The 129,849-nt window shown below is 43.1% G+C and overlaps 1 protein-coding gene and 1 long non-coding RNA gene across 4 annotated transcripts in view; both read left to right on the forward strand.

The window, feature by feature from the left end:
* LOC142493695 (uncharacterized) overlaps positions 1-26,542 on the forward strand; it is a 64,083-nt gene extending 37,541 nt beyond the window's left edge. For both annotated transcript variants that reach the window (XR_012801187.1, XR_012801188.1), the window contains 3 exons: positions 5,926-5,981; positions 20,836-20,970; positions 25,329-26,542. This is a non-coding gene — a long non-coding RNA (uncharacterized LOC142493695). The remainder of the gene's footprint in view (positions 1-5,925; positions 5,982-20,835; positions 20,971-25,328) is intronic.
* Positions 26,543-61,233: 34,691 nt separating this feature from the next.
* LOC142493704 (cytochrome P450 1A5-like) lies at positions 61,234-115,444 on the forward strand. 2 transcript variants are annotated; one of them, XM_075598187.1, is made up of 7 exons: positions 61,234-61,301; positions 89,509-90,337; positions 91,972-92,095; positions 99,451-99,540; positions 100,834-100,957; positions 105,582-105,668; positions 110,611-115,444. In XM_075598187.1, the coding sequence occupies exons 1-7, from the start codon at positions 61,285-61,287 to the stop codon at positions 110,888-110,890; spliced, it is 1,551 nt and encodes a 516-aa protein (XP_075454302.1). In that variant the 5' UTR covers positions 61,234-61,284; the 3' UTR covers positions 110,891-115,444. The 2 variants fall into 2 exon arrangements, with proteins under 2 accessions (XP_075454302.1, XP_075454312.1); XM_075598197.1 differs by lacking the exon at positions 61,234-61,301 and adding an exon at positions 83,553-83,691.
* The last annotated feature ends 14,405 nt before the right edge of the window (positions 115,445-129,849 follow it).

Raw genomic sequence — 129,849 nt, forward strand, 5'->3', positions numbered from 1 at the left:
GAAACAGTTTGTCTACTTGCCAAATCTTTCCTGCATACGCAATAATTAATAATGGTCATATTTGTAGCTGTGTAATTATGGATATAGCTGTTATCTTCAAGTATGGAAATGCATAAGAGATCTTGACAGCGGTTGTAAGAATAGATAAATAAAACTCACACACCAACTACACAAAGAAATTCTGTAGGTTAATTAAACATGCATTGCCAGCTTCACCTAGAGTATTTACTTTATTTCTGTTGTAATTAGCCTAAACACAAAAAAAGTTCACCTCGTAAAGTTTGCATTGTAAATAACCAGTACAATAAACTACAAGATAAAAAAAAAAATAACCTTTACATAATGACTTGCAAAAAACTTTAACACATGACACATTAATAATTAACTTGCCACTGAAAAAGCGTACTAGTTATATTTCACCCGATACAAGGTCAGAGTTGACATGTTAAAAAGTTCAACTTCAGATCAGATATTCATTTTATATTTTATATGTTTCTAGATTATTCATACAGTGATGAGATAATGTTTGTGATCCCCAATGATAATTATGGAAATATCAAAGTTTTTCCATGATGACCTTTAATCAAAACCAGTCTTTTCTTAAATACAGGCATACCCCGGTTTAAGGACACTCACTTTAAGTACACTCGCGACTAAGGACAAATTGCCCAATAGGCAAATGGTAGCTCGCGCATGCGCCTGTCAGCACGTCCTGAACAGCAATACCGGCTCCCTACCTGTACCGAAGCTGTGCGCAAGCGGGGAGACAATAGAGCCTGTTACAAATGCGTTATTTACATCAGTTATGCAGGTATATGACGATTGCAGTATAGTACATGCATCGAGAAGTGGGAAAAAGGTAGTGCTTCACTTTAAGTACATTTTCACTTTACATACATGCTCCGTTCCCATTGCGTACGTTAATGTTGGGTATGCCTGTATACAATAAGGTTTATATTGACTAATTCCATGGCTTTTGATAGAAAAGGATATATGAATTAGACAAACAATGAGTAATTAAGAGTCAGGGTATGTGCAAAAGTAAGCGGAACCCTTGTTTTATCAGCTAAATTAAAGGGGATAATTAGAATCAGGTGTTTAATTTATTACACATATAGTAGTTTGTGGGGAGACAATAAGCATATTAATTTCAACTGTAAATCCTTTCTGAAAACCCCAGAGCATTGTTAGGCACATGCCAGGACAGTTTATGAGAGAAGGCAAGCATACGTTTTAATTAGAAACTCCTCTTCGGAGTTCAGATGGTGAAAGCTGGCCTGTATTTGGACAAAATAAAGATAAGAAAAGTTGAGAACCTGTAAACAAATAAAGGCAGAAGTCTGTATAAAAAAAAAGTATCATCTGAACCAGATCACAAGATATTTGTACTTTTTACATTTTTCCACACATGCCCAGTGGGCAATAGATGATGTCACAGTTTTCTATATATAAATGATCCCTAGAGGTCAAAAAGATCCTCTTACAAGTTGCACTCAGAGTGTTATAATATAATGTATGAGGACAACAGTGGTCCCACAGTTATTTACTGTATTGGCTGTCAGATAAACATAGGATCAGTAGATATTTGTTAAAAACAAAAACAATAACATTTTATTTCATCAAAATATAAGTGACTCAATGTGTGTTTATTATTTACAGTGAAAAAATATATGGATAAAATGTCCCCGTAATGGAGTGCGCGAGAAGGAATATTAACTGGGTATATACAGACGAGACAACGAGTATTCTAAGGCTTGCCTTAAACTATCCCGGTTACATGCTGGGTACATGCTGGGTGTAATCTGGCTAGTTTAAGGCAAGTTTAAGGCATTTCTGCATTGACTAATGACCCATCGGATTAACACAGCAGGGGTCCCTGGCAATCTCTTTCAGTTAGAATGGGACTGCCAGGGACCCCCGCTGTTAATCTGATGGGCCATTAGTCAATGCAGAAATGCCTTAAATTTACCTAAAACACGACCCAGTATGTACCCAGCATGTACCTGGGTCTTTTTGGCGATTGCCACTGGTTTGTGTTAGAATTACCGTCGGCACTACAGTTCTGTAGATATATATATACACGTAAAGTAGAACTATTCACTAAACACAGTAATCTGTGTGAATGCTAAGTGTATTCCCAGAGTTCCTGCTTCACATCAAAGATGAACATGTGGTGTATAAATGCTTTCTCAGCTCTTGTAGGATAAATCCAAAGTGATAAGTGTGATAGATATAAGCTCTCACAATAGTATCATTATGCTCACAGTATTATGTACTCTATGGAAAAACCGTAATAAGGGTATTGCACATATGTTCTCATATTGTACATATGCTAGTCAACAATAACCAAATAGGATTAAATGCATATATAGTAAAGTGGCAGGATAGTGTATCAGAGTCTATAACAATCTATCTCAACATATCTAGAAGTATATCATAGCAATTGGCCACAGAACACACCGAACACCTAACCTAGGGGTCAATCCCCGAAACATTGTGTCATTTTTACTATTTGTTAAAAAAAACATATGATGAAACTGTAACCAGTTCTGGATTGAAATCTGTGTGCAAAAGAGGGAAAACATTTTTTAAATAGCAATCACATCTAAGGCAACGTTGGGTTCCCAGCCTTATCTCCAAAACTAGCACCAATACAGTAGCAGAAAAGAAAATACAATCAGTGAGTACAATACCATGTGAATTGATTTTTAAACTATAATGTTGACACGATATATATATATATATATATATATATATATATATATATATATATATATATATATATACAGCTTAACCCCGTTATAGCGTTACCCGTTATAGCGCGAATCCGCATATAACACAGTTTTCACGTGGCTCCCATTTAAAAAAAAATTTTAAAAATTAAATTTACATTTTTTTTTACATTGTTTTTGCACACTGCACACTGCACACTGCACACTGCACACTGCACACTGCACACTGCACACTGCACACTGCACACACTCTCACTGCACACACTCTCACTGCACACTGCACACTGCACACACTCCCAGCACTCACTGCACACTGCACATACTCTCACTGCACACACTACCAGCACTCACTGCACACTGCACACACTCTCACTGCACACTGCACACACTCCCAGCAGTCACTGCACACACTCACTGCACACACTCTCACTGCACACACTCTCACTGCACACGCTCTCACTGCACACACTCTCACTGCACACACTCTCACTGCACACTGCACACTGCACACACTCTCACTGCACACTGCACACACTCTCACTGCACACACTACCAGCACTTGCTGCACACTGCACACACTCTCACTGCACACACTGCACACACTCCCAGCACTCACTGCACACAGCACACAGCACACAGCACACTCTCACAGCACACTCTCACAGCACTCACAGCACTCACAGCACACTCTCACAGCACTCATAGCACACTCTCACAGCACACTCTCACAGCACTCACAGCACCCTACACTGCACAGCACAAACAGTGGAAAAACAGAAATAAACTGTGCGCTACTATCTATCTCCTTATAATTGAATACAGTGCAGTGCCTAAACCATATATAAATAAAGTAAACCACAATACCACAGTGAATAAGTGATTAAATAATTAAATTATAACATAACCGTGTGGTTGATAAGGGCGTCTGCTGCTATAAACATTAGGGGTGGCTCAGCACCCCACACACTCTAAGAAATGGAAACAAAAAGAAAACAGCGCACAACGCCAAATAGTGAAGTAAGTAATAGAATGTATTACAATGTTAAAGGGGTAAAAAATCTGCGTACATCAGATAGAAATAACATGTGCATTTAGTGCATAACACACTGGTTACCACTCTGTAGCTGTAAAACAGGACGGTCTGGCACTCAGCTGTCTCTGCAGGAGCCTCTATGATGGTTCTGGGGCATGGGATCCTTCATGCACTCCTCACACAGCAGGACGCTGCTCACAAGGGGATTCCTTTCAAGCAGCCTGGTAATACTGCAGATTCAGAGACTTAGTGGGACCGCTCCTCAACCGGCGATATACTGCCTCCAGGGGAATTCCCCTACAGTCCCCCGTCTCTCCTGTGTAGATTTGCTGCTTTTCCCAGCTGCTATGATCTTAGGGTAGTCCAAAGCTGTTGGAATTGCTCTGCAAACACTTCCGCAGCTGCAGGGGCTTACACAGTGTGCCACGATGCCGCTCCGTCACGTGGTATAGCGGAGTGATGTCACAGTTCTCGTGGCAATGGAGGAATCAATAGGGAGGAAGAAGGAGAGTCCCTTACAGTCTCTTACCGGCGCAGAAATCGCTCAGTTAGCACGGTGGCAGCCAATATAAGCTGATAGTGATACAAATCCAAAGGATGAATATAGGCAAAATTATGGCATTAATACATCCAACATGTTTCGTAGATCTAACTACTTCTTCAAGGAATGTAATACATTCTATTACTTACTTCACTATTTGGCGTTGTGCGCTGTTTTCTTTTTGTTTCCACTGCACAGCACACCACACTCACACCACACCTCCCACACCCCCTCCCTACCTTTGGTGTCAGCTGCTGAGATCGGAGCGGAGCTGGCATCAGGAGGAGGGGGGGTGTCGGGAGGAGGGGGCTGTCGGGAGGATGGGGGGGGGTGGATGCCGGTAGGGGGGGTGAGTGAGGAGCAGGCTGGGACTCAGAGGGCCATGTGGGCTAGGCCCAAAACTGATTATGCCGCGGAGGGCCGGTAGGTGTGGGGGCCTCGGGGGGGAGGAAGTAGATGCCGGTGGAGGGGGATGGATGCCGTGGTGGGAGGTAAGGAGCAGGTTGCGGCTTGACTCAGATGGCCGCTGCTGGGGGACGTGTAGGGCTTCCGGCCACCTCTTCCTTCCTTCCCTCCTTACTCCCTCCCGATTGGGCGCGCGGCGGCCATTTTAAAAACAAATTTGCGCGACCCCGGTTCTACCGCGGTCGGATCGGGTGGCCCCCGAGGACCGCGCTATAACGAGGTTGAGCTTTATATATATATAGCAAATGGAAATATTACTGTGTGCTCATGTGCATGCCTTAGGCCTGGGACATAGTTATTTAATCACTGCAGAGGCGCGTTAAGGCTCAGGGAAAGCGGTGTGTCGGGGGCGGGTCTGGGGGCGGGCCAGTGACGTCACGGAGCTGGTTCGCCCTCAATGGGTGAACCGCTCACGTGACCAGCCCTGCGCTCCGGCGAGTGCCAAATTTGAAATCTTGGTGAGACACACGCACCCCCAAGCATGCGGACGCGTGTGCGAGCCCCTGCTAAAGCCGCTCTCATTGCGGCTGCAGGGGCTCAGTGCCGAGTGTGAGCGCGGCTCAGCACGGCTCAGCCTTGCTCACACCACTATGTCCCAGGCCTTATACAGGTCTTTAACCCCGCCTTTCCCCATTATCTCCCAGCATACAGTGCTTCCACAAAAGCAAGGGTTTCTGGGAAATGACATGCAAATGAGCACACTGTGCCACCTTTTGTTTCAAAACCATATAATATGGCCCCCTATAAGCTTATGCTTGCTGCATTGCACATCTTTTGAAGCACAGCCTGACTTAAGATGCATAGACAGTAAACCTACCCACAGACAGCTGTTTCGACCTTAATGGGTCTCATCAGGGTGGGGTTGGTTATACTGGCTTTGCAAAATGAAGCTTGGGATAGGTTCACCACACTTATTTAAGTTATAGTGGGTAAAAAAAGTGACAAAAACCCTCCACAGTAAAGCATAAAGCAAATGGAAATATTATTCTATATATGCTTTACTGTGGAGGGTTTTTGTCACTATATATATATATATATATATATATTGCTTTTTTTGTATATATATATATATATATATATATATACAAAAAAAAGCAAGGGCAGTTGGCACACTGTAAACTACTGATCCACTGATGCTTATCCCATTTGCACAGATAAAATGAATATTTACCAGATGTTGGTCCGGGAAAAAGAGACAGCACACAGTCAGGTAGGTACAAAAGAACTGTATTCACATAAGAAATACACGTCACTGCATCCAACGTTTCGGTCAGCAAGATGTGACCTTCCTCAGGGAGATGCAGTGAATGAGTGCCAGTGACATAACATATATACCTCATCTCATTCTCTCTATCTCGCTTCTCCCCTTCTCCACCTCCATCTACCCCCCGGTTCTGCAGAAACCTGCGCTCTATTCACTTACCTGACTTTGAGTCCACTTTAAGCTCCACCCTCTCCTCTCTCAGCTCTGCTACAGACCCTGACAACCTGGTCAGGAACTACAACTCTGCCTTGTCCTCGTCTCTTGATCTACATGCCCCGCTTTCTCTCTGCCGCACTCACCCTTCTAACCCTAGACCCTGGCTAAATTCCCACACGCGGATGCTGCGTTCCTCTGAACGCCTCTGGAGGAAGTCTCACACTCTCGCAGACTTCCTTCACTACAAATTTATGCTATCCTGTTTCAACTCTGCCCTCTCGCAAGCTAAACAAGCCTATTTTTCTGCACTAATCAACATGCACAAGTCTAACCCACGCCGACTGTTCTCTGTCTTTGATACTCTACTCAAACCACCCTCAGCTGCCTTTCCTTCCTCCATCTCCGCTCAGGACTTTGCTGACTATTTTAAGGAAAAGGTGGAATCCATACGGCAGAACATCCCCTCTGTTTCTTCCTCCCATCCTACACCTCTTCCTAACTCTCCTCCTGCCTTCCTTGACTCTTTTTCCACTGTCTCAGAGGAGGATGTGTCGCTGTTGATCGCCTCCTCTCCCTCTACCACTTGCCCTCTTGACCCCATTCCCTCCTATCTCCTAAAACCTCTAGCTCCTACTATAATCCCTACGCTCACACACATTTTTAACTCCTCCCTCTGCTCTGGAACCTTTCCATCCTCCTTCAAACATGCAACAGTCATACCATTACTCAAGAACAACAAGCTTGACCCTACCTGTCTTTCTAACTATCGACCTGTCTCCCTCCTGCCTTTTGCCTCTATACTCCTTGAACGTCTTGTATTCTCTCGCTTGCTCCATTTTCTCAACACCTATTCTCTCCTAGACCCTCTACAATCTGGCTTCCGCTCTGCTCACTCCACCGAAACAGCCCTCACTAAAATAACTGACGACCTCCATGCTGCCAAAGACAGAGGTCATTACACTCTGCTCATATTACTCGACCTCTCTGCAGCATTTGACACCGTGGACCACCCTCTTCTCCTCCACATTCTCCATACTCTAGGTATTCGGAACAAAGCTCTATCCTGGATCTCATCCTACCTCTCCCATCGTACTTTCAGTGTCTCTTCTGCTAACACCTCCTCCTCCTCTATTGATCTCTCTGTGGGGGTACCCCAGGGCTCTGTCCTGGGACCTCTTCTCTTTTCTCTGTACACACACTCTCTAGGTGACCTAATAACATCTTTTGGGTTTAATTATCACCTCTATGCCGACGACACACAAATATATTTTCAACACCTGTCCTTACACCTGCTGTACAAACCAAAGTTTCTGAATGTCTCTCTGCTATATCATCCTGGATGGCCCTCCGCCGCCTTAAACTCAACATGGCTAAAACAGAGCTCCTCATACTTCCTCCCAAACCTGGCCCTACTACCTCCTTCCACATTACTGTTGGAACTACAATCATTCACCCAGTAGTCCAAGCACGCTGCCTAGGGGTCACACTCGACTCCTCTCTCACATTCGCCCCTCACATTCAAAACATTTCTAAAACTTGTCGCTTTTTCCTCCGCAATATAACAAAGATACGCCCTTTCCTCTGTTGCTCGACTGCTAAAACTCTGACTCAGGCCCTCATTCTCTCCTGTCTTGATTACTGTAACCTCCTGCTGTCCGGCCTTCCTGCCTCTCACCTGTCTCCCCTACAATCTATCCTAAACGCTGCTGCCAGAATCACTCTACTCTTTCCTAGATCTGTCTCAGCATCTCCCCTCATGAAATCCCTCTCCTGGCTTCCGATCAAATCCCGCATCTCACATTCCATTCTTCTCCTCGCTTTTAAAGCTTTACACTCTTCTGCCCCTCCTTACATCTCATCCCTAATTTCTCGTTATGCACCATCCAGACTATTGCGTTCTTCTCAAGGATGTCTTCTTTCTACCCCCTTTGTATCTAAAGCCCTCTCCCGCCTTAAACCTTTCTCACTTTCTGCCCCACACCTCTGGAATGCCCTTCCCCTCAGTACCCGACTAGTACCCTCTCTATCCACCTTTAAGACCCACCTTAAGACACACTTGCTTAAAGAAGCATATGAATAGCACTGTGGATATTCTGAACACGATACATAAAGCTTGGCCCCCTGCAGACGCACTTACCAGAACTCCCTCCTACTGTCTCTGTACGTTCTACCTACCAATTAGACTGTAAGCTCCTCGGGGCAGGGACTCCTCTTCCGAAATGTTACTTTTATGTCTAAAGCACTTATTCCCATGATCTGTTATTTATATTATCTGTTATTTATTTGATTACCCCATGTATTACTACTGTGAAGCGCTATGTACATTAATGGCGCTATATAAATAAAGACATACAATACAATATACCCAAACCAATCAACAAAATATTCCACTCACCAGTGTGGGACCCCACAAAGCCCGCAAAACTGCCTGTGACCCGCAGCCCATCCGTGGAACGCACCGCCATCATGGATATACAAGCCCTTCCTGCAGTTCCTATTCCGTCGCGTCCCTTGGTGACGTGACACTCTGTGGCCGTCATGCGCATTTGCACCGCCACTGCCTAGTGGCGCGCATGCGCCCCAAGAGTGGGGCGCTATCAGACCCTTTACACCAGTACTTCCAACTGCGCATGTGCAGCCATGCCGTGCAATGCTGCTCATACGCACAATGCGACCTCTAGCGTCCCAGTGTTGTCACGGCAACGCGGGCACAGGTCCCAAGAGGTCAGGGTGCCTAAATGTTGACTAAACCACCAAAGAAATGCGATACTTATACTGGGCAGTGGGCAGAGGCAGGGGTGTACAAAAACACTGACAATAAGTAAATAAATAAATAAAAAGTGCAAGTGTATGTAACTAATTGCAGTCCCTGTAGGTAATACCAGGGACACCAACACATACAATATAACATAATCGTCACATGCATCAATACCATACGATCAGTGCTACACCATACCCACTAACAGACCCACACACAAGAAGTTAAAAAAACACCCAAAGATACAAAGATATGTACATGTGAGGGGAGTGTATAGTGCAAAACATTAGGAAAACCATGAAGGCACATGCTCATCAAATTTCTAGATAAAGTCATAAGAAACATCCCAATTTGAGATCCTCATTGAGTCCATATGGGGCAACAGTCTTAAGCTCAAAGATTAACCTAGCCTCATTTTGTAGCAAAAGTCTATTCCTGTCACCACCCCGTATGGGTACTGGGACCTGTAAGATTGGCATACACCGAAATGTCGCCAGTGAATGCTTTAGATCTCTAAAATGTTTTGCTACTAGTAGGCATTTGAACTCTTGGTCTTCAACATCAGCCTGTAATGCTTTCCGTATTGTGGATCTATGGATGGCTATGTGCTCTTTCAACATCCTTACCGTTTTGCCGATATAATACAAGCCACAAGGGCATTTAATCAGATATATCACAAATTTCGACTCACAGTTAAGAAGTTGAGTGGGGCGCGGATTAAGATTCATCAATTTCTTAATAAGTGCGATATATATATATATATATATATATATATATATATATATATATATACAGCTAAACCCCGTTATAACGCGCCTCGTTATACAGCGATTCGGTTATAACGCGGTTTTCCCGTGGCTCCCGTTTTAAAAAAAAAAAAAAAAAAAAAAATTTTTTTCATTTTTTATTTTTGCACACTGCACACACTGCACACACTGCACACACACTGCTCATTGCTCACACTGCCACACTGCACACACACTGCTCATTGCTCACACTGACACACTGCACACACACTGCACACTGCACGCACACTGCACACTGCACACACACTGCTCATTGCTCACACTGCACACACTGACACACTGCACACACACTGCTCATTGGACACACTGCACACACACTGCACACTGCACACACACTGCTCATTGCTCACACTGCACACACTGACACACTGCACACACACTGCTCATTGCTCACATTGCACACACTGACACACTGCACACACACTGCACACACACTGCACACACACTGCTCATTGCTCACACTGCACACACTGACACACTGCACACACACTGCACACTGCACACACACTGCTCATTGCTCACACTGCACACACTGACACACTGCACACACACTGCTCATTGCTCACACTGCACACACTGACACACTGCACACACTCTGCACACACACTGCACACACACTGCTCATTGCTCACACTGCGCACACTGACACACTGCACACACACTGCTCATTGCTCACACTGCACACACTGACACACTGCACACACACTGCACACACACTGTACACTGCACACACACTCCTCATTGCTCACACTGCACACACTGACACACTGCACACACACTGCACACACACTGTACACTGCACACACACTCCTCATTGCTCACACTGCACACACTGACACACTACACACACACTCACACACACTCACAGACACTCACAGACACTCACACACACTTACGCACACTCACACTCACACACACCCACGCACACTTACGCACACTTACGCACACTCATGCACACTCACAGACACTCACAGACACTCACACACACTTACACACACTTACACACACTTAGACACTCACAGACACTCACACACACTTACACACACTTACACACACTTACACACTTACACACACTCACAGACACTTACACACACTCACACCCACATACACACACCCATATACACACACACTTTCTCTCCCATATATACATACACACACACACTCTCTCACTCTACACAGACGGGGGGTGGGGTCGGAGCAGAGGAAAGGCCGTGACCAGCACCACCACCCGCTCCCCCCCCTCCTCCCGCGCAGGCAGTGGGAGCGCCAGGGACAGCGGTGGGGAGAAGAAACCCCCCGCTACCACCTCCATGCAGGCAGCGGGATCTGAGGTAAGCGGCGACCTGAGGGACATCCCCGCTCCCATCTCCTGCCCCGCGGCCTGTCCCGCGGTGACAGGGGGAAGCGGGGACAGGATGGACATCCCCGCTCCCATCTCCTGCCCCGCGGCCTGTCCCGCGGTGACAGGGGGAAGCGGGACAGGAGGGACATCCCCGCTCCCATCTCCTGCCCCGCGGCCTGTCCCGCGGTGACAGGGGGAAGCGGGGAGCGGAGGGACATGCCCGCTCCCATCTCCTGTCCCGCGTAATGAATATGCGCTAAAGCGCGGCGGCCATTTTTTTTTCTCGCGACCCCGTTAGTAACGCGGTGGTATTGGGGTGGACCCCGAGACCCGCGTTATAACGGGGTTTAGCTGTATATATATATATATATATAAAGCAGATAATAGCCGTGTTCGTCCAGTTGCGATAGTGCAGAATAAATGAGTTCTTCAGTAAATAAAAAAGGTATCACCTAATACTGAAGAACTCATTTATTCTCTCTCTCTCTCTCTATATATATATATATATATATATATATATATATATATATATATAAAGCAGAAAGTAGCCGTGTTAGTCCAGTTGCGATAGTGCAGAATAAATGAGTTCTTCAGTATTAGGTGATACCTTTTTTATTGGACTAACAATTTATGTCATAGGACAAGCTTTCGAGAGTTCTCCTCTCTTCTTCAGGTCAGCAATACTGATTTACACAGGAATCAATGCTAAAACAGTGTAGAGAAAAAACAAAAAAAAAACAAACAGATATTTACTGTAGATAAGGTCGGGTGTTAAGTGTTTGAAGCCAAGGGACAGTGTCAAAGAAAGGTGGGGAAGGGATGCTGGGGGGGGGGGAGAGAAAGTGTGGATAAGAATAGAGGCAAGCAGGATAATTACAGACAATTTTGGTAGGGTGTGAGAAAACCCATGTCCACATTAAGCCCCTTGGTTTTGGTGTCAAAGAGTCTTATCATTCTGAGCTCAAATGTTTTCCGTTCTTGGGTGCTTTTAAACATCCATTGAGGATTTTGATTTTTAAATCATTTATGGAATGATCTGGTTGTGAGAAGTGATGTCCCACAGGTGAGCAGTATCTTCCTTCTTCGTGATGGAGTATAGAGTGTCTGTGCATATTCATTCTTCTTTGTAATTTTTGGCTGGTTTCCCCAATGTAGCAACCTTGGTCACATTTGTTGCATTGAATCATATACACTGTATTCGTGGATGTGCAGCTGTATGATCCTTTAACATTGAATGTTCTATGGTTGTGACTGGCTGTGGGATCCTGGCAAATATGTTTGCAGAGTTTGCAGCGTGTGTTGCTGCACGGTTTTGTGCCGTTATTCATGTCTTTAAAATCGTTGTGAAGTTTTCTGCTGACTAATTTCTGTTTGAGGCTTGGTGGTTGCCGGAATGCAAGAATGGGAGGTTTGGGAAAGATTTCTTTTAATGTCGCATCCTCTGTCAGCATGGGTTGCAGATCTTTGATTATTTTTCGTATTCCCTCCAGGGTAGGGTTGTATGTGGTCACTAGTGGTATTCGTGTGGTAGGTTCTTTCTGTCTGTATTGTAGCAGGTGTTCTCGTGGGGCTTTTAGTGCAGATGTAATAGTTTTGGCAATAGTCTTTGGTTTGTATCCCTTCTGTCTGAACGATTCGGTCAGGGTTGTGAGATGCCTGTTTCTGTCTTCAGTGTCAGAGCATATGCGGTGGTATCTTATAGCCTGGCTGTGTATGATACCTTGTTTGGTGTGAGTGGGATGGAAGCTGGAGTTGTGGAGGTAACTGCATCTGTCAGTTGGTTTCTTGTATACAGATGTGTGTAGTTTCCCATCTTTCAGTGTTACTGTCGTGTCTAGAAAGTTTATTAGGTTTGCAGAATAATCCATTTTGAGTTTTATTGATGGATGGAATGAGTTTAGGGACTCATGGAATTGTTTTAGGTTTTCTTCACCCTCTGTCCATATTATAAACAGGTCATCAATGTATCTGTAGTATTTGTAGGGTTTGTGGAGGCATGTAGTTCGGAATCTTTGTTCAAGATTTGCCATGAAAAGAATGGCATATTGCGGTGCCATCTTGGTACCCATTGCAGTCCCCATTAGTTGTAGGTACATTTCCTTGTTGAAGCTGAAGTAGTTGTGTGTGAGGATGTATTCTATCAGTTTGGTAATTACATCCGCGCTGTATTTCTGATCCAGGGGAGATGTTGTAAGGAAATGCAGGCATGCCTCAATACCATCCTTGTGGGGGATGTTGCTGTAAAGGGATTCTACATCCATGGTAACTAGCAGTGTGTTGGGTGGTAGTTGGTTGATGTTGTTAAGATTATTGAGAAAATCTGTGGTATCTTGTATGAAGCTGTTGGTGCTTCTGACTAAAGGTTTGAGGATATTCTCCACTAAGCCTGATATTTGTTCCGTGAGTGTATCCATACCTGTTATAATTGGTCTGCCGGGGTTTCCTGGTTTGTGGATTTTGGGAAGCATGTAGAAGATCCCAACTCTTGGGTTGTCAGGTATTGAAGCAACTAATACCTGACAACCCAGGAGTTGGGATCTTCTACATGCTTCCCAAAATCCACAAACCAGGAAACCCCGGCAGACCAATTATAACAGGTATGGATACACTCACGGAACAAATATCAGGCTTAGTGGAGAATATCCTCAAACCTTTAGTCAGAAGCACCAACAGCTTCATACAAGATACCACAGATTTTCTCAATAATCTTAACAACATCAACCAACTACCACCCAACACACTGCTAGTTACCATGGATGTAGAATCCCTTTACAGCAACATCCCCCACAAGGATGGTATTGAGGCATGCCTGCATTTCCTTACAACATCTCCCCTGGATCAGAAATACAGCGCGGATGTAATTACCAAACTGATAGAATACATCCTCACACACAACTACTTCAGCTTCAACAAGGAAATGTACCTACAACTAATGGGGACTGCAATGGGTACCAAGATGGCACCGCAATACGCCAATCTTTTCATGGCAAATCTTGAACAAAGATTCCTAACTACATGCCTCCACAAACCCTACAAATACTACAGATACATTGATGACCTGTTTATAATATGGACAGAGGGTGAAGAAAACCTAAAACAATTCCATGAGTCCCTAAACTCATTCCATCCATCAATAAAACTCAAAATGGATTATTCTGCAAACCTAATAAACTTTCTAGACACGACAGTAACACTGAAAGATGGGAAACTACACACATCTGTATACAAGAAACCAACTGACAGATGCAGTTACCTCCACAACTCCAGCTTCCATCCCACTCACACCAAACAAGGTATCATACACAGCCAGGCTATAAGATACCACCGCATATGCTCTGACACTGAAGACAGAAACAGGCATCTCACAACCCTGACCGAATCGTTCAGACAGAAGGGATACAAACCAAAGACTATTGCCAAAACTATTACATCTGCACTAAAAGCCCCACGAGAACACCTGCTACAATACAGACAGAAAGAACCTACCACACGAATACCACTAGTGACCACATACAACCCTACCCTGGAGGGAATACGAAAAATAATCAAAGATCTGCAACCCATGCTGACAGAGGATGCGACATTAAAAGAAATCTTTCCCAAACCTCCCATTCTTGCATTCCGGCAACCACCAAGCCTCAAACAGAAATTAGTCAGCAGAAAACTTCACAACGATTTTAAAGACATGAATAACGGCACAAAACCGTACAGCAACACACGCTGCAAACTCTGCAAACATATTTGCCAGGATCCCACAGCCAGTCACAACCATAGAACATTCAATGTTAAAGGATCATACAGCTGCACATCCACGAATACAGTGTATATGATTCAATGCAACAAATGTGACCAAGGTTGCTACATTGGGGAAACCAGCCAAAAATTACAAGGAAGAATGAATATGCACAGACACTCTATACTCCATCACGAAGAAGGAAGATACTGCTCACCTGTGGTACATCACTTCTCACAACCAGATCATTCCATAAATGATTTAAAAATCAAAATCCTCAATGGAATGTTTAAAAGCACCCAAGAACGGAAAACATTTGAGCTCAGAATGATAAGACTCTTTGACACCAAAACCAAGGGACTTAATGTGGACATGGGTTTTCTCACACCCTACCAAAATTGTCAGTAATTATCCTGCTTGCCTCTATTCTTATCCACACTTTCTCTCCCCCCCCCAGCATCCCTTCCCCACCTTTATTTGACACTGTCCCTTGGCTTCAAACACTTAACACCCGACCTTACCTACAGTAAATATCTGTTTGTTTTTTTTTTTTGTTTTTTTCTCTACACTGTTTTAGCATTGATTCCTGTGTAAATCAGTATTGCTGACCTGAAGAAGAGAGGAGAACTCTCGAAAGCTTGTCCTATGACATAAATTGTTAGTCCAATAAAAAAGGTATCACCTAATACTGAAGAACTCATTTATTCTGCACTATATATATATATATACATACATACATACATACATACTTACATACATACATACATACATACATATATATATATATTTATATGTGTCAAAATACCGTACAGATGTAGCCTGTTTGTGTCCGGGGTTTTCCTTACTCGAGCCTGTCCCTTATGTGAGATTTACGAAGAAATGTACAGGAGTTATCCGTGATTTAACCTGGGTGAAGCTAGATCTGAAGGCGGGCAGAAATGCGATATGTGGCATAATATGCAATACCAGCCAGAATCTCAAGTCGGTTATCGCGAGTTATTGTGTCCCCTGCCATCTAGCTGTAGGAAAAACATCCTAACAAGCGCTATGCTGAATGTGCCATGCATGTTACATGCCGACAAGGGCTAGAAAATGTTAGTACTTTATGTACAGTACTACTGTAAGTGTATTAAATTTACTGCAAAGGAGTAAAAACGTCTTAAAACAATGAAACCAGTGAACACTTTATACATGCTGACAAGGTCTAGGTTGAGTGACAATGTACTGCATGTTACATGTTGACAATGGCGAGGTTGAATGCACTCACTGTACTGCATGTGACATGCTGACAAGGGCTAAGTTGAGTGACACTCACTGTATTGCATGTTACATTACGACAAGGGCTATGCTGTATGTGTAATGCATGTTACATGCTGACAAGGGCTAGAAAACCTTAGTACTTTTTGTATAGCACTACTGTAAGTGTATTATATTTACTGACACAGAGTAAAAACATCTTAAAACTTTATGTACAGTACTACTGTAAGTGTATTAAACTTACTGCAACAGAGTAAAAACGTCTTGAAACAATGAAACCAGTGAACACTTTATAAAACAATAACAATAGAGATTGCTCCGAGGCACTCACACAAGATCCAGATTATCCCCTGGCAAAGTGACTTTCAGTAATGGTTATTTTTATCTCCAAACACGTGGGACTGCCATGGGCAATTGTTTCACCCCATGCTATGCCAACCTGTTCATGGGTTGGTGGGAGCAGCCCCACATGTTTGGAGATAGAAATCAATTTTGTCACAATGTGGTGCTTTACAAGCGCTACATTGATGACCTACTCATTTTTTGGAAGGGTTCTGTTCCAGAGCTCATGTCATTCATTGATTATTTGAACAACAACACATGCAGCTTACTTTTCACTCGCTGTTTTCACAGACATCACATTCAGTTCTTGGATGTATATCTTTATGTAGATATGGATAAAACAGTTCAAAGTGATATTTATCACAAAGAACACTCCCGCAATGCTTTATTACATGTGGGTAGTTGCCACAACAGATCCCTATTCAAGGGAATGCAGAGAGGACAATTTCTGAATTTACGCAGAAATTGTTCCTCACTTCATGATTATATACAGAGGTCATCAGATTTAAAAGAACATTTTTAGACAGAGGTGATACCGTTCAGGATCTTAATGAAGCCTTCAAATATGCATTGTCAAGAGTTAGGAAAGACCTTATAAGTATGGCTGATATCAATACTGACATAGGGACCATTGTTCAGCCACATACCAACACTGAGGAACCACCGTATTTTATTACTCAATACAGTGGTCAAGCTTCAGCTATATCGGCCATTATTAGAAAGCATTGTTCCATTCTTTCCTTAGACCCCCATATTAAGGATATGGTTTCTCGAGATCCTAGGATAGTTTTTTCAAACTCTCAAACTATAGGTAATATTACAGTATCTCACCTTCTATGTTTAATACACAATCTATGAAGAATCAGAATTGGGGATTCTTTCCATCCTTGAAAGGATCACACAAGTGTGGCCATTGTAACATCTGTCCTTATATGCAAAAGACACTAACCTTTGAAAACACTGAAAAGACGCGCACATACAATGTTCAAACTTTTATTACATGTCAGACAAATCATGTTATATACTTACTGACATGTGGTTGTCTGAAGCAAAACATTGGATTAACCACTAGATTGTTAAAGATTCTCATACAAGAACATACAGTATTAGATTAATTGTAAATAAGGATACTAACCATCCAGTATCTAAACATTTTTTGTCATGCCAGACAGGCACAGCATTGGAACATATTCCCATTTCTATCAGGGGTGGGGATAGGGCAAGGTTTTTGCATCAGAGGGAGGCTTTTTGGGTTTTCACTCTGGGGACACTCCAACTGTTTGGACTGAACTCTGAGTGGGATCTCAATTGCTTCCTCTGATGCAGTGTCCTACCCAGCTTGATTTTATAGTTATCTGTCACATACAGTCAGGAATGTGTTCTTGTTTGGTTACTTTGGTCTTATTCATTGTATCTTTTAGGTTCCTTGTAGTAGAGCTCCATGACACTAAGGGGCTTATGCAGTAAGCGTTCATTAAAAGAAATCACTGACCCATTTATATCGCCGTTATTGTGAGCGTTGCTATCACGGTATTCAGAAAGTGTCGATTACCTGTGATAGCAAAATTCTTGCCCCTATTGCCATCATAATTAACCACCTTAAACCACTGAAGATACAGCTCATAATTGACATGGTGTTTCATAATGGGAAGGGCTAGTATGGTAACTTTTCCTGCACTTCTTGCAAAGTATTTTTCCCGTAATGCTCTGCGGGAGGTCTGTTAGCGTTATGTCTAGGATTGTGTTCGGATCGCGTTGCATTTGAAGCTGTACTCTCCTGTGTGCTGCGGGTCGTGCAGCATGTGTGCTTAATTAACTGGGCGAGGATAGATGGTCTGTGGGGCTTCACATTTGCACCAGTACACATCTGGGTGCAGTGAGTATTTGTGGAAGCGGTGTGCTTTTGTCAGTGGGTGAGGGTAGAGTGTCTGGTAGGATGCTTTCCTCTGGTGGTGGTGCTTTCCTCTGGTGATGCTTTCCTTCCCACTGTCCCAGAGGAGCGACCTCAAATCTTTGGATGCAGTGTGCAGGCCAATTCCGGTGAAGAAGGTGCAGGTGATGGATGGCATTCCTCTAGGTCACCCTCCTGATCCTGCATCGGATATACATGAGGAGGGACTGAAACAAAGAAATAGAGCCCAGCAATGTCATTGTCAATGTTGCCCATGCCCCTCTCCATGACCTCCATTCTCTCCAAAAGTTGATCCAACTTTGCCTCCATTCTTTCCCTATATTGATGTGTTGTGTTGCAAATTCTTCCATAGTCACTTAAAGATTCCTCTAAGCGAGCTACGGAACTCAGGCTCACAAAAGGTGTGAGGGTGGACTCGTGTTCTCTCTCTAAGAGGCTGGGTGATCGGAGGGGGACGTCGGTGGGACAGGGGAAGTGGTTTTCTGCTTTAGTTTTCAGAGGGCCATCTGGTTGTGCATCAGTGTGGCAGGGGACGTCTGGTTCGGCTTCTGTTGTCAGAGGATCGTCTGCTTGTGCATCAGTGCAGCAGGCGACGTCTAGTTTGGCTTCTGCTGTCAGAGGGCCATGTGGTTGTGCATCAGTGCGGCAGGGGACATCTGGTTCAGCTTCTGTTGTTAGTGGGTCTTCTGCTTGTGCATCAGTGCGACAGGGGATGTCTGGTTCGGCTTCTGTTGTCAGTGGGTCTTCTGCTTGTGCATTAGTGCGGCAGGGGATGTCTGGTTTTGGCTTCTGTTGTCAGAGGGCCATTTGGTTGTGCATCAGTGTGGCAGGGGACATCTGGTATGGCTTTTGTTGTCAGGTAGACGTCTGGCTGTGCAAAGCTGGTGCTGGGGACCTCTTGTTCATCTTCAGCTTGGGTAGACCGAGGGTCGTCTGGTTCGGCAACGTTCGCTTAATTTAATCTCCTTATGTATGATGGTTCCAATTTTCTTCCAGCAAAAGCCCGGTCTAGGATGTTTTGCCTTGGGAACTTTTAGTGCCTTTTCTTTAGGCACCGTAGGCTTTTTGTCCATCTTTGCTTTTGGCACACAGACTGCTGCATTTCTCTTTCTATTCTCAGGGACAGCAGCAGTTAGACGCTTGTTGCATGTGTAGAATTGGGACTGATCCATGTCTGAAGATTAAGCAGAATACAGTATCTGGACAGAAAGCAGTTGTTTCAGAGACAGATATGCCATTGTCGAGATTGACCTTTAATGCACTGTATCCCCGACTCGATGGTACAGGTGTTAAAAGAGGGTATAAACATTAACATTACATGACAAATTATGTGCATACTGTACTTTACTTTACAGTACGTTCACTGTGCTTCATTTAATTTATTTTCAAGAGCAGCAATGCCCAGAATATTTATTTCAAAGGAGAGGAGCATGAGAATATGGCAGATGTACCTGAAAGGACATCAAATAAGCCATATCCAAGCCTGGTTAAATAGCTCGGGCGTCGACATCACTCATAGCTGTGTCTGCTATCATGCCCATGCAAAGACTAAAGTTATATAGAGGATTCGCTTGGTCACAACACAGTAAGTACTGTACGGTACAGACAATCTAACTGTACTGTATATTATTGAATGAGAATATTATAGTTCCTGTTCCCTCCTTTCTCCATTATCCCCTCTCCCTCCTTTCTCACTCTTCCCATCTTCCTCCTTTCTCCCTCATCCCCCACCCTTTTCACCTTCTCCCTCGTTTCTTGTAACAATTTTTGGGACAATTATGTAGAAATAAAAAATGTTTATCCATTGTCATATTTAACTTCAGCCATGTGCCAAATACATATGAACACTCATAATCATTCACATTTTGGTACGATTGTAGGGTGGCAAAGCAGCTTGTGGATGAGATCAGCAATTCAAATGATGAACGTTGTGCTACCGCAGTTAAATAAGTTATACAGCAGGATCATAACCTGACAATGTCTGAGTCCAGCATCAGAAGAATGAGACGTGAATTGTACTGGAAGTACAGATGTGTCAAGTAAAGTGTTTTGCTGCAATATTGTATAATGCAATAGTGTTGTTGTTCAGTATGTACATGTGCGAGTTTACCATACCTGTACAATTCCATCTTGTCATTACTGAGTATATCCAATGATAAGGGAGCCCAAAAGGTTAAGAGAGTACACCAAGCGCAAGCTTGGATCGATAGTGGGAAAACTTTTGACAATGTAATATTTTATTTTATATTTTCAGATGAGATGTCAGATGCCCCAGTAAGATTTGCCACTTTTGCCTTTTACAAAAATAAAATGTCTATACCTGAAGCCACGTCCCAAGCACCCACTCAAGGTCCATGTGTAGGGTGCTATCTCTAGACTAGGACAGGGTCATAATAATATTTGATGGTAATTCTCAGTTTATAAGTTTTGGTAATTCAATTTTATGTTCCGTTATAATGTAATGTATGGCTTTATATCCCTTTTCTCTGTACAGGAATAATGGGAAAAAAAATTTCAAGAAGAGATTATAGACTCCATGTGAGGATCTGGCACGGCGTCGCTCCCGAGATGGCAGCATCAGCAGCAAACTCCTATCCAAACTTTGATGCAAACTGACCTGCTATTCCTCGTCAGTACCTGTTGTGCTGAGCTCTCAGCAATTAATCAAGAGACTGATTCTTGCAGCAGCTTCTGCTGCTGCACTCCTCTCTGATTGGCTCATCTCCCTTTATATGCTCAGCTAGTGCTGCTGCAATTTGGCTAAGCATAGATATTCTTTCCTTGTGACGACGTGCTGATCGCAAGCACTTTATATCGCCTGACCTGCCTTGGCTTGCTGCTTTGCTGTGTTTATCTTGCAGTTCAACAGAACCTTGGCTTTTATCTCAATGATCCTGTCTATCTCCAACCCTCGACCACGTCTAGTTACCCCCAATGATCCATACCTCCTCCGACACCTGACCACGGCAAGTAATAAGACAATCCTCCCCTCTCCAACCTTGACCCGCTAACCACTACCATGACTCTGCATTCCGGACGCGATTTTTGGCGTTAGGTCGGTGTTAATATATCCTCACCTTGGCCTCGTGGTTCAGTCCAGTTTGTGACAAGCACCCGTTACACTCCATAGCTGATCGTATTCAGTCACAGTTCCCATGTTGTCATCGGTTCTTCTAGGATAATGACCCAAAACATAGTGCCTTGCCTGCTAATATTCACGCACCCGGAATTACCTGGGTGAAGACTCCCCCAGAGTACAGTTAGGTCCGGAAATAATTGGACACTGATACAATTTTCATAATTTTGGCTCTGTACGCCACCACAATGGATTTGAAATGAAACAACCGAGATGCAATAGAAGTGCAGACTTTCAGCTTTAATTCAAGAGGTTGAACAAAAATATCGTATGAAACGTTTAGGAATTGTCTTCAGCAAGTGAATTTATTTATTTATTTATAAAATATTTTACAGGAAGTAATACATTGAGAGTTACCTCTCGTTTTCAAGTATGTCCTTGCCACAGAGTTAAGACAAATAATACATGTTACAAATACAGTTGCATAAATGAACAGGGTATACATTATATACTGCTGCGGCACAGTTTATTCGAGCATTTGCCCGTTCTGTGCCGCAGCAGTAGCCTGGCGCGCGCCCGAGTGTGACGGGCGCGCGCCGAAGCAGCGGAAGAGCGCCCTCCGATCGGGGCGCTCTCCCTCCCGCTGCCGGGTCCGCCGGGTCCCCCGGAACCCCCTGCCGCTGTCCCGCGATCGCGGGACACCAGGGCTCCCTCGGGGAGCCCCTGGACGTGCGTGCAGGGGGCGCACGCTCCCGAAGACGCGTGACCGCGCGTCTATGACGCGCGGCACGCCGAGGGGCGGCCACTAGCAAGCCGGGAAATCTCCCGGCTTGCGGATCTGGCCGCAGTGCAATTAAATGTGTCGCCAGTGTACAAGACATTGCATGCACAGTCAAAGAAAATATATATTATGGGTGTATGCAGCAGTTACAGACCAGATTAAAATATGAGACAGCCTTAGATTTAAAAGAACTTAAACTGGTGGTGGATGTGAAAGTCTCTGGCAGGTTGTTCCAGTTGTGGGGTGCACAGTAAGAGAAGGAGGAGCGGCGAGTCTCAAAAAGTCAGACTGAAGTATGTGTTGAAGGTCAGAGAGGCTATGGCTGTGTGCATATAGGAGTGTGTCATCTGCATACATGTGTATTGATGCTTCCTTACAAGCTGTGGGAAGATCATTGATGAACATTGAGAAGAGTAGGGGCCCCAGAACAGAGCCTTGCGGGACACCACAGGTGATATCCAGGGGGTTGGAGTTAGAGCCTGAGGTGGACACATGTTGGGATCTACCCGATAGGTAGGACTATAAACAGTTTAAAGCATGCTTCCCTATTCCAGAGCTCTGGAGTTTGTTAAGCAGAATAGCATGATCAACAGTATCATAAGCCTTTGCAAAATCTAGGAATACTGCACCAGTGAGTTGTCCCAGTTCCATTCCACACTGGATTTCATTGCAAACTTTTAGCAGGGTAGTTATGGTGGAGTGTTTGGGGTGAAAGCCAGATTGGAATTGGCTAGGGAAATTTGTCTTGGTATAGTAATCGCTTAATTGGGAGTGGACACATTTTTCCATGACTTTGGATAGAATTGGGAGAAGTGAGATTGGCCTGTAGTTTGAGACAATTTTTTTGTCCCCACTTTTGAAGATTGGGACAACTCTGGCAGTTTTCCAGGTCTTAGGGATATGGCCTGCAGACAGGATAGAGTTGACTATGGAAGCAATTGGTTTGGCAATGGCTGGGGCACCAAGTCGTAGGAACCTAGATTGTAGTGTCAGGTCCACATTGACTGCTTAGTTTTAATTTGAGGAGCGCTTGTGTAATCTCCTCTTCGGATACTGGGCCTGATTGAAAGTGGTGGGCAGTGTTGGGAGGGGGTGGGGCTATGTGGGTACTCCCAGGATGAGATTCAGGTTTGTGGTTTGGGCTGCGTTTCGCTAATAATTTAGTGGCACACCCCACAAAGTAATCATTGAATGCATTTGCAATGTCATAGATAAGAAAGTCAAACCGCGCTCTTGCTTCCTAACAGGATCTCGTAGTGGATCAACTCTTCCCTCTTGCAGCTGATGTGATGTGAAGGCACCCCTCCTCCACAGGTCCCGTTGCAGGATGGCTCCAAACGCGGGCAATAGCAGGGAATGAAACACAAAAGCGCACCGAGGGTCAAGATTTAATTAAAACATGTTAATAGTAGTAACAATAAATACTTACATATAAGGGTAAGTACATCCAGTATTCAGGTGCAGAGGAAACAGTCCTGGTGGTGTCCTGGGCATAAAGAGCTGGTGCAGAGGCTTACAAGGTAGACCCGCGCGCTGGGGCTGCCTGGCTCAGCACCATATAGTTCTTACTTCCGGGTTGCGGCTTCTCGCAGGACCTGTGAATAGTAGCCCGCCTCAAATGCCGGTTCCCCAGAGAAACTCACTCCGGCGTGCCGAAGGGTCTCTGGTTGTTGATGGGACAGCTGGGGGTAGGTACACCTGTGGGCTGACTTCTAGCTGCACCGTAGGGCTTTCGCAACGCGTTTCACACAGTGTTTAATTTTCCTTACAAAGTACACTATTGCATGGTCACTGAAAATATCAGGAAGGATGCCAGAGGATTGGATTCTGCTGGGGTTTGAGGAGAGAATCCAGACTAACAAGGAATGGTTATGCGATTTCAGGTTTGTCCGTGTGGGTTGGGAAATCAGTTGCGATAGGTTAAGTGACTTGAGTTGTATCTGGATTTTGTGGTTTTTAGGGTCAAGCCAATTGAAGTTGAAATCCCCAAGAACTAGCAGCTCACTCTTCTCATTCAGAGAGGAAATGGAGCCAAGAAACTGGGTGATATCAGTCAGGGATTGTAGAGGGGCTTTAAGGGGGCGGTAGATTCCAGCAAGCAAGTTGGGCTTAGAAAAGGGGAGGCAGATTTTGCCAACTAGAATTTCAAAGGAGGGTGGGCTTGGGGGGCAATTTAACAGTGTGAATTGTAAGGTGTCTGCAATATAAAATAACACCCCTCCTCCTTTCTTTGACCTATCTCTCCTAGAAATGGAGTTTTCCTGCATGGCGATATTTGCATAGGGGTTTTAGGGGTTAGCCATGTTTCTGTAAGAACGATGCATGCTCGATCGAGTTGAGATCAGGTGATTGACTCGGCCATTGCAGAATATTCCACTTCTTTGCCTTAAAAATCTCATGGGTTGCTTTCGCAGTATGTTTTGGGTCATTGTCCATCTGTAAAGTGAAGTGCCGTCCAATCAACTTCACTGAATTTGGTTGAATTTGAGCAAACATTATATCCCTATACAATTCAGAATTCATCCGGCTGCTTCTGTCTTCTATCACATCATCAATAAACACTAGTGACCCAGTGCCATTGTAAGCCATGCATGCCCATGCCATCACACTGCCTCCACCGTGTTTTACAGATGATGTGGTATGCTTTGGATCATGAGCCGTTCCAAGCCTTCACCATACTTTTTTCTTCCCAACATTCTGGTACAGGTTGATCTTAGTTTCATCTGTCCAAAGAATGCTGTTCCAAAACTGGGCTGGCTTTTTTAGATATTGTTTGGCAAAGTCTAATCTGGCCTTTCTATTCTTGAGGCTTAGGAATGGTTTGCACATTGTGGTGAACCCTCTGTATTTGCTCTCATGAAGTCTTCTCTTTATGGTTGACTTGACTAATGATCTGCCTACCTCCTGGAGAGTGTTCTTCACTTGGCTGGATGTTGTGAAGGGGTTTTTCTTTACTATGGAAAGGATCCTACGATCATCCACCACTGTTGTCTTCCATGGATGTCCAGGCCTTTGTGTGTTGCAGAGCTCACCAGTGTGTTCTTTTTTTCTTTGAATGTACCAAACTGTTTATTTGACCACTCCTAATTTTCCTGCTATCTCTCTGATGGGTTTTCTTTTTTTTTTGCAGCCTAAGGATGCCCTTTTTCACTTGCATTGAGATCTCCTTTGACCGCATGCTGTGGGTTCCAGCAACAGCTTCCAAATGCGAATGCCACACCTGGAATCAACTCCAGATCTTTTACCTGCTTAATTGATGATGAAATAACAAAGGAATAGCCCACACACCTGTCCATGAAATAGCTTTTGAGTCAATTGTCCAATTACTTTTGGTCCCTTGAAAGAGAGTGGGCTACATATTAAAGAGATGTAATTCCTAAACCCTTCCTCCAATTTGAATATGAATACCCTCAAATTAAAGCTGACAGACAGCACTTTAAGCCCATATTAATTATTTAACTGTAACTTGAATTTTTGTTTTTGGTACACAGCCGAAATAACAAAACTTGTATCAGTGTCCAATTATTTCTGGACCTAACTGTAAGTGCTGCATTGTTACTGTTTCATTTTTAGTTCTAGTGTTTGGATCTTTGCTCTTACATCCCCTTTTTTGTCCCTGATGTTGGAGATCTACCCGATTTAAACTCCATAGAATTGGTGTGGCATGATATGAAACATCACCTGAGGCAAGTCGTCAAACCTGCCAACAGGAACAATTAGTAAAGGGAATACGCGCTTTCTGGGCAAACACACTTGATGTACAAAAATGCAATAACTATATAAATCACATTGCCAGTGTTTTCTCCCATTGTGTTACAGCAAAATGGACACGCTACTGGCATGTAGTAAGAATGTATCCATCATATTATTTTACAAAATAGGCCTTATAATGATTATATGTACAGGCATACCCCGCATTAACGTACGCAATGGGACCGAAGCATGTATGTAAAGCGAAAATGTACTTAAAGTGAAGCACTGCCTTTTCCCCACTTATCGATGCATGAACTGTACTGCAATCGTCATATACGTGCATAACTGATATAAATAACGCATGTGTAACAGGCTCTATAGTCTCCCCGCTTGCGCACAGCTTCGGTACAGGTAGGGAGCCGGTTTTGCTGTTCAGGAAGTGCTGACAGGTGCATGCGTGAGCTGCTGTTTGCCTATCGAGCAAGATGTACTTACTCGCGAGTGTACTTAAAGTGAGTGTCCTTAAACCGGGGTATGCCTGTAATTATTGTTGCTTGCACTGATGAAAAATATGAGATACTGTACTGTAACCCGGAAGGTGTCAAAATAACCATGTGGTGTTGGTATTCAGTCCTATTGTTGTGAGAAATAAAGCACGTGTTAAATTCTATCCTACTGTAGTTTGGTTAACTTTTCATTTATTTGGGTGATAATACTATATTAGCGATGTGGGCAGGGGGATTGCAGTTAATAGTGTGGATGGGTGCAAAGTATGATCCAAACCTTACAGTATATGGCGTTCATAGAATGAAGTACAGTATTATATATATATACAGTATATAATGCAGGGTGCACAAAAACAAAGAGCCACAGACCATTTACGCATTTTACCAGGATCATACATTGAGCAAAACAGGTAAAATTAAATAAATTGTAAATTGTCCTGGAACCCAAATCTGCATGGTTCCAGACACCACTACTCCCTTCTCTCTGGAGGGCTTGCTTTTTGTTGACCGGGACTTAGCTACAAATGTCCTGGAACTAAAATCGCCTTGAAATCCCAGCCACAACAGCTACGTTCGTTTTTGAGAAGTTGGTCCCAAAAAGCTGGACTTAGAAAATATTTTGGGTTGGTTTTTCTGAAGCCGTTGCTCTGTTATTCGCGTAGAGGTATCTTTTTCCACATTCAAAAATCCCACCGCTGTTTTGGCGCTTGAGAATCTCTCGGCTGATTGGCTGAGAGGTTTCTTATAGTATTTTGGAGTTCATCCACAAAATACTACAGCCAATCACCGCGTGGGAACTTTCTTACCAGCCAATCAGAACGATGTAAGTCCTGTGAAGCCAGGCAAGCGGGGATTCTGAATCAGCCAAGGGCATGCACAAGTTTTCCACCTTAGCCACTTGCTATAGAGATGCTATCCCCTGGGTTAGTCTCCTCCAAATCTGGTGGGGCAAATGGTAGTCCAGAGGACGTCCATTCATCCCAGGATGTGGGTACTTGAGCCCTTACCTCCTTCCCAAATGGTCTTCACACCTCAGACATCCACTGTGGCTTTCATGTCCGATGTCTGAGTAGACTCACGGGCATCAAGTTTGTAGCCCACTGGCTTTCTCCAAAAATTGGTTCTGAAAGTCCCAGCTCATAATTCCGTGCACAACAGTATATTTTATACCAAACACAAATGTTAATAAAAATATACTTTTACATGTCCTAATTCTCTGGGTATGGGGAATAGAATAAAAAGCTGCAAATTATTTTCTATCATATTTATATTCCCCATACCCTATAAAATGGACTTGGACTGGACTTTAAAAATCCCCTCACAACCTTATCTGTGGTTAGAGAACCCATCAACCCCTATATAGGTTCTGGTTGATCTGGGCAGTAACTGGGTATCCCCGTTAACCTAGTGACCCCTTATAGTTACAGGGACATTTTTCATCCCTTTGCACCATTTACCTTTCTGGGCTGTGCTGAAGCATAGAACCCTAGCGGTGAGTCACGCAAGCATTTTCAAGGGGAGATATTGCCGGGACAATGTGCCTAAATATATCCGGGAATCAAGCATGATTCTCGGGTACATTTTTGTGGTATCCAGCAACTCTGGACCCCGACTACCTAGACACATTCTGATAACACTTTTTCCGCAAACACAATCCCCAAAACTCATACCCTAGCAATCCCTGCTTGCTGTCATCCCTGGAAATGCAAAAACCTAAAAATTCTTTATTGTCGAACAATTACAGTTTATGCAAGTACAACAGTTATGCTCAAAAGCTGACACTCTTGAACCCCAAAAACATGGATCAGATGTAACCACATGGGCTTAACCTTTATTTGAGAGCCTGATTACCTCCTCACTGTCACTTTAACCCCTTAATTACCTTAGCAGTTGGAACCTAAGCCTGTGATGGGTAGAGTGGGTGGCAGATGAAGGAAGTTGCCCAGGGTGTGTGGTTAGGCCTCCTGGGTGGGTAGCATGTAGGGTTAACCCCTTAATTACCTTAGCGTTTTTAAAGGTAATTAAGCTACTTTTATTTGTTTTAATTACATAGTATTGAAGCAGGGGCATCTGAAGCTGATACACATTCATTTTAGTTCCGGGGACCACCTGCTTCCTGAATTACAGGCTCCAGTATGGGGTGCTGGTATCTCCTGCATATTTAAATGCCCCTGTCACGTGGGCCATGACATGGGAGAATAAATCTTGCAGGACATACCAGCACTCCATATCGGGGTTTGTAGCTCAGGCATTAGGGTGTCCCCAGAGCTGAAATTAATGCGATTCAGCCCCAGAGACCCCCTGCTTCAAAAATAAATCATTAAAAAAAAGCAGTGCGATCACCTGTTACATCTGCGCAGAGAAAAGGTCCGATTCCTTCTGCTCTCACTGTGCATCTCTTCCAGACTGGAGCGGCCCGGTAGGATTAATGGAGCGGGAGTCCCATTCAGAAGCAGGGACAACCGCTGTGTTAATTCTTACGGGCAATTTGTCTGGCCATGGGGAAGCTGCGATCTGGACATGGCAGGCTGCGTTTCACTTGCAGTTTCCTTGAGGAAAACTGCTTAATAAAGATGACTGCATATGTACTGTGGCTAATTTCCTGAGAATATGGGACAGTACTGGCAAAAAATAAAAGAAATCCAGAACACACGGTCCAATAAGTCAAGAAAGTTATTTTAGATATACAGTATATATACATGAACAAACAAGTAAATCCAACTTTTCATCAGGACCAAAACGCTGGATTCAATAGTTTGATCATGTAACTATATAATATAAATGTTTTTACTTATTGATCCATGTTCCCTGGATTTCTTTTGTTTATGAGTATATGTATGACTGTCTACACTTCAATGAAACTCTGCCTTGTATACTGTTTTTCTTTTTCATATAAATGTACAGTACATTTTGGGTGTTCATGGTTGCTTTTTCTACTGGATACAGGTACATCTACAATTCCGGTAGTAAACATGGGCTTCTAATAGCTCATACAGGTGTGCTTCCCCTTTCTCATTATCCAAACTTCACACCTGTATGGTAGAGGGTGGTTTTCTTTGGTGGAAAAGGAAAGGTATTACCAGAGAGAGGGACTTAATGGAAGAAATATAGCGAAATCTTTCCTAAAACTTAAGGAACACTATCAAATCCCTGACACTGAAATTTACCATTATCTCCACCCGGCGGTCTAATGTATTGCTCCTATCTCCCCGTCTCACTAAAGGTTGGACATATTCAATCCCCATAAAAGTAAATGTATCCATATTGAAATAAATACAGGAAGTAAAATGGTTGGAGACTGGATGATTTAAATCCCTTTTTTGATCAATCGTATGTGTTCCGTAATCCTATTCCTCACAACATAGGAGGGGCAAAACTCATGCCCATAGCCATTCCACATGTCTGCAGATAGAACACTGCACTAAAGAGCAAATAATCATGATTCAACAAAAAGTGAATAGAATCTAAAATAAAAGTGCTCTGTGAAAGTGATAAATCAGAATGATCCAAGAAATATCGGACAGACGTCATTCCTTGCTGATAATCTATTGATGTATATAATGATGTCACATCTAATGTGACCCACAAGTCATTTAGTTTCCATGTCACATTACTGTACCAAGCTGACTCATTGAATCTCCACTATCTAAAATGAAGGAGGGCAATACCCGCACCAGGACCTGCAAGAAATAGTCCACATAATGGGCTTATCCATCTACCAAAGATCCAATACTTGATATAATAGGTCTCACAAGAGGGGAGATTCAAATTTTATGGCTCTTTGGGAGATGATGAAATATTGGTATAACCGGATTAGTCTTAAATAAAGAGTTAACCTGAATGTCATTGAGAACTCCCAAAACACATAGTGAATTTAGGATTAACCAAAAAAAAATTGCATGAAAAAATGCTCAGTCTTGACTGTAATTCCCAAGACAAGATGGTATTATTCTGAACACTAATCACACTTGAATTACAGCTTTATGTATCATGGAGCAGTTGTATTACATACGTATATGCCTTTTTCCATTCAGCAGCTGTTATAAAATGTCCATTCTGTGTGGTGATTTGAGACATTGTTAAACACTACCCAATTGTTCAAACACACTAAACTGGACAGCTAAAAAAAGAAAGCTACTGAACTGTTGGAAAAGCCTTATAAAGAAAAACTAAAGATACACATACTGTAGTACTTTGTTCACAAATGCCAGACTATATTTTGCTTACTTCTAAGTCATTCCCCTTTTGATATTCATTACCAAGGATTTTTAAGCCATAGGTCACTGATTCATGAAGATTTGATTACATGTTTCTGTGTAACAGCTTTAAAAGAGAAAACTTTCTTCAGTTCAAACTAAAGATGAACAAATCCAAATTTCCCAAATAGTGCAAATCTCCTCCTAAACTTCAGGAACCAAAGTCTAATTTATTCTGAAGCTGGGATCCACATTTTGATGAACCCGATCCGAAAACGAAGAAAAATCTAGTTTTTGTTTCCCACTAGGCTTGGAACTCACAGAGTTCCCCCTTCACGTATAAAACCAACCGTCTCATCTCATGCTGCTACTTTTTGTCAGGGTTGGCAGAAGATGACAGAGTGGGACAGAGTGTGAATGCTTTGACGACTGCAGCGGCTGCCAGACAGATGCACAGATGGACAAATTCAAGAAATTATTATTTCATTTATAATTTTGTATATATCACATTTTATATTATACTTGTATAGTAATAGACAGAGACAAGCCTCCCGCCATCTGACTTGCCTCATTCAATCAGTTCCTGTCCAGACTAATTCCATTTGAGTTTGGTAACTGGGACTGGGTAAAAATCAGATTTATTTATTGTACACCATTGTACATTAACATTGTACAAAGCCCCATACCTTTCAATTAAACACCTCTAACCCTTTGTCTACACTGTTTTTTGTCACAATGCCCCAAAAATCCAGACATTGGTATTTGAATAAGAAATCATTATTAAGTGAAATAAGATAGTATTTTGCAGCTACTTTAATCATAAGGTAAATACAATTCAAGAGTAGCTGCTAATGGAAACACTATAGGGTTAAACAATATAGGCTTAGTACTGATTATCATATGTAATGTATTCCCTCACATCCCCATATATAGGGACATACTAATTGCAACATTGTTAAAGTCACGTTGCACTCTGGAACCTTCCACAACAGGGTGTGCATACTCAGGGGCTTGTTTAAAGTATTTACTATTGGTTTTTCAAACAGGGTGACAATGTCGGAACTTTATTCATACAGTATAATGCAGATAGTTATTGCCAAAGAACGCTTGGGGAAATTCCCCAATATGAGTTGAGGGAAATTGAAATGGATTGAATGGAAACCAGTATACCACAGTCGTCATTCCAGACGTTTTGGGATTCATTGTGGGTATTGTGACTGGGAAAACAGTTGAATCGTTGAATATTTTACTGAAATTTGTGCCTTTTCATGTGCATTACTGTTAGTTTACTCCTCTATGTGGTGAGTGTTTTGTAGTTTTAATCAAAACGTTATCTGAAACTAAACTTTTGTCTGTTTGTAATTTTAAGGAAGAAGGCTGGCTAAAGATATGCCTGAAAGGCCACTCCAATTTTTGGGATTTTGTGAATTTACGAATAAGGTGAGACCCATTTTTGTATATAGTGCGCTACTGATACAACTCTGCAGTGCCTGTAATTATCAATACAGATGTAACGTGATGGTTGGTCGCTGCATCTAGGTGTATTCCTTGCGGATGCCTCTCCTGCCTCCCCTCTCCCCATTGGCTGACGCGCGTACCACGTGACGCGTCAGCACTGAAAAGCACAAGGAGGCTGTAGCTCCAGCAGGCTGACGCATCACAGTACGCAGTCAGCCCTGCCGGAAGGAGGCAGCGGGGGCAAGGACCATTCGATTAAGGGTCTGGTGGCCCGTGGCCGCGCGCGCCGCAGCGGGTTCGCAGCCTAAGGAAGTGCAAACCTACATAGTGCTCCTTTTTATCTGCTTTAATCAGAATATCCTTGAGGTTTTCTCCTCTTTGGTAAGCAAATCTAGGTGTTTCTTTGCAAATTTGACCTAATATACTAAGATCTGTTTGCAGAATCTTCCAATGTTTTGTATAGTTTGTTTGACAAATCTACTTGTTGTGGTATATTTGCTGACAAAAGTCATTTTATCTTCACTCTCTACTTGTCTGCTCACCTCTAGTGTTTCTTTTCTCAAAGATTTTTCCACTGTAGAAGCTTTATGTCCACGATCTATGAACCCTGTTTTTATTTATTTTATGGTTCTATCTAAATGCAGAGGCTCCAGTTTCCATCCAGACTCCCTAAAGAGAATGTTACCTAATTCACAGAAGATAAGGGCGGGTAAAATTGTTGACAGGCCTCTGCATTTAGATAGAACCATAAAAGAAATAAAAACAAGGTTTATAGATCGTGGACAGAAGGTTCTACAGTGGAAAAATCTTTGAGAAAAGAACCACTAGAGGTGAGCAGACAAGTAGAGAGTGAAGATAAAATGATTTTTGTCACAAATATACCACAGCAAGTAGATTTGTCAAACAAACTATATAAAAACATTGGAAGATTCTGCAAACAGATCTTATATTAGGTCAAATTTGCAAAGAAACACCTAGATTTGCTTACCAAAGAGGAGAAAAACTCAAGGATATTCTGATTAAAGAAGATAAAAAGGAGCACTATGTAGGTTCGCACTTCTTTAGTGATCCAAAACCAGGCTGTTATAAATGTTTTAATTGTTCAGTGTGTAACAGTTTAATGACAGGCAATGTATTTTGTCACCCGAGAAGTGGTGCCAAATTTAAAATCAATAAACGCATTACCTGCACCACTATACAAGTTGTATATATCATTAAATGTCCCTGCGGTCTTTTATATGTGGGTAAAACAAACAGGAGCCTGAAGACTAGATTTATTGAGCACAAAAGCAGGATCAACAATAAATCAGAAAATACTGTTTTTATTAACCACTGCGTAGATTGCAAACATCCAGTCTCATCCCTTCGTTTAATGGGTATTGAGCATGTAAAAAGAAAATCGACAGGTTCTGACATTGATACACTTTTATTACAACGAGAAACATACTAGACATATACTTTAGATACAGTTCATCCCAAAGGTTTAAACGATTACATATCATTTAAATGTTTTCTTAATAGGAGATAGGGCCTTTTCAGGTTGCATGGCTGCTGTTGGTGTTATTGCCTTACACGTGAGTAAGTATCACAACAGATTGACAAGCATTCTAAAGTTTTTAATATTTTTGGCACTTACTACTTTTTTCACTGTTTCACATTATTGGATATGTCACCCCTGATCACACATGACATTCTTTCCATGCATATTAAGGACTTAAACCACTCATCAAGAGACATGGAGGAATATCCCACGTTTACAGGAGGAGAGCTGAAGGAAAGGATGATGTCACAGGAACCATGACAACCGAGGACGCAGGAGTACAGTCTAAGCCATGATGCAGAGAGGAGGGAAGGCTTACAAGCTCACAAGATGAGTGAGCAGCCCCCGAAGTATCGAGATAACAAGAGGACCAATCCTGATGTGATGGCTGACGTCAGACCCGGCCGGCACACGGAAGAAGATGGCGCTGGAATACAAGCGCTGATGGCGCATGCGCAGAAGAGAAGGAGTCCTATCAGTATTGAGGAAGGCATCACTGAAACGCAGTTCGGAAAGAGGCTCTCACAAACTGTTGTGGTAAAGCATGATGACTGGACTGATCAGGGGAGACGGATTGTGGTCAGCTGGGGTGATTTTTTACTTGTTTTCACCTGTTGTATTGTCTTTGGTTGAGGATATATATACTGGGTTTATCCTCAGTTGGTGTATGCCTAGTCACTTGAGAAAGACCTATTGGTCGAAACGTTGTGTGGCACAATAAATTAACTTTATTTAAAAAACCGTGGAGCGTTGGATCCTTCCTTCCTGAGTATTACTTCCTGGTAAAACATTTTTATAAATAAATAAAATAAGTATGTTGTGATGCCTGTCAGTATCTGGACCTGCCCTATTATGGGGCGGGGTTACAATCCCTTCCCCCCGAGTATAAAAGCTGACACTCCCCCAAATGTAGATTGGTGATGATTATGGGACAGTGTGATACCCTTTCCCTTCTAGAGGGTCAAGGAGATTGGGAGGGGCTCTTGGGGCCTCAAGCCCCTGGGGTCTGCTCCAGGGCTGGAGAACTATCATGCTGTTATGCAATAAACCAACTATGGTGTGTGGTTATTGGAGAGGAGTATTATCTATGAGGACCATACTGCATTCAGCAGGATCCTCATGGGATGGAGGTGCTGCAAAGTAAAGAGATAGAGGTAGCCTGCCCTGTTGCTGCTCCCAAATTCCAACTGTGGAGTCACTCAGACCACCTGAACTAGCAGGTGAGCGACAGCCCTGGGGACAATACCGATGTAGTGGCCAGATCTTCCGTGGCAAGGGGGAATAAGTGCTACATGTGTCACTATGGAAACTGGTTGAAATGCACATGCGTGTCATTGAATTTCTGTGCAAGCGTGTCTCTATTGAACATGTTTGAAACCAAAACTACTGTACTGGAGAAGATGCATGACTTACAGTATTGTACATTGCCTGGCAGTGTTGCTGGATGTCTTTCCTTAACTAACATGGTGATGGTTTCTGCCCAACGCTAAGCCTGCAAAACATAAATGAATAGAAGAATTAAACAATGACTATATTATGAATTGTTGCATTTTGTAGATACTGTACAGTACTACAGTTGAATAAGACTATAATAAAATTTTCTTCAACCGCCAACTATTGCTGTATCTATTACATGTTCAAATGTTACATACTGTAATTGAGAGATTGTTTTTTTTTTATTTAGAAGAAAATAGAGTGGATGCATGAATTAAAGTACAGTACATTATCTGGCATTATTAATGGATGGATGTCCTGCATGAACATGGTGTTGGCTTCGGCCAGCCAAACCTGAAAAAAATAGAATGAAAAGAAGAATTAAACAATAACTATAATAGTGCTCAATTTAAAAATATTTTGTTCAAAACTTTATTAGATTAAAATCATTTCTGTAGCCTCTTTATTTTGTTTAATATAGATTGTCATCCCCCTTGCCCTGAAAACTCCAGCCATGAGCCTGATGATGCCACAAAAGGGCAGTGATGATGGCTTTGGATAAAGGTTTGATGATGTTATATTTTCGGCTGAAACATAAGTCACCCTTGAAAGATTTGCTGCTATGGCTTTCTGGAATAAAAAGGTTTAGCCTTGAAACCATGGCCCAAGCATCCACTCAAGACCCATGTGTGGGGGTAATCTGGAGATGTGGACCAGGACATTATAATTATATTTGAAGGTAAGTCCCTGTGTTTCAGTTTTATTAATTGTTCATTTTATTAGACAGAACAATAATTCTAATGTATCTGAGTGTTGCAAATACCATGTATAAGAGTTACACTGTGCTGTATACAGTAATTAGATACAGTACTGTATAACAGTAAATGTACAGTATCTTACTGTGCCCCTGTCTCTGCACAGTACTGTGTTATTCAGGAAAGTATAACTAGTTATACTTTATGAATGTTCCCCTTTCCCTGTATAAAAGTGTTGCATTTGAAATTTGTCATGCTCGCGAACAAAGAAGAGCTTATTATAGTGATCCATAGTTACTGGGAAAACACTCTAATGGTCCAAATGTGCAATAATTATATTAATCACATAAGCAATGTTTTGCCAGTTGTTTTAGAACTTGGGGTCTGTCAAATGGAATGTAGTGTTAAACTTATTTTTCTCTTACAGATACAGATTTTGTTGCAGCAGGTAAAGTACTGAAAGGAAGCAGGAGTGTCAGCTGCTAATAGTTTGTCAACTACTTGGAGATAATCTTTCGGCAATTAGTGAGTCATTCTTTCATAGCAGTTATCCCAGGGGATATTATCATAGTTAACAAGCCCCTTTTTCAGTTTTCAGGATCCCTAATACAAGGAGGGATTATCTTGTGTAATAAAATGTTCAGCGTACTTCACACCCTACTGTTGTGTGTACTCACGTTTAGAGCTATAAATATACATATATACGAATATAGCTAGTAGGAAGTTGTAATTCATAAGTGCATACAGTATACTATATATATGTGTGTGTGTGTATTTATATATATATATAGCAAATGGAAATATTACTGTATGCTCATTTGCATGTCTTATATGCTTTACTGTGGAGGGTTTTTGTCACTTTTTTTTACCCACCATAACCTTAATATATATATATATATTGTGACAAACGCCCTCTTTTGTAGCGCTGACGTCTGTCTGGGTTCTTCCCGACACAGTCTTCTAGGGTTAATTATACAACAAACAGGAACATGCAAAGTATTACGTTGCTTAACTCAGGCTTCTGCCTGCTTTATTTTCATCCAAGTAAGGTACTGCAGCTTTAACATGTGTATGTTAGAGGCACGGTTCACTTATATCAGTGTCATAGTATTTCCCACACTGTTATTTCAAGTAACAAGAAACCAAATTATATAAACAAAATCCTATCCCTTTCAGGGATATAACTACACATCATAATCAGCCTCTAACTGCTGCTGGGCCAACTAACCTGGTTCCCCAGCTTAAAACATGCCCTCTCATTTAGGGTCACTAGATACAGCATAGTCTTTAGAAACAGCAATACATATTTGTTTGTCTTATCTGTTCGTGGTGGGAACTCGGTCCCAAGTGTCCAGGCAAATCCTCTGGTACTGTGATACTTGGAGGGGCCGTCCACCCCGAAACTGGATGCAGGGGAGCAGTGACACCCCCAGCCCCCAGGCTCTAAGGAGAGGGACTGAAATGCAAACCTCTCTGCTCTAAATACCTGTGCTAGTGATTAGGAGAGCAGGTGAGGGAGAACTAGACCCATTGTAATCTGTGGTCTGGATTTTCCATCCAGCAGCCTGAGTTAATGTGATACTGTGGAATGGATCATTTTTAACTATTCCTGCACTTTCTGACCTAAAACAGGGCAGAAAGCTGCTAACATCTTTGGACTATGTCACATATCCCCCTCCCCAGCTCACACCTACTGGGGTGAGCGGCCATGGACCTCACTGGGGTGAGCGTCCTACCTGAAATATTTGAGATAACTGCCCAGTACAATATTAAGCACACATGACACAAATATGAACTTTTTTCCACGGCAATTATGGACAATAGTTTTCATCATAAGAGACTATACTTGGCAAACATATTTTGTTGCCCTCTATTATTGAACTATTTTGAAAAATAAATGTCTAGCACACATTCTTATAACCCAGGATATGCTAAATATACTCGCAAAACCAGACAGTTTCTATTACCTCCCTGGGTTTTTCTTTTTCTACTCTAGAATATGAACCTCATTATATATTTACCAACCGAAAAGGGTATTTTTTTTTCTATATTGTAAGCTACCAATATATATATATTTTTTTTTTTATATATATTTTTTAACTACAGCCTTGTAATCTTAAGGGCCACCAACCCTGTATATTAATTTGTAGTTTTACCTACATTTTCAATGAAGAGAAAAAAATAACATTGCAATATTTCAAAATGCTTATTCTAGAGGCCTAATATAGCATAATTACACTAGCTTATTTGCAAAGTTAAGTGACATAGTCCACTCGTATAACATAAAAATCGGTCAATTCCCAAACATTTTTTCTTTTTTTTTTTTTCTTGACTTCCAGTCCATTACATTCTCTGACTTCATTTCAACACCCGCTGCAACCTGCAAATGACTGGACTGTTTCTTTAGCTTCTGACGGAACTCTGGGGCCAGATAGTCTTTGTCTTTATATTGTAGCCCAGAGTGGCGAGATCCGGAAAAATTCAAGGCCAGCGTTGACCTTCGTCGCTTTTACTTTGCAACCTTTGAACCTTTATGGTACTTCTTACTGCCATGTATTTTCTCACGATCATCACTCTCAGAGATTTGGGATTTTCCCTTTGGGGCAATTATATGGTACTTAGAAGATGAAGCACTGATTACCTGGAGCACATTCACCTTGATGGGGCTCTCACTAACTCCGGCTGTACCCTGTGGCATTTTACCTTTGCAGCCGGCAGGCATGTAGTCTTGGACCTCCCTTTCCTGAGGCCTACATTTATTCAGGTGGAAGTACCGCTGGATAACCAGTGATGCATTTCTCTGGGTTTGATAGTGAATCCTGTTCTGTGTCATCCTAGTCAGAGACTGGATTTTTATAGTTGCTCCTTTCATAATGAGGAACCTGTTTCGTACCATGCGGACACGGTAGAATGATTGAAGAACACAGGCTGCTTTATTCCGGCGATTAAACTGACGAATTTTCATCCCTCTGTAGGCAGCCTGTAGGATGATAGTTGCGGCGCGTTTACGCCGATAATTTTCTCTTTCCCTTCTTCCTTGGATAAGAGCTTTGCAGTGCTTCTGAATTATTTGAATGCTTTTCTCCTTTTTCAATACGTTAAGTTCCTCCGCGAGAGAATTTTGTTTTGTGCATACATCTCGCAATTCTGTTCTCAGAGCGTCAATTTCTTCCTGGTGCTGGGTCTGAGTGTGCATCAATGCATTCTGTAGTGCTTCCAGCACTTCTTTTTCCCGAGTCAACTGTTTCTTCACTTTTTCTGCTTGGTCAGTCAAATCTGAATTTTTCATTTTCAGACTCTCATTTTCGTGCTTTACAGTCTCTAAATCACATAGGGCAATCTCATGGGTTTGCTTCAACATTCCCAGCTCTGCGTTCAGACCGTGGCCCTCCAGGCATGAGTTTTGCACCTCTGTGCTGAGCGCGTGAACCTCTTGTAGAGCTGTCCCGTATTTCTGTTTTAGGATAGCAATTACGGTGTTGGCCTTTTCCAGCCTAGTCGTCACCTCTTCCAGCTCACTCCGTAAGAGAGACTCTGTTTTCTTCAAAGCCTTGTACTCCTATAAAGCTGGAAGTATACACCTCTGTAACTCGGCGTTCGCTTCTCGCTCCTTCTTCCAACATTCTCGCTCCTTCTTGCTCCATTCTCGCTTCTCCATCACTCCCTGCCACAGGACTTCATAATCATGGCGGGCAGCTTGGAGTGCAGAAACCAAAGCCTCTTTATCCTGGATCAAGGATTCAGCTTTCCTTTGCTCCTCCATTCCTTTGCCACTATTCCCGTGACAATTCTGCCGGTCACTCTGGTCTGCAGCACATCTCGGCGCCTTTCTGACGCATGTCCAGACAGTGCAGGTTCAAGTGGCTCGGTCACTTCCCCTGTAACTTGAGGAACAGTTTTCTTTTTCGCCTTCTTTCTCTTTGCTTTATTAGCTCCAGAGATATCAGTGGTACTGGGCACACACTCACTGGTAGCTTCCACATTTTGCTTGCACTCACAGGGCGTTGCTTGCTTTTGCAGCTGTTTGTCTTTGAAAATTTTGGGGCACACATCTTCCATGTGACCTACTTCACAACAGGCCCAGCATACTAAATTCATCTGTGGGTACGGCTCTCCTCCAGGGTCGTGATCATAGTATGGCCTGAAGGGACATTGTTTTGTATGGTTACGTACATTACACAACAAACATTTCACGTTGGCCATTTTAGAAACCCGGCCGGGACAATTTTCTAGCTGCAATTTCACTCACTTCAGCAACTTACATACAGCACTTGCTAGCTGCAAATTCACTCACTTCAGCAAAAGGCATTAGCTTTACAAACAGCACTTGCTAGATGCAATTTTTTTTTTTTCTTCAGCAAAACATTTTGGTTTTCTGTTTGGGTTCAAGGTGCTATTGCATCCACACTTCGCGCATTCTCTGTGTATGCTAGAAGCACAAATGATATACACAGTGGGACAGACTTCACTCATAGCATCTGTACTTTAGTTCAGCTGGGTGGCCATTTTAAACCCCCGCATTTATTTGCAAACCCACAGACTTTTTAGTGTCGACCCGCATTCTCCACCATATGTGACAAACGCCCCTCTTTTGTAGCGCTGACGTCTGTATGGGTTCTTCCCGACACAGTCTTCTAGGGTTAATTATACAACAAACAGGAACATGCAAAATATTACGTTGCTTAACTCAGGCTTCTGCCTGCTTTATTTTCATCCAAGTAAGGTACTGCAGCTTTAACATGTGTAGGTTAGAGGCACTCAGACATTTTCATTCAGCGGTTCACTTATATCAGTGTCATAGTATTTCCCACACTGTTATTTCAAGTAACAAGAAACCAAATTATATAAACAAAATTCTATCCCTTTCAGGGATCTAACTACACATCATAATCAGCCTCTAACTGCTGCTGGGCCAACTAACCTGGTTCCCCAGCTTAAAACAATGCCCTCTCATTTAGGGTCACTAGATACAGCATAGTCTTTAGAAACAGCAATACATATTTGTTTGTCTTATCTGTTCGTGGTGGGAACTCGGTCCCAAGTGTCCAGGCAAATCCTCTGGTACTGTGATACTTGGAGGGGCCGTCCACCCCGAAACTGGATGCAGGGGAGCAGTGACACCCCCAGCCCCCAGGCTCTAAGGAGAGGGACTGAAATGCAAACCTCTCTGCTCTAAATACCTGTGCTAGTGATTAGGAGAGCAGGTGAGGGAGAACTAGACCCATTGTAACCTGTGGTCTGGATTTTCCATCCAGCAGCCTGAGTTAATGTGAAACTGTGGAATGGATCATTTTTAACTATTCCTGCACTTTCTGACCTAAAACAGGGCAGAAAGCTGCCTAACATGTTTGGACTATGTCACAATATATATGTATATATATATATTTATATATATATATATATATATATATATATATATATATATATATATATATATATATATATATACAATGTTCGACAAACCTATACATTTGCTCGCCCCAGGCGAGTGGATTTAACCCCCGGGCGAGTAAATATTGGCCCAAGCAGCACACGTTTGGTACTAGGTGGCGAGTAGATTTTTTTGTGTGGCGAGTAGATTTTTTGGTGATTTGTCAACCACTGTATATATATATATATATATATATAATATATATATATATATATATATTTATATATATACACGATGATAGAGATAATACTGTTTTTATACCCGCCACATTACATTTTTAATGAATTAAATATTTTATTTGTACAGGAAAATAAAGTTAAAACGAATAATACAAAAATACAACCTCGCTCTCCTTCCGAATGTAAAATATATAATCCGCACATGCGTTTATATTACATTGGAACTTTGTTGAAACGCATATGCGTGTCATCACATTTCTGCGCATGTGTGTCTGTCAAATTGGATCTTGTTGAAACGCATGTGTGTCATCACATTTCTGCACATGCGTGTATATCAAATTGGAAACTTGTTGAAATGCGTATGCGTGTCATCACATTTCTGCGCATGTGCGTATGTCAAATTGTCAATTGTATCTGTTGTACTATAGTACTGCTCTTTGTGTATCTACAGTACTGTACTGTATATAGTAAAAACACTGTTTACACTACCGACACGCTTTATTGCGCATCGGCCAGATCCGCAAGCCGGGAGATTTCCCGGCTTGCTAGTGGCCGCCCCTCGGCGTGCCGCGCGTCATAGACGCGCGGTCACGCGTCTTCGGGAGCCTGCGCCCCCTGCACGCGCGTCCAGGGCTCCCCGAGGGAGCCCTGGTGTCCCGCGATGTGGGGGACGGCGGCAGGGGGTTCCGGGGGACCCGGCGGACCCGGCAGCGGTAGGGAGAGCGCCCCGATCGGAGGGCGCTCTTCCGCTGCTTCGGCGCGCGCCCGTCACCCTCGGGCGCGCGCCAGGCTACTGCTGCGGCCAAGAACGGGCAAATGCTCGAATAAACTTGGCCGCAGCAGTATGTGCTACAGTAGTCATAAACTGTAATATACTGTACAGTATCTCAATTAGACAGTTTTATATATTTAAATGCATTTAGAACTTTACATTGTAGTGTGTACTTGATTTTAAAGATTTTTATAGTGTACTGTATGTCAAAGATTAACAGTATTTAGATATACTATATTTAAACTACTGTACATCAGTACTTAATTATATAGTACTATTTAAGCACTAAAAGCAACTTAAGTTCAAGATATGTACTGTATACGGTACTGTACTGTATGTCAGATATGTATATATATATATATATATATATATATATATATATATATATATATATATATATATATATATATATATGCCTTTACAACTTTATGTACAGTACGGTGTACCTGTACTACTGTAAGTGTGTAAACAGTAAAACATACCACATCAAAAAATTATATGTACAGAATGAACATTTTTTTTTTTCTGGATAACAAAGGAAAAATGCATAATACAAAAATATGTCGCCTCATCTTCCAAATTTACAATGTTGTCTTTTTCTTCTTAATGGATGGTGCTTTTGGACATCTTGGTCTGTAAAGAAAGAGACAATATTATATATTTACAATCGTACCGTACATAATCCAGATTTTTGAGGTGTTTGTGAAGAAAGGGCATGACATGGGGAACAGTACATTATGACTACAGTGCCTTGTATCTTCTGCTTTTGGGGGGGTTGGAGGAGACAAAGCATGCATTGCATGCGAGACTGCACTTTACAGTAGGACTAGAGGTTTTAAAGTACCTTAGGTTTTGGGGGATTTGGGGGGGAAAGGGCATGACATGGCGAACAGTACATTATGACTACAGTGCCTTGTATCTTCTGCTTTTGGGGGGTTGGAGGTGACAAAGCATGACATGACATGGGCTACAGCACTTTACAATAGGACTAGAGGTTTACAATACCTTAGGTTTTGGGGGGTTGGGGGGAAGGGACATGGCATGCATGGGTTTGAGCACTGAGTCTTACCTGGCAGTATTGCTGGGAGAGTTTCCTATACACGGGGTGGGGTCCTGCACGTTGTCTTTGCCCAGCTCCAGACATGCAAAATAGAAAACAGAAATAGAAAAAAATTATTATACCATGACGCCAGTACAGTCCATTGTTAAACAGTATCTTCTATTTTTTGAGGAGGGTTGGAGAAGACAAAGCATGCATTGCATGTGCTACTGCACTTTACAGTAGGACTAGAGGTTTTAAAGTACCTTAGATTTTTTTTGGGGGGGGGGGGGAGGTTGGAGGGAAGAGACATGGCATGCATTGATTAGAACACTGTTTGCGTCTTACCTGGCAGTTTTGCTGGGAGAGTTTCCTGCACCAAGAGGGGGGGGGGGGGGCGTCACGTTGTATACAGCACAGTTGTCAATTGCGAAATATATCATATACTGTATGCATAACTGCAAGCTGGTCTTTTGCTGCAAGGAGTTGTCATCATGTCCCATGCAACACTCAGAAATGAAGTTAATGTCTGACACAGATTCCATTAAATACATACTGGTTTTTAATCAAATGTGAAACACCGACATTAGATACAATATTGACAGTACTAGGTCACTAAACAAAGAAAATACATACTGTACATTTTATCTCTGACTACTGTACTGTAAGACACCTGCTTCAGACATTGAACGCAAAGTAACAGTCAGAGTCCCATAGGAAAAATATTCAGTTCGCCATCTGCCGGACATACACTGAACTGCAACAACAGATATAATAATTCTGTCTGACCACAAAATAATTTCAGACAGCATAAGAACGGCATGCCACGGAACCACACTACTTGCTACATGGAGTGACACCAGAGTATACAGTTTGTAGAGCATCTGGGGACACTGATATATAAAAGATGCTACATTAGAATGACTGAAATCAGCAGTGATACCCATGTGATTCCTTTTTAAAGACATGTGTTTGTAAGCCATACAGTTTTCTCAAAATTTAGTAATAAAAAGAAATGGTTTTGCTATTCTTGTAAAATGTACATTTAACTCCTTGTTTTAGCTGTCTCCAAAATGAGATTCTTTTTTGGCTAAATATATCCAAATGAATATCTGATTTATTTTTCTTAGCAGAAGTGTACTGCATGCTTTAGGAAGAGTCCACAGCCTTTTTTTTTGTTATCAAACTGTGTTTACTGGATATTTATTTTTTTAAATAAACCTTTTTGTTATCTTACACAGATTTATTTTAGCCTTTTAAAGGATATTTAAGAAAAAAGAGAAACCTTTTTGTTATCTTTGCACATTGTGTAATATTTATACAGAATATTTTTTTTAAGTAATGCTACCTCAACCCCAATAAAAAAAAGATGTATTTACAGTACGTGGTGTTGTCAGTTTACTACTAATGTTCTAGTACAGCACACCTGCAATAGGTTAGTTAGCCACACTTACACTGCAGGGATTAACAACCACTAAGATTATTTTGCACACATTACATGCTACTCTGCCCCTGGTTTGATTAAATATGCAGGGGTCTATGCTTCTGCATGACACCCTGCAGAATTAATCCTGTTGGGGCATCAGTAGAGAAGATAAGCCAATTCCAACCTTTTAGATGAGCTGTGCAGCCGTCTCCATATCCGTGTGCAGTCTCCAGAAGCTCCGAAGGTAAGAAACAGGTTCCAGTCGGTCTTTCCCTTTTGTTGACCTAGATGACTGAATAGGGTCCTATAGTATTATCGTTCATGATGTTGAGACTCATATTCGGACATCTATGTCATCTAGGTGGATATACAGACCAAAGACTGCTTCTTACCTTCAGAGCTAATAGGACCCAAATTATTGAGGAACCAACCAGGAGAGGGGCAATAATGGAATTGGTAATATCAAACAATGTAGAACTAATAACAAATATTCAAGTCCTGGAACAATTGGGTAACAGTGATCATAACATGGTCTCATTTGAAATACATTATCAAAAAACAGATTACTTGGGTTCAACAAAGACCTTACACTTTAGAAAGGCAGATTTGAATAAACTGAGATCTAATCTACAGTACAAGTAATACATTGGGATGATGTTTTTGCAGGGAAAAATGTAGAAGATAAATGGGCAGTCTTTAAAACATTGTTAGAAAAGCACACTTATCAGTGTATACCCTTCGGTAATAAGTATAAAAGAAATAAGTCAAAACCAATGTGGCTAAATAAACAGGTAGGGGAGGAAATGGACAAGAAGAGGAAGGCGTTTAGATTCTTTAAGTCAGAAGGGACAGAGACATCGTATCAGAATTATAAGGACTGTAACAAAAATTGCAAAAGGGCAATCAAATGAGCAAAAATGGATAATGAAAAAAGGATTGCAATAGAAAGTAAGGTGAACCCTAAAAAGTTCTTTAAGTACCTTAATAACAAAAAAATGAGAAAAGAAAATATTGGACCCTTTCAGTGTGAGACGGGTAGGCAGATTATTTGAGATAAGGAAAAAGCTGAGGTATTAAACAAATGTTTTGCCTCTGTGTTTACCAGGGAGGAATCAAGTTCAATAGTAGTGCCGCAGGAGGAAGCCATAAACTCTATATAAATGAACAATTTGTTAACTGAGGAAGAAGTTCATAAGTGGCTTGAAAAATTAAAGTAAATAAGGCGCCTGGCCTCGATGGCATACATCCAAGAGTTCTCAAGGAGTTAAGCTCAGTAATAGCCAAACCATTATATTTAATATTCAAGGACTCCATTTCCACAGGCTCAGTAGCACAAGATTGGCGTAAAGCAGATGTGGTGCCTATATTTAAAAAGGGAGCTAGATCACAACTGGGGAATTACAGACCTGTAAGCCTGACTTCAATAGTGGGGAAAATACTTGAAGGTTTAATACGGGATAATATTCAGGAATACCTAATGGAAAACAAAATTATTAGTAATAGTCAGCATGGATTTATGAAGGATAGATCCTTCCAAATTAACCTTATTTGTTTCTTTGAGGAGGTAAGTAGGAATTTAGACCAGGGTTATGTAGTTGTTGTGGTCTACTTAGTTTTTGCAAAGGCTTTTGATACGGTTTCACACAAGAGGTTGGTGTACAAAATAAAGAAAATTGGACTCCGTAATAATATATGCACCTGGATTTAAAACTGGTTAAAGGACAGACAACAGAGGGTTGTCATAAATGGAACTTTTTCAGGTTGGGCTAAAGTCGTGAGTGGAGTACCTCAGGGATCGATACTGGGACCCCTGCTTTTTAACTTGTTTATTAATGACCTTGAGGTTGTCATCGAGAGTAAAGTCTCCATCTTTGCTGATGATACTAAATTGTGTAAGGTAATAGAATCAGAGCAGGATGTAATTTCTCTTCAGAAGGACTTGGAGAGACTGGAAATGTGGGCAGATAAATGGCAGATGAGGTTTAATACAGATAAATGTAAGGTTATGCATTTGGGATGCAAGAATTAAAAGTCGATTTACAAATTAAATGGGGATACATTGGGGGAATCCTTGATGGAGAAGGATTTAGGAGTGCTTGTAGACAGCAGGCTTAGAAATAGTGCCCAATGTCATGCAGTAGATGCAAAGGCAAACAAGATCTTATCTTGCATAAAATGGGCAATGGATGGAAGGGAAGTAAACATACAGTAATGATGCCCCTTTACAAAGCACTAGTAAGACCAAACCTTGAATATGGAGTACAATTTTGGGCACCAATCCTAAGAAAAGACATTATGGAACTAGAGAGAGTGCAGAGAAGAGCCACCAAATTAATAAAGGGGGTGGACAATTTAACTTATGAGGAGAGGCTAGCTAAATTAGATTTATTTACATTAGAAAAGAGGCGTCTAAGAGGGGATGTGATAACTATATTCAGGGACAATACAAGGAGCTTTAAAAAGAACTATTCATCCCATGGGCAGTACAAAGGACTCTGGGCCATCCCTTAAGGTTGGAGGAAAAGAAATTTCACCAGCAACAAAGGAAAGGGTTCTTTACAGTAAGGGCAGTTAAAATGTGGAATTTATTACCCATGGAGACTGTGATGGCAGATACAATAGATTTGTTCAAATAAAGGTTGGACATCTTTTTAGATGGGAAAGGTATACAGGGATATACCAAATAAGTAAACATGAGAAAGATGTTGATCCAGGGATTAATCAGATTGCCAATTCTTGGAGTCAGGAAGGAATTTATTTTTCCCCTTAATGGTTTTTTTTGTTTGCCTTCCTCTGGATCAATAAGTAAGTATAGATATATGATAAAGTATCTGTTGTCTAAATTTAGCATAGGTTGAACTTGATGAACGTACGTCTTTTTTCAACCTTATCTACTATGTACTGTAACTATGTAGCTGGTGGTGATGGCACAAAACAACAGAGACTGCTGCACATCCACAAGGTTAGCACTGTATCAGTTTCTCTCCTCAGCTAATTGCCCATGAAGTGAATGATTAACGCTGCAGAGGTCCCACTCAGAAGCATGTACCCCTGCAGTGTTAATCCTCCCGGGTTTACGGTTTTTCGACAGTAAGTCCTGCTACATCTGTGTAACCATGCTGTAAAATGGTTGCAGTCATCTCTCCTGCTGACAATAAGGCCTGGTAAGTTGTGGGCATGCCAGCAGTAATTATGGAGGTTTGCCCTCACACCCTGGTGAGGTGCCCTATGTATGGATGGGAGTGGTCACAGGCTCTGACTTCCTGGTTGGTGATGTCAGAGTTGTGTCAGCCCCCAGAGGATACATAAGGCACAGCACTGAGAAAAAGTTAGTTCTGTCTAGTCTAGAAGTTATCAGAGGAAGATCAAAGTTAGGGTATCAAAAGGACTAATGAGACTGTGACCAGGGACCTGGCACAGGTGAAGTATCCCTGCGGGGATAGGGAATCCCTACATTAGGGGGACACACCTTTCAAAGGGAAGTACGGTGAACAATGGAAGGCTGAATACACCCCATTGTGGAGGGCAGCTGGCCCACCGTACAAATAAAGATGTCCTTGATTAACAACACTCTCGTGTGCAAGTGTGGAGTTACTGCACGGAGAGGGGCACCACAGAGGAGTTCCTCGCCAGGACCATCCCCGAGTGACCGAAGGGACCCTGATGAGGTGAAGGTGCTGCACTGGATCTAGGTAGGACTCATCACACTACCTCAGCTGCCTGTCTGGGTTGGCAAATCCCCATACACCATCATGCAGGAGACTCAGGAGTCCTGTAGCCAACAGGTGCACCACCAGACACTACACCATAATGGGGACTGGTTAGACCACAGGGGCCCATATGAGATTGGGGGGGTCAGACCAGTTCACAAAAAACGTTACATCTGTATAAATATAAAAAACCTTTTGAGAAAGATTTTATTTTTGTTAAATAAATCATGACACGGTGTAATATGTAATGTTTTGTTGTTCATCTGAGGTTGTATTTACCTAATTTTAAGACCTGCTAAGGAACAGATGATTGTTATTATGTCCTGATATGTAAAACCATGGAATTCAATAAGGGTGTATTTTCTTTTCATATGACTGTATGGATGGGTGTATAGGATATCAAGTAAAACAACAGGAACCAGATAACAAATGCACTAACAAGACCAACAAACCTACAATGCCACCAAGAAAGAAAGGAGGGGAAAGAAAGGGTGAAGGGAAAAAAGAAGGGGTTAAAATGTATGCCATGAAAAATAAAAATGAGAAAAAAAAAACAAATTGACTGGTAAAAATGCTGGAGACTCCAGGCAGCTCTCTGCAGGGTACAGCCACCTTGTTCATCAATCTAAAAAACAAAAGAGGAAACTGCGGGCTCCATAGCATACAGGTGCGCCGACGAGTATTCTAACACTTGCTTTAAACTTGCCTTGGAAAATCTGGGGCTATAACCAACAAGATCCAGGTACATGCTGCAAAAATTTCAGTGACATTTCTGCAGAGACTAATGACCCATTGGATTAACACAGCAGGGGTCCCTGGCAGTCCCATTTAGTTTGAATGGGACTACTGCCAGGGACCCCTGCTGTTAATCCGATGGGCCATTAGTATGTATGCAGAAATGTTGCAGCATGTACCCAGCATGTTTTCAGTATGTACCCAGTATGTACCTGGGTCTTGTTGGTGATTGCCTCAGATTGGTTTTAGAATACTCGTCGGCACTACAGTAGATCAATAAAAAAAGGGTTTAATTCAAACACAGTAAAATAAGCAACTCGTAATGGTAGCTAGGAAAAGCGCATTGAAGAACTGTAGCAAAGGCCATCCACAAATGCAACAACCAGATTGACAAGCTAGGACCTGGACCTCATGGACAAATGATGACAAAACTCCACATCAAGGGCGCACATCGATGAGCATCACAAGAGAGGTCCCCCGGAAACAATGATTCATAATCTGGAGTTCCACCGCTATGGGGTCTTTGCTCTGTTATACTGCTGGCCCCTCTGAAAACAGTCCTCAAACAAAAGAACCCTATGCGTTTTGTTGCGTCATGCACTGCAATTTCATTTGTTGTATATATGGTGTGTGTATATATATACTGTAGATATACAGATGTCAGAAGAATGACCTAGGCGCAGACGTGGGGAAAAGAAGAAAGAAAAACAATCATAGGGTAGTATATCCAAATAAGGATACCCAGAAGACGTTAAGATATGCACTTACAGTTAAGTCGATAAATATATGACTTTAGTCCACTTCAGGGACAGGGGAACACAACTTAGGGTTCTTGTCTCACCCAAAGGAAGATCTCCCACACTCTCTGGTAGCTGCAGCTACAGGATCCCCTGGTCATTTGTAATTAACCTAGATAGGCAGCTTCCATCTCAGAGATGGTTCCCGTTTAGAAGACAAGGCAGGGAGAAAAAGGCTATATAGTGTAAAATAGTTTAATAACAATAATAGTAAAATACCTTACAGGTAAGGTTCTCACACTTTTTAAGTGGGAAATGCACAGTTGAGAGTATTGTAACTGACTTTCTCACACTCAGTGCTACACCGAATCCAGCACCGGCGTTCAACCGCGATCACTTCCACATCACGTGGTCATCGCGTCATTGCGTGGTCTTGCGGGATCTCGGCTCTAATGCAGACTCCGGCTCTGTGGTGGAAAATAAGTCTCTCACTAGATCTCTCTCTGTGTGGTATTTAAATTAGAATTTTTTAGTTTGGTTTGTTATATGTTTTAATTTGCGCTGTTTGTATCTTGTTTGTTGCGATATAGAGATATACCTAATAATGGAAAGTTGGGGGGAGGGAAGGAAATAACCCCTGTTACTGTATAGGTAAATAGTGCAATGGGGCCTGGTGCTACTACCGGGATGTAGTGATAAATGATATATCCAAGAAATTAAATAAGCTGACTGTAACTGTCTCTGTGTAAATACAGTGTCAGAGAGTGAGCTATAAAGTAGAAGTCTAAGTATTGTATTGGTGGTTTGTAATGTATTGTAAAATTTATTGGGGGTAGAGGGGTTGAGTGAAGGGGGTAGTTGCCACAGTGTGGGTGGTTAAGCCTTGGGTGGGTAGTGGGAGGGTTTAACACTTTCATTACCATAGCAGTTACTACCGCTAAGGTAATGAAGAGCTTAAACCCTCCCGCAAACTTCCCGATAGACCTAACATCCACCCTGGGGCAACTACCCCCTTCACCCAGCCCCTCTACCCCAATAACCAGGTGCACTGGCTTAACCCCTTCATTGCCTTAGTGGACAGCCACTAAGGAAATTAAGCTGCTTTTATTTTAATAATACAATATTGTAGCAGAGGGTTTCTGGAGCTTAACCACATTAATTTAAGCCTAGTTCCCCAAGTTACAGGCCCCGGTATGGGGTGCCGGTATCCCCCTGCTTTGTTTAAATCTTCCGATCACGTGGGCGGTGATGCAGTAGAATTGAAACATGGCAGGGGTAACGGCACCCCATACCGAGGCCTCTAACTCAGGAAGCAGGGGGTTTCCAGACCTGAAATGAATGCAATTCAGCTCTGGAGACTCCTGCTACAATACTGTGTTATTGAAATAAAATAAAAGCTTCGCAATCGCCTTTTAGAGGCGCACAGGGAGAGTGACTGATAAAGTTTCACTCTTATTGTGTGTCTGTTACAGACAGGAGTAGCCCAGTAGCATTCACACAGTTCGAGTTTCAGTCAAACGCAGGAATCCCTGCTGTGTTAATCCAATGGGCCATTAAGTCTCCCTACATGCACTGAAAGCATGAGCATGGAACAGCTTGGTTCAACCGTGGGAAGCGCCAGGAGGAACCAATAGAATCAGAGGCTCCATCTGTAGTTCTACCATCGGAAAAACATGCGATGTGCCATGAAAAGTTGCATTATTTCTTGGCAAAGTCACAGAGTGGTCTTAAAATGGTGGAAAAACATTGCAAGACTATCTTATGTAGTAGATTATTGTAGCGGTGTTTCCCCCCCCAATGGTAAATTTTCCCGGCTACCAGGTGTACAGTGGTGCTAAGAACCTGTTGGCTCACAGTAGATCTGAGATTCCGCCAATGTTGTTGGGGAAACAGGACAGGCTTTATGGGTGACAGCTGGTTCTTTCTCATTTTGGTGTCAGCGCCTCTATCTACCGCAGGCTCCAGGAGTACTGGAAGCAGTCCCTGTGGAAGAACTCTCTCCTACTCCCCCAGACAGACTGCATGCCCAGACAGAAGTATATTTGATAACAGGAACCCTCTTTATTATTTCTACATACAGCATACACTGGATACAGAGCATACTCTATCACTGGGCTCCAGCCTCCGGATGGTCCCTGGACTCACACTCCCAGCAATGGGCACCAAGGGCGGTCCAAACTCTTCCCCTACCTAGTAGAGTAGGAGTATGGTACTCACTCCCACTCCCCAAGGGGAGGGGATAGAAGTTGACAGAGCCCTGCACACTTCTCTGTGAGACCAACTGAACTAATTAGGTGATGCAGCCCCAAGTACTGAGGGGGAGGGTCCAAGGTCTGAGCCCCTTATTGGGCAAAACACAGGCCTTGGCCCTGTCCCCCTTGTCACTCAAGGGAGCTGTGTGCTGGTCGGGAAAACCCTGGATTGGCCTAACACTGCCTGCACTGATACCAGGATTTACATGTCAGGCAGGGTAGATTAGTAGTTAAGCCAGGCATGGCTACACCATAAACACAAAACGAGAAATAACTGTGCTCAACTAAACCTCACAGGAAAAATAAATAAACATGCCAAAAAAAATGATAAGTGGTGTGCTCAGTCCATAAGAGCTATGGCTCTTTTGTTCTTCTTTTTTCCCCCCAATGGGAAATTATGTAAAGTGAAATAAAAAACAGAGAAGCACAACCACAGATCAGTATAAAAAAGTTTAAAAAGAATAATAGCAAACAATGCTCACTAACATGTGAGATATAACAGATGGTCAATGCAAGGCACGGGTAGGAGACGCCACACAGATAGTGTTTGACTAAATCGAGAGATGTACCTGCGACCAAGTGTCTTTAAGTGGGGGCTATTTTGGGAGTCCCACATTCAGGCCCCTCTAACAGTTGGCCCCCAGCGTTTGCATGCCCGTATGTAATGTTGCTCATGTCCTTTTTCTCTGCTCACTTCTGTGTTACGTGTCTGCTGTCTCCAAATGATGTCACCATGCACTCCTGGATCAGGTACTGCCACTGATGGTGGCTCCATCTCTCCTTCTCTCATATATGCCTTTCTCATGATTGCCTCCCATATAACACTATTACCGTTCTCATATAGCACACAGTATACATGTACATATATTTAAATATATAGACTAGTTTCAGTTATCTGAAACTGGAAGGGCATATTTGGATAAAATCCAAAACGATTATAAGGTAATATACGTAATAATTCATTATATATATATATATATATATATATATATATATATATATATATATATATATATGTGGAAAAACTACCAATTACTAGATGAACAAAAGTAAAAATATATAAAACTATACAGGCATACCCCGCATTAACGTACGCAATGGGACCGGAGCATGTATGTAAAGTGAAAATGTACTTAAAGTGAAGCACTACCTTTTCCCACTTACGATGCATGTACTGTACTGCAATCGTCATATATGTGCATAACTGATGTAAATAACGCATTTGTAACAGGCTCTATAGTCTCCCCGCTTGCGCACAGCTTCGGTACAGGTAGGGAGCCGGTATTGCTGTTCAGGACGTGCTGACAGGCACATGCGTGAGCTGCTGTTTGCCTATTGGGCGATATGTACTTACTCGCGAGTGTACTTAAAGTGAGTGTACTTAAAGCGGGGTATGCCTGTAATCAATTAATCGTCAAAACATTCAAATTAAATAGAATTTAGACTACTAAACCATAAATCTAGGTCTAAATGTAAAAACTAAATCTAAAACAAGGGTAAATTAAATGAGTTAATTGACATTTTCTATGATTTCATGTTTCTGAGAATAATGTGACAATACATCTTTATTAATACATAAATAATTATTAAAATTTAAGATGACAACAGATTTTGCCACAATATTAATTTATATTACAATATTGTAATTACAGAGAACCAATGAATACAGTCTAGCATACAACAATGAAGACACTCCCCCCGTGGGAGGCAGGAACGGCGCGCAGCCCAAAATGAAACCGCAGCAGGCAATGGTGATGAAGCACACGATTTATTCAAACATCAGGGTAAAAGAGTCTGGCGGATCCTCTTACGCGTTTCAGCCCGTGGGGCTCTTTGAAAAAGGCCCCACGGGCTGAAACGCGTAAGAGGATCCGCCAGACTCTTTTACCCTGATGTTTGAATAAATCGTGTGCTTCATCACCATTGCCTGCTGCGGTTTCATTTTGGGCTGTGCGCCGTTCCTGCCTCCCACGGGGGGAGTGTCTTCATGCTGCAGATCTTCACTGGCTGCGCGCCGGACGGCTGCTGTTCCTGTCATTCCAGGACATAGAGGGATACATCTGATGCGAGCAGAGCCAAGTTTGCAACCGGTTCTCAGATTGCCGGTGCTGCTGTTTATTCTTACTACTGGCCTCCCATCACTTTTCAGAACCGTGAGTCTACAATTACAATTTCACTGGTGCTCTAAGGAGAGCTATTTGTTTATTGCTAAGACTGTGTCAATCGGTTGTTTTGGGATCTGGTCAGCATTACATTTATCTATTATCAGGATGCAGCTGTCTTCTATAGACTCTTGGAAGCACCTGGATAGTTAACCTCTTGGTTACCTGGTTTCATATAGCATACAACAATACACAGATGGTTATAAAAAAAGGGACAAGATCTATTTGTTCATTAAGGCTCAATGGCGTTTTAGTACAGAGTTCATATATCCCAAATTGCTCTCTTTGCATTAAGATTGTGTCCATATCTCCACCACTTTTATTCAAATTAACCTGTTTTAGACCCATGAACCTAAACTGTTCTAAATCACAATTATATAAAGCCATGATTTCCTGACACACTGGCAGTGATGTTGGGAGTCAGTTAGAACACACTAGGCTACAAGGAGTCTGAGGTTTGTGTGCGAGTTTTTGTGCTTTTTTTTGAGATATCTGCTTGAGTTGTCCTGTGATATTTATTGTCTGTCTGTGTGGATGCTTGTGTGCGTACGTTTGTGAGTTTTGCTGTACTTTGGAAGTTGTTTGTCTTTTGTCTGTTTCTTCATATTTACTGTGTGTAGAGGAGGGCAGATGAGTGAGGAGCAGAGTAGTGGATGGAGTGTGAGGAGTGGTGGTGGTGGGAGGAGTGAAGAGCGGAGGAGTGAGGAGCCGAGGAGTGAGGAACAAAGGAGTGGAGGGTTTCTGAAATGGTATTGGGCAGAGGAGTGGAGAGAGTGTGAAGAGTGCATGTGAGTGGAGGTGTGGTGGGAAGGAAAGCAGATGGGCTGGTACCAAGGTCAGTACAGGATAATGCTAGATTAGGAAGAAGGGGGAGGAGGGGAGAGGGGGTCAGGACAGAGGGGCGTGAAAGAGCAGTCATGGAGACAGGACAGAAGCAAGCCCTAGGGGAGGCAATATTACAGTCTCCTGAAACTCAACATGCCAGTGATGCAGTCGGAAGTTAGTGCTGCAAAATTTTACAATTTCGGATGACAAAAACATTGTGTTCATCGAAAAGATAGTTGACTGTTATGATGTAATTCTGGGGAAAATGGCATCTAAAATGTCACTGGCCATTAAAAAACATAAAATGAAAAGACAACAGCTGCGGTTCACTTCAAGCGTTCCATGTGAGGTGCAAAATGGGAATAACCACTATTATAATATAAAAAAAAAATTAAAGAAAAAAGGGCTCTAGAAGCAAAACATGCCAGAGGCACTGGTGGAGGATCTCCGGTGACAGTGCTGTACACAGTATGTGAGAACTTTCTTAAGAATGGAAATGACTGACGAAGAACCAAGTAATGTAATGTTCATGAGATGTAGCATGTGGTCTAACATCTCACACACTATTATTTACTGGTCACATACTGTTACAATAACATGCATGTAACATACACCGCATGCATCCGCATTCGTCACTTCCGGTGATGTCACTGACTCAGGGCGGAAGTGGCTTCTCGGATGGAATCAGTACAGCAATGCCAGTCCCTTCACTCTCCAGTCCTCCCAGGATCAACGATTCAACGCGTTTCGCTTGGGCTTTGTCAAGAATCTCACAGCAGTGTACAGCAGTGTACAGCAGATGGGAAGACCAGAATACAACCCTCATCAGCCCTCTCCCATAATAATTTAATCTTTTGAAATGTGAGTGTATTAATTAATTTGCTTATCTGTGCAATACACTATTATTACGGTATTATACTTTTGCGGTATCTCTCGTTTTCCCATCCATTGGCATACTGTATGGGGATTTACAACATAGAACAGAAGGGGGATTACACTTACTTTACACCCCAAAGAAGACCCCACTCAAAGGGCTCCCATCAGAGAGAGAAGGATCTCTGACACGCTATACTATAGAAGAAGTCTATTGTGAGTGAAACCATTGCAGCATATATTAGATAGGACTTTGTTTCTACTGCTATACTATTACTGGTTTATTTTCTTTCTTCTTATATACCAATCACGAACAAGCGCTCCTCCCTTACCTGGAACACAAGAATACTACTACTGGGACAGCGAACAGTCCCATACAAGGTTTAGAGCAGCTATTACTTCACTTTATATCACATTGTCACTTGGGAAGGTGACGTTTTTTTTTTCACTTTCCGAAGTTTTTGTATTTCACATTATATATGTAGGTATCACATTTTTGTTTGGATTTGACACAGTTCACTATTCACTATTATATTTTTAAAGAAGCGCCCGGTCCACATTTTGGAAAGCCATGATTAGTTGACCACTTGGGCTACTAAGGGGTTAATATGTACTGTAATGTCTTCAAATTCATATTGTATCACCTGTTTCAGGTTGTTTTTGCTTATCTTGCCTATTATGTATATAATGACCAATATGGTTGATTAAACACATAGGAAATATAGGGCTATCAGCAGCCTGGAGCAGGTGATAAAAAAAATTGTGCTTTTTCTGGTCGTTAATACAAAAAAATGCGTTATTATGATTGCTTTTTTACCAGATTCAATATTTTTAACACGTCTGCTAAAAAATGCAATATCTTTGAAGGTGGAATGTAATGTATTGCACTATGAAAATAACGCACTATCTTGTGTGTTAATGTCGCATTTTTAGGTGAAAACAGTTTGATGTATCCTGGCTGAGCACGGAATAGGCCCTCATCTCTACTCTCTTGTATAAACAGCAGACGATATGGGACTACATCTAAATAACTTACAGTACTTTATACTGCCTGTGATATAGCTTGCCATCCAGAATTGCAGTGATATAGGAGCGCAGGAAGCCATATCCCCTAAAAAAAATACTAGATAGCATATTTTGTTATAATAAATGACAAATGTTTTTTTCAAGAACATCAGATTGCTCCCCTATATATTAGTTCCCTATATATTAGTTTCCTAAAATTGTCCTATAGGAGTGCAACAAGTCTTTTGAATCTTGGGTAGTGAGGCAGTGACTGTGCATTTCTCTGTGCTTTGTACTGTATTAATAACCCCTTGGCCATCTCAGTGGCCATGAAGGCATACATGATGCCAGGTTCAGATATGACATAAAAAAGTTGGCATACTCTCTTAGCAACATGATTGGCCTTAACAAAAATGTAACGCTTGGAAGATGTCTGTTAGCACTTAACTGAAGTTGGCACATTGTTAATTAGTTAACAGGAGTTCTGTCGATCTGGGCCTTAAAGTTTCATATTATTTATTTTATTTATAAAAATGTTTAACCAGGATGTAATACATTGAGAGTAACCTCTCGTTTTCAAGTATGTCCTGGGCACAGAGTTATGGTATATAATAATTTGTGCTTGGCATAACTATACCATTTGGAATGTTGTACACATATAGTTTCAAGAAATATGTTACACGTGATTGGAAATACTTTTATTTACGTTAATAATTACAAACAATAGAGTATATATACACACAAACATTCCAGCTCGGGATTCATGAGTCCTGAGACTCATGAGCAGCAAAGTGAATAGATAATTTTAGTAAACACTAGAGGGCGATACATCACTTTTACTTTTCACTTTTAACAGTTACTGTAGATAAATGCTCTGTATGATATTACTCTTCGATGCAAAGGTATTAAGGCAGTGGTTTCCAAATTTTTTCCGTTAAGGAACCCTAAGTGAAAATCTGAGGAACCCCCCCAACCCTCTCTAATAGCAACTCTGTGATCAGATGAATTGCAAATTCTTCTGTATTTGATACAATTTTCAAATTATAAAGAACATTTCAGGGAACACTTTAGGGATGCCCTGGGAACCCAATTCCTAGGAACCCTATTTGAAAAACACGGTATTAAGGTTTATAGACAAAAAGAAGCATGTACAATACAATTTAATTACATTAGGATACGTTTTAACTATGAACACAGGTGCAATTAGACTTAAAAAATCACATATTCCCATGGTGTTAAAAAAAAACATGATTTTTTTTTATTGCACGTGGTTGAAACATCAATGCGATTCTGAAACTGGTTACCGGGGGAATTCTGAACAGTCACCATATTGAGCTTTTGTCTAAGGGGTTATCCTTCTCCCTTACACACCATTTAGATGTATTTGAATGCATCAAAGATGTGAATCTATTTTCTAGAAAGCTGTTACTATACAAATTCTTTCATAGGAAAGATCAGCCCCTTTGAAAAATTTGATCAAAGAGATTTTGTGTGTATAAGAATTCTTAACAGCCTTCTTGAAGAAAGTGACAGGATACCTGGGGAAGGCCTCTTTACTGATCTGAAGGGGAAATCTACCTTCACTATACCTGCCGAAACAAGTTCAAATGTTGATGTTTTAAAAAAAAAAAATGGTAACTGCAGATATACAACCACTTCAAAATATATGAGGGAAAAGTAACCTCAAATACTAGGAACATCTTGCCCTAAAAGACTTAGAACAAGACCCTGAGATCATCATTAAACCTTCAGATAAAGGGGGGAATGTAGTGGTGTTTAATAGAGAGGTCTATCTCAAGGAATGCAAAGTCTACTATCTGATAAAAAGTGCTATAAATCTCTACCAACTGATCCAACCCAGACTTTCAAAAAAGAATTATTGAATATACTCAACAAACTTTTAATTAACAAAGTAATAAGTACAAAAGAATTTGACTTCATTATGGTTAACAAACCTCATATTGCCACATTCTATCATCTACTCAAGGTTCATTAAGCGAAAGTTTCACCACCGGGTAGACAAATAGTATCGGGAATAGGCAACATTACCTCAAATAGAAAAAGTGACCCACAGCTCAACCCAATTGCATTAGAGAAATATATATATATAAATGTAAAGGTATCAGTACCGTGTTAGCCGAGCTTCAATAATCAAAAAATAAATAGATGATACCGTTCTGTGGCTAACGAAATGCTTTTATTTGTGCGAGCTTTCGAGATACACTGATCTCTTCTTCCGGCGATGTTACAATGAATGAAGCAAGCAAAAGCTATACTATAAACAGTGTCTATTGGAATGTTATCTGTGCTGGTCCTTCCCCCCCTGTGGATGTGTTTTATGGCTGGAGGTGTCAAAAGTTTCCTGAAAGCAAGTGATGAAAGAGTGTGTATGTGTATAGAATATATATATAGAATCCAATGCACAGCCGGCACACCATACAGTATGCAAGTAAATAAGTTTTGGTGCTTATCCCATAAAGCAATAACAGAACGCACCACCTTGAGACAGGTCCCACTGGGGAACCGAAACGTCGGTTTTTGTGTCTTCTTTCAAATATAGAAAATTCATGATTTACTTACCTGCGTGCTGTCCCTTGATGTCGTGTTGCAACCGGTATCGTATGGTCTATATATATATACATATACACTGGTGCATAGGAATAATTCTAACCTATAAAACAGAAAGTGTAAAGCAATGTACTTACACTAGAGCCCTCTATCAAACGATTAAAGTGTAAAGCAATGTACTTACACTAGAGCCCTCTATCAAACGATTGCCCTCAAAGTGTAGAAAAAATATACTACGACTTATTATAGCACCAAAAATAATAAAACTTTATTGGTATTGTAATTAACCACGACGCAAGTGAACATATATACAGTGATCAAATTATATTAAAATCCCCAGGTGAGGCAACTGAAAATATCCTAAATATTGGGTAACCATCTGTTTGGTAAATATATCCCAATATACGTATCTGTATGTAGTCTTAGTTAGTACAACATACAGTGCACAATATGGAGGCAAGATGTTTTTGTGTCAAGTATGATTATGGGTAATACACACAGCCTATAGAGCTTGGATATAGAGGATACAGTCTTTAACAGTCCTGTCACTGCTTGTAAAAAAAGTGAGTGTAATGTCTATACAAATGGGACTAGTCTGTGAAAAACAAAATAAACGACTGATCTGTCTGATAACAGGTGGATAATTAGTATAGAACCACCAATAATAGCATCGCCATATGGAGGGGGGGGGGGAGTTCGTGTATAAATTACCCCTCTTACATGCAGAGTCAAAAAGGGGTAGCTATATAATATGCAGAATTCACAATGGAAATTGACAAACACCCCACAGACATACAAAGTTCAGTATGCTTAATAACTCATGCTTAATGACAGACATATACTACAGTATGCAGCAATCACAGTGTGAGCTACAATCCATCAATGTATACTTGTCTGTTAGCTCTAAATGTAATACAAATTAACCTCCAAATAGAAACACTGTCAGGTATCCCATGGAAGTAGATGAATACACAGTAATGGTAAAAATTGTGTCAGTGTGGTGTTATAACAAATCAACGCCATACTACCGTGTCTCATGGGACCTTGCAGTCTGCTTCCTGGTGCTGGCCGCCTCACACCAAGACACCACCGTCGTGGCGTCACATTAAAACATTACGCACGTTTCATGTGCTACATGCACACTTCTTCAGGGGGGGGGAGTCAAGGTACGTAGCTGCATCGTCATGTAAAGTACTCTTTTTTGGGGGAGTTTTGTGGGAGGGTGCGCATTCATGCTGCTTTGCTGGCAGCTAATTAATAATAATAAAGGGTAATTAGCCCAGGAAAATTTGAGATATGAAACAACATTAAGTAGCCTAACATCTGGCTGCATGTCATATCTCCTCTATATGTTAGTCAAAATCATAAATAAAACATTAAATGTACATAAGGCATGCTGATCAATACTGTGAAATTATGAGAAATTGAATCTAATGTGGTTAATTAAATTGAATTGACATACTTATCTATTTGCTTCTCTGGTTATAAGATATCTCAAATTATCCTCGGCTTACTACCCTTTATTGATTATTATAGGCTAAAGCAGTAAAATGCCGGGCATTATTGCTCCAAGCTCTCTGATTGGATAAAATTCCGGCCATTATGCATTCAGTAATGGCCGGAATTTTTGGCTGCATGCCAAGTGTTTATTTCCAGGCAATCAGCTTTTCCTTTTCTCAGAAAAGCTCTGGGACAGGGCAGGGCATTGGTCAGGAAGCAGCAGCAAGGCTGTGACTCTTCCCCCTCCCTCTGTGACCAGAGCTGACAGACAGTTGAATTTGGGAGGGAGAATGTGTGCAGCTGCAAAGTAAGTAAGTGGCTGTCTGCAGTTTAGGTATGTCTAGTGTGTGTGTGTGTGTGTGTGTGTGTGTATGTGTGTGTGTATGTGTGTGTTTGTAGCTGCAGTTTGTGTATAGTTTATGTCCCATTAAATTTTTGTTATTTTTTCATTTGGACTCCAGTTCTCGTTTTTCATTTCTGTGCTCCTAGTCTTTTTCTCCTGTTTATGTGTATAGCTGCAGTTTGTGTGTGTGTTCCCCCACACTGTCTCCTCCTGTTGGTGGCTCTGCTGCTGATACTCAGCGTGTTAATGATGTTCTGAGGTGATTAGACAGGCTGTCTGAGTCCTGTCCTCCGCATTTCCTAATGAAAGGATGTTTGCATGACTCTTGAAGGTTTTAACCAGTCACATCCCTTGAATACTTGTACTTCTGCAGTTCCAAACACAACAGTGCACAGCTCTGCTATTCTGAGTTTCCCCCATAGTAATTACCCCCTTCCAGTTTTCTAACAAAGCAGAAGATGAGTAAAATGCAGATCTCATGTTATACCCTTCACCACTTTCTAGTGTATCTAGTGTTTTTGCACCAGTTTTTCCGCGGTTTTGATCCTGGGCGATTTTGTTAAATTACCCCTTACTGTTTTCCACCCATATCTGTTGGATTAAAGATAGCATCAAAATAACTTTAAACAAAATAACAATGAAAATAGGTGGAATTAACCATTTTCTTGTACTGTAGATACAAGACCTAAAAAAGGTCTTATCATGAAAGAGTTTACTGTAGTTACACATCATAAAACTCTCTAGCTTTTGGCTACCATGAAGTTTAAAATGATGTAAACATGCTTTTTACTTGTCTGATTTTATCTACTATTACCTCAACCACAAGTAGTGTACATTTGAAATAAAGAATGTCCACATTCTAGTCCACATTAGTTGTCTAATATAATTAAGGTCTATGAGGCAACTAAGGTGTATAATAATCAAGCACTATTAAATATGAGTAGTAGGGAGCCATACATTATGTCAAACTATTTTTGACAGGTGACCTGACCCCTTTTAGGCCAATCCCTGCCCCTTTTGGACTAAACCCCACCGCTTCCGTATCCGGTTTCGCCCCTTGCGACAATTTTTTGGGGGTGACACCCCCTGTGCCAAAAAAACATGGTTGATGCCCCCTGCACAAAAAAAGTGGTTGAAGCCCCCTGCGCCAAAAAAATGTGGTTGACACTCCTGTGGCAATATTTTTTATTATTTATATGTATATTTTTTATTCTTTTTTGTGATTGGTGCAATGGTGCATACTGTTGACATAGATAGGTTGGGGGCATATACATATGAGGGGCATGCTCGGGAAGGTTTTTCTGAATGCTAACATGTCCGGACATGTTTATTAGTGTTGGTGGACATGTCCGGGCATGTTTTTCTGAAATACTGAAGTGAGCATGTCCAGAAAATGTCAAAGCGTGATTATGTGGTACATAAGTGAGAATATGGTACCTAAGTCAAGTGTCAGGGTGCCCATGTGGTTTAAGGCATCGGACTCGTGGGTTCAAATACCACCCCAGACAAGATCTTTTAATATATTGGTTTTTGTATATAGAAGGTACAGGGTTATAAGCGTTGTGCACAGAAAAAAAAAGTGTATAATGTCAAAATATTTATTTATTTTTTAAAGTTACAGCGGTTCAAGCAGAAATTAATTACAGTATGTATTTACAAGGAATGAAAAATTAGTTTATTTACTATTTAGTCAGTTACTGCATTAATAAACTAAAATTATGCCATCTAGAGGCAGTAGGGTAATACTACACAGTGAACCGTTCCGCACCAAAATAGTGGCATCTACTATATATTTCTGAAAGCACTGTATGTCTGCGTCCCTAGCGGCAATCTCATTGGTCCCTTGGCCCGCCCGCCCCCGCACACCTCTCATTGGCCAGAGGCGGAGTGACGGGCCAGAAGACACACAGGGAGACACAGGGAGACACACACACCTCTCTCTCTGTCCTCTCCCCCCCCCCCATCACACTCACCTATTACGCATTTACATCCCGGGCAACGCCGGGTCTCTCAGCTAGTACTGTATATAGCATAAGCCCTTATTCCGTTACTCACCCAAAGAGTGACATACATATAGCACAGAGTAATCCCATATTTACAGAGGCAAACGTTAAAAAGTACTTTATAGGTTAAATAGTGACTTACCGCGTCTGCCGACTTTAGTACGCTACACACATAAAAATAAAATTAGCAGTTTATTTTAAGTTTCAACCAGTCCGCCGACTGCATTAATACATTACCCCTCCTCTTGGTTAGTAAAAAAAACCCAGTGGCTATGTTAAACCTGGTGCGCTTAAAGAAATGTTTCGCAAATCAGAGGTTCTTTTCTGAAGCGGTAAAAGGAGCAATGAAAGTGGGGTGTCTGTATTATGGGTCATTCTTTTTAAATGATACAGCTATTCTCTATTTGTCGCATTACCTACAACCATTGAGGGGATATTCAGTTCAGCCATCACAGACAGAAAAGGACTCCATCCCTGGGTTATTTTACGCTGTGTAACAGTGTGATTTTGTGTAACTCCGCGTACAAAATACAGTAGATTAGAGCCGGATATATACCTGTTTTTTTTATAAATAAATTCCCCTTTGTCATTCCAACTTGTAATATGTTTAGACTGAAACATTTTACTGAGCAATAACTCTGCATTTTTCTTGAAGCGGTCATTCACATTAGTGAAAAAGTTTGTCAGTCTTATCTGTTGAGCCATTATCCTGGAAGAAAAAGGGGGTGATGTTGTTTCATCAGTAGGCATTAAAAGCGTTATGCTGGTCTTCTCCCTTTCGCTCTGTTTAGCATCCACCAAATATTTCTGCAGGAAAGTTATGTATCTTTTTATCTTTTAATCCACTGATAAATTATTTCTATGTAGGATATCATTCATTTCAGCATCTAGGTGCTGCATGACAAACTCACGTATGTCGGCATCTCGAGGGGGGATACTCTGCAAATGGTCCAGATCTACTGTAGTTTAGGGACCAGGCACAAGTTCTCAGCATATTCCATTAGCAGTTAGTCAGAATGTCAGTCAGCAGCGGTATACCAAACCCCATAAGAGAGCCAATAAAGCCGCCGGACTGCTTGCCAGTCATTTATTTTTCACAATTGTAAATGTTTTATTGCTCAGCGTTTTTATAATTTTACGCCACTTTTGAAGTATACCAATTTGGCGTTTTGATAAAGGTATTTTACTTTTTAGAGCATTGAGGGCTATCTCGCATATGGCTGCGAGTAAATCATTAGAGGCTGAACACAAAATAGCTTTTCTTTGCTTTGGTGATGAAGGCTTTTAAAGTTAAGGCTTTTAAAGTATGCCAATTGCGGTGTAGTCTGTTAGACATGATTAAAACGGCACAGTATTTACAAGTAATGACCATTTCCAAATAATTATCTCTTTTTACAACTTTTTTTTTCAAACATCTACAATGGGGCGATCTAGCGGAAAGATACCGGTTCTTAAACTGTACTCATCAGGGGTCATGGCTCTTAAATCTACCAACAAAAAAACCATAGGGGCCCTGGGTGCCATCTTCAAAGGCCTCTAAAAAGAACTGTGATTTACCAGGATACATTTGATGCTCTAGAGTTGTTAATTTGTAACTTATCCCTAGGATTTTTTTAAAAAGTACCATATATTTAGTGTTTACATTTATAGTTCTACTTTTTTTACAATGGCAAAAAAAACATTTTGTACGAGGTACATGATACTGAGGTTTCTGTGATGTACATACGTGGTGAATGCTTTTTAAATTTCAGAACTCACTGGCAGCTTCCATCAAGTCATCTACGACTGTCAAATTCACTTTACCAGGGGGAAAAAGAGAATCATCATTAAATGAATCGGGTATATCCTCAATAAATCTAATGTGGGGCATAGTGCTTAACAAGTCATCATAAAGATTTTGCAAGCAAGCACAAAACCATACAATGTTATCAGGCCGGTGCGACAAGTGAGTGTTAGAATGTTGCAAATGCTGTTTAACAAAATATCTTTTCCCTGAATTGGACGGTCCGGCTAAAATGCACGAGAAAGGATGTTGAAGCCGGATATCCATTACAGAGTTATAATTAGTAACCACAGGGTAGGTTGGTGAAGTCGCTGGTTAGTTGTCGTTTCGGGTATACACACTTTTGTGTTTTCTGTAGAGGCCGCGTCTCTATCTGCCAGTACCGCTTATTTCGGACAATCCCAGACTGGCTTACCACAATCTTTTTCTTTTCTTCAGGTTCAGAGTGTAGGGGTAGTCCAATACTATGTCTTTTAAACTATCAAAGTAATCAATTCAGCATTTGCAGCGTTCAGTGTTATGCCTTTAACATGTAGACATGTTTTACCAGTGAAAGCTTATAACCGTAAGTCTTGCATCCGGCAGAAACAAATTCTGTAATGTGTGTGGCAGTCGGTAGCTCACTGGTCAGCTCCCCTAAGTACTCACCAAGAGGAGGATTCCAGTCACCTGTTTTGCTAACAAAAATGACAGAGTCAGTGTCATAGTAGAGATACCTCTCTTGTAGCTTGTCCAAAACACTGTACAGTTCAAGACGGGCATAGGCGGTAGTAAAACAAGCAACAACAATGTTGACATTACGTGCTAAAGTGTGACCGTCCTTTGTATACTTCCAGCTAACCATAACAATGTCATCAGCTATGAAGTTTAAAGATGACACATCGTAACATGGTGAAAATGCACAGATCATTGGGGTCTGCTACAATACTTGCATTTTGTAAATTAGTCTTTTGTCCGAATTTACCCCACAACGAATCTAGAAACAGTTTAGAAATTTGTCTTTTTGCAGGGTTAATGGCTATTTTGACAGTAGAGAAAACAAGGGGAGCGCGAATCAGGAGCACAACCAAAAAATATATGTATGTTAATGGCTATTTTGTCTGAGCGTAAATGAACTCCCTCTTTTGATTAATACGCGCTGATGTATTTTTGTTTTTTCTCATCATCTGGACACCAACTTGAGTAGCCTGATGCCTCCTGTTTATCCCTAAGGTGTACCTTAATGTATTTAGCAAACAATTTGTCTGTACTTTGTTCAAAGTGCCAAATTGAAAAAAATGTACACAATCGGTATCCTGTCAAAGAGCGTTCATCATCCGTATGACCGCAATCCGTCATCTGGTTGGTGGCGGCTCATGTGCGGAAACATGAGTTTGCATTTTATCAGGAAGGATGGGGAAAAATAAGTCTCTAAGTGGATAGACTTTTAATTTAGCAACACCAAAGTACCTGTCATAATATGCAAAATACTCATAGAAGATCTCTGGGTGACCGGTGGGATACTTTTTGGTTTTGTTAATAAAAGGATACAGCCTGGTAAAATCATAGTAATGTATACTCTCACCGGGGGCCGCTTTGTGGTACAGCTTAATAGCGTTTGATCGGCCGCCATAAAGAGCAACATGGGGATTCATGGGCTGTGGAAAGTCACTTTAAAGAAGAAATTCTGTAGATCCGTATCTGTCTCAAACATGTTTTCCCACTCATGCTCCCACAATTCACGTATCGCATAGCCACACGTTCTTTTAGAAAGTGTGTTTTGAAGGCTGTTTTGTGGTACAATTGACCATAAGTATGAGCTGTAACATTATTTGTATCTTTTTCATTGTAACACATGGGACAACTGTGGTAAAAGCAGCCATTGAATTCAATGTCTGTTTTAACACCATTAATTCATGCATTGACCACCCCTTAGTTGTATGACTATATCCTCCTTGTAAGACTCATACAGCAGTCACTGTGTGGCTGGTGTAGAGAAACATTTTTGGTGGGATGTTGTAATAGTCAGTGGGTACATGGCGATGTATTTTTTAGTAAAAATTAGGGCCGAAACATGGCCATGCAAACAGAGGCGAGTGTTGTCAGTTGTAAGGGGTCCACATTATAGACAATTACTTCAGACGGCTGAGATTCACTGTGTGTAATCACACTTTTCTGTGTCATATTTAGGACACTGGCTCTAAAACAGATAAAAGCGTTCTTTTTTTTTTTATAACTCTCATTTTTATTTGGTATTACAGAGCATACATAATATCACCACCTATTGGCATACGTTACAGAATACACAATTTTGTCATCAAAACAGTGACACGTAGACAAGACATGAGACAGACGTAACGAACCACACGTAAACCACATCACTAAGACGGACAGGACAAACTAGACTGGGGTGAGACACATTAGGGTGGGTGGGGGTGGGGGGCACCTGTAGCTGCTGCATTGGAGCGGAGGATCTGCTATTTGCTCTATGTGTACGCTAGGGTGTGTTGTGGATATCCCAGTGGTTCTACTTTCTCCGTCGCTATGTCATCATCCCGTCTGGTCTGCTCTGTCCAAGGAGAACGCATTTATCTATATTAGTGCAAAATTGTGGCGGCGTCCACCACCGGGATGTCTGTTTGGGCCAGCCATGGGGCCCATACATTTAGAAATTTGGGGCCAGAGTCGTTGATCCAACTTGTCAACTGTTCCATCTGGCAGACATGCCAAATTCTGTTCCTGATTTTGGCTATAGTGGGTAATTCCTGTTGTCTCCATACTGCTGCGATCGCACACCTCGTGGCGGTTGCGAAATGTGCAACCAATTTTAGTGTCACGTTAGACACGTCCTGAGGCCGTCTTCCCACGAGGACCTCCAAGTTGAGGATTCTTTCTAACCATTCCCTAATAGATTCCCAAATCGGGACCACGTTCGGGCAAGACCACAGCATATGTTTTAAATCAGCCGTTTCCCCACACTGTTTTGGGCAGAGCGGGGAATAGCCCTTGATAAATTTAGATAATTTCAATGGGGTATGGTACCACCGCATTAGGACTTTATATGCGTTCTCCTTTAACGTGGCACAGATTGAGCTTTTGGCAGCTGCCTGTAATATCTGATCCCATTCCTCGTCCTCTAGTGTCTCCCCTAAATCTGTCTCCCACTGTCGCATGTATTTCAGTCGTGGGCGTCGGAAGTCTTCGGACAGATTACCTCCCTGTACACCCGAGAAGTTAGTCCTCTTGTGTCTGTCTCTCTGGAACACAGCTGTTCGAAATTGGTTCGTGCTGGGCAAACCGGGAATTTATTATAGAAAGCCCTGACCTGGAGGAATCTAAATAATTCTGTGTTGGGTAGCTTTTTCTCATCCTTAATCATATCGAACGTCTTGATATATTTACCTCCTTCCAGGTCCTTTAATCGTAAGTACCCCGCTTGCGTCCATTTTACAAATTTGTCACCTAAGAGCCCTGGAACAAAATCCGGATTTCCCACCAGGGGGGTCATCAACGACTGTCGTGTGGTCAATTTAGCTTTAAATTTAGATGACTCCCAGACCGCCAGCGAGTTCGCAATTGCACAGAGTGGCATCCCTATTGATTTCTTGCACTGTTTTGGAAGCCAAATCAGATCGTGCAGTTTTACTGGCGCGCAGCATTCTGTTTCTAGGGCCACCCATCTTCTATTTGCTGGGTTCGAGTGCCAATGGACAATTTGGCATAATTGTGCCGCCTTGTGGTATGCCAACAAGCAAGGTACCGCTAACCCTCCTCTTGTTACTGGTTTTGTCAGTATGCTTTTCGCAATTCGTGGGCTTTTTTTATTCCAAATAAATTGAATAATGTGAGCCTGCAGCGTGAGGAACTCAGTCCTAACAAGAGGTATTGGGAGGGCTTGAAACAGATATAATAGTTTAGGCAGCAGGTTCATTTTGACACTGTTGATCCTCCCAAACCACGATATGCCATAACCCGCCCAAACCCTGAGATCTTCCTTCAGTTTCTTCATTATTCTGGGGAAATTTGCTTTATATAGTGTGTTGTAGTCCTTTGTGATATATACCCCTAAATATTTGATAGCGGAGGGTTGCCATTTAAAATTGAAGTTGAGCTCTATCAGTTTTTCGACCGGCTTGGGTAGATTGATGTTAAGCGCTTCCGACTTGGCCTGGTTAATTTTAAACCCCGACACCAAGCTGAAAGTTCCCAAGATCGCAAAGACGTTGGGCAAGGAGGTGAGGGGTTTTGACAGTGTCAAGATTACATCGTCTGCGTATAACGCTACTTTATGATGCTGCTCCCCTATATCTATCCCTGTTATATCTGGGCTTTCTCTGATATGAGCCGCTAACGGTTCTATGCAGAGGGCAAATATTAACGGTGAAAGTGGGCATCCTTGTCTTGTCCCGCTACGGATGTTAAATACCTCCGAGGGGAACCCTTGGTGTCGCACCCTTGCAGTGGGACCATTGTAAAGGGCTAGTATTGCCTCTAGGAGGCGCCCCCCGAACCCAAACGCCCCCAGCGTCTCCTTGAGGAAGGGCCAGTCAATCCTATCAAAGGCCTTTTCGGCGTCCAGACTCAACAACATAGACGGAATACTTTTCTTTTTTGCCAAATCAATCAAATCTACAATCTGCCTAGTATTGTCTGCCGCCTGCCTGCCCTCTATAAAGCCTACTTGATCCGGGTGAATAAACCCCGGAAGGACAATGCCCACCCTGTTAGCTAACAATTTTGAGAAGATTTTAGTGTCTGAATTGATCAGGGATATTGGCCGGTAGCTCTTGACGTCTGCCGGGTCCTTACCGGGTTTGTGGATCACAGAGATGGATGCCTGGAGCATCTGCGCCGGGAGGGGCTCTCCTGCTAGAATCCCATTAAATAGGGACAACAAGTGGGGAGCCAGAATCTTGACAAATTTTTTATAATATAAATTTGAAAATCCGTCTGGACCAGGGGCTTTAGCGGGTCTAAGGGACTTTATTACCTCTGTTACTTCCTCAAGGGTGAAGTCGCCCTGGAGTGCCTCCCTATCCTCTCTGCTCAAGGTAGGTAGATTTGCCTCTTTTAGGAATTTGTTCAAAGTTGCTGCGGTCTTTTGTGTGTGGCTGACCTTATCTCCGTCGTATAATGTGGCGTGATAATTCTTAAACACCTCCACTATTTGTCGAGGATCGGAGGTAAGGTCCCCCCCCTGAGATTTGATGGATGCTATTCGAAAATTTGGAAGCTTGTTTCGGAGCTTATTGGCCAATAGGGTATCTGGCTTGTTGGTTTTCACATAGAATCTGCGCTTTGACCATGCCAACTCCTTCTCGGCCTGAGAGGTCAGGACCAGGTTAAGTTTAATTTTAGTGTCGCTCAGTTCTTTCCAAACCAATTTATAATTGTGCGTTTTGTGTTGAGCAGTGAGATGTGCCAATTTCTCACGTAGCTCATTTACTTTCGCCTCTTTTGCTCTCTTTCTTTTTCCTGCTATGGTCATCAACACCCCCCTCATGGTAGCCTTATGAGCCTCCCAGAGCGTGGACTGAGCCGTCACACTGCCTTTGTTGTCCTTAAAATATTCTTGGATTCGCTCACCAATCTCTTTTGCAGTTACGGGGCATTTAAGGAGGAGTTCGTTGAGCTTCCAGTTTGCTCCAGGTCTGTCTAAGGCGTCTAATGTGCACCGCAACTCTACCGGTGCATGGTCGGACCACGAGATTCCATGGATCTTTGTGTGCCCTACCACTGGAACCATTCTATTGGATACCAGGAGGTAATCTATCCGACTGTAACGATTGTGTGGGTGGGAATAAAAGGTATATTCCCGTGCATTAGGATGTTGTTCCCGCCAGATATCAATTAGCTGACAGTCTTGCATACCCTTATGTATGGTTAGTACGTCCTGTTTGTGGGATGGGTTAGGTCTCGTACATCTGTCCAGGTCAGACTCTAGTGTGTGGTTAAGATCGCCTGCTATGAAGATATGTCCCTTCGCGACAGTGTGTAGTTTATTAAAGAACTGTGTAAAGAATGTAGCGCTCGTCTCGCTTGGGGCGTAGACTGACGCTAATGTCAGAGGTTGACTTTGTATCATCCCCGTAAGGATGATATAACGACCTTCCGGGTCCACATATTGTTTATTTATATCTAACGCTAGTTTATTGTGTTCTAAGATAGCCACTCCTCTTTTCTTTGCCTTGTTAGAGGCCAGATAAAAAGTTCTGTGATTTTTGTCTAAATATTTCGGGTGATTGGAGTGTGAAAAGTGGGTTTCTTGTAGAAAAAGTATATCGGCTTTCAGGCGGCTATACTCTTTAATTGCGATCCTACGTTTAACCGGGCTGTTAAACCCTTTGACATTGTGTGTCATCATTATTAGTTCATTACTCATCCTTGTGTGCAGAAGAGGTGTGCACCATTGGCGAGATCATCTGGGCCGTTCGTTGGTCCGCATACTCCAACTGCTTCTGGGAATCTGTAGTTCTCCATCTTCCTGTAGGTTGGTGCACTATGGGGGGGAAGATACAAGAGGGGAGGGGGGGAACATCCAGACAGACATAAACAACACATATAAACAGTGGTCTCAGAGCCTCGGTACCAGTACCCCGGCTGTGAGACCAACGCCCTTGGGTACTCAGTGTACTGCTGCGACACACTTTATTCGAGCAAATACCCAGTATGTACCTGGCAGATACCTGGAATGCGCCGCTCCTCACCTCTGACAAGCCCCGTTGCGTTTGCCTTCCCAGCCATGGTTCATGCCTGGCTGACGGGCGGCTGATCTGTTAAATGATAATGATTAGGATTTAATAGGCTGCAATGCTTCGCGTGTCTACCAGATGGCATAAATTCATGAATTGTAATGCAGTATATATATATACTGTGCAGTATTGCAGCCAGCCGGAATAAAATGCTTCAATCCCTGCCTGGAAAATAACGCAATGGACTCGGGCAGAAAACAGTCACAAACCTCAATACACCCGAGTATACCCGAATTCGTGGGACTAGCCGAGCTCGAATAAAGTGTGTCGCCAGTGTAGGCGGTCAGGTACTCCCTCCCCCCCTGCCCCCTCCCTCCTTCACTGTAATCCCCTCCCAAGGGACTTTGCCGGTCATTGGGGTTGATGTCCTTTCCCGCTCCGGCTGTCGGTCCATGCAGGAACAAAAGCAGGCTCGAACCCCGCTATCCGGCCTCCCTCCTATAAAATCTTCAAACAACAACTAGCAAACAATGCTTTCCTATGATCATTCCTTTGCCCTACGTACTCCACTTTACGGTAACCTGCCTCTCCCCCTTGTAATACATTATCCTTGTACCCCTAATTGGAGCTAATAATCACGCCTCTGTGTCTCTGTGTGGCGCCTCCGGCCTTTGCTTGGCCTGGTCCTATGTATCCCTCCACTTTCAGTGGCTGTTGACCTCAATGAGCGGGACCACCGTATACAGAGATGAACCGACTGCACCGGAATCAAGCCTATATTGGTTACCTGGGGCCTTTTGATCTACTTCTTGTTCTCGCTCCCTCCCTTCTATCTTCCCGTGTGTGTATTGCCTTCTCACCTCTATCTTTCTCTTATTTAATCACTTCCCCATCTCTTATCCCTCCCCAACACTTCCAGCAATTCTTCTCTTAAGCTAACCTTCTCTTACCTTCCACTATTTCACATCCCCCTCCTTTCCCGATAACCTACCTACTCCTCTCTACTTCACCTCCCTACTCCTCCCCTCTCCGCTCCCTCCTCCAACCCAACTACCTACTACTTCTCTCCTTATAGCCACTTACCCTAAACCACCTACTTAATCTACTTAACCCATCCTATCTCGCCCTATTACACGTCCCCCTCCTTCCTTTCCGCCTCACTTTCCCCTCTCTCCCTTATATTACCCACCCTACCTGCGCTACCCGTGCCCCTCTTATCTGTTTCTCCGGCTGTCTGAGCTCTCTCCCCACTGCCCCCCTCAGCTCTGTAATGAATCACGTCCACAAAAGTTTCTTTTAATGTCCGCCGGTGCAGTCCATGTCAATCCCCGTGTGGTGCTCCGTCGCCGTCCCTTTCCGGCTTCCTGGTCTGTGTGCAGGTGTCTGGGATCTCCGCTGCTCCCGGTGGTCCCTGCCTCTCAATGTCTGTTCCCTCACTCGTCGGCGCTGTTGCTTCCGGCTCATCAAGATGATGTCGCGGTCAGGGTCTCCTCTGCTCCTCGCCACCTCCAAGATGGCCGCTCTGGGTCCCGCCCCTTCCGGTGATGTATTTCCTCTGGACGCCATTTTGGATTTGACAACTCACCGAGGCGGACGCATCATCTACATGGCTTCCCGCTCACCTCCATCTTCCCGCCTTCCTGGTTCTGCGTTCCATGGTGCCTGTGCTGTCTCCGCCATCTTGGGTGCCATGCCATCTCTATGAGGTAAGTCCAAAAGAGTTTTTTAACAGGTGCCCGACATCCCGGGTATGCGGCAAACACCATCTCCGGCAGGGGGGGGGGGGGTGCGAGGTACATTAGTCCAGGACAAAAGGTATATATTTCTTGACTTTTTGAACATTAAACTGACAACTTTATTAAAGTACAAACTGTGGTGAAACATAGTAATTATATGTTTCCTCATCCTTGAGTGGCCCCTTCATCAGCTGTGCTTCCGACTGTGGTCCAGGATGGTCCCGGGGCCGGCTCTTCCGTCTCGGAGGCCGTGGGGGTCAGCCGCAGCCCCAGCTTCTTGAGGAACGCCTCACCTTCTCCAGGGGCTTTCATACTGATTGGGCGTCCATTTTTAATCACCATCAGCCCGAAGGGAAATAGCCAACGGTAGCCTTATCCCTGAGGCATTTAGTTATGGGCCACAGCTCTCTTCTCCGGGCTAATGTAATTGGGGCAATGTCCTGGAATACTGCAATTTTGGTGCCCTCAAATTCTCTCAGGGGTGCATTCCTTGCGTGCTGCAGCACCGCTTCCCTGGTCTTATAGTGATGGAGCCGCACTATAATGTCCCGCGGTCGTTCTGTTGGTTGTGGCTTTGACCGGAGCGCCCGATGGCATCTATCCATTCCCAGTTTATCTTGCGAGGAATCCGGGCACATATGGGCGAGCCACCGCGCCACGAACTCCTCACAGTCTCCTACAGTCTCTGGGACGCCCCGTAGGCGGACATTGTTGCGTCGGTCGCGGTTTTCTGCGTCTTCTTGTCTGTCTTTTAATTCGTTAATTTGCGCCTGCAGGTCCGCTGTCTTTTTTGTATTGCGCAGGCCAACCTTGGCGTTAGCATCCACCTTCACTCCTGCGTTCTTGACCCCAGGCTCCCTACCTCCTTTCCCAGGGCTCTAATTTCAGCTTGCAACATGGATTTTAAGTCTGTATATAGTCTTTCAAAATCGCAGCGTCTTACCGGCAGAAGACCCTGATCCTCCCCTGTATCCCCCTCCTCCTCTGATTCTGATCCAGTGCGGGAGGTGGGTGCCATTGCTGCCGTGGCTCTGCTCGGTTTACCTCCGCCAAAATACTCTAGGATCCCCTTTTTTTTAGGGGTTTTAGCTATCTTCTTTGACATCCTGGATGTTTAGTTAGTATAAGGTGGTGTTTTTATTCAAGTCTTGCCAGTTTTGTTGTTCGTTTTTTTTAGAAAAACAGGGAGTGAGGCACAGAGCTCTCAGTTCAAGCTTCCATGCTCCTTGCTTCCCAGCATGCACCCATAAAAGCGTTCTTTAACATTTTTTTTATCCTCAATGCAACAGCTTTTAAGCTCTGCCTGAAATTTTAAATCACAGTGCTTGTTCTCCTCATACTAGGCCATGAACACAGCTATCTTGTCCGGCATCATGTACCGAGTGCCACACATCCCTCTCCCCCCCTGCACCTCACATCAACCCCCCTGCAGCTCACATCAACCCCCCTGCACCTCACATCAACACCCCCTGCACCTCACATCAACCCCCCTGCACCTCACATCAACCCCCCCTGCAGCACACATCAAGCCACCTGCAGCATACACCAAGCCCCCTGCAGCACACATCAAGCCCCCTGCACCACACATCAACCCCCCCTGTACCTCAAATAGCCCCCCCAAACAATCCAGTGAATGACAAAAGGCCCAATACATAGGGCATTTTGGCATGTCAGTTTTGACCTCAATACAAATCTGTCTGTGGCACGACTGGCAAAAATAGCGGCATGAGTGATTATTTTTATGTTCGAATGGTGTGTGACAAAAATCGCAAAAGTAATTGGACCCAATGGACACGTTTATTTTTTTTTACTCCATAGTAATGGGTATCTTCATGGTATTGTATTGTATTGTATTGTATGTCTTTATTTATATAGCGCCATTAGTGTACATAGCGCTTCACAGTAGTAATACATGTGGTAATCAAATAAATAACAGATAATATAAATAACAGATCATGGGAATAAGTGCTTTAGACATAAAAGTAACATTTCGGAAGAGGAGTCCCTGCCCCGAGGAGCTTACAGTCTAATTGGTAGGTAGGGAGAACGTACAGAGACAGTAGGAGGGAGTTCTGGTAAGTGCGTCTGCAGGGGGCCAAGCATTATGTATCGTGTTTAGAATATTCACAGTGCTATTCATATGCTTCTTTAAGCAAGTGTGTCTTAAGGTGGGTCTTAAAGGTGGATAGAGAGGGTGCTAGTCTGGTACTGAGGGGAAGGGCATTCCAGAGGTGTGGGGCAGTCAGTGAAAAAGGTTTAAGGCGGGAGAGGGCTTTAGATACAAAGGGGGTAGAAAGAAGACATCCTTGAGAAGAACGCAAGAGTCTGGATGGTGCATACCGAGAAATTAGGGATGAGATGTAAGGAGGGGCAGAAGAATGTAAAGCTTTAAAAGTGAGGAGAAGAATGGAGTGTGAGATGCGGGATTTAATCGGAAGCCAGGAGAGGGATTTCATGAGGGGAGATGCTGAGACAGATCTAGGAAAGAGTAGAGTGATTCTGGCAGCAGCATTTAGGATAGATTGTAGGGGAGACAGGTGAGAGGCAGGAAGGCCGGACAGCAGGAGGTTACAGTAATCAAGACGGGAGAGAATGAGGGCCTGAGTCAGAGTTTTAGCAGTCGAACAACAGAGGAAAGGGCGTATCTTAGTTATATTGCGGAGGAAAAAGCGACAAGTTTTAGAAATGTTTTGAATGTGAGGGGCGAATGTGAGAGAGGAGTCGAACGTGACCCCTAGGCAGCGTGCTTGGGCTACTGGGTGAATGATTGTAGTTCCAACAGTAATGTGGAAGGAGGTAGTAGGGCCAGGTTTGGGAGGAAGTATGAGGAGCTCTGTTCTAGCCATGTTGAGTTTAAGGCGTCGGAGGGCCATCCAGGATGATATAGCAGAGAGACATTCAGAAACTTTGGTTTGTACAGCAGGTGTAAGGTCAGGTGTTGAAAAGTATATTTGTGTGTCGTCGGCATAGAGGTGATAATTAAACCCAAAAGATGTTATTAGGTCACCTAGAGAGAGTGTGTACAGAGAAAAGAGAAGAGGTCCCAGGACAGAGCCCTTTGGTACCCCCACAGAGAGATCAATAGAGGAGGAGGTGTTAGCAGAAGAGACACTGAAAGTACGATGGGAGAGGTAGGATGAGATCCAGGATAGAGCTTTGTTCCGAATACCTAGAGTATGGAGAATGTGGAGGAGAAGAGGGTGGTCCACGGTGTCAAATGCTGCAGAGAGGTCGAGTAATATGAGCAGAGTGTAATGACCTCTGTCTTTGGCAGCATGGAGGTCGTCAGTTATTTTAGTGAGGGCTGTTTCGGTGGAGTGAGCAGTGCGGAAGCCAGATTGTAGAGGGTCTAGGAGAGAATAGGTGTTGAGAAAATGGAGCAATCGAGAGAATACAAGACGTTCAAGTAGTTTAGAGGCAAAAGGCAGGAGGGAGACAGGTCGATATTTAGAAAGACAGGTAGGGTCAAGCTTGCTGTTTTTGAGTAATGGTATGACTGTTGCATGTTTGAAGGAGGATGGAAAGGTTCCAGAGCAGAGGGAGGAGTTAAAAATGTGTGTAAGCGTAGGGATTATAGTAGGAGCTAGAGGTTTTAGGAGATGGGAGGGAATGGGGTCAAGAGGGCAAGTGGTAGAGGGAGAAGAGGAGATCAACAGCGACACATCCTCCTCTGAGACAGTGGAAAAAGACTCAAGGAAGGCAGGAGGAGAGTTAGGAAGAGGTGTAGGATGGGGGGAAGAAACAGAGGGGATGTTCTGCCGTATGGATTCCACCTTTTCCTTAAAATAGTTAGTAAAGTCCTGAGCGGAGATAGAGGAAGGAGAGGCAGCTGAGGGTGGTTTGAGTAGAGTACCAAGGACAGAGAACAGTCGGCGTGGGTTAGACTTGTTCATGTTGATTAGTGCAGAAAAGTAGGCTTGTTTAGCTTGCGAGAGGGTAGAGTTGAAACAGGATAGCATAAATTTGTAGTGAAGGAAGTCTGCGAGAGTGTGAGACTTCCTCCAGAGGCGTTCAGAGGAACGAGTGGAGGAACGCAGCATGCGCGTGTGGGAATTTAGCCAGGGTGTAGGGTTAGAAGGGCGAGGGCGGCAAAGAGAAAGCGGGGCATGTAGATCAAGAGACGAGGACAAGACAGAGTTGTAGTTCCTGACCAGGTTGTCAGGGTCTGTAGCAGAGCTGAGAGAGGAGAGGGAGGAGTGTAAAGTGGACTCAAAGTCAGGTAAGTGAATAGAGCGCAGGTTTCTGCAGAACCGGGGGGTAGATGGAGGTGGAGAAGGGGAGAAGCGAGATAAAGAGAATGAGATGAGATGATGGTCAGAGAGAGGAAAAGGGGAAATGGAGAAATCAGAGTGAGAGACGTTTTTAGTGAAAACCAGGTCTAAGTAGTGGCCATCCTTATGGGTGCTGGCTGCAGTCCACTGTTTAAGGCCAAAAGAAGAGGTAAGAGAAAGAAAGCGGGAAGCCCAAGAGAGAGAGGGGTCATCAATGTGGCAATTGAAGTCCCCAAGGAGAAGAACAGGGGAGTCTGAGGAGAGAAAGAAAGAGAGCCAGGATTTAAAGTGAGAGAGAAAGGCAGAAGGGGGATGAGTAGAGGTAGGTGGGCGATAGATGACCGCCACATGAACAGGGAGAGGAGAGAAGATCTGGACAGTGTGAGCCTCAAAGGAGGGAAAAGCAAGAGAGGGGGGAATAGGAAGGGTTCGGTAACGGCAGACAGAGGAGAGCAGGAGCCCCACGCCTCCACCCCTGCCATCAGGGCACGGAGTGTGGGAGAAGGAAAGGCCACCATAGAAGAGGGCAGCTTCCAGAGCAGTGTCAGACTGAGTGAGCCAGGTCTCAGTTATAGCAAAGAGAAGCAGAGAGTGAGAGAGAAAGAAGTCATGTACAGAGAGGAACTTGTTAGAAAGAGAGCGTGCGTTCCAAAGGGCACAGGAGAAAGGGAGAGAGGAGGGAGGGTGGCAGGGGATGGGTATGAGGTTGGAGGCAGAAGGAGTAGAAGTTGCATGTGGGAGGCGAGGACGAGAGCAAGTTGAAATAAGACAGGGACCAGGATTGGGAGAGATATCCCCAGAAGCAAGGAGGAGAAGCATGGATAGAAAGAGGATGTGTGAGGATGATTTGTAGGGGTGTGTTTTAGTGCAGGATGTATAGCTGTGTGGTGTCAGAGGACGCAGGTAAGAAAGGAGTTCATGTGAACTGAGAAGTGGTGAAGAAAGGAGAGATAGAGATATATGAATAGAGTTTGAGACATACTGAGGCTGGTAAAAAGAAGTGCATAATTTGAGAAGAAGTGAAGTCACAGCAAATATAAATGGTAAAGGCAGCATCACAGCAGTAATGATGCAGTCTGGTATTGATGATATCCTCCTTTCCAGCGTAGTTCAAATGAAGGAATCAGGGCCAGATGGGGGTGTCCACTTCTTTTGAACTTCCTTTTAAACTTCAGTTGTTCAGTAGTCATGCCACTTATAATGGGCCACTTGGATATGGGCTGCAGGCAGACTAGCTGTTCTGACTGGGTTTATATAGGCCTAAAAAGTCACCTGACAGTGTGGTTCTGTCTGCTTAATTAGCACATCTGAGGCACATTCAAACAAATGGTTTTCTACACAGGGTGTTCCCTGCCTAGGTGGCAACACTTAATTTGATTAGGGGTAGACAGAAAACAGCATTCAAATATGTTTTTTACCTAGCATTGGATCACTTGCATATACTATATAATACACACAGCAGAGGATTTAGAGAGGGATTTTACCTAGCATTGGATCACTTGCATATATGCATATATGAATGTGTATATAATACACACAGCAGAGGATTTAGAGATGGATTTTACCTAACATTGGATCACTTGCATATACTATATAATACACACAGCAGAGGATTTAGAGATGGATTTTACCTGAGGAGAGAAGAAGGATAAGATCCATTAGGGTAAGAGTTCCTTCCTTTTAAACTTCAGTTGTTCAATAGTCATGCCACTTATAATGGGCCACTTGGATATGGGCTGGTATATAAATTAAACACGCTCTTTGCATATCTCACTTGTATAAAATAATCACCAGGCGCCACAATTGTGGTACAACACTTTAATGGTTACATTCAAGTGTTTTTAAAAATCTGGAATGTCACTAAAACTGACATACTGTAAGGAATGCACAGAGTGCTATGTATGAATAAAACTTGCTTTCTCCAGTAACAAAGTGTCAGCAGTGTGTCTTTCGTCTACAGGGCACACAGACTGTCTGCCTGACACAAATTATGGCTGTCATTATTTGTCAAAAAGGTAGCGTCTTTTTGTGGCTACAATGAGACTGTAAGGCATCAAATTAACGCATCTACGGTGCATCACACCATCCACTCTGTTCCTAGAAATTATGACCACAATCTTAAACTACCATCACCAGGAACCTCAGCGTTGCTCTGTAACATATTTCCTACATGTCCCAAAAAACCTCAGAGTTTAAGTTGTCCTTAGAACGCCTAATAGAATATAATGCTCTATTTAAAGTGCTACCGTCTAGGTGTACTTGTACCAGTCATGGTGTCCTATGGTGGGCAATAGTCTATACAATGTACACTGTATTGCATCATGTGCGGCCTGTAATGCCACTAAAATTATGGTATTCTGACTAGGTTTACAAATTGAAAATGATCAAAATGTCCCACTGCATTAAAATTCTGTCTTGTTCTTTGATACTGCGCTATACATTCCTAAAATACAGAATAATCAACCGACTCATTAGGGTGGTGTATTACAGGTGGTGTGTGTATTTCGACAAAGTTTTCAACAGGTCGCTCAGATCTTTCAACAATAATTTCATTTACTGGAGCTCCTTGGTGTACAGAAGCTGACGGCTGCGCACTCCTCTGAGTGTTTCATCAGCAATTATGTTGGGGCTCATAATGGAGGCAGCAAATTCACATGTACTAAGGTATTGATGTGCTTTGTTATGTGAGTGATGTATTGTTTTCTACAACATAGTTGGCATGGCGTCGGTTTTGCGTGCTTCACAACCAAACCAGGTTCTGAAGCCTGCACCAGAGTGATGCGAGGCCCTGCATGTAATTCTGCAAAGCAGAACCGCAGTGTTACAGTACATCATGTATATGTCAGACAATTCTCATACTGGGGTTCTGCTTTGGAGAACTATTTACAGAGCCTCCCAGTACCCAGGTGCTGATTTCAGAACCTGGTTTGGTTGTGAACTAAACAGTTTTGGCCTGGTTTTGATCCTGGGAGATTTTGTTAAATGTCACGGTTGTGCTCGCCACAAACCTGGGTTGGACCACGTGGCTGAGGTGGGTTGTATAAGCACCGACCTTAGACCGCGCAGGCTGATCCGGATTGAGCAGTTCGTAGTCGTACGTAGCAGGGTCGGGACTGGAGAAAGTAGCATCATCAGTGGACAAGCCATGGTCAGGACTGGAGAGATCAGGGTAAACGTTATTCAAGCAGGCGTTCGGCAACAGGTAATCAGAAGTTCCCCGCTTCAGCTTAGGAGTGTGAGCGCGGGTTCTGCGCGTGCGGCGACCATGGCCCATGGTACTGGTCTCAGGAAGGGATAGGCAGACCGGAGTGGGCACACCGCCAGGCAGTACTGGTAAACCAGTGCTTCAGCGCAAGAGGTCAGAGCGGGCTTGTGCAAGGAGAAAGAGAGAGCTACAGACCTCAGGACTCGTAGACTGGCCTCTGCTAAGGGTTGGACAGCAGACCACAGGAAACAGGGAGCTGAAGTATACACGGGAGGTGCTCCGCTTCAGCACAGGAACCAGGACACAGCCTCTGCTATGGAGAATGAGCAGCAGGCCCCAGGTACCAGTAGATAAGCTTTGCTGTGGAAGGATAGCAGGCTTCAGGAAACAGGGAGCTGAAGTCAACATGGAGAGTACTCTGCTTCAGCACAGGAGACAGTGACAGACCTCTGCGTGAACTAGGGAATAGAACTTTGAGAGATTAGTACACAACAGAGCCAAGCCTTAGGGCTTGTGGCAGAACACTTGTGACAACCAGGAAGGGTTATGCTCGGCAGGGAAGCATTGTGGGGGAAAGGTGTCTTTAAATGTCAGTGAACCAATAGCAGAAGGGTCGTGTGACAGCATTGCCTCAATGAGTGAACCCAGGGTGGAGCTGCAGCAAACATCAGGAACAGTGTTCCAGGGTTGCACAGGTCTGTAAGGCAAGGCAGACAGCAAACTAAGGTGCGGATCCGTTACATTAAATTACCCCTTATTGTTTTATACCTACAGAGGCAGCACACTTTATTCTAACTTGGTTGGTGCCGCAAGCCAGGAGATTTCCCGGCTTGCTCGTTTTTTTCCCTCGGCGTGCCGCGCGTCATCGATGCCCCGAGGGAGCCCTGGGTTCCTGTAGTGTGGGGGATGGTGGTGGGGGCTCCGGGGGACCCGGCAGACCAGGAGAGGGGAGGGGGAAGCCCCGATCGGAGGACCGATCTTCCAAGGCTCCGGCGCGTGCGCGGGACACCTCGGCGCGCGCCCGGTATCTGTCGCGGCCGAGACCGGGTAAGTGTTAGAATAAACTCGGCCGCGACAGTATACCTGTTGGATTAATGATAGCATCAAAAAAACTTTGAATAAAATAACATTGAAAATAGGTTGGACTAACTTGGTCTTGTATTGTAGATACAAGACCTCACAGTTCTTATCATGAAAGAGTTTACTCTAGGGTACACATCATAAAACCCGCCATAGCTAATGGAACTTTAAAATCATGTAAAAATGCTTTTTACTAATAATAATATCATGTTAACACTGCTAGTTTTATATAGTGCTTTACATAGACATTATGCAGACACAGTTCCTGCCCCATAGATCTTACAATCAATGTTTTTAGTGCCAGAGGCACAGAGAGATAATGTGACTTGCCCAGGGTCACAAGGAGCCAACAGAGGGAATTGAAACAGGTTCCTGAATACATTTTAGAGTTTTTTTAATGAATAAATTCAATCATTTCCAATATGCTAAAACCAAACTAATTGACTTTACACAAAAAAAACTTTGAATTTTTGTTTTAACCAAAACCCTCAAATGAATCCCTTTGTCCATTTTTAGTGTGTATATTTTATTGTGAACAGTAGAAGTGAAGAGGAGCACAGCTGCGATGCTGCAGTACAGCTAGTCAGACGCAAGCAATAAGGGCAACTCCAACCGGGGATAAAATATAAATAAACCTTTAATGGTCAGTGTAGACACAAAAATAGGACAACGCACCTATGCGTTTCGTCCCTCGGGACTTTCTCAAGGTGTCAAAACAGGTGAAACGCGTAGGTGCATTGTCCTATTTTTGTGTCTACACTGACCAGTAAAGGTTTATTTATATTTTATCCCCGGTTGGAGTTGTCCTTATTGCTTGGGTCTGACTCGCTGTACCGCAGCACCGCAGCTGTGCTCCTCTTCACTTCTACTGTTCTGGATTTACCTCCCGAGGATTGCACGCCAGAAGAATCCATTTTCCAGGACACCATACAGGAAGGTAATGGGCATAGCCCATCATCGTTTTTACCTTCCTTTGCTCGACTGATTTGCATTTCATTCCCCAGGGGTGATTATACATTATTGGGGACTTAACACTGGAGTAGCCGTGTGGGCACCACCAAGTCCCTGGTTTATCACCCTGGGATGTTTGTTTATTTACTTCTATATATTATACTCCTGGATCCTGGACTCACATATGGAATTTATGTATATTGAGCTGTTTGTGGTGATGCACTAATACACTGCACAACATATGTATATTATATTGTGCCTAGTCCAAAAATGCAAAACCTATGATATTTTGTTACATTTGAATTCATAAATGATAAAAGCAACAAAAAAATTATGATTTACTTTTAAAAATCACGCATGAACTTTATTACAGATAAACTGAAGCTCCTTTAATGAACAATAAACAAAGCTATTCATAGACATGCAGTTATTCTTTACATGCGTGACAAAGAAGCATTAATGTCTACAATCTGGTATGTTAGGCGTACTCTGCTGACAGGTTTTAGTTTCAGCTCCTCCCCCCCACTGCCACCCTGCCTTTTCAAGAGATCAGGAGTTTCTATACATTATTCTTGCTTTCTTCAGGCAGCTGGAGGTTCAGAGAGATCTGGTTGCAACACAGTATACTGTAGTCTGACAAAATCCATGCACTGGGTAAGAATGTTTTCCAAGGAAAAGTCTGTTTGTGGTAAAAACAACATCTAAATGTAGTGGTATGGTTTTATCTTTGCTGTATTGTATTGTACTTTTAGAATATATTATGGGTAAGTCAGACAATGTAAAATCTAATTGAAGTTGATAATAATATTCAGTGAGTGTTAACATTGTCTCTAATATTAACCTACATTTAAAAAATAAATCTAATTTTGCAGACTAAACAGATTCTATCACACTTATATTGCCACTGTATCTTCACAAATGAAACTGAGCGCAAAACAAAAGATGGAATCAGAATAGCGTTTTGAAAAGCATAGGGGGCATCAAACATTTAGAGGGCACTGAACAACAACATCATCATTTATTTTTTAAGTAAATACAGGCCTCCACTTAAGGGGGCATCACAATACTTTACAGTCAATTTGAGAACAACTACAATTAAATACAATTATTTTGTTACACAAGAGAAATCCAGAAAAAGACAGACTTCTAACAATACATGGTTGCATTAAATGCAGAAAGGTTCAGTTTACAGACATTTCATTTCACTGCACGTGAATGTGTAAGGCAGAGCGCGTAAGACCCACACTAGGAAAAAGAACATACAGTATATTGTAAGTAAAGGAGGCCGAAGGTTGCTGGTGTATTGATTTTCCTCCTAAGAGACTGGGAAGTGCTTTATATTTAAAGGCAGAGATCAGCTGTGAAAGTAAAGGAAGAAACACTACATAAATATGGGTAAAAGGGGACGAAAGACAGCACTCTGATAGTGTTAAATTTATGCAATTGCAGGGTGCACGGAACAAAAGGGGACCCTTATTCCCCTGTATAGTACTAACAAATCTACGTAAGTACCAGCACTCACTGTCTAATAGCTAAATGATGAAAACAGTTGTAATGCAGAATAAACATTTAATAATAAAACGAACCAGAAATAAATCAAATGTGTTTGCAGAAACCAGTATCACAAATGGGCATGTCACAAAGTGAGGGGTGATGGGGGGGGGAAAGGAAAAGGGGAAAAAACATGAAACACAAGGAATATACACAAGAAACGGAGAACGGCAAGTATGCTAGGGGGGCGACGTTTCGAGGGACTACCTCTTCATCTGGCCCATTCCCCCTGGTCCAAATGGTCCCAGAGGTACTTCCCTAAGCCTACCTTCCCCTATAACTGGTCAAATCAGACACCCCTGAAAATAGATAGCAAACATACAGTGTAGGCTAAATACAGCTAAACAGCTAATAGCAGGGCAGCAAGAATCCACTAAAGTCAATGCCAGTAGTTCAAGTACCACAAGAAACTGTGGGGAATGGTACAGTAAAGGCTGAACACAGCTTGCAAGAAAGCAGCTTGCAAAGAAGCACCAGGAGTCCATAACAGTCAATGAAAGGTTAATGGGAATAGCAAATGAAGACAGTAATCAAACCCTCTGTGGCTCTTCTCCTTGTGCTCGTGTGGAGTGCACATTACGTAGATTTGTTAGTACTACATAAATATGGGATAGGAATTTAACATCCCCAAAAAGGTCTGTGCCTGTACAGTGGATGCATGTCTGCATGTCTGCAGTGGTAGGAGAACTATGCACAAGACTGGCAGATATCACTATTTGACAAAGACAAGAGCCCTATAGAAGAGGGCAGTACTGTGTGGTGTATAAGCACCTTGACTTCAGAGAAGGAGGAGATGGCACGCAGTGATGCAGACACCACTAGCTTGCAGACACTGTTGACGAGAGTATGGAAAGAGGATGCACAGCACCGCCCAAAAATCAGAAATTAGAGAAACCCAGAAACTTAAGTGGTTTGGCAAACGTGTGTGTGTGTGTGTGTGTGTGTAGTTGTGCGGGGAGGTTGGATGGCCAGCATACATGATGGAAATGCCTGGGATGGAGTGAGGGCAAAACCAGGGTGGTCACAGTTACGGTAGGCACCTTGATGGTGACAAAGTGATGCGCTAGGGTAGGTTTAGCAGGCAGCATGCTTAACCAAGGAAGTATAAGACCACACAGTCAAACAAATGCTACATACAAACCAGGCATGGGGAGTGCAAAGCATTAACAATGCAGAGTGAAGCTGGGAATGAAGTATGATCACTTATTGTGCGCATGGATGCACCACACACACAAAAAGTAGCCTTGAGACACCTCAGCGAAAAGGGCAGCATGAACACTTGGACTAGGTCCTTTCTTCCATCCCCCATTACCTGTTCCCCTCTCCTTTCTTAACAGCCAGCTGGTGACACACTGATGAAGGGGACGGCTTCGGGGGGAGGTTATATTAGCACTTGAGCAGGGCTGGGAAATCATTCCGCGCCCTGAATGCAAAGTTCCCTCCCTTCCCTCTTTTATGCTGTATAATGTTACAGTGTTGATGAATGTACTTGTAAGGGTTTGTTTTAAGGAAAGAAAAAGTCTCTGATGTCTGTTTTATTCTTGTGAGTTGGACATTTTGTGAAATGTTCTCATCTCTGTTGTGGGAGCTGTTGGAGGGTAAGTCCGGGTTTAACTTGCAAGACAGGGCTCTGTGGTACGGTCTAGCCCTGTGGCAGCTGTGATTGAAGAGTGGACAGGACTCATTGTTGCTATGTTGCATCGTTGCTAGGGTCCACTGGTGCTAAACGGCCATGCCTGTGCAGTTCCCAGCTTTGGGGATGTTGTAGGCCATTGTTTGAGTACCATTGGTCTTTACACGGTAGGTGAGCACTCTGGCGGGGTCTACATTTATCCTCAAGCTTCAAGGTCAAGTAAATGTCAATATACATACACATACAGATAACTAACCGCTCAACTTTGGTACTTGAATGCAAATCAGTAGATATAAAGGTGGTGCATAGGGGGAATACGAAATATAGAACCAGAGTTTGGTCAGAGAAAACCAAAAGAAAGTTCTGCGTCACGTGCGTTTCGCGTGTGACCGTGCTTTCTCAAGGTATAAGGGATGGGGAGTCCCAGTCCTTGCCCGGGAGCTTATAAAGCCATGTCAGGTAAGTGGGGTGTACAAGTTAACTCATAGTGTGCCAGTTCTTACCTCTGAACTTGTTAGTTCTGTTTATATTACTGATACTGTTCATGCTAAAGTTTGGCATATTTTAGCGAAAGAGCACATCTCTCCCTGCTTATATGTGACTTGTACTCACAGTTGGTATGTTTTATACTCTATATAAGCTTGTATTTTGGTTGTCATATTTATAGCAACCATAATGGGAGGCACATCAGTGAATCTCAAAAAATAGTTTTTGATTATGAATTCACTTGAGTCTTTTGTAAAGTCTTATCATTATGAATCTTTGTTCAATCATCAAATAGTTTTTAAGTTTTTTAATGTCAGATTTGGCCACTTCTGAAATTATTAAAGTCATCAGTAAAATATCATATTTAGTTTTTAATAGGCAGGATTTCTCCAAGATGATATTATAGTCATGCTAATTTGTTTACAATTGATTATCTGTATGGTGATAAAACTATCAGTATGGTTTAGATCTGTGATTCTATTCAAACTTAGTATAGATGAGACCTTTTTAAACGTTAAAATGTTTCCACGAAATGCCCATATTAAATAAAGAGAGAGAACACAAATCTTTTGTTCAATCCCTTTGGTGACAATGTACCTAGCATATATTTTCTTTTGGCGCTATTCAGGAAATTTTCTGCATTATCGCTAAAACCCAAATGAGATAGCTAAAGCACAGTTATCCCGAATATATGATTCCTAATGAACACTGCATTACATCACGTTATCCCTCATTATTTGTTACCATAACGTAGAATATTATCACCTATTTGAGAATCTTATGTGAATTTAGGCCAACATCCTCTAACCTTCAACTTTCAATAATCAGAATTGCTTGTCCTCAACTACAATCTCCCCACTCAGATAATTATTATACTTCTACTATGAATCAGGACACATTTATGAAATCTCTTCTTGCCCTTTTCAACTGTGTTTTTATTTTTGAAACCTAATGATTCGTTCAGGAGATAAAAGCATTTGAAGTTAACCAGGAAGTTAAAGCTACTTTGAGCACTGGGGATCTCCCCTTTCCCGAGACATTGTAACTACTGGTATACTCAGAACTATAGCAAGACAAATAAACCCAGTTATGGGCAATCTGATCCCTAAATGAATGTATTCCGACATACTTAAAAACTCCAGCGCTCCCCTGCACATAGAAAGACTCGGCAAAATAGCCTCCAGGCAAGCCGAGCAACCTAGGGGTGTTTTAAAACAACGACTAAAAGTAGAAGTCCTATGCTCCATGCTCACATGCTAACTTGCCAAATAGGATCACTTTGCAATATTCGGCTACACTGTTTATGTATACCTAACAACAGTGTCAGTTCTAAGTAGACACATTGTGGATACTTTGTACAAGGGATATGCTGCAATATATATTAAGGGAATCATCATTAGATTATACAGTGAGTTTGCCACCATTTAGGGGTTAAGATTTGGTGGTTGAAGGTCTGCACCTTGACCCCATTAATTCCAACAATGGAGACTATATCTGTACAAGGCAGATACTATAATTTATTGGTGGCTAAGGTATACACTACAGTACACTGACTACCACTTGAGTATACCAGTGGCAGTTAATGATTGAGCCCTATAAAGCTATGCAGGTTCACCCTGGGGCATTGACCAGGAATAACCTCATGAACACTACAAATCGAGGAACAACAACCTGCATTACCTTAGCAAGCAAGATCATTGGTTACTGAGATTATCCAATATTAAAGAGACTTCACTTTGACTTATGCCTATAGGATTAGGACATACAGTATACATATTATCATTATTAATCAATTTTTGTATATTAAGACTTTTTTCATATGTTACTACCAAGCTTAAATAGATTACTCAGACTGCCTGCATACCTTAGCTGGTTATATACCATACAAGCATCTGCATGCAGAATTCATCTGCCAAGCTGTCTAGACTACTCTAACTTGGAATTACTATACTGAGTCCACTAACCCGTGGGCATTTTTTGGTGTTTACACACTCTTATGCCTGTTTTTATTGACGGGATATAAAATTAGCAACAACTGGTTACTACACCTAAAGAGATTGTGCATTATAATACACCGTACTCCTTTATTATTATTATATACTGTAGATTCCAACACCTACAAGGGTGATTGAGGAATCAAACTCTGCGTCATCGTTTTTATACCATCATTATTTTAGCGGATTTATGTTAATAAAATTAGTTTTTAAGTATGTCACAATACATACATTTAGGGGGTAAGAGTGCCCATAACTGGGTTTACTTGTCTTGCTATAGTTCTATATATATCCCTTTACCCAGAGGAGCACCTTACCCTCCCCCCTCCTTTACATTTACTCCAAGCAGAGCGGGAGTCCCTTTGTTGTTTTACTGATATCCTCAATAGTCATTTCTCCTAGTGAAACAACATGACCACTAAATAGGAAGCCACCACACATGAAGTTGAAACTTCCTACTCTCCCGATAGGGTGCCATATTGAAATCTCCATAAGGTGCACCAGCACAGAAAATAGCTATTAGCTAGAGGATTATGGGGTCCCCGGCACTGAAAATAGAGAGGTTCAGCACCTGAAGACCCCGTGGTTCCATTGATTTTTGTGGATTTGCTGCTTTAAATATCAAGCAGGTCCTAGCTGGAAAAATAACTCTGGCCATCTAACTGTATGCTCTGTCCTACACATTTTACGATAAATCGGAAAAGCCAAAGCCTCTAATTCAAAACTGTTAAGAAAATTGTCATCTCAATGCATATGTACACATCTGGCAACTCAATTTTCATGATAAACTTCCTCTTTATTTCACAGTGCGGAGAAAAGAATGAAGCTGCTTTCAGAGATCTCCGTTACTGACATCCTCCTGGCACTGTTTGCCTTAGTTGTTATTTTTGTTATAGCTAGAAGGAGAAGACATAACAAAATAAAAGTTCCACCTGGTCCCACTCCTTGGCCAGTTATTGGTAACATCTTACAAGTAGGAGACTACCCTCATATAACATTTACCAAGCTAATGAAACAATATGGGAATGTCTTCAAAATAAGACTGGGATCCATGCCTGTCATTGTACTGAATGGAGTAGATACCATCAAGCAGGCTTTAATAAAGCAAGGAGAAAGCTTTTCAGGAAGACCGAACCTTTATACATTTTCACTTATTGGAAATGGCGGTAGCTTGACCTTTAATGAAAAATATGGAGAAAGCTGGAATCTTCATAAAAAAATAGCAATAAATGCCCTTAGAAAGTTTTCTTTAACTGAAGCTAAAAACTCGACATGTTCCTGTTTGTTGGAAGAGCAAATTTGCTTTGAAGCTTCAGAACTTATTAAACTGTTCCTTGAACAGTCGGAGAAAGAAGGAAGCTTTGACCCAACTGGCTCTCTAACTAGTTCAGTGGCCAATGTAATTTGTTACCTTTGTTTTGGAAAGAGATATAATCACAGCGATAAGGAATTCCTTACACTTGTTCAGATTAATCAAGACGTTCTGAGACTCTTAGGCACTGGTAATGCTGCAGATCTTTTCCCAATATTTCGCTATTTACCAAGCCCCAGACTTCGTTTAGTTTTCAGCTTTATTCAAAAAATGAAAAGCTTCATGAATAACAATATTAAAGAACATTACGTTTCATATGACAAGGTAAGTTTTTTTTCAGTATATAATTTAATGCCACAGATCATCACATTAAAATATTGATCCTCACTTCTGGCATTCATTTTTCAGACTGAAAATCAGAAGTAGGACTGCAAGGATCAGTTCAAGGATTAGAAAGTTTAGATTTCCTGGACATTTTTGGGAAATACAAATGAGAACAAGGAGGCTAAAGTAAGGCATATAGGGATGTTCACAGAGACATGCTTATGCCTGTATAATCATAGATTCCTAGTGATAACACTGGTGTAGCCCTACACTAGGGGACCTCACAGTTCCGGAAAAGGCAAACAAAGAATAAAAATATTAATTGGGTAGAAGCTGCTTTAAGAGATTTTGTACCATGCATCCTGCTATGTCACTTCTATTATGAAGAATTTGTTTCAAAATATTAAACACAGCATACTCCCACCAAACATTATAAATAGCTACTGTATTTTATTATTCTGATGATGTCAGTAACCACAATGGATAACAAATTACAATAAGAGAGAAGTACAGCCAAACTAGAGACTGACAGCTTCAGCCTTGATCTTGATGGGTGGAACTCAGAACAAAAATGCTACAAATATTGCCTACTCCACATAGACAAATTGTAATTCAATGAATAAACCATATACAGTAAATCCTTAAAGCTTGAGTAATAGCTAATACCTACCATTGAATAGAAATACAATGTTTAGTTGTATACAGGCATACCCGGTTTAAGGACACTCACTTTAAGTACACTCACGAGTAAGTACATGTCGCCCAATAGGCAAATGGCAGTTCACGCATGTGCCTGTCAGCACGTCCTGAACAGCAATACTGTCTCTCTACCTGTACCGAAGCTGTGCGCAAGCGGGGAGACTATAGAGCCTGTTACAAAGGCGTTATTTACATCAGTTATGTATGCATATGATGATTGCAGTACAGTACATGCATCAATAAGTGGGGAAAAGGTAGTGCTTCACTTTAAGTACATTTTCGCTTTACATACATGCTCCGGTCCCATTGCGTACGTTAATGCGGGGTATGCCTGTATACCTTAAATACAGAGGTTTAAAAAAAATCAAATGTACGCTGTGGAATGTTCTCTAGGGTGTTTGCTTTAAATTAGTTGTTTGAGGTTTCAGATAAGAGGAAGCTGTATTATAAGGTATAAAACGCTAAAGGTTGTCACAATTTCTGATGAGATAATGTACTTGGACAATAGGTTTTAAAAAAAAATTGGGCACTTTTTTTGTTAGGTTTCACTTTTTCTCGTTAGACATTACCACGAAAACTGCCAATCAAATTGTGTTATATAAAATCTTAAATGTCAAAATATTGATACAGTTAACAAGCAACCTGTATATTTGAAAATGTAATTCTATTTAACATACGATAGGAGATGCAATATAAAGAAAGAGTTACACTTACAGAATAGTGTATAGTTTACAGTATATCTAGATTTATTTTAGTATATTCTTTTTTTATTGTTCTACACTGACAACATTACCAAGTTTTTATGCTATTTTACAGGCTCATTGGATTACTGAATTGCTTTTTCAAGACACAAAAGAATGCACTTTTATTTTATCCAAACATGTTTCATTTGTTTTTAAAGTTACAAAGTAATACTATGCTTTTCTTGTTTTAAGAATTGTGTCCGAGATATTACTGATGCTCTCATTGCATTGTGCGAAGAGCGAAAGGAGAAAGGTGAAACAAATATTTTGACAAATGAGCAGATTGTCACTACTGTGAATGATATATTTGGAGCTGGTAAGTATGTACAATATAGTTAGAATTATGTACATTACAGGCAGTTCTCATTTTACAACGCTTATTTTTACAACGAATGGCTTATCCAACGCTATGCATACCTATGTTCCTTTTTACAACGCCAAAACGACTTATCCAACGCTCTTACGACGCTTTGCAAAGTTGTTTATGTGTATATAATATATATATTATACTATATAATATATTTTTATATTATATTATAGATTATGTAATATTCTATATATATAATACAGTATATGCACTATATAATTTATGTGTCATTTTGAGTAACGCATTGTGTCAGATAACCGAGCACTGCCTGTATATTTGTTTTTCAGAACCCAGTGTGGATTAGTTATACATATTTTAAAATAGTTATGTGTACCAATTGTTGTCTTATGGTACAAATCTGTTGTTTCTGAATGATTTGGGGCCTTATTTACTAAGGATTGTCAATAGGGTGAACCTCCGTATCTAGTGCTCAAGAGCTGTAGGTATATAGAAAGGTTAAATGGTCATTTCCATAATGAAATAATAGCGATCTGGCTGCTATGTATAATGTGAAACAGAGACTCATGAATCTGTGTGAACCTGCATCAGAGTTTTGTGCTCACGTTATGTGTAATTCCATTTTGTTCATTCAATTCTCTTTTTCATTGACAGAGCTTGAATATTGATTGTTTTTATTTACCGGTTAGCAGTGCACCACCTTCCTGCATTATTCTACACTTATTTAATGCTAAACTTTAAGACAATTTCTAAGACCCATTTATTAACTCGAAGTCCTAGAGTCATCAACCTCCATTAAAACAGAGTTCATATCGCACCCAGTAAATATATATATATATATTTATGTATATATATATATATATATATATATATATATGTGTGTGTAGCCTTGTGTAAAATTAGTGTACAGATCTCTCTCATGCTGGCAGTAATCCTGGTAAGATGGCGGGTTGGCAGTAACTATCATGGAGGTTTGCCCTCAAACCCTGGTGAAGTGTCATATGTAGCAAAGGAAGTGACAGCATGCTTTGTGTCCACTGTTAGTGACATAGAGGTGGGTCTTTCTGGAGTCTATATATCACACAGAACTGCCTAAAGTTGGTCTGTCTGTCTTATGTCCTTGAGTGAAGTGTCTGCAGCAGTTCAAGTCTGTCTGTCAGAGAGTCAAGTGCATGCTGATTACACACTGTGTCCAGGGACCTGGCAGAGCTGCTAGCCTCCCTTAGGGGAGAGGTGGAGAGCAACTCAATTAAGAGAGGAGGAACCTTCTGTATGGAGTACCTCAACGAAATGAGCGGCTAAGTATCGGCCACTATGATGGGCAGTCTGCCACGTAACATGCTATTAAAGATGCCCTGGTTCAAGAGATCCTTCCTGTGTGAGCCCGGAGTTATTCCCCAGGAAGATGCACCAAGGAGTTCCCTGTCAGATACTTCTCCCTGCTGCCGTAGGGATCCTGATGGGGTAGAGGCGCTGTACCAAATTTGAGTAGGACTCAGAACACTACCTCAGATGCCTGTCATGGTGATATTCCCCATTACCAACCAGCGGGAGACGCAGGAGTCCTGTTGCCAGCAGGTGCACCACAACACACATACATGTAATTGGGAGCAGATTACACCCACAGGGGCCAATATGAGATTGTGTAGGGGGGTCTGACCGTTACATATATATATATATATATATATATATATATATATATATATATACACACACACACACACACACACACACACACACACACACACACACACACACACACACATATTAGGTGCTTTTATGACCGAAGTAACAAACATTTCAGTTACGTTTCACTGGGTGCGATAATTTAAAGTGAGTTAAGATGCGGTAATGAACTCCACTGATAATTAGGATAATTACGATTTTAAAACCGCATGGTGTTATACATACATTAACATCAATACACATTATTAGTTATACCATTATAAACATTAACCCATTGATTGTCATTATGGCTATGTAGGCCCTCTCAAAGAGATCCTAGGTAGCCACATTCGAACTCAATGACAACCTGCAATAAAAGATGTATACCTCATTGATGAGAAAGGTCCTCCTCATCTTCAGGGCAAGGAGTTCTCCGGAACTAAAGGGCTGCCCAACCATTAAAACTAAACAAAATGAATCCACGGCTGGAAGGCCCATAAAAAAACAAAAGTAAAAAACACCCCCCAAAAATTCAAAGGCCCCGAAAACTAAAATGAAACAAAAAAAAGAAATAAAAGGCCTGATGCCAACCCCCTCCCCCCACCCCCAAAAAAAAGAAATATCCATAAAAATAAATCAATCTAGCCCCTTTGGCCTATTTGTAACCGATCCCCATCCATTCTTTCCGCTCTGGCTTCCCTAAATTTATGATGACATCATAAACTGGTTGACAAAATATATGATGTCAGTATAAAAACCCTGAACCTTCACAAAAGACCAGATATCATCAAGGAGGCCATATTTGGTGGCTGAACACAAAAGACGATAGAAGATACCGTAGAATAATAATAATAAGAAGAAGAAAAATACTAACAGAAGACGAATCGTCAATCAACAGAGAATTTTGGGCTTTGTGTCAACTTGAGGATTCCCTTTCACAGACCTATGGACGGGGATAGATTACAAAGAGGCTAACGGGCCTGGATTGATTTTTTAATGGATTTTTATATTTCAAACTTTTTTGAGGTAATCCGATTTTGGATTACTTTTCTGTCTATTTTTATTTTATATTTTTGTGGCCATCGGCCTTTGGATTACTTTTTTTGTTTTAATTTTTTGTTTTTGTATGGTCATCCGTACTTTGTATTAATTTTATTGTTTTTTTTTTTTTTTTTGGTCATTGGACCGTTTTTAAGATTGGCTCTGGGGGGCTGTGTCAGTGTTCTGTTACTGGCTGCCATTGAGTGCCAAAGTGGCTTTCAAGGCTCTCATTGAGCATTCCTTTGTAGCTACATTGACACTTAAAGGGTTAATGATTAATAATGTGTATTAAGTGTATTTTTTTATCATAATCTATGTACTTTTATTTACTGTATTTTGTGTTTTGTGGTCATAAGCACTATTAGCCATTAGTCTTGAGGTGGGTGATGTACTGTATATATGTATAGCTTTATTTTAATAGGGCCAACAGTATACTCACAAAGACAATAGAGTACAGGGAATTATAATAATTCAATAAGTGCAGCAAGATCAAACAATAGGAAAGGAAATCCCTGCCCCGGAGAGCTTACAATTTAAATGTTATGTTGGGAGACTTACAGAGATAGCATGTGAAGGAATAAGTGCTGTAGATGGCAGTTTGGCTACAATGGTTGGTAGAAGCAACTGTGGGTGTGGGATAGTAGCCATGAGTGCAGGCTATTTCTGATGCTTCTTTTGCGAGGCGAGTTTTAAGCTTGGTCGCTATTAAATGAGATGAGTTAACACAATTATCAGGGAAAGAGGTTGCAGGAAGGTGTGGGTGAGAGCAGGTGTGTGTACAGTATATGGCTGGATCCTGGATTAGGAGGGAGATCCCCGGTAGCAAGAAAGAGGAGTAGAGAGAGATAAGAGGTGAATAGAGGATAGGAGGGGAGTGGGAAAGGTGGAGAGAACAGAAAAGTTTACAAAGGTGTGAGGAAACAGCAACCAGAAAAAGCAATAGGGAGGGCAATAGGAGATGCAGGGAGAGAGGTAGGAGGAGAGAGTTCCCAGGTATTGGAGGAAAAGAAGAGTAGGAGTTGAAAGAGATTGTGTATAAATCAGCCCTGGCCGGGCAGGGTAGCACTGGAGATTAAGCAGCAACTTAGAAACTGAATCTATAGATGTGCACAAATTGTCAGAGCATTTATAAAGTCAAGTTCACAGTTGTAGGGTTGTTGTTGAAGTGCAGAGTCCAGCTGTTGTCTTCTTCACCACGAATTCTAACCAATATTAACTCCACAGACAGTTCATATGTGACACTTAAGATGTTACACAGCCAAAGTGATATTTGTTGGGTGTGTGGGAGTAGGGGGTGGGTGCTGGGGGTAGTTGCACTGTGGAGGGTGGTGATAGTGGTTAAGCCATTACTTGCCTTAATGGTTAGTAAGGCATTGACAAAGGTCCTATAGTGGGATCGAAACATTGATACTTTTTGCTATATTATAAATTCACAATATTTCTAAGTCCAGTGAAGCGCCGTTGGATCTTTTTCATCTTTACCATTAATCTTCTCCTTGATTGGAGTGATGTGCATCATGGCAAGATACCTGCTGTAATGCTGTAATTTTTGTGGCCAGCCAGATACCGATAAATATCGCCATACAAATTAGTTAAATTACAGTTGTAACCCATAGACCCCCCCAACCCCGGTCGCAGATCAGGCCCCTAGGGTGTACTGAGGTCTGGCTACGTGTGTCTTGGTGGTGCATACCTGTGAGGAACAGGAGGGCCTGAGTCTCCCACGATGGTATGGGGGACAACAGGGACAGGTTTCTGGGGTACATGCCTTCATCTGGTTCTAGTGGTGCAGCGCCTCCATCTCTGGCAAGCCCTATCAGGATAGGGGGAAATACTTCCAGAGAACCCCGGTCTGGGGTGAGAGATTTCAGTCTCACACAGTCTCTTATAAAACAAGTAGCAGCAAGTCTTTATTGTCCACAGCAGCACACAGCACACAACAGTAATCAGGTACAGCAGGTCTTCTCCAGACTGTACCCCTTCAGGATGGGCTGTCTGGGACTCTTTGTTTCCCTGCCACCACCCCAAGTCACAGGCACTCAGGGTGGGGCTAGCTCTTCCCTCACCCCCTAAGCAGGGTGAGGGACATTGGTCCACCACAGTTCTATCAACTCTACTCAGGGCCTGCCTGAGCTCCTCCAAATGTGATACCTAACTCTCCAACTCTGCACTCTGAACTCTCCTGGAACACACTCACTACTGGAGTACACACACTCTCTGAACCCAGGACAGAACTGCTTGTCACTGACAGGAACAGCGAAAAAAGACGGTGTGAAACAGCGCTAAAAATGAAATAGAAATGTATACTTAAATAATCAAATATCAGTGAAAATGGGCAGCCTGACAAATACTGACAGTACTGTCAGACAGTGAAACATAGAAAAAAAGAAATACCAGCGCCTAAGAAGTCCATTAAATAAATGCCAATCAAATAAAAGTCCAAACCATTCAGTGGAGAATCCCAAAAATGTCCTTAAGTGAATAGGCAGTGAAGGGGTGAACGGACAGCTCTCACCATGCAGCAGTGCAATATGTGGAGAAAAGACAACAAAACAAATTATGGTGCAGTATGCCAATCAATGTTGACAAAGGGCATTGAGGACTAACAACACAAAACAAACATAACACACAAACAAAACAACACTGGCAAGGCTAAAAACTAAACACAAAGCTATTTAATAACAACACATAATGCTGGGTTTCCGGAGGGTACAGGGAATTGCACCAAGGTCCAGAGGGGTAAAAGTGAAACCCTACTTATAGGACAATATAAGGAAGCAGGCAATACAGATGTAAATCGCACTGAGAGTCCTTTGTAGTGGTGACCGGAGCTCCTTTGCAAGAGTTCCCTCGTGCTCAGGGTAGATGGTACGTCGCTGGAAAACGGAACTTCCGCCTCCATCTTCATCTGGTTCTAGTGGTGCAGCGCCTCCATCTCTGGCAAGCCCTATCAGGGTAGGGTGAAATCCTTCCAGAGAACCCCGGTCTGGGGAGAGATTTCAGTCTCACACAGTCTCTTATAAAACAAGTAGCAGCAGCTCTTTATTGTCCACAGCAGCACACAACAGTAATCAGGTACAGCAGGTCTTCTCACTCTCCAGACTGTACCCCTTCAGGATGGGCTGTCTGGGACTCTTTGTTCCCCTGCCACCACCCTTAGTCACAGGCACTAAGGGTGGGGCTAGCTCTTGCCTCACCCCCTAAGCAGGGTGAGGGACATTGGTCCACCACAGTTCTATCAACTCTACTCACGGCCTGCCTGAGCTCCTCCAAATGTGATACATAACTCTCCAACTCTGCACTCTGAACTCTCCTGGAACACACTCTCTGAACCCAGGACAGAACTGCTTGTCACTGACAGGAACAAGCAAAACTAACTTTAGATAGCCCTGCCCCTCATGATGTCAGCAGACCCCTCCCCTGTTTCTCTTGCCTTAGACACAGAGTCAGTGGCCTACCTTCACCACTCAAGGCAGGATTTACTGCTGCGGCAGAGTTTATTCGAGCATTTGCCCGTTCTCTGCCGCAGCAGTAGCCTGGCGCGCGCCCGAGAGTGACGGGCGCGCGCCGAAGCAGCGGAAGAGCGCCCTCCGATCGGGGCGCTCTCCCTACCGCTGCCGGGTCCGCCGGGTCCCCCGGAACCCCCTGCCGCTGTCCCGCGATTGCGGGACACCAGGGCTCCCTCGGGGAGCCCCTGGACGCGCGTGCAGGGGGCGCACACTCCCGAAGACGCGTGACCGCGCGTCTATGACGCGCGGCACGCCGAGGGGCGGCCACTAGCAAGCCGGGAGATTTCCCGGCTTGCGGTACCGACCACACTCGAATAAAGTGTGTCGGTACTGTACACCAGTAGGAGGAAAGACATATAGCCCAATTTCTTACCAGGGCTACACAGTATTTACTCATTATGGTTCAGGTCCTGATATTGCATCAGATGTACTGTATCAAAGGAAAAATATAAATCAATGGGATTGTTTTGGCCCTGGAATTGCACCACATAGTCCAGAATGTGTGCCTCAATATGTATCATAACATAAAGATGATATTTGTTGGGATCAATTTTCAGTTGAAATGCATTCTTTTGGATTGGCATCTACACTTCTAATTATAAACATTAATCAAAGTACAATTTATCTCCTGGTTTAAAGACAATGAACTTCTCTGATGAAGAGTCACTAGGATAAAGTTTCAAGGTTCCGTTTTAGTTTCATTTGTTCACTATGGAAATTAATTTTGAACTAAGATTATCAAAAAAATATAATTTGCAATGTAAAAAGGGATTTCCGTGTGCCAATGTAATGCCAAAACAATGTTTTAATTGCTTAGTCCATAGTCTTCTATGGTGTTTGTTATATGATAAACAAGTAAATCCATCTCTGGTGCATATCTTTTCTTTCTCAGTTTAGTTTAAAAGTGAAATAGAACTGTGAATTATTTCACATAAATCAAACAAAATACAAACATAACCTGATCAACATTAATATTTAAGGGTCCTCCTCTACTACAGAATTTCCTCAATGAAGTACCTGTATTGAAGATACTGTATACTGATTTTAACACAATACAGTTTCATGTTTGTCATTAAAAAAAAATGATCGCTTCTTGATATTTCTCAGACATTATGAATTGTATTTTTGTAGGATTTGATACCATAACAACTGGTTTATTGTGGTGCCTGATCTACTTAATTCAGTATCCCCAAATCCAAATACGAATACAGACTGAATTGGGTGAGTTGCAGTAACTTTTCATTAAAGTTAACATGTGGACTTGTTCCAGACATGTGTTTTAGGGGATTAACAGTTTTTGTAACTACAGTATGTTTGTTGAAATACTACCTGTGAGGCAGTGAGGGAGAAGAGTGAACGAAAACAAGTCCCAAAATACAGTAGGATGAAATAAAATCAGAGAAAGCGGGTTTCTGGGAGAGTTCCGTAAAGTTCCGCAAAAATCGAAAGTGTAATGTGGGGATCTTCAATTTTTTTTGCTGAAATATTATATGTATGTGTGTATGTACAGACTGTACAGCATGTACAGTACTGGATTTAAAACAAGAAAAATTGTAAGTATGTTCAAACTGAATGGGACTGCAGGCCCCCACCCCCCCCTGTGTTAATATGATGGGCCATTAGGAATCTCACAGAAATGTTGAGGCATTTACTGTGAGATGCCTTAGTTTTTACCCAGGCGTGATCAGATACTTGTGGCTGCTTCTGTATGTATGCATATACAGATGCAACCACCGGTATTAGATCACTTGCCTTGGAAAATCTGGGGCAATCTCCCAATAAACTGCAACATTTCTGTGAGATTTCTGCAGTCAGAATAATGGCCCATCAGATTAACACAGTGGGGTGTCCCTTCAGTCCCATTCAAACTGAATGGGACTACAGGGACCCCTGCTGTGTTAATCCGATGGGCCATTAGGAATCTCACAGAAATGTTGAGGCATGTTGAGGCATTTACTGTGAGATGCCTTAGTTTTTACCCAGGCCAATGATCGGAAAATTGGGGCTGCATGTGTATATCTCTTAATTTATATAGTGCCCACAGTCTACTCAGCGCTGTTCAAATAGATACTACAGAACAGGGAATTAGAATACAATACATGCAGCAAAATCAGACTATAGGAAAGGAAATCCCTGCCTCAGAGACTTTACAATTGAAGTGGTAATTACAATCTAACTTGTCATTTAGATTACTATGCTGAAGAAGCCAACATGTGAATGAGGGAATATAAATTGTAAACATTTCAGTTTTCACTGTCTTCTGCTGAAAAATCTAAATAGGCTGTAATTGGGATTAGTATCACATTCTCGTTGACTTAAGTGGAGTCTTCCTGATGAAAATAAAACGGGGGAAAACCCCCCTTAAATTAAAATGTTTTTTTTTTTTGTTTACAACCCCCAAATGTCATTGATTTTGGTTCTTGGAAGTTGGCATACACAGTAGGGCAAATACATTTAAAACTGGCAAAAGGATGTAATCCAAATGTAATATTTTTGATTTACCTTTCATTATAGATGAGACAATTGCGTCAAACAAGTTGCCTAGATATGAACATAAGGCGTCAATGCCCTACACAGAGGCATTTATTTATGAAGTGTTCAGGCATGCATCATATGTACCCCTGACAATTCCTCATTGGTAAGTTAATGTCTGCATACATTACAGATGCATACATTATGATACAATACTAAGCATTGTTTGGTTACATCACTAATTATATTTAATATTATACCAAGTCCCAAAACTACGCCAAACTAGGTGTACTTTACAGGCACAAATCCTCCCTAAGCCTGCTGGTCAGAAAGCGTATTACACAGCAGATGCTAATGCCAATTATTGACTATGGAGACCTAGTATATGGCTCGGCACCCCAAACCCACCTTGGCAGACTTGACACCCTCTACAATTCAATATGCCGTTTTGTTCTGCAATGCAACTATAACACATCACTGCGAAATGCTCAAAGAACTAGATTGGTCATCACTTGAGTATAGGCGCAAAGTTCACCTTTCCTGTCTTGCCTTCAAATACTTTCTGGCAAGCTACCCGCCTATCTGAACAAGCTCCTCCCCCCTACCACATGCAGCACTTATCATCTGAGATCTGACTCCAAAAGACTGTTCATGGTCCCAAGGCTCAACAAAGTATCCAGCCGTTCCTTATTCTCTTACCGTGCACCCCATAACTGGAACAACTTACCGGAGACTCTCATATCCACCACCAGTTTAAGTTCTTTCAAAACCAAAGCTGTCTCACATTTTAATCTGGTCTGTAACAATTACATACGCCCATAATACATAGTATCTTAACTGTGCATGCAATGTCTTGTATATAATGTATACCCTGTTCACTTATATAACTGTATTTGTAACCATGTATTATTTGTAATTTAACTCTAAGCCCAGGACATACATGAAAACGAGAGGTAACTCTCAATGTATTACTTCCTGGTAAAACATGTTTTAAATAAATAAAATAAATAAAATGTGTAACATACAGTATATGGTGAATAATTAACCCACTCACAACCCACTCTTATTACATCCCAATCAATTGATAGTAGAAGTACCAATTCGCCCACGCCACGGGGGTTACCTTAAATTTACCCTAATTTATCTAGACTCCTGCAGTACATTATAATTGTAAATTACAAAAACAAAATGTTATGTTTAAACATTATTTTTCTTCAATAGATTTTACCTTTTCAATTTCATGCTATGCATAACTATAAAATATCCCAATCGTTTGATATTATAAGGGTCATTTATACATAAAAGGTAAAAAATAACAAAATTAGTATAGTTAGTATTGATAGATAAATTCAATTACTGTTAATTGATACATGTAACTTATGTGTTTTCTTTTAAAATGAATGATTTCAATTTCTGTGGTTTTCTGACATTCATTTTTATCATATTTGTATTGTAATTGCTATTTATCTGGATATATATTGCATTATAAATGCTTTAGGAACAAAAAAAACAAAAGAAAAATTATGGATACAGTGTAAGTTCATCAGAAGCACTACACAAAATTAAAGTATTATTACTCTATATAAGGTGTTGTGTGGCTTTGACGGGAGCTTTGTGACAGGCTATGAATAATATACCACCAAAGATATAACTGGGTTGAACTGGACGAGACTTAGATATGATAAAATTTAATCTATTCCTTGAAAAAGGTGAATACACGAGATATACAAATAACAGACAAAATATGGACACTTACTTAAAGGTTAGGACAAGAAAGCCATCAGGATACAGGATGGGCCATTTCTTCCATAATTCAGTTTCAGATGAAGACATCACAGCAATACATGAAGATCATGAAGACACATGAAGACACATGAAGACATTTGAGTAAGGGCTGACACTGGGTTAAATACCATTTCAAACCCATCTCTTAACCCTAGATGCCGAGGTGGCTAGAAAAAATCTCTTTGAAGCAAATTTTGGCTTCCATTGTAAGTGTGAAGTATCACACTTAAAAACACTCAGTTCCTTGGTTCCTCCCCCAGTATAAACAATTAGGGCAGTTACCTTTTGATCACTGGCCTATGCTAATTCTTGCAGGATGCTCTCCCTGCCCTATTAGCATAGCAGATGGGGGTCTGCATTGTCAGAGCAGATCCAAAATCAAATATACACTGTAAATAACTTCATAACTTCAATTCAGAAGTATTTACTGGCACGTGAGACATATTAATACATTCCATCACGCATGACGCTCCCAATGAGACTAAATATTACTGTGTAGTACTAAAATTAAGAGAGATATTAATATCTGGCTCTTAGCACCGGCTAAACATCATGGTCTGTAATCCTTATGTGCAAATCAGTCTCACGAATACACATATGTAGCTTTTAGCACGTTCAGCCGAGGACATCTCATAATATTCTTATATTTAATAGGGTCACTCATTCTGTAGCCCCACTCCTAAATCAGGGGCGTTTGGCCAGTCTACCAAATGGGGTGTCTGGCAGGATACTATGGTTTGTAAGTGTGAGTTATAACACTCCCAAACCACTCCAGCTTCCTGCAAATATTTGGTCGCATTCCTTAGTAGACAGGCATCTTTGAGGGTAACTTAAACAAAGGGCTATAATCACTATTCAACTATTAACCCTTGCCCTCCCCGATGGATCCCAGTGTTTGTGTGGTGCAGTCACTGGAACAGAAACAATACAATTTTACAGGGGAATAAACAGTTGGATGGCTGAAGCAAGGCAAAACCATATTACTGGACACCAGTCCAGTTAACCCCTTGCTTCCCAGGTGAGAGTAGAGGGTGGACAAATGGGGTGTAACCCCTTTAATCCCGGGCCAAATCCCCTCTCTCTAGACAGTGGCTGAGTGCGATCACTTTATAGCAATTCAACTGTATTTTGCTAAGTATATCTTCAAACTGTTATCCTGCATGTTATTTATTTATTTATTTATAAAATATTTTACCAGGAAATAACAAGAAAGATGATCCAGGGCTCCACAGGTTTCTTTAGGAAAGAATTTATTCAAGATACACAACGTTTTGGCCTCATTTAGGCCTTTGTCAAGTGACTTTGACTGGTAAAGTCACCAGTCACTTGACAAAGGCCTAAATGAGACCAAAACGTTGTGAATCTTGAATAAATTCTTTCCTAAAGAAACCGGTGGAGCCCTGGATCATATTTCTTGTTGCTGAATACCTGGATTGCTGCAGATAGCCATCCCTGAACCAGGAGCTCCAGCATTGCGCAAGTATCGCATTTATTTGCAATTTTTTGGAGTGCTACAAACCCATTTATCTTTACCAGGAGGTAATACATTGAGAGTTACCTCTCGTTTTCAAGTATGTCCTGGGCATAGTTAATATGACAAATAATACATGGTTACAAATACAGTTACATAAATGAACAGGGTATACATTATACACAATACATTGCATGCACAGTTAGAGAAGATGTATATTATAGGCTTATGTAACAGCTACAGACCAGATTAAAATGTGAGACAGCTTTAGTTTTGAAAGAACTTAAACTGGTGGTGGATGTGAGAGTCTCTGGTAGGTTGTTCCAGTTTTGGGGTGCACGGTAAGAGAAGGAGGAGCGACCGGATACTTTGTTGAGCCTTTATGTAATAATATCTGAAGAATTGGGCATTACTGGCCAATAATGCCCCGTTCTGAGGGGATTATTACTATTATAGGCTAAATGTAGGAATTTTTTCATAAATAATGGATACTTTTGTATAGCTATATAGATTTTTGTATTAAAATAAAATTGTAAATACAGTACATTATAGCACCTCTGTATACACTGACACTGCAGCTATCTATATCCACACACTGCAGCCCCCTCTGTATACACACACAAACACACACAAACACACACACACAACAGCTACACACACACACACACACACACACACACACACACACACACACACACACACACACACACACACACACACACACACACACACACACACACACACACACACACCAGCTACACACACACAGCAGCTCTACACACGCATCACAGCAGCTACACACACACAAACACACACACAAGCTGCTTCACCCAAACTTTGCTGCTGCTACTGCTGCTGCTGCTACACACACATATAACCCAACAGCACCACATACACTGCAGCTCTACACAGACACACACACACACACACAAGCTACTGCTGCTACACACAAACTTTGCAGCTACACCAACAAGCACTGCTGCTGCTGCTGACACACACACACACACACATACACACACACACACACACACACACACACACACACACTAGACAGCCAGAAACTGCAGCTACAAACAAACTCTGCAGACAGACATTTACTGTGCAGCTACAAATGCACTCTCTCCCTCCTTTCACAGTGTTCGGCGTGGAGCTCTGTGCATGGAGGGAGGGGGAGGTTTCACTGCCTGGCTGCTGCCTCCTGGCCAATCCCCTGTCCTGTCTGAGAGCTGTTCCTGCCTCCTGACCAATCCTTTGCCCTGTCTCAGAGCTGCTCTGACAAAGGGAAAGCTGATTGGCTACAAATAAAACTTGGCAAGCTGCCAAAAATTCCGGGCATTACTAAATGAATAATGCCTGGAATTTTAACCAATCAGAGAGGATGGATTTCAATAATGCCCGGAATTTTACAGCTTTAGCCTATAATATTAATTAACAACCATGAAATAAAACATTTTGGCACTTGACAATGTCCTAATGCTAATATCAGTAAAACATATTAATGATATTTTATATCATATTTTTGTTTCTTATGCAGTACTACTGAAGATACCATGCTAAGTGGATACTTTATACCCAAAGACACATGTGTTTTCATTAATCAGTATCAAGTCAACCACGATGAGTAAGTAATTGAAGTTAATTAAAACCAAGATTTTTTAAAAAAATTATACAGTCTAGAGTCTGGATGTGTATGTAATGTTGTTTCCCCAACCCTACGGTAGATTCTGCCATTACTGGTCATGTGGTGCATGATGCATGCTGGTAACAGGAGGGCTGAGTCATCCGCCAATGGTTGTGGGGACACAAGACTGGGCTTCTGGGGTTCATACCCTACATATCTTTAGCAGTGCAGCACCTCCATCTGCCGTAGGCTCCAGGGAACTAAAGATGATCTCCCACGGTAGAACCAATAACCTCTTCCCCCAATAAGATCACACACCAGGCTGGAGGTATAACAACAGGAATGGTTTATTGCCTGTACACCAACAGCAGTACACGGCAATCTTCTGCCCAATGCAGTCCCACTCTCAGCTATCTATTGAAGTATGGTCCCTGGACCTTAACTACAGGCCATGGAGACCCCAGCCCCTCTAGCAGAGGCAGAGGTATTGTCCACAATAAGTCTCCCCCGAAGGAAAGAGGACCAGAGGAGGGCCAATAGTCAGGCTCTGGGCTGTGTGACCTGCCTCTCTCAAGTGGGTAGAGGCACTGCTAAATTTGGGGCGGCACCGCCCTTAAGTATAGCTAGTAAGAGGGCATCAGATCTGTTCCATGATTGGACATGCTCAGGCCTGATGTCACCGCCTACCCCTGTCACTCAAGAGCAGGACCAGTGAGTGGGGAAAACCCATATTGACTACTGGCATGCCTGCGTTACCAGGGCTTACTGCCAGGAATAGGGCAGGTTAGTAGCCATATGTGGCATACTGAGATGTAAAGCAATACTGAGCACAAATATATCCATGCATTCCCATAAAACAATCCTCTTCTGTAATTGTCACCTGCGTAACTATGTGGGCAAACAATGGTAAACAGTTTGTTAAACCAGATACCTGTCTCGTACCCACAACAGTTTATGTAGTGCTGTTCCTATGAAATCCCAGTCATTTAAATATACTTTACATAGCCATTAGCATACTGTATCCTCTCTCTCTCTCTCTCTCTCTCTCTCTCTCTCTCTCTCTCTCTCTCTCTCTCTCTCTCTCTCTCTCTCTCTCTCTCTCTCTCTCTCTCTCTCTCTCTCTCTCTCTCTCTCTCTCTCTCTCTCTCTCTCTCTCTCTCTCTCTCTCTCCCATCTCTCTCTCTCTCTCTCTCTCTCTCTCCCCATCTCTCTCTCTCTCTCTCTCTCTCTCTCTCTCTCTCTCTCTCTCTCTCTCTCTCTCTCTCTCTCTCCCCATCTCTCCCTCTCTCTCTCTCTCTCCCCATCTCTCTCTCTCCCCATCTCCCCATATAAATTTAGTGTAACTGAAAGTACCTATAATTTTACCAAAATTAGTACATTACACAAAAGAGATAACATAAACACTTAACAGTTTAAGTGAGAATTGGGATTTAACATCTGTATTCTGTTTTTCTCTGCTGAGAAAGCATATACTACATAACCATTACTTATTGGACATAAAATGGCATCCATATTTAATTCTAAAAAGCAACGTGATTACCTCTGAATAATTAATGAAAGATAAATAAGGTGATAGCCAACAACCAGGATAACAATGAAGAAGTCTTCACATGTAAAAATAGGAGGTACATATTTTCTGCACTAACATTGCAAAACAAGTCCTGTTTTTAGAAAAAGTAGTACTCAAAAAGATGGGAGCCCTGCGGCCCCTTCCGTCACAATGCCTCCACCTTGTTAGCCACCCTTGCAGCTAAACCATAATGTGGCAACATGTCCCACAGGGAGCTAACCCAGCTATTGCTACTAACAACACTACCACCAGTACCACCATCATGCTCTTCCCCATGCCTTGGCTTGATGTTGAGGAACCACATAAAGGTAGATGCAATACTGCATCTCCTACTGCTATCAGGATTTCCCCTATGCCGACTACTCCCCAGAGATGGTTTTGCTTTCTTTCACTAGTGTATTTGAGCATCGGTCCTCCCGTCTGTGATGAGTCTGACCATGGCCCTTCACTTTCTATACACATCCTTATCCATGCACTATTGTTTGCTTCCCACGAGGTACAACATATTTCAGTTGATCCTTGAAGCAAGAGTCTAGACAAACGGCCAGAAGATATTACTCAATGTATTCAAATGTGCTTTGCAAATTTCTCTTACATTTCACGTTTCTGAGAAATTGTCTCCAAAGATCACAGTACTCAAAATGTTTGCTAATGTTGCCACTTTTCATAAGAATGGCACACAAATTGTAGTATCCAAAGAGTTATGTGACCTGAATTTAGGTTTATGTAACCTGAACAGTGATCTTTTGATAACATGGGATAGGTTGGCAAAGTTGTGCAAATACACATTTTGATAGTAAAATGTACTTTGTAAACTATGGTTTTATATAAATCATGCTCAGTTGTTTAAAAAAAAAACTTTTAATGACTTTTGTTTGGCTCCGTGCTTGTATTGTGCTCATGTCATACAGTGTAATGTACAAACTATAAAGCAGAGTGTAATCTAACACCACTGTGATCCACTGTAAAAACTGCTGCTAGAGGCAGCAAATGTTTTCATTGTAAAAGCTGTGAAGCAAGGAGCAGCATAAAACGGAGCCCAGACTGATATCGTTGTACTTTGGCAAACATACCTTGCTGAGAATACATTAGAGGAAATGATCAAGGTTTAACTTGAGTTCTGCTCGGGTGGTAAAGTTACTCGAGTTGTGCACCAGTACATTGTAAGTTGAAAGTAATGTGGATATTTTCAGTAGCATCTACAGTACTAGTGTTTATTTATTTTGCATCAATATGAACAATTTGCATTCACTTAATGTGAATATTCTCACAGTCAATTGCATTAGTGGTTCTCTCCTATAGTGAAAGAAGTACTTATGTTATGTTTTTGGCTTTACAACTTGCTACTGATTGACACATCAGCTAAAGGAGCTTTTTTTTTTGCTCCCCTTTTTACATATATAGGAAGCATGTCTTCGGTGCTGAATCGCATTCATTTCAGTTCAGGGGATATCCTGGTCCCCGAAATACTTACCGGGGAAGATGTTGCCGGTAGCATCACCACTAGGGGAAATGGCGTTTAAATCTCCTTTGTCACCTGTCATGGCTTTCTAATGGCCCATGGGATGATGTGAAGGATATAATTATCCTTCACATCATATATTTCTATATAACAATTCTATATAATAATTCTGTATATATATATATATATATATATATATATATATATATATATATATATATATATATATAATCCAGCCGGCACACCATATGCAAGTAAATAAGTTTTGGTGCTTATCCCATAAAGCAATAACAGACCATACGATACCGGTTGCAACACGACATCAAGGGACAGCACGCAGGTAAGTAAATCAAAAATGTTCTATATTTGATAGAAGACACAAAAACGTGGTGCACCAGCTTGAGAAAGGTCCCACTGGGGGACCGAAACGTCGGTTTTTGTGTCTTCTATCAAATATAGAACATTTTTGATTTACTTACCTGCGTGCTGTCCCTTGATGTCGTGTTGCAACCGGTATCGTATGGTCTATATATATATATATATATATATATATATATATATATATATACAGAAAGAGAGATGCACATGCTCCATTGTATAAAAATGTAACAATTAGATTTAGTATGCTTAATAAACTCACTTACAAAAATTTAAATCTTTAAAATATGTAGAGAATAATTTCAATGGATAGCAGCACGGAATGGAGTACTGTATGCTCATGAATCGCTCACAAAATATTTTTAGGAGAGGGGCTTGTCTCACATTTCACCACCCACAGCTGAAGTTCAAGTTTTAAGAAACCAGATTTTCGCATGTGAAGTACTCCATTTGGAAACTCTGTATGGTGTGTTGTTTGTTAGGCTGCGTCCAGGGTTGCAGCAGCCGTGCGGAGGGAAAGCGGGTGCTTTCCCTGGCCTTGGTTAGCGTGCCATCTGGGGGCGTGGCGGGGTGGCGGGCCAGTGACGTCACAGAGCTGTTTCGCCCTCATTGGGCAAACCGCTCACGTGACCGGCCCTGCGCTCCCGTGAGCGCTTGAAACTAAAAAAATTCTAAGACCTACACTTCCGCACGCTTGCGGAAGCGTGCGCGAGCCCCTGCTAAAGCCGCTCTCATTGCGGCTGCAGGGGCTCACTGGTAAGCGTAAGCGCACCTCAGCACGGGTCAGCACCTAAGCGCTGACCATGCCCGAGGCCTTAACCATTTTGTGAGTTCCTGTTTCTCCACACAGTGAGGTTCCAGCACATTCTGCCTGGTTCTGCTGTGTCTCACATGACCCTGACGCGTTTCATCACAATCTTTTGACTTTCTCAAAGGGAAATATATATATTAAAATTAAAGGATTAAAGGAGGTCTAAGAGGGACTGCCAAAACCTAGAATGTTGATAGTACTATTTTCATACTATCTTATCTTTGAGATACAGTACTAGTACTGCACCGACACACTTTATTCGAGCAAATACCCAGTATGTACCTGGCAGATACCTGGAATGCGCCGCTCCTCACCTCTGACAAGCCCCGTTGCGTTTGCCTTCCCAGCCTGGGTTCATGCCTGGCTGACGGGCGGCTGATCTGTTAAATGATAATGATTAAGATTTAATAGGCTGCAATGCTTCGCGTGTCTACCAGATGGCATAAATTCATGAATTGTAATGCAGTATATATATATATACTGTGCAGTATTGCAGCCAGCGGGAATAAAATGCTTCAATCCCTGCCTGGAAAATACCTCAATGCACTCGGGCAGAAAACAGTCACAAACCTCAATACACCCGGGTATACCCGAATTCGTGGGACTAGCCGAGCTCGAATAAAGTGTGTCGCCAGTGTATAAGCTTGTGGACCTGTACGAGATATATCAATGTACTTTTTAAGTGTTTTGTATCTGTCATGAAATCTGTGTTAATTTTCAGATCATTATGGAAGAACCCAAATTCTTTCAGTCCTGATAGATTTCTGGATAACAAGGGACAAGTAAACAAAGACCTTATTGAAAAGGTAATGATCTTTGGAGTTGGCAAGAGAAGATGTCTTGGAGATGGCGTTGCACGCATGGAAATGTTCATTTTGCTAACCACACTACTGAGCCAACTGAAAATTGAGAACCCAAATGGCCAGACGATTGATTTGTCCCCAAATTTTGGGCTCACAATGAAACCCAAGTCATTCAAAATAAAAGTATCTCAACGCTGATTCATGGGAATCCGGTTTATAACGTCACTTGAAATGTCAAATTATTTAGTTAATTTCTATACTGTATGTTTTATTTTATCTTCTCAGAAGTATGGGTTGTTTACTTCAATATTTTGGTCTGGAACATATCAAGCCTACAATCCCTATCAGCAGGTACCAGATAATGGTATTCTGCGTTTGCTGTCTCTAATAAGGAGTAGGTGATTATTGCCAAAGGTTCGTGCTTCCGTCTGCTCTGGGGAACTATACAATCTCCTATAAAAAGGGGAGCTCCCAGATATGGAGTTCACAAGAAAGAAAAAGAAAAGCAGGAGGCGCACTGAGATGCAATAGGTTTTAATTGATTAAAAAACCCACAGTGGGCTATACTAACACAGTATATTAAAATAAAATATATTAGCAAAAATAAACTTACTAATGTTCTTGGTGGGGTGTGACACCAGAGAAGTCTGGAAGTCAGCCGCATGAAAAAAAATGGTGCAGGTCCAGACCTGTAATGCTCCACCGAGCTGAGATATCCTCTTACCGCCGGCGTCACCCTCCACCAATGAATGCTCAGGTTCTCCTGACAAAGCATGCTATGTGAAACACTTAGAAGTCATGGGAAGCTGCTGAGAAGCTGCTGAGAAGGCGACGAGAGAGGACTTAGAAAAAAAATGCATTTTCTTCTCCATAGGATTGATGCATGGAGTCTCTGGAGCTGATACCCATTAATATCAGCACCGGAGGCCCCCAGCATGAATCCCATGCAATAAAAATTCATTTACAGGCAACTTCATAACCTTAGCGGCTAACCGCTTAGGCAATGAAGGGGTTAACTTCCATTTTATTGTGGGCAGCAGGGGTGGTGAAGGTGGTATTTGAACCTTGGTGGGTGTTTAGGCCTAATGGGGTGGTTGCGGGTGAAGTTAACCCCTTCATTACCATAGCGGGTAATACCGCTAAGTTAATGAAGGGTTTAATGCCTCCCACTACCAACTGGTAGGCGTAAACATCCATCCTTGTGCTACTACCCCCTTCACCAATCATTCTACCCACAATAAACAAAAATACACACAGCAATCCTATTATCTACCTCCTCAACCCCAACAACCGTCCTCCCTCCTCCCCCAACACAGAGTACAGTAATGGGCAAAATGACTATTATCCAGATATGGGTAATAGCTCATTTGCCCATTCAAAATAAATCATTAGCCAGCCAGCATAAATAAAGTAAATAAAACATTCTACTTACCCCTGCCATCGTGAAGGGTGTCCTTATCAGCATACTGCATGTCCATGTCCTCCGTTGCCAGCAAGAGTACAAGAATAAAATACAACCGAATGGCCCCTAACCCCTTAATCACCTTAGCGATTAATAACTGCTATAGTTTTTAAGGCGTTAACACCTGTCCCCCGCTAAGGCCCAAAATACACAATACTAAAATGGATTGAATTTAAGGTATAGATAAATACAGGGACAGGCAATGCATTTTTGACAAATGCTTGTTTTGTATCGATTGAAATTTTTTCTATTTCTGTTTATTGGTTTGATTAAATTTTTTGGAATTTATATTGCTTGTTTTTAGTATATTTTAGGGTTGGTTAGCTTGCGTTGGTACTACATCTACTTTTCGTGGCGTGAGGATTTTCGGAGAAACTCGCCATTCTAGAGCCGTGATTAGCCTTGATAAACTAATCGAGGCTACTAGAATTGCACAAGTTTCAAAACCTGCCAAAAGTGGCTTATCACCGCTCACCCGGCGATGTGTTGAGGTACGACAACAAAAATTGACGATTCATGCCTTTATCGCCCACTTACCGAGGATTACAGAATAGCTGTAGGCATTTTGGCCATGAAGGCATCGATAAATGGGTTATCGAGGCTTATAAAATAGGCCCCTAAGTATTTAGAGTTACAGTACTTATACCGAGAGCCATTTAATTACTAGGACTCATAGATAACAGGGCTTGATTACCTGAAGGGGTTAAGATTCATATGTTGATAGCAAAACTTAACATCTATCACCCACGTGGTATATATGCCACTACCAACCTGAGAGGGCAACCAGGGGACGTTCTTTTCCCGTGACTAATGCAGGCTACACAGAGGAAGACCGGTCATCCACTACCCAGGTCCAGGGCTATGTGATTTCATTTCTAATTTTGTCGCTAGATGTTATCTCACATATCAATCTGATTACAGTGAGGCAACACTTCTAGAAATAGGTGCTTGGAGTGGCAGTTGGCCATTAAGGCTACAGACGGATATTTTTCGGATGAGTCTCTATTATTTAATTATTTGGTATCACGTGTATACCCCATATATACCACTAATATGATTCGTATATAGGGAGGTCATCATTGTGCATTGAGCAGAAGGATTCTATGCTATAGTGCAAAAAAGAGGATTGTAAGCCTTCATCTATAGTAGATTTTAAGGGCCCGGTCTTCCGAGAATATTTTTATATACCACCAGTTGATCGTCATTATTTAGGAGCCCAGTATTTCATTGGTTACCTATTAAAATTGAGTTTTAATAATTCCATTTATCACACATAGGGCTTGAGTGCCATTTAATCTGGAACATTTTTCTTTTCTTTGGTTAATGCTAAGATATCTTGTCATTAGTGCTAATGATATACAAAAGAGGTGGGGACCACCTTGATGCATATCCTCAGCAGACCATTAATGATAATGCAGGACTTAACGCTATGCTATCTTAGGTCATGGTTATACCTGCATTAGGTGCTCCTAGCACCTAAGGCTAGATCCCCGGTGCAGCCGGTAGCGCCCGGCCATGCGTGTGCCTCTCATAAGCCGCTTACCTCCACCCTAGCTGTCCCCGGTGATGCCTCGCTTCCTTGCTCACTGCATGCTGTGATGCGTCAGCCAGCAGGGCCTACAACAGGATTGTGTTCCCATGCAGCGATGCCTCAAATTGTGTGCCAGGGAGCCAATCAGAGAGGCGGTTTGCTCCTGCTCCTGCCTTGCCCCTCCCATCACTGTCCACTTTGAATCCGCCTCTTCAGCTTCTTCAGCCCGGTGATCTCTGATGCAGAGGCTTTTCAACAGGCCCTCGTGCAACATTTGCAGGTTATGCATTTCGGGGAAGGGGGAAGCGAGCGGTGGGGGACTTTATTTACAATTTTTTTAACATAAAAGCCATCATGGCCGCTCCGACCTACCTCGTTTTGGCCACGCCCCCGCACCTGAAAACTCTGTCTGCAGACCTCAGATCGCGGTATAGCGCTGTGCACGTGCCACCAGGATGCCAGGCGCACGTGCAGCAGCCTCCAGTGGGACCTTTACCTAACGTCAAGTAGCACAAAATTGTTGGCCTTGTCCAGGGCCTTGTCCAGCACTTTTGCTTCCTATATTGCCTTAGCAATGTAGGAAGCCAAGATGAATAACCTTGACTATGTATTTTTTTTTAGCCAAGACCCCTTGGAAGCCATAGGGGCATTATGCATGCCTTCATAGTCACTAATATAACCAAGGTTTAATACAAATACCCCAACTAACCTACTACCAATTGTATGCCATAGCAGTAAAACTGTTATGACATACAAGGGATTAACCACCCCTTATCTCCCCCTTGGCAGCGTAATCTTCCTCCCCAGGGCACCTACTCCCATAACCCACCTCCCCCTACCTCTACACCTCCAACAATATATAATGCATGCCCTCATAGCTTCTATGGCTACCAAAGGAAGGCAATATATACCTGTACATGGAATCTTCCTTAGAATATTGTGAACACAAGCCAGCATTACTGGCAGCTGGCACTGGGGCGTTTTATCCCTACAATAGCTGGCTATCGTCATGTTAGCCGATGATATGCAAATAAGTGTCTAATGTACATTTTTGCATATATTTAGCTTTGTAGATCTTCGTTAAAGTCAGGGAAGCTAATGTCAGTTAACTATTTAGGTAACGTGATGTTAGTTGCCTTGACTTAATGGAGCTTTGTGGATCTACCCCACAGTACTCCTAAATTGTATCCATTTAGGAACCGCATACATGTCATGCTTCCCATGCTATTGACTATAATTGTTCAGTTACCTCCTTTCTCTATGCAGTGGAGGAAATACAAAAGGACACAGTGAAATAATGGTACTGTAGGATCTGCTGAAAATGTCATAACTTGACGTGGTTGCAGCCTTGATTTTTTCCCCCCAGAAGATTGGACTAAATTACCCATACTTATGAGAAGGAAAAACTTATAGAAATTAACTAAATCATGTGTCATATTGGATTTGCATTGGGCGTCTTTGTTTACTATTACGTATTTGAGGTCACTTTCCCAGAAGCACTCTAATTGGCAGAATTAAATATACTGTATAAATACCGAGGTTCTAGGTTTTGAATGGGCTCTGATTGTGTACGTATGTCTAATTATTATAATTGCAATGCAACATTCTGTATTGTATATTTCTTTGTCTTTATTAAATGGTGCCTTGGGTTTTCATTAGAAGTCACAGAAGTTTCACAAAAGCAATTCAGTGAGTGGAAATATTTTGCTTACATACTTTCATGAAATTATAAAAAATAAATAAAAAAAGTTAAATTTTGCGAGGTTGTTGATTGTATTGTATTGTATGTCTTTATTTATATAGCACCATAAAATGTACATAGCGCTTCACAGTAGTAATACACGTGGTAATCAAATAAATAACAGATGATATAAATAACAGATCATGGGAATAAGTGCTTTAGACATAAAAGTAACATTAAGGAAGAGGAGTCCCTGCCCAGAGGAGCTTACAGTCTAATTGGTATGTAGAGAGAACGTACAGAGACAGTAGGAGGGAGTTCTGGTAAGTGCGTCTGCAGGGGGCCAAGCTTTATGTATCATGTGTTCAGAATATCCACAGTGCTATTCATATGCTTCTTTAAGCGAGTGTGTCTTAAGGTGGGTCTTAAAAGTGGATAGCAGGGTACTGAGGGGAAGGGCATTCCAGAGGTGTGGGGCAGTCAGTGAAAAGGGTTTATGTAGCATTACAATTCAAAATCATATATGTATTTCTTTTAATCACCCCCCCCCCAACACACACTGAGGTACACAGGTAATAGGACCTTATTAATTAGTATTACTGTATTAAGCTTCCTTATGTTTCTATCGCAACTATTTAAGGAGACAGACACCTGTCTCTTTTGAGAAAGGCAGCCATATTGTGTGCCCTGGGAAGCAGTATCTTCACCGATCGATCACGGAAGAAGGATCGATCAGCAGTTTAGATAATTATATTTCCTTAATGCTAAGCACCTGCTGCATCTATCAAAAATAAATAAATGGCAGAAGGCTTAAACTTGTGTAAAATATACACTCTACTATGGTGATAGTAATTTTTAGCTGTAAATAGAGATTTGTAAAGTTAGAATTTTTAAACAATTTTGAAGTTCTTAAAACATTTCATTTAAAATCCTATATACTGTATGTGAATTAAAAAAAAACATCAGTTTGGTAGTATTAGATAATACTTACTGCATTTGTTTATACTCTTTGTAATGATTTTTAATCTATTAAGTTTCTTGGGTGTCTGTAGCAACTATTTATGAAGCTACACCACCTCCTCTTTTGAATTAGTCAGCCATATTGTGTGCCCTGGGAAGCAGAATCTTTGCCGATCGATCACAGGTGAACTTAAATAATTGCATTGGCAATAATGTAAGGAACTGCTGCATTTATTAAAACAAAAATAACAAAAAAACAGACAAAGGAAATGCTGCTTTGATTGAAAACCACTTGCTTCAACTAAAATATTCTAACCAATACAGTCATCCAATGGAACAACCTCTTGTCTGACAGTAGTAGTCTTTAAAGTAGTGGTGCTGTGCTTTATAGCATTTTTAAGCAAACATACATTTTGTGTATGCAATTTTGAAATGGTAGATTAAAGAAACATAGGCATCTCTTTAAAGCAAGAGATTCTTTTTTTGTAGAATGTATATGCTGCAAGTGAGAGATTTAAAAGGTGTTTAAGTTCATGAAGGAAGTGGGTTAAAAATAGAGAGAATGGAGGCGCATGCGCGAAGGACAAGGAGATGGCAGCATAAGTTTCTAGCTCCGTGCCGCGCATAATAGAAAACACTTTTAAAACACCCCAAAAATAAAGTATCGCAAACCAAATATATCAGGCATCCTCTCTGAATACCCCAGGATGGCCCCGAAAAAACCAAGCACCCAGAAAAAGCCGAAATCGGCGGATGTTCGGGCTTATTTCGGCGGAGCCGGCACAAGCGGGGGCCTGGAAGAAATGGCGCCATCTTCAAACCCAGACACAGACACTGAGTTAGAAGGTGAGGAAGAGGGCCCCAGCTTTGCTGCCTGTCAGGAGATGTGACTTTGAGAGGCTATACAACGACCTCAAGTCACTCCTGCAGGCGGAAATAAAAGAAGTAAAGCGGGATGTGGTGAAGTTAGGCACAAGAACTGATGATTTGGAGAGAAAGGTGGACCAGACTATAAAAGTTGTTAAAAAAACAGACAAAAGAACGGGGGACCTGCAGAGGCAAATAGACGAACTGCGGGAGCGGCAGGAAGACGCAGAGACCCGGGACAGGCGGAACAACCTGCGGATCCGGGGGGTCTCAGAGGAGGTGGGGGACTGCAACCATTATATCGCCCGATGGATGGAGACCCTTCTCCCCGACCTCAGCAGGGACGCCCTGGCCCTAGATAGATGCCACAGGGCCCTCCGGGCGCGCCCAGTACAGAACGAACAACCGCGGGACATTATCATAAGGCTGCACTTCTTCACCACGAAAGAGGCCATACTGCGGCAAACACGGCCCCTGGCATCTGTGGATTTCGAGGGTAACAAGATGCTAGTGTTTAAAGACTTGTCCCCAGCCACACTACTCAGGCGCCGCAAAATGTTCCCCTTCACAAAGGTCCTCCGTGAACAAAACGTGCGGTACAGATGGACCTTCCCGTTCGGGTTACAAGTGATGAGGAACGGGAGGGCATTCAATATGAAGGACCCCACGGAGGGCCCGGAGTTTCTGGCGAAGCTGGGCCTAAGGGACGCCCCGGCACAGGTGGTGGATGAGGCAGAGGCGCTAGAGCCAGAATGGAGTGGAGGGAATGGCTCACCAAAAGCGAAGGGGAAAAAGCACTGAGAAGCAGCGGTAGTAGCCCCACAAAGGCGCACGGTTGCGCTCAATCAAAGTTGTCCAGTTGATGCCAAGTTACAATGTCCGGTAGTTATCCCCCGAGACTGCCCGCCTAAGTGAATAAAATGCCCGCCAAATAAGTGCCTACGTTAACCCAGGCCTGCACCGGCTACTGAACTGCCCGCCACAGGATCCTCGGAAAGAAAAGTGTCAGCTATGGGTCTAAGGACAATCACATCCACGGAGACCAACGTCGAGTAAAAGCCATGCTATGGGAGAAGGAAAAAGGAATAATCCCTGCAAAATAAATCGCTTTGATCTTACCTTCAAGTGGCGGAAGATGGCGGCGATGCTAGAGTGCGGAGAGAGCCAGCGTGAGGCGCAGAATGCGGAAGGACTCCAAAGGCGGGAAGAGAGAGCGCGCACCACCTTCTCCTCGTGGCAGAGCATCTTCCAAAAATTGCGGCCGGAAACCGGATATTTGCCCCAGCCAGAACTGCGAGGACCGACGCCATCTTGGAGGAGGCAGCGGAGCCAGATGACATCATCACTTGGAGACTCAACGCGCCGGAGCACCTTAAAGAACCAGGGACACAGCACAGAACTGCCATACGGAGCTAGCCGCCGCAAGTAGAACCAGGGAGGATAGGAAGGCAAGGAAAGTGAGATAGTGAGAGGAAGGGGGGGAGGAGTAGAAAAGCGGGGGGAAGTAGTTACAGAGGAGGTCTGGAGACGAATGGAGTGGCTAACGGAAGTAGGTTAGAGGTCTGGGTCGGAGGTTAGGAAAGCGAGAAGGCGAGGAGGTGACACGGGAGGGGGCAGTAAGTTACGGGAAGAGGGGGGAAAGGAAGGAAGGAAATTAGAGATAGAGAATAGGTAAGGGAGCAGTGTAATGGAGATGGAGAGGACGGGAGGGTAGGGAGTAGGATGCTGAGGGTCTAAGGAAGTTTGAGGTTGGTGGGGGGAAGTGAGAGAAAGAAACAGTCGACGCATTGCTAGAGAGGTTAAAGGTTAAGAGGACTAGGTTCAGAGAAGGGCTAAGCAGAACTAGATAGGGCGAGACAGAGTGCATCCGAAGGCTGAAAAGCAATAGACACGACAACGGCGGGCAGCCGGACAAGAGAAGCTGCTGACACTCCTGGCTATCCAGTTAGGGGGGGTAACCCCAGTTACCAATTAGGGTGTAAATGGAGCGCGGACACGGGGATGGAGCCAGATGGACTTCCCCGGAGTCGGCATGAACCTCAATTGGGTCAGGAAGGGGGATGGGCCCCCAGATCCGACTAAAGACCTTTGGGGAGAGGGGGGGGGCGAGGTCTGGGACCCGCTAGAGCCCCTGTCCGAAAGGCAATGGGATGGGCTGTGGGACAGGGAAGTCCTAGAGCCGATACCATAGTTTTGTCTGTTTGCATGTATTTGTGTTGTGGTCTTTCTGTTGTCTCCCCTGATGTGTTTTCCCTCCACGTACCCTACCCCTCTAGCAGGACGCAGAAGAAAAGCAGCAACGGAATGAAGGAGACAGAGATCGGGAACTCCACGCCTTCCAGAGGACCCAGAATGGCTCAGGAATACACCGACGGAATCAGGTCACAAATAAAGTATTATGAATAATGAGGTCCGGTGTATCTCTCACAACGTTAAGGGCTTTAATGGTCCGGCGAAGCGGAAGCTAGCCCTTAGAGATTACAAACGACTCAAAGCCGATCTCCTCTTTCTCCAAGAGACACACTTCTCTAGGGACAGCTACCCAAAATTTTTAGACAAAGATTTTCGTGTAGTACACTGGCGACACACTTTATTCGAGCTTGGCTAGTCCCACGAATTCGGGTATACCCGGGTGTATTGAGGTTTGTGACTGATTTCTGCCCGAGTGCATTGAGTTATTTTCCAAGCAGGGATTGAAGCATTTTATTCCCGCTGGCTGCAATACTGCACAGTATATATATATATACTGCATTACAATTCATGAATTTATGCCATCTGGTAGACACGCGAAGCATTGCAGCCTATTAAATCCTAATCATTATCATTTAACAGATCAGCCGCCCATCAGCCAGGCATGAACCCAGGCTGGGAAAGCAAATGCAACGGGGCTTGTCAGAGGTGAGGAGTGGCGCATTCCAGGTATCTGCCAGGTACATACCGGGTATTTGCTCGAATAAAGTGTGTCGGTGCAGTACATTTAGCATCCGCCCAAGTGAAAAAGAGAGTGGTATCGATAGCCATACACAATAGGATAGATTTCACGGTTGAGAAACAGGTGGCAGATAGAGAGGGCATATTTCTAATTCTGTTGGGATCAATCCAAGGGAAACCGCTTACATTAGCATCAGTATATGCACCCTGTGAAACCTCAGCAGATTTCTTTTCCCTTTTCTTCCAAAAACTACAAAAGGAAGCCAAGGGAAACATGATCATAGCGGGCGATTTCAACAGGACACTGAATCCCAAGTTAGACCGGTGCACGGCTGCTAGTCTCCCCCCTAAGCTAGATATTCAGCAAATCACACAGGGGTTAAAAGACTGCCAATTGGTAGATATATGGCGAGAACAGCATCCCCAAAGTAAAGATTATACCTTCTTCTCCCACCCCCACAACCGATACAGCCGGCTGGACTACTTCCTAGTATCCAACAGACTGGTCCCAGTGGTCTCCCACACGGGGATCCACGATATTTCGTGGTCCGACCACGCACCCATTGAGCTGCGGTGCACTCTAAATTTACTAGACAGACCTGGAGCAAACTGGAGGCTAAACGAGCTGTTACTAAAAATCCCGAACATGCAGAGAGAAATTGGTGAGAGGATTACGGATTTCTTCTCTGAGAACGTGGGGAGTGTTTCGTCCGACACCACCCTATGGGAGGCCCACAAGGCGACTCTCAGAGGCTTCCTCATGTGCCTAGCTGCTAGGTGCCGGAGGGATCAGGAGAAACAGATAAAAGTCCTACAGGACAAACTAGCGACCCTAACAAAGACGCATAAAGTATCTAGGAATAAGGACACACTGCGTGCACTGGCAGAGACCAAACAGCAGTTGAATATAAGACTGGCCTCCTGGGCAGAAAAGGAGATGAGCTGGTCCAGACGTAGGTACTTTGAGAAAGCGTACAAGCCGGACACCCTATTAGCAAATCGACTTCAAAACAAAATTCCTAATTACCATATACAAACTATACGCACACAAGGGGGTGAGCGTACTTCTAATCCTAAACGGATCGTAGCAGAGTTCAAAAGCTACTACGAGACGCTATACGATGGTGGTAAGGTCATACACAATCAAAAGACGAGGGATAATCTCGGGGAATTCTTAAAAGAAGCCAACTTATACTATAAAAAATACCTGAAAATTCTAGCCCCACATCTATTGAAGCTATTTAATTCTATTCTACACGGGGCCTCGTTCCCAGCTCAGATGCTTCAGGCGTCAATCTCCCTGATCCATAAACCTGGTAAGGACCCGGCAGACTGTAAGAGCTACTGGCCCATCTCGCTGATAAATACGGATGTTAAAATTTTCTCCAAATTACTAGCAGACAATACCAGACGGATAATAGATTTGGTGGATTTGGCACAGAAACAGAATATCCCGTCAATGGTACTAAGTCTGGAGAAAGCCTTCGATAGAATCGATTGGCCCTACTTGAGGAGGACGCCTGGGGCATTTGGCTTTGAGGGACGCCTCTTGGAGGCCATCATGGCCCTATACGAGGGGCCAACGGCGAGGGTGAGACACCAGGGATTCCCATCAGAGCAATTTCAAATTAGGAGCGGCACACGCCATGGATGCCCGTTGTCCCCCTTGTTGTTCGCCCTATGCGTAGAACCCTTGGCGGCACATATCAGAAACAACCCGGATATTACGGGAATAACTGTAAAAGGGCAATCACACAAAGTGGCGCTCTACGCAGATGATGTGATCCTGACATTATCACAGCCTCTCACCTCCCTGCCCAATGTCTTCTCAATTTTGGGGACCTTTAAACAAATTTCTGGGTTCAAAATTAATCAGGCCAAATCGGAAGCCCTCAATATAAATTTATCCAAACCAGTAGAAAAACTAATTGGACTCAATTTTAATTTTAAATGGCAACCCTCTATGATCAAATATTTAGGGGTATACATCACAAAAGAGTATAAGGCTTTATATAAAGCAAATTATCCCAGGTTGTTTCGGACTCTTCGTGAGGATCTCCGGAGATGGGCGGAGTGCAGTATCTCGTGGATAGGCCGTATTCATAGTGTGAAGATGAATCTCCTGCCACGAGTGCTGTACCTTTTCCAGGCCCTCCCGATCCCCCTGATAAAAGAAGATATCCTCTCGCTTCAGTCCTTAATAACAAAGTTTATCTGGAATAAGAAAAACCCACGAATTAACAAAGCGATCTTGAGGAGGCCGACCTTGAGAGGAGGGTTGGGGGTGCCATGCTTGTTCGCCTACTACAAGGCAGCCCAGCTGAGCCAGATTGTGCAGTGGCACACAGACCCGAATCTTCGGAGGTGGGTAGCATTAGAAAAAGAATGTTGCACACCAGTAGATATTAAGAACCTAATTTGGTTGCCCAAAAAAAGTCGGGCCGTTATGCGGACTCCTCTGCAGACCATGGTCAACTCCTTGAAGATCTGGGACGCGGTTAAGTTCAAGTGCCATCTCACATCCCTGAACTCTCTGATGACTCCCATATGGGGGAACCCAAACTTTGCTCCAGGTGTGGATAGCTCTATTTTCTCAAAATGGATTCAAGCAGGGTATCTCCGTCTAAACGATCTGGAGGGCAGGCAATATATAAAAACATTCGATCATATTAAAGAGGAGAAAAATATACCAAACACTGAATTCTTTAGATACCTCCAGATCAGGGCCTTCTACAATGAAGCCCCAATTCGGCCCCGGAGAACAAATTTTGAGCAGCTCTGTTCAAGAGATACGGACACAAGGGGACTAACATCTAGAATGTACAGGGAAGTAGTGTGCCCGGAGACGGACGACCAACCCAAACTTGCCTACATGAGACAGTGGGAAGCGGACCTGGGAGAGACATTAGAAGACGAGGACTGGGATAGGATCCTGCAGATGGCGGCCAAAAGCTCCATCTGCACCACATTAAAGGAGAACGCGTATAAAGTCCTGATGGGGTGGTATTACACGCCCGCTAAATTATCTAAATTTGTCAAAGGCTACTCTCCGCTCTGCCCCAAGCAGTGCGGAGAGAGAGCGGACTTATTCCATATGCTGTGGTCTTGTACGAAGGTAAACCCGATTTGGGAGGAAATTAAAGATTGGCTTCAAAGACTGCTAGAAGTGGAGATCCCCTGCTAGAAGTGGAGATAGGCTGTTCCTATTGGGCAGACGAGTCGAGGGGCTATCAAACGCCACACATAAATTGATCACACATTTGGCTACAGCCACCAGATGCGAGATCGCAGCAGTATGGAAACAACCGGAGATTCCAATTATTCCCAAGATTAGAAAAAGAATTTGGTTTGTTTGCCGGATGGAACAGTTGACGAGTTTGGTTAACGATACCGGCTCAAATTTTCTAAAAGTCTGGGAGCCCTGGTTGGCACAGACGGACATCCCGGGAATAGATATTACCACAATCCTGCAATGATAAGCGGTAAATGCGTTCTCCGGTAATGAAAGGGATCCATGACAACCTAGAGACAGAGAACCCGGAGAATGAGCGGGATCCAGGTCAGAATAGGCCCCCAGAGAAAGAGGCAGCCAGAGAGGTAACAGTGGGAGAGAGGGGGTCAATGTTCTCGGAGAGAGAGGTCTACACTAAAGTACACGCACGACGTCCGAATGGAAGATGATAGGTGGAACACCCCTCGAGCCTTACCACCCCCCTCCTTCCTCCCCTCCTTCCTTCCCTACTAGTTAGTTGGTGTGTCTTGTCCCCCTGTTCGTCTTGTGAGTCTAGTATGTCAAGTTTTTGGTTGATTATATAAAAAAGAAAGAACTAAATGTGGTGATGTCACTGTAGACAATGGATGGTGTTACCATGTATGATGTATTTCACCCAATAAAATCAAAGTTATAAAAAAAAAAAAATAGAGAGAATGTATAGGGTCTGTTAAATACCATTTCCTTTGTGTACTAAGTTTGCAAAATATGTAAGCAATGTATGTGTATAAACATTGCTTGCATATAGGGCCAGGTTTGCTTAGCAGTGCTATTCCACAGCTTATCATTCGAGCCCCTTACGAATAGCCCTGTTTAGTACATATAGGCAGTGCTCGACAAATAATGATAACCTGTCGCCCGTTGCGAGTGGATTTAGGCAGCTGGCGACCCGTGCTGCAGCTCAATGAATTCCCCTGCTCGTGCCAATTTTTTTTTTTTTTTTTTTTTTTAAATAAATAAATAAATAATCCCCCTCCCTGATTGGGTTAAAAAAAAAGTTAAAAAAAATGGCGGCAAATCCTGTGGTCCCGGCGCGCGTGCACAGGGCAAGCAGTGTCCTGCCATTTGCGCTGCCTGTTCCCCCCAGCAACCCAGAATCCCCCGCATCCCTCCCCCCCCCACTCCCCACGTGGGACGGAGGGGGAAGCCCAAACCAAGCCCCGCGCGCAACCCAGCCCCCCCCTCTCCGCTCCCCAAGTGGGACGGAGGGGGAAGCCCAAAACAAGCACCGCGCGCGATCCAGCCCCCACACCCTCCCCCCTCCGCTCCCCACGTGGGACGGAGGGGGAAGCCCAAAACAAGCGAGCGATCCAGCCCCCCCGCACCCTCCGCTCCCCATGTGGGACGGAGGGGGAAGTGCCAACCCAGCTTCCCCGTGCGCGCCTCCTGCGCCAGTCCGCCTCCTGCCCATGATCTCCCACTAATCACATGCCCCCGATCCTCGCTTGCTGCCCGGGGGTGTCCGGGGAGCGTGCTGCGGCGTCGGCCGCTTCTGGGGGGGGGGGGCGGGACCTGGGGGGACCTGCTGCTGCTGCTGCTGCTGCTGAGGCCCACGCTGCGCTGTGTGTCCCATGTCTTGGAGAGGGCCCACTGCCGTGCGGAGACCCCACTGCTGCCACGTGTGACCCGGTGAGTGTGTGAGTGACAGACTGAGTGTCTGTGTGTCTGTCAGTGTGCCTGTGTGTCTGTGAGTGTGCCTGTGTGTCTATGAGTGTGCCTGTGTGTCTGTGAGTGTGCCTGTGTGTCTGTGAGTGTGCCTGTGTGCCTGTGTGTCTGTGAGTGTGCCTGTGTGTCTGTCAGTGTGCCTGTGTGTCTGTCAGTGTGCCTGTGTGTCTGTCAGTGTGCCTGTGTGTCTGTCAGTGTGCCTGTGTGTCTGTGAGTGTGCCTGTGAGTGTGCCTGTGTGTCTGTGAGTGTGCCTGTGTGTCTGTGAGTGTGTCTGTGAGTGTGCCTGTGTGTGTGTCTGTCAGTGTGCCTGTGAGTGTGCCTGTTTGTCTGTGAGTGTGCCTGTCAGTGTGCCTGTGTGTGTGTCTGTCAGTGTGCCTGTGTGTCTGTGAATGTGCCTGTCAGTGTGCCTGTGTGTGTGTCTGTCAGTGTGACACACTGTGTGCCTGTGTGTCTGTCAGTGTGCCTGTGTGTCTGTGTGTCTGTCAGTGTGCCTGTGTGTCTGTCAGTGTGCCTGTGTGTCTGTGAGTGTGCCTGTGTGTCTGTCAGTGTGCCTGTCAGTGTGCCTGTGTGTGTGTCTGTCAGTGTGCCTGTGTGTCTGTGAGTGTGCCTGTCAGTGTGCCTGTGTGTGTGTGTGTGTGTGTCTGTCAGTGTGCCTGTGTGTCTGTGAGTGTGCCTGTGTGTCTGTGAGTGTGCCTGTGTGTCTGTCAGTGTGCCTGTGTGTCTGTCAGTGTGCCTGTGTGTCTGTGAGTGTGCCTGTGTGTCTGTGAGTGTGCCTGTGTGTCTGTCAGTGTGCCTGTGTGTCTGTGAGTGTGCCTGTGTGTCTGTGAGTGTGCCTGTGTGTCTGTGTGTCTGTCAGTGTGTCTGTGTGTCTGTGTGTCTGTCAGTGTGCCTGTGTGTCTGTCAGTGTGCCTGTGTGTCTGTCAGTGTGCCTGTGTGTCTGTGAGTGTGCCTGTGTGTCTGTGAGTGTGCCTGTGTGTCTGTGAGTGTGCCTGTGTGTGTGTGTGTGTGTCTGTCAGTGTGCCTGTGTGTCTGTGAGTGTGCCTGTGTGTCTGTCAGTGTGCCTGTGTGTCTGTCAGTGTGCCTGTGTGTCTGTCAGTGTGCCTGTGTGTCTGTGAGTGTGCCTTTGTGTCTGTGAGTGTGCCTGTGTGTCTGTGAGTGTGCCTGTGTGTGTGTGTGTCTGTCAGTGTGCCTGTGTGTCTGTGAGTGTGCCTGTGTGCCTGTGTGTCTGTGAGTGTGCCTGTGTGTCTGTCAGTGTGCCTGTGTGTCTGTCAGTGTGCCTGTGTGTCTGTCAGTGTGCCTGTGTGTCTGTGTGTCTGTCAGTGTGCCTGTGTGTCTGTCAGTGTGCCTGTGTGTCTGTGAGTGTGCCTGTGTGTGTGTCTGTCAGTGTGCCTGTGTGTCTGTGAGTGTGCCTGTGTGTCTGTCAGTGTGCCTGTCAGTGTGCCTGTGTGTGTGTCTGTCAGTGTGCCTGTGTGTCTGTGAGTGTGCCTGTCAGTGTGCCTGTGTGTCTGTCAGTGTGCCTGTGTGTCTGTGAGTGTGCCTGTGTGTCTGTGAGTGTGCCTGTGTGTCTGTCAGTGTGCCTGTGTGTCTGTCAGTGTGCCTGTGTGTCTGTGAGTGTGCCTGTGTGTCTGTGAGTGTGCCTGTGTGTCTGTCAGTGTGCCTGTGTGTCTGTCAGTGTGCCTGTGTGTCTGTGAGTGTGCCTGTGTGTCTGTGTGTCTGTCAGTGTGTCTGTGTGTCTGTGTGTCTGTCAGTGTGCCTGTGTGTCTGTCAGTGTGCCTGTGTGTCTGTCAGTGTGCCTGTGTGTCTGTCAGTGTGCCTGTGTGTCTGTGAGTGTGCCTGTGTGTCTGTGAGTGTGCCTGTGTGTCTGTGAGTGTGCCTGTGTGTGTGTGTGTCTGTCAGTGTGCCTGTGTGTCTGTGAGTGTGCCTGTGTGTCTGTCAGTGTGCCTGTGTGTCTGTCAGTGTGCCTGTGTGCCGTGGTCCCGGCGCGCGTGCACAGGGCAAGCAGTGTCCTGCCATTTGCGCTGCCTGTTCCCCCCAGCAACCCAGAATCCCCCGCATCCCTCCCCCCCCCACTCCCCACGTGGGACGGAGGGGGAAGCCCAAACCAAGCCCCGCGCGCAACCCAGCCCCCCCCTCTCCGCTCCCCAAGTGGGACGGAGGGGGAAGCCCAAAACAAGCACCGCGCGCGATCCAGCCCCCACACCCTCCCCCCTCCGCTCCCCACGTGGGACGGAGGGGGAAGCCCAAAACAAGCGAGCGATCCAGCCCCCCCGCACCCTCCGCTCCCCATGTGGGACGGAGGGGGAAGTGCCAACCCAGCTACCCCGTGCGCGCCTCCTGCGCCAGTCCGCCTCCTGCCCATGATCTCCCACTAATCACATGCCCCCGATCCTCGCTTGCTGCCCGGGGGTGTCCGGGGAGCGTGCTGCGGCGTCGGCCGCTTCTGGGGGGGGGGGGGGCGGGACCTGGGGGGACCTGCTGCTGCTGCTGCTGCTGAGGCCCACGCTGCGCTGTGTGTCCCATGTCTTGGAGAGGGCCCACTGCCGTGCGGAGACCCCACTGCTGCCACGTGTGACCCGGTGAGTGTGTGAGTGACAGACTGAGTGTCTGTGTGTCTGTCAGTGTGCCTGTGTGTCTGTGAGTGTGCCTGTGTGTCTATGAGTGTGCCTGTGTGTCTGTGAGTGTGCCTGTGTGTCTGTGAGTGTGCCTGTGTGCCTGTGTGTCTGTGAGTGTGCCTGTGTGTCTGTCAGTGTGCCTGTGTGTCTGTCAGTGTGCCTGTGTGTCTGTCAGTGTGCCTGTGTGTCTGTCAGTGTGCCTGTGTGTCTGTGAGTGTGCCTGTGAGTGTGCCTGTGTGTCTGTGAGTGTGCCTGTGTGTCTGTGAGTGTGTCTGTGAGTGTGCCTGTGTGTGTGTCTGTCAGTGTGCCTGTGAGTGTGCCTGTTTGTCTGTGAGTGTGCCTGTCAGTGTGCCTGTGTGTGTGTCTGTCAGTGTGCCTGTGTGTCTGTGAATGTGCCTGTCAGTGTGCCTGTGTGTGTGTCTGTCAGTGTGCCTGTGTGTCTGTGAGTGTGCCTGTGTGTCTGTCAGTGTGCCTGTGTGTCTGTCAGTGTGCCTGTGTGTCTGTCAGTGTGCCTGTGTGTCTGTGATTGTGCCTGTGTGTCTGTGAGTGTGCCTGTGTGTCTGTGAGTGTGCCTGTGTGTGTGTGTGTCTGTCGGTGTGCCTGTGTGTCTGTGAGTGTGCCTGTGTGCCTGTGTGTCTGTGAGTGTGCCTGTGTGTCTGTGAGTGTGCCTGTGTGTCTGTCAGTGTGCCTGTGTGTCTGTCAGTGTGCCTGTGTGTCTGTCAGTGTGCCTGTGTGTCTGTCAGTGTGCCTGTGTGTCTGTGTGTCTGTCAGTGTGCCTGTGTGTCTGTCAGTGTGCCTGTGTGTCTGTGAGTGTGCCTGTGTGTCTGTCAGTGTGCCTGTCAGTGTGCCTGTGTGTGTGTCTGTCAGTGTGCCTGTGTGTCTGTGAGTGTGCCTGTCAGTGTGCCTGTGTGTGTGTGTGTGTGTGTCTGTCAGTGTGCCTGTGTGTCTGTGAGTGTGCCTGTGTGTCTGTGAGTGTGCCTGTGTGTCTGTCAGTGTGCCTGTGTGTCTGTCAGTGTGCCTGTGTGTCTGTGAGTGTGCCTGTGTGTCTGTGAGTGTGCCTGTGTGTCTGTCAGTGTGCCTGTGTGTCTGTGAGTGTGCCTGTGTGTCTGTGAGTGTGCCTGTGTGTCTGTGTGTCTGTCAGTGTGTCTGTGTGTCTGTGTGTCTGTCAGTGTGCCTGTGTGTCTGTCAGTGTGCCTGTGTGTCTGTCAGTGTGCCTGTGTGTCTGTCAGTGTGCCTGTGTGTCTGTGAGTGTGCCTGTGTGTCTGTGAGTGTGCCTGTGTGTCTGTGAGTGTGCCTGTGTGTGTGTGTGTGTGTCTGTCAGTGTGCCTGTGTGTCTGTGAGTGTGCCTGTGTGTCTGTCAGTGTGCCTGTGTGTCTGTCAGTGTGCCTGTGTGTCTGTCAGTGTGCCTGTGTGTCTGTGAGTGTGCCTTTGTGTCTGTGAGTGTGCCTGTGTGTCTGTGAGTGTGCCTGTGTGTGTGTGTGTCTGTCAGTGTGCCTGTGTGTCTGTGAGTGTGCCTGTGTGCCTGTGTGTCTGTGAGTGTGCCTGTGTGTCTGTCAGTGTGCCTGTGTGTCTGTCAGTGTGCCTGTGTGTCTGTCAGTGTGCCTGTGTGTCTGTCAGTGTGCCTGTGTGTCTGTGTGTCTGTCAGTGTGCCTGTGTGTCTGTCAGTGTGCCTGTGTGTCTGTGAGTGTGCCTGTGTGTGTGTCTGTCAGTGTGCCTGTGTGTCTGTGAGTGTGCCTGTGTGTCTGTCAGTGTGCCTGTCAGTGTGCCTGTGTGTGTGTCTGTCAGTGTGCCTGTGTGTCTGTGAGTGTGCCTGTCAGTGTGCCTGTGTGTCTGTCAGTGTGCCTGTGTGTCTGTGAGTGTGCCTGTGTGTCTGTGAGTGTGCCTGTGTGTCTGTCAGTGTGCCTGTGTGTCTGTCAGTGTGCCTGTGTGTCTGTGAGTGTGCCTGTGTGTCTGTGAGTGTGCCTGTGTGTCTGTCAGTGTGCCTGTGTGTCTGTCAGTGTGCCTGTGTGTCTGTGAGTGTGCCTGTGTGTCTGTGTGTCTGTCAGTGTGTCTGTGTGTCTGTGTGTCTGTCAGTGTGCCTGTGTGTCTGTCAGTGTGCCTGTGTGTCTGTCAGTGTGCCTGTGTGTCTGTCAGTGTGCCTGTGTGTCTGTGAGTGTGCCTGTGTGTCTGTGAGTGT

Source organism: Ascaphus truei, chromosome 1, assembly GCF_040206685.1.
Source record: "Ascaphus truei isolate aAscTru1 chromosome 1, aAscTru1.hap1, whole genome shotgun sequence".
Taxonomy (NCBI): domain Eukaryota; kingdom Metazoa; phylum Chordata; class Amphibia; order Anura; family Ascaphidae; genus Ascaphus; species Ascaphus truei.

What these genes read in the sequence shown, in the direction of transcription:
- LOC142493704 (XM_075598187.1), top strand. An exon ending in ATTACGTTTCATATGACAAG is followed by an intron (nt 90,338 to 91,971) that starts GTAAGTTTTTTT and finishes TCTTGTTTTAAG; the next exon opens with AATTGTGTCCGAGATATTAC. An exon ending in GAATGATATATTTGGAGCTG is followed by an intron (nt 92,096 to 99,450) that starts GTAAGTATGTAC and finishes GTATTTTTGTAG; the next exon opens with GATTTGATACCATAACAACT.